We start from the raw sequence: 106,807 nt of genomic DNA on the forward strand, positions 1-106,807 counted from the left end.
CCTGGGGATCAGAATCTCCAGCTGCAAGATATTTTCACGATGTCCAAGCAAAGATCTGCAGAAGTGGTATTTTTAGGTACCCTGGCCACTAAGAAATGCATTCTTTTCATATTCCTTATATAACCCTCATCTGAAACAGCCAACAGGCTTTGGAGCCTTTTCCGCAGCTTTCGTATCTCGGTGGAAAGAAAGAAACAACAGAATAAATAAATAAATAAATAAATAAGCCAAATGAGTTTTATCTCTGACAAAAGCAACTATTGCTGCTATTAAACTCGCAAGTGCACACAGAGACACAGATAGCCCTGAAAAACAAGAGGCGGGAGGGACAGCTCAGCAACGTGGCACTGCTGAGCCAGGCAATTCTGTGTGCCAGGCTGTGCTTCCTTCAAGGCTGAGCGCAACAAACACCAACCAGTTTGGGGATGCGGGCCAGGCACCACACATCCCCCTTCCACACCAAGAGGCCGGAGGAGGAAGGGTAAGCTGTGGGTACGTTTAAAATCCCTCTCCCCATTCCTAATGAAGGTGTGACCCTGACAGCCATAAACACACCTAGCACCTGAAAAATTGCCAGCCAGGCCAATAAACACAGCAATATAGTGTCAGCTTCGTTACGTGTGGAACGAGCAGCACAGCTCAGCACAAACAAGAACGCAGACACTTCCTTCAGCTCACTGTGTAAGGGGCTGTTGGGGTGAACGGTGTGCTCTGCACTGAAGAGGTGAAGAGCACTGAATGCGCTTGGGAAGAAGAGCAGTTTGGGAATTTTATTTCTGATGTTAGATATTAGGGAAAATTTCTTCTCCAAAAGAGTGGTGATGCAATGGCACAGCTGCCCAGGGAGTGCAGGGATCACCATCCCTAGAGGTGCTCAGGAACCGTGGGGATGTGGCACTAGGGGACAAGGCTAGGGGGTACAGTGGGGTGGCAGGGCGTTGGACTTGGTGGTCTTGTTTTTTCCAATCCTAATGATTCTATGATGGCAAGGCTTCCTCTGGCTTCGGACTCGGAGCACTGCCAGGCGTGCTGTGACTGCTGTCAGCTCTGAGGACAGAGACCAGCAGTGCTGCAGGACATCAGCTGTGGGAGAAGACACAGGTACACAAACTGCTTCCCACTGACACAAGGGCTTGTGATGACTGCCTGGCTGAAACAGCAAAGCACTGCTCCAATCCAGTGAGAAGCAGTGCTTCCTTCATCTGGCTCCACCATTTTCAGACTGGATTTTGCAGGATGAAACCCACGTGCTTGCTCCTGCTACTCTCACCTGTGCAGCACGGGTCCTTGAGCAGCACTCACAGCCACACAAGCACCGATCCTGCCAGGCACACATCCTCATGTAGAGACAGCTGCTGTCCTTCCAGCGTGCAAAGGCACTGGGAAACACAACAGAAGATCAAGCAAATGCTGTCTCAGTTCAGAATAAATTTAAACTACAGAAATCCCACAATATTTAAAACACTCCGAGGCCCCACCAAGCACATTCCTCACCAAGGCTTTGCAAAACCATTGCTAGTCTCAAAGCTAGTAAAGCCAAAGAGGAAAGCAGCCTTCTCAAACCCCGGGTAAGGCTGCGTGCCTGTGTCACGCTGTGTGTCTGACCACCACGTGTTCCCATGACTTCTGGGTGCAAGGTGTCTGCCTGCACACAGCTGCTCCCATGGCAGGTGTGACAGGTTTGCATGCATTTGCATAGTGCAGCCTGTTTCCAGTGCTTTGCATGCACCTCTGGCCTGCTGCACGCGTGGGCAGAGCATGTGCAGAGCAGAGGCAGAGCTCTGCAGGCGGTGCTGCTGCAATAGCAGGCAGTGCCTGAAGCCCAGGGATCAGAGCCCCTCTTGGCCCGAACTGCTCACAGATTATCTTTATTACCGGACTGTTATGTTTGCTCAGTTTAGAGATTTAATATCAGTTTAAAGCCTTCTCTGCTAGCAATGCTGTTTGAAGTCATGCTCACTTTTGGGTCTCAGCTTGCCAAGACTGTAAAATGTTTATTGCTAATGGTGGAAAAGCTTAAAGAAGCCAAGATAACTTTCCCAGGCTGGGCATTAAGACTGTTTGGATAAGTAAATGAGTGAAGAGTACTACACGGACTTCATTAAATATCAACCAACACCAACAGCCACCCATTTATAACACAACGGCAGGGCAGGAGCACCCAGCAGCAGCAGAGCTGAGAAAGGCACCAACCAGGCAATAGCAGAGGAAGGCCGGGTTCCCCACAGGCCCAGGCATGGCTCCAAGGTCAGGCAGTGCTGAACTGCTGGCTGAAGCTCCTGCAAAGTGTGGCAGAATCGGAGCCAATGAGGCAGGAGCCCCCTGTCAGCTGGGGAGGAGTGCATGCACACAGTGCAGAGCATCCTGCCTCCTGCAGGATAAGGACAGGACTCCCCAAGTAGAGGAGGGCTGCCTGGATGCCTGCTTCCATTTTTTAGCTCTCACTTCCTTATAGACGTGTTTTGCTTTTACTGGTTTCTAATCGCAGGACACCACAGCACTCAGAGTAAATTACAGAAACTCTCACCACCACTCCTGTGGTATCACAGCCAGAATCTTCAGAACTCCCCCCAAGACTTGGCTCCGGGCTCAGATCCTCCCTTCCTCCCCTTCACCACCTGCTGCTCTCGGAGTTCAGTGCTCTCCACCTGAGGAGAGCTCAGACAGGAGTTGCTGTGTTTGGGGTCTGACCCCAAATTACGTTCCATCTCCAGTCCTTCACTACACTGTTCTCATTTATGCTTTCCTTCCTTATTCTCTTTGTCTTATGCCAGCCTGTCCCCCATCCCGTCAGCTACCCACACCTACTCCCTGCTACAGCAGCAATTAACCAGTTCCATTTGGACCGACCGATCTCCTTTCTTTAGGATGCAAATTCCACCCCACTCTGCACCCTACAGCACAAACCCCAGCTCGCAGCTCCGGCATTCTCCATTTGGTGTTTTAAAGCCCCTCCTCAGCCCAGCCCGACCTGCTTCTGATCACAGCACGAAACCGGGATCCAACACAGCTGGGGACATCCCTCATCCCGCTGCCTACAGGAAGCCGCACAACGCACCGACACACGGCCCTAAATGACAGCACCTCGCGCTCCCTTCTCTCGGCATTCTTTAAAAAATGAAATGAAATGAAATAAAAAATAAAACACAGCGCGATCTCAGGCGCTACGGAGGCAGAACGGCTCCAGCTCCGCTCCCGGGCTCCCTCTCCCGGCTGAACGAGAAGCGGGGAGCGCCTGCAGCGACCTTCGTGTTACGGGAGCGATGGATCGGGGAGCGCAGCCCGAAGGAGAGCTGCGGAGCCGGGGAAGGTGCTGAGCGCCCCGGTGTGCTCGGCGCAGAGCAGAGGAGGCGGAGGTGCGGGCTCGTGGCGGCTGCAGCTCCTCGCTGACAGCTCCGCTCTCTGGGCACGGCGGCGCGGAGTCGTGCCGAGGGGATCAGGGGAACGTTCTGCCCCGGAGGGCGGCGGGGGCGACCCCGAGCTGCCGGAGCCCAGCACGCGGCTCCCGCACGCGGGGCTGCGGGCCGGGGTACCGCGCAGCGCCGGTGTGCGCGGTGTGCGCGGTGCGTGCTGTGCGCGGTGGGTGCTGTGTGCAGCGTGTGCTGTGCGCGGTGAGTGCGGTGGGTGCACTGTGCGCGGTGTGCGCGCGGCGGGGCGGGGCGGGGCGGCGCATCCTGGCAGCCGTTCTGGTTCCGGGGCGCCGCTGCCTGGAGACGGCGCTGCCGCGCGGGGCCGCTCCGGTACGGCCGGGACTGGGGCCGCGGCGATGCTGCTGGGCGGGGGCTGCGGGTCGGAGGGGAGCGAGGCGGGGGAGCGGGGCCGGGCGGGCCGCAGAGCCGCCTGAGTGCGGGCGGGGGCCAGGCCCCGAGCCGGCAGGTGAGCGCTCCGGAGGCCTGTGCCCGCCGCTCGGACGGGTGCCGGCCCTGAGCGAACGGCGCTCGGGGATGGAACCGCCTTGTTCCGCTCCCGGCCCGGGCGGCAGGAGGCGCGCCGCGCTCCGGACTTTCTCATCTCGCCCTTCTCCCCTCGTTGCTGGGTTTAGGAGCATCCCGTTCGTTTGGCTGTGGTTTCCAGTTGGACGCTGACGGAAGTACGTGTTAAGACAAGCCCTGCGCCGTGCAGCAAAGCCGTGTAAATCTCGTGCGATTTGTATTCTTGTTTAAATCCTGTGTTTGGCTGGGTGGCACCCAGGGGCGCTCCGTACCTGCTGTGCAGGATCAGAGACACTGCGCTTCCAAACGCCAGGAACAGAATGGCAGTGCCCGAACTGCTCTGGGCTCTAGAGCCGGTTCCTCGGCAGGGACACAGCACATCCCAAATGCAAACGTGACAAAGGTCTCCTCCGGCTCAAACAGTTCTTTATGCAGTAGCGGTCTGTCAGATTGCTTGTCACTTGTGAGCTTGCTTTTTCACAGATTGCTGCCACGTGATGTCAGGGGACAGCGACTGCACGAGGACGAGTCCATCCGCGGGGTCTCTGTCAGACACCGAGTTGCTGCCGGATCGGCCGAAGTATGTTTGCTCGCTGTCTCCTGATCTCGTTACCAAAGCCCGGGAGGAGCTCCAAGAGAAACCTGAATGGCGGCTCCGAGACGTGCAGGCGCTCCGAGACATGGTGTGCAAAGACTACCCCTCCCTGGGGACCTGCCTGGAAGATGCCTTTTTGCTCAGGTTCCTCAGAGCCAGGAAATTCGATTACGACCGAGCGCTCCAGCTCCTGGTGAATTACCACAGCTGCCGGAGGAGCTGGCCTGAGGTCTTCAACAACTTGAAGCCTTCTGCAATAAAGCCTGTCCTGGAGTCTGGTTTTGTCACTGTGCTGCCCCACCGGGACCCAGAGGGACGCCACATTGTCTGCATCCGTCCAGGTACTGACATGCATGAGTAGCTTCTCTAACCCTGAGGCATTTCTGGGCCCAAAATCCGTGTCCTGCTTTCCTGTGAGCACTGGCTAATTAGGCAGAGTGTGTAGGTGCTCTCTGAAATTGGAACAGCCAGCTTGTGCAGGAACTTTTGTCATTAGCCAATGTTATACCGGTTCCTTTTCCTGTCTCAGCAATAACTGCAGTTGAGTAAAAACCAAAACGCAGTGCGGTGGGCTGATGAAATGTTAGGTGATGCCAGAAGAATTACTGGCTAGTAACTCAGAATAAGACAGGGCTGCTGGCTTGCAGTGAGAAGCTTGTAATTTGCTGTGATAGTAAGTGGAGAGGAGCCTGTGACTTTGACTCCATTGCAAACAAGCAGAGGTTTCAGTGTGCTTTTGGCACTGCCAGGCTTGCTGTAAGTTTGACTTCATTCATTCTCCTCTTTTCCATTTACCTGCTTTCTTTCTGAGCTGAAGCTGCTTCAGTCAGCTGTGCTGGGTGGAGATCGGGGTTCCTATAACCACTGCTTTGCTCCTTGCAGTAACACGAGTTGCCACTGATCTCATGCTTAAGAAAAGCAGCTCTGAACTGGCACTGTGCTATTAAAGACTTGTAAAGTCCAGAAAAATAGAAAATCAGTTTTTGGAATGTGTATTGTTAGCTTATATTTACTTTTTGACTTACCATCCATGTCTTGTAACCTCAGACAGATGGACACCCAGTAATTATCCGATTACTGAGAACATTCGTGCCATATACTTAACGTTAGAAAAACTCATTCAGTCCGAAGAGACCCAGGTGAATGGAATTGTAATCCTGGCAGACTACAAAGGAGTCAGCTTATCTAAGGCGTCTCATTTTGGTCCTTTTGTAGCCAAAAAAGTGATTGGAATTCTTCAGGTAAGACCTGAACCGGTGGGAAAATAAGTTTGTTCATTGTAAATGAAAGCTTCTGTGTCTAAAAGAGTTCTTGACTGTGTTACCAGAAACTTTAGCACCTTGGATTTTACTGGGAGAGTTAAGACATGGCCCTGCCCCAGCAGTTTCTTAGAGCTTTCCAGCTTCCCTTCACGTTTTGACTTCTGCATCCCTAAAATTAATTTGCATTAGAGTTGGAACAGAAGAGGGCAGTGCTGCAAGCTAGCAATGAGGAACGGAGCCACTCAGTTTGGCCTAGCAGAGGAAAGCCTTTTGCCTGAATACTGAGGAACAGCTGTTGGTATGCAGGTGGTTTGTGCTTAAAGATGGCTCTTCCAGCCACTGTGGAGCATGACACTCAGTGCTGGGTGAGTGCATGCCCAAAACCTGCTGCAGAGGGGATTTTTGACTGAGCGTGATTTGAGGAGGATTTCCATCCAGTCCCTGGGAGAGGAAAGGCTTCTTCAGCACAGAGGGTGGCAGGAGAGACTGCACTAAAAAGATCTCAAACTGCATGTTTGGAAGGAAAGCAACAGAGAGCAATTTAGAGCAAGAGTGTGAGCACAGGGAGAGTTGTACCAAATAGGAAGGTGAAAGCATCAAGGTGGTAGGAAGTTCTGACGAGTTTTGTTCACATTCAGCTCTGTTAGCTGAAGGACTGAGATAAGGAAAACTAGAAAGGGTTTGGGTCCTCATTGCTTTTACTCTGGTCTGAGCTGGTTCTGTTCTTTGCTGCATCTGTAAGGGAATAAGGAAGGACGGGGAAATAGGAGTTTATGGAGATGAAACTAGCAAGGCTTTGAATGTTGTTATAAGAAGTCACGTAGTCCTTTAATTAAGATCTAAATTATCATCAAACTGAGCCCACATTTAACTTGCACAGATACAGCGGTGGGTGTCCCCTTATTTTAGAGGAAGAGCAGAGGCGAAGGCCAGAAGCTATGGCCTGAATAAACACGTTGCATCAGCCTTGCTGTGCAGCATCTCCAGAAGGAGCCAATTCACTGCTCCCAGCACGGCGTGCTCCCTCCTGAGGAGTTGGGATCGTTGCTCTGTAACTGCATCCTCAGCAGGGCTGGGAACACCCCAAGGACAGTGACTACCCAGGCTTATTTTCCAGGGGAGATGAACAACGTTGGGGATGAAGATCTACTGGCAGCAGTACATTTCCCAGTGCAAGGGCACTGTGCAGTTTTCTCATCCCTTGGCTTCATGCCCATGGCTCTCGTTCTGCTCCCTGTGAGAAGGTGCATTTCTGTTTCCACAATGGTTTATGTTTTTATCTCATGGGGGTTTGGAAACCGAGGGGTTGTGCTGGCAGGCAGCCTCAGGACATTTAGAAAAGAGGAAAATAACAAATGTTTTTTAAACTGCACTATAAAAATCTTCTTTACCCTTCAGGATGGATTTCCCATTCGAATAAAAGCTGTTAACATAATTAATGAACCTCGTATATTCAAAGGCATTTTTGCCATCATCAAGCCTTTTCTGAAGGAAAAGATAGCAAACCGGGTAAGGATTTGTGTCTTTTTAACATTAATGCTGATGTTTGTAAGTTCCTTGCTCAGCCCCTGCAAGTAAAACCTGTTGAAGAACGTTGGTGCCATTTATTTGATTGAACTGGCTTTGAAGAATTTGATACTGGTATAAGAATAAGGATGCTTTGTGTATGTTCAGGACATTGACTCCATCCCTGGGGTTGCATTATCCTGGCGAGTAATGCTGTGTGTTTATAAGGTGGTGTCACAGGGAGGTGTTGTCCTCCCCTTGCTTTTCTCCCTTACCCAAGTGTCCAGCACAGCCCTGGGTGGGTGCTGTACGACTGGATGTAGCACAGGATGATGCCCTCTCCGTGAAGGAAAATAATGTCAGTCCCACCAATGAACTTGAGGATTAGTTGAACCTGGAATGTCTGCAGAGACTGACACGTCTCAAGCCTTTCTTGCTGGGCTTTATGCTGCACTGGACTTGTTTTATTCTCACAAGTGTGCCTAACAGCACCTGCACACTGCTGTATGCTGACGCTTGCACATAAAGCCACCCCTTCTAAAATTTGCTCTTTAATTCAAAGCAAGCTCTTTAACTGATAGTAATATGCCACAAAGTATTTGATATGCATTAACAAAATCATTTTTGGCTTTCTTTTTTAGTTTTTTCTTCATGGCTCTGACCTGAATTCTCTTCATCAAAACATTCCTCCAGTGATTCTCCCTGAAGAATACGGGGGTACTGCAGGGAAGCTGGACATCTCAGCATGGAACGAGCTGCTGCTGGCCTCTGAAGAGGATTTCCTGCTTGACTTCTCACAGCTGGTTCTCCCGTGTGACAGCTCTCCCCATGACATGCTAGTGAGCGGGGATGCTGATGAAAAGCAATGTGATGATTCCTTGCGAGGCATGAAACCCCAGCTCTATTACTGCTACTAAGAGGTGAAGGGAAGCTTTATAGCAGTAAAGACCTCTTCTGTTCTTGTAGGTGATGTTGTGAACTCTGCCTTACTCCTAAACCTGCAGTTTAGGAACAGACTGCTGAGGCACTTTACACTGTAGAACCAAAGGAAGCTGAAGAAGGCACAGTGGGGGCAGGGCAGAGTTTGCAGAGGATAATGGGAAAGAGCATACAGTTACCAAGTTATATAGAATTCCTACAGCTAGTCAGCCTTTGGGGAAGGTGCAAACTTGCCAATGTCTTCTAATTATCAAAACAGAAATGCAGGATGGTAAGTTCTGATAGTTTCTTCTCCCCACCCCAGTTAAAAGTGGCCATTTGCTAGCTTTATGGTTGTCCATTCCCTTCTCCTTCTGAAAGCACCCATAATCCAAGAAAAACAGCTGTCAGTTGCTTCTGAACCCTGTGAAATGTAGTTCTGTCAGTGGAGATTGCTTAAAACCATAAGCGTTTCTTGGCCTGTCCCCTATCATTGGGTGCAGATTGTGAGCTGGCATTTCTGGAATATCTGAATGAATATTTGGCTCAAATTAACATAGAAAGCTTTCTTATCTATGAATAGCAGTATGGGAATTCTCTGAAACTTTCTCACAGCAAGAAGTTAACTATTAAGACAGCAATATAACAGGATAAACAGAAGCAATCTTCATTTTCAGAAGACAGTGAATTTCTCAGATCAGGTAATGAGACTTTTGATTAAATACAAGTTCAGATACTGAGGTTTGGGAACCCAATGCAAAAAGCTGTCACCCACCTTTCCACGTTGTCAGTTGTTCTCTTCTGCAGCTGGTTGCAATGAGAAAGTTGGTAAGTAACTCTCACAGAATTTGTGAGGCAGCTTTGTAGCAGCTGGCTGATGTAAGGAGCCAACATTCCCTAGGAAAGCAAGGTGCTTCTTAAGCTTGCTGTGTTGGACAGGATTTGAATTTAACTCTTTGTGAAACCAAACGCAGACAGGCTATTTAAAGCACATTCTTAAATTTTCTGGTATTGTAGCATTTTCTTATTTTATTTTTTTTACTGTGCCTGTCTGCACTTTTGTGAAATGTTACAACTCCAGTTTCTGCTTTGTTGATCTCTTTTGTCTTTAGTTGTCATGTTCTTGTATGAAGATAGACTTGAATCTCATCTCTGGAATGTTTACCCATAACTTGTATGCCTGTGCTTAAAGGTCCTCATCTAGAAACAGAACTAAGACTCCAGTGTCACATCAGGGTAAAGTATCCTACATTTTAATCACCTGTTCCCACTCCCTCAGTTCCACCTGTTTAAGTGGTCTAGAATTAGAGCTTAACTGTCAGCACACTCTTTGCACACGTTCTTCTGCACTGCAGAGGTGTAGAGGTGGGTAACCTCACTACACACAAGAAAGCACACCCAATTATTTCAAGGTGAAATATTTCACTGCGTGGTGAAAGAGAACATCCCTTCTACCAGGGGACTTATCTGTAGAGCACTTCCTCTGGCTGAAATCCTTATGTAGTGCCAAGTGTGACCTAAGCACCAACTGCGTTTCTGTGAATGTAAGAAAAAAACCTGATATCTTGAGAATTTCAGACGTTCGTTTTTCAAAGTGCCAAATTCTGTCTTGAATGTCTTCTTCCCTCTCAGATCCCCCTGCGGCATGACTGCATTTCCAGAAACCTCCTGTGCCACTGCAGTCATGGCTTGCTGACCTGGCAACAGATGTCATCCAGAATCTCTGCCAAATGCCAGACCTCTCATCTAAGCACTATAAAAGCAGATCAGGTTTTGAGAAGGGGTGAGCAATGAGGCTTATTCCTCAGTGACAGTCCAGAATTTCAGTGTAAGGAACTCATCACTCGACCTGCTTTAGAAGATATAAAGGAATTCATTTTCCTCATTTATAGCATTTTTTCCCTACCTTTATAAGTCTTACTCCTCTTTGAGGGTTGTGACCTTAAGCATAGGTTTAAAAAAAGCCAAACACTTCCTGCTACATAAAGTAAAGAAATACTGCTAGGAACTTTCTCTTCACTTTTGACCAAAATGAGGTGCATGTTTTGCAGAGATATGATTTGATTTAGACATTAGCATGCAGGCCATGACTTCAAAAACAAAGTGGCTGCCCACACTGTTTACCTGACAGAACACAGAGGTTGGTCTGGTCTTTATAGCCTTTGAATGCCTCTTAATTCCAGCCACAATATACAACCAAATAAAAACAAACTGTTTGACAGCTCTGTTAGAAAAGCTATTTTGATCCACTTATTTAAATACTGGAGAAGGAAGCTGAATATTCAGAATTCAGTGTAATATCCATCACATGAAAAAAGGGGCAGTCAGCAGAAGGCTGCACCTGAGGAACCTTTAAAGGAACCAATCCCTTTTCAGGCTCATATATTCTCTTGCATGGTCAGTAAAACCAACCCATCTCACCTACCCTTCTCTCCTGTGCTTACAGAAGAACTAAATCATTTCTTTTAATCTTTAACCTAATAGAAAATGATACATTATCCAAGCTGAAAACAGCTTGTGTTACACCTCCAAAACTTCTTAAAGCTGCACCCTCTATGTCATGATACATCACTTCAACCACACTTACCTGTACCAAGCCTTTAACTATTCCTTCTAGATCTGTTCTTCCTTGGCTTTAGAACTTGCTTAAGCTGTCTCTCTACCCCTTTCTAGGTTTGAAGCCAGTGCTCAGGGAGCACAGCTGTTCTATGTGCACCTGACTACAAAGCTGAGAGCATTCTTTAGGCTTCAGCACTTGCCAGCAAACAAAAAAGTCTGTTCTCAATATTTATTGTGTCAGAGTTGGAAAATAATCACTTGCTTTAACTGTATAGTCTCCTTATCTGCAGGTTAAGAGAACAGGTAGGAAAAGCTGTTCAATTTAGAGGGTTTGATTCCTCTTCCCCCTGCCCACTTCTTCACAGCACTAGAACTGATCTGACATCTTATTCTCCTTGACAGAACCTTGTTTGCAGAGGTTACATGCCTCTGGAAAGCCATCCCTGCCAGCCCAACACGTGACAAATTCAAACTGTACTCAAACTGTATGGGGTAGCCATGGCTTTCAGCATGATGTAGGACAAGAGTTAGCTGCATACTGTACATAAAGATACTTGAATTTATACTCTTGCAATGGGTATTAGAAACCCTGAGGTATTTTCAGGACAGGGGTTGATGTTTTGGTTGTTCTTGTTTTTGTTAAATGTCATCTTGGCATGAATTATTCACGGTGTTATTCCAACTGGTAATTTTGCCTTTTGTTGTATGTGGGCCTAGAGGTGGTGGATGGTTAAGTGTACACATTATTTTGACAAAATCTTATTTTTATATTGCATTTTATAAAAATGGAGTGGTCAAAATATGTAATTTTATGATGCATGACTGGGTGATTAAATACATTACTGTAACAGCTGCTAATTTGGTACTTTCCATACAGTTGCCTTGTGTCATTTTGGGGTATTTTACTGCAAGAGGGAATGGCAATGTACACTTAACTCCACACTAAAACATGGCTGCAACCAAGCATAACTGCAGGACTGTTGTATTGCAAGAGGAGTTGCTTTTTACTGCAGAACTAAATTTTTGCTTGAATGATAACTGAGCAATTTCAAGGCACAGGATGTGACGTTCAGGAAAGTTGCAGAGATGCAGGTTGTTTCAAAAGAAATACATTGTGATTTACTGCTTACATGGAGAAAGTGTCCAGTCACATCCCCATGGTGACTGCAGCAGCCAATTAACATTTTAATCATGTAAATAACACTTTGCCTTAGAGAATAACTGCCTCAATCCTTAACACTTCTCAACAGAGCTGGGCGAGTTCCAGTAGTTAGTCCATTTTATTCAAATGAGTTTACAGTGCAAATACCATAGTGCCAATAAGAATCATTTCATAGACACTTTTAAGAGCATATTAGAGAAGTGAAAATTAATTAGAAGCTCTATTTTTCCACCATAACCATAAAGTTGTTTAAGCTTGTCTTACACTTACTGCTTAATATTTGGCAAACATACTACCAAAGAAGTTACCATAGAAATTGCCTCTTAGAAGGGGCAAGCTTGTGCTTAAAGGAATTAAGAGTTAACAGCTTTCCAGCCTGAAAGGTTGGTTGTTTTGGTGGGGAATGAGGGGTTTCTGCCACACCATAGGAAGGTAAATATCATTTGAAAAAGCTGCTTTAAATAAACGTGTGTAGTGGAATGTAGAAATCAAACGGTGTGGCTCACGCTTCAAGGAAGAAATGTTAGCAGCAGTGCACTACTGTGAACATAGTTTGTTCTTTAAAATATATTACTTCATATTTAGATAAATTGTATTTTGTTTAATACTAAGGTTGGGGCTACTGGACATAAATTTTCTTTTGTGCCTTGACAGCACAGCAGTAGTGAGCTTCATAAATGCAGTAATAAGATAACTATGACTTAAGGTTAAAATAGAGGGGTAACTGAGAATTTTGATCCTGCAACAAGCATTGTGCAATACTTAACTGTGCATCCACCCACATGTTAATATTGACATAAGACAGTATTTGCCTTAATAACTAAAGCAATACATGAACATTTTGGCTTTAAGCAAAGAATTCCCCACTCCTGTAGGCCCAGACAGATGCAGCTATTTAATTGAAGTTCCTGTTAGTAAGGACAAGGGGAGCCACCAGGGTCCAAAGGTAGAGAAGGAGGCAAACCCAGCTGGAGGTTATCTTCACCCACACGGCTGGCCACTTACTTGTCATTGTTTTAAAATCCGCATCAGGGCTGAAAAGCAAAGAAATAAGCGATTAGATTTAGAAGATGCTTTCCTCTATTCCTTCTACTTCTCAAATCAAGTTGAAATTCAGAGGACTCCTGGACACTCCAGTACCAGGGCCTTTGTGCCAGACTGGTGGGACAACCAGCAGTTTCCCCATGGCTCCTCAGGCCTTTTGCTCTCTGTTCCACTTCCAGACAAGATCGGCTTGCATACGTTGACGTGCTGTTCTTAAAAGAAGTCTTCCAGAGAGCTGTGCAATAGACTCCTGCTAGCTGCTGCTCCACAAGCATATTTGTTAATTTACACACTGCTGCAGTTGTGGGAAAAGCTATTGTAAGCTGCAAAAGCTGAGGGTATGTGCAAGCATTCCCAGCAGATGTGGGGAACACCTCTTTAAGCAGTGTGTCCCTGCACAGCTTTCCCAGGCTGGCAGAGCCAGTAGGTTTGGCTTATGGCTGGCCTGAGACAGGCATCCCAGGAGACCCCTTTTCTTATATGGAGATTATCTTACATGGATCCTTCCTGCTGCCTGCACTGCAGCTTGGTAAGCACACTTAACACCTTTGCAGAAGAGGCACCCCACTAGGAGTGCACTGATTTTTTGTCTTTACACCGGGATTTTTATATCCTTAATTCAGCAACTCAAAAATGACAAGCCACAACTAATGCAACTGGTGTAGGGACAGCACCTTCAACAGCCTGTCAGGAGTAGCCTGAGCAGGAGCTTCCCATCCTCCTAGAAATGCTGGCACTGGCACGCAGCTTATCAATTTCTGTCTTGCTCTTACCTGTACCAGTTTGTGAGTGTCATCATGATGTACAGAGAGGCAAGAAAGAGCATGAAGTGAAAGAAAGCATAGTTGTACTGGACACCATCTTTTTCATTATCCACGACACGGCGCACTTCTCCTTCCTCTGCAGCCCCGCTGCCTGTTCCCCCAGCCTCCTCCAGAATGGCACTGTCACTTGCAGACAGGGTCAGTTTGTTCACTTGGCTGTTACTTGAAGAGCGAATACTGCAGTGTGACCCAAAGAAAAACATGGTCAACAACTCCCTTTTCAAGTAGCTACGTTTGCTCATGAAACAAGAAGAGGATCACAGTGAAAGTCAGAACTAGCAAATGACATTGGTGAAGTCCATCTGAAAACCACAAAGATGCTCCTTACATCTGAGCTTTTGTTAACAAAAAAACCAAAACAACAACAAAACACAACCATACAGCAGTTCTAGTCCAGGCCTTGTGTACATTTTGCTGTGTTACTGCAGTTGGGCTAACAAAGCTTATGGTCATCCACAAAACAGAATGCAGTTTTACTAGTTGTATTTGGCCTGAGACCACAGCATATGAACAAAAGCAGGTATTTTTGCTGGGCCACTGTCAAATGAAAAGACAGACAAACCCCAATTGTTTACTATTTGGTAGCAGTGCAGATCCTACCTGGAATACAGGAGGCAGAAGACAAATATGACCAATCCAACAATACTCTGGCCATCCCACCACTGCAGGGACTTGGGTGGAGCTGGAGTAGCAGGTATGACAGTGGTGTTTGCTGGAGCAATTGTAGGTGTAGCTATCTGGGTAATGATGTTCAGCAGACTTGGGTTACAGTTCCGTTCTGAAAGGAATTTTGAGGCAAATTAAGACTAGATGAGCTTCAACAGCTTCAGTGAAGGCAGAAGGTTATAAGTCACCATTCCCTTTAACTGCTCATCTCTGATTCCCCATAGGTAACAACAGCACGCGATGTTTTCTCCTTCTTGTGAGTTAAGCAATGCGTTATTCTTTAAATAAATAAATCAGAATGTCCGATTTATTTCCTTTCTCTTCACAAAAACACCAGTTTAGTTCCAGAAAGAGATCAGCTGACATTTTCATGTTAAGGTAGCTTTACTTTTTCATTAGATTTTATCTAGGCAGAAGATCAGCAGCCCTCATGCAGTGATCTGCACTGAGTCACACCAATGATTTCACACCCATATGTCACTCAGAACAAATCCATGCTTACCAGGCTCGTTGGACATGGCTGACCAAGTGAGATACATGGTGTAAAAGGTAATAATAGAGGACTGGAGGAGGCCAGATCGAGGCTGATATTCCTGTTGAAAGACAAGCCAACGTGAAAAGGGCAGCTGCCACTGTAGGTAAATGAATGCCTATGAATTTCAGTTTTCAGAAATGCATTGGGCTTCATACTGTTTAAAAAACAGGAGTAATAAAACTTAAATAATATAATTCACACAGCAAGCAACTCAAACACAGCAGGACGAAAGAAACCAAACCCAGATCTTCTGTGCTCAAGACTCAGCTACAGATTTTTCCTGAGTTAACCCTAACTTGCTGAACAGTTTTGTGGATATGAATCTAGTATGCAATTTGGAGCTGCCAGTTCAGAATCAAGTAACATGAAAGCTTCCTACTGATATTAAACTCTCACACGATTATGAAGCCGGAGCATTACAGTAATAAATTCTGTTCTTATGTTACTTATTCCATTATGGGCTCTTTGTTCTGCCAGAACCTTCACCACCAGAGCCATGCCAGCAGTGACACCCACAGAAACCTCAAAACAATGTTAGCAAAAAAACAACAAAAAAAAAGCCTATCTTCAGGAAATGCATCACTACAGAATGCATCTGTCTCAGAGCTTTTCTTTTTTTTTAATCTTTATTCCTTAAATATCCCCAGCTAGCATTGTTATGGCAGCCAAGCATTACAATTCTGCCTGGCTGTGTTGGTATGACACCCTCCTTACTTTCTTGCATTGTATACCAGAATAAAATAAAGAAAAACAGTACCTGAACTTTTGGAACGATGGAAACAACAGATACAGCAATGCACAGGATCATATTGAAGCTTATGAAGAATTTGTTCTCAGTGCAATCCTCAGGTGTTGTATAGAAAACATAAAAGAGCACAACGAAAACCACTGACAAGCCATAGAACAAGCTTGTACAGGACAGCAGAGCTGAAGGGGGAAAAATAACCATTAGAATACGGACATAAAGCTTTAACAGAGCAACGAGGGCGATTTAAAGGTTAACAACCAGTGTAAAGGGACCATTCCCCTTCCTCACGTCCAAACCTGATTAAGAAAGCTACACTAGCAGAAGGCATTTTTATTAAACGTGGCCAGATGCCTGCTTTGGTTCTCTGGGCAGCGTGGCTCAGAGAAAAGCCAATGCTTTCATCAGGGGAACAAGATCTGTTTTCCAGATGCAATTCAGCTGGTCACAAGCCAGAGCACCCAAAAGGACAGCACTTTCTGCACACTTTCCATGGGCTGAAGGCCACTGTTTACATTTTCATTCTTGTGTATTTTTGAGATGAAGCTAGAAAATGCTTTTACAGCATTGACATCTATGAACAAAGAACCACAACTATTAGCATTAATTTCAGTAGGGAAGTTAGCAATGTGCCAAGGCACACTGCTGTACTGCAGCCACTATCACTGACATAACTGACCTTCTGAGTCAACAGGGTGATAAAACAAAGTTAGAACTGAAGAGAACCAGGCTGCTAGCTCTGCACTCACACTGCAGACTGGACAAGTTAAGCATTGTTTATTATGGCTGTCAGAGCTGCTAGTCACAAGCCTAGAATATTTTGCATTTTATTTAATGAGAAAAAGGCAACTCTGGTTATTAGTTCCAAATGTTTACAGTAGTGACTCATGAAGGCTGTACAGTATCATACTGGGATATGTTTGCAAAGTAGTACGTGATATTCTGCAGACTTCTGGCCAGCCAAAACAAATCCCCGCCAGTTTAAGATTCCTACCTGCATACCAACACTTCGAATTTCCCTCCTCCATCCTCCCAACCCAGCTCTCATTCCAGGAGTGAGCAAAGTCCACAAGAAACACCAACTGGATCAGAATGAAGCAGAAGGCTCCACAAACACCAATAGCAAACCAGGCTAGAAAAAAGGAGTAACAAAACAAGCTTCATTGTCATTATTTACATGCTAAGCCAGGAAAAGGGATAAAAGCTACTTCTACTCCAGACAATTAACAAAAAACCCCAAAACTATATACTGTTATTCACAGTTCAGAAGCATGCAAGGAGACTGCTATTTCATGCATGACTCCAGTAGCTGATGAGCATGGAAACGTTTAGCCCAAGGTGTTGAATGAATTTAAGATCTAACACGAGACCTGTTTGTGTACACTGTAAAGCCACATTTATCTGAGGCTCAGCAACTCTCTTGAGGTTCCCATAATGTGGCCAGACAGTAAAAATATCTTGCAGAGATTTCTCAGAGACTCTGGGGCATTATTTAGCATTAATCACAGTCAGCATTCTGAGATGCCTCCAATCAGAACCGCATCAGAAGTCTCTTCCCAGAAGCTGATTTAACAGAGTACTGAATTAGTGATACATAGCACCTATGCACTTGGAAGAGATTGTTTCTTGCCATTAATTCAGTTGATCACCATAACATTATTAAGAAGTAGGACAGAATCTGTGTTTTCTACAAGGTAACTTCCACTGTCACAACTAGAGCCCAGGAAATCTGTGATAAAGTTTGGGTTTACTAAACAGAATTTTATGATTTTGATTTAACTGTACCTCTTGTGAAAGGCCCTTCAGGAATGTAAAATGCTCCGACCATGATGCCCACAATGGCAGCTATTTTGAAGAACCAGAACCTTTAGAAGAAGAAAGTTGAAAGCATGGGTATTACTCTGCATACGACATTCAAGTTTTACAAGATCTGCAAGCAGCCCACTGTGCACAGATGAATGCCTAAGAAATAAAGCAAGAAGTTTTGTGTAGTGGGATTAGAAGTTCACTAAATTGGGAAAAAAAAGGGTAAATGCAGCTATAGCACCTAGGGCAACAGGAAGGGCTGGGAGCCCTCAGCCTAAAGGGCTGCAGACTTCAGGCCAGCCAGAAGTCTGCATAGCAGCTCCTGCTCCAAGCAAATAGACATGAGTCAGCAGCACATCCTCAATGGAAGGAAGGCTAACTCTGTACCATTAAATTTGGAGAAGGGAAAAGCAAGATCTAATTATTGCGTTCAACAGTCTAAAGAATGGTGTTAAGGCTTTGCACTGCATGCAGACTCTCTGATTGAGTCAGACCGGCCCAGAGGATGACCCAACAAATGCCAGACAGCACAAGGAAGGGGATACATAATAAACAGTATCCAGCATCTCTGCTGAAACACAGAGAAGATGATCACCTCCTTTTCGTGTTAGCAGTGATGTTTAGCTTCCCATTACACTGATTAAGTTACACAAACAGGAAGCCTTTTAAAAGACTTAAGTATTACTCTTTATTCAGTTCCAAGGAAACTTCAAACCACTAACATATACCGAAACAATTTCTTTGTTGAGCATAATGGCAAACTTGAGAAGTAGAGGAAAGAAGTTAGAAGACCAGATGGCCAGCTTACAGACATACCCATTGTGCACTGCAGCTCTTGGATCATTACTTGTTTTCACAGCTATCATGAGCAGAGAGAAGACAAAGAAAAACACTGCCATGGCAAAGCTGATTCGGTAGACAGCTCTGTATCCAACAAACACATCACAGCTGACAAAGCCATTCAGATGTGGGATCCGAGTGTGAAGCCCCTCATCACAAAATCCAGGTACCTGAGGAAATGAGCAAAGACAAATTTAGCTGTGAACTCACTTCTGTATTTGCAATCACATTCTTTAAGCATTCTAACAGCTATGGTTCCCAGTCAGCTCTCCTCTAGAAAATCTGTTAACAAAAAACCTTCTGCTCAGCCAGCCTGCACAGATCTTACGGCCATTTTTCTTTCTCTCCAGGTCACCACTGCAAGCATTCAAAGCATTCAGAAAGATTAAGGTGGAAAGCTACAGATGTTGGCAGTAATGTCTGAGAAGCATCAGGCCTGGTTGAGTTTCAGCTTCATAAATCAAGGGACTCTCCCAGGTCATTTGGGCACTGTGCCTCCTTTGTGTTCCACTCCAAGTAAAACCAATCAACAGCCATTTGCACAAGCTCCGGATACGCAACAGTAAACAAGAGATTTTCTCCTCCATACCTTTTTCAGCTGTTCCTCCATCCCCGGTGCCAGCATAATGCAGGCAACAGCCGTGCTAAGGAGGAGGAGAAGGGCATAGATGAGGCGCGTCACGGTGGAGTTCTTGCTGTTGGGACAGCATCGGCACAGCAGGCAGGAGGCACCGCCGCACAGACAGGGAATCTGAAGAAACACAAAGCTCTCTCTGAAGCTGAAAGCGCTGCCTGGGGGCTGAGGTCAGCTGCACAACCACAAGCGGACGGGAACAGCCCAGCTGCGGGCTCGGAGCTGCTCTCAGTCAGCGCCACTCGCAATCGGGTCACGCTCGGTCCGCGGTTCTGAGCGACCCCGTGTTTGGCACGGCCCCACACGACACGACCCGGGCTCCCTCTGCCCCACAGCCCTGCGGTTCGCTACCTCCCGGCATCCGCTCCACCCCAGGGAGCAAAACCCTGACCGCGGTCCCTGACAAGGCCGGACCTCCACCCATCAGACCCGCCCCGCAAACCCTCTTCACCTCAAGGTCCCCGCCGCCATAGCGTGCAGGTGAGGGGAGGAAAACCGATCGGAATGAAGCGGGGTTGAGCAGCCCCGCCGCCACTCACCCAGCTGGCCAAGGAGCAAACCCCCAGCACCGCCCCCATGGCGCCGCCGCCACCACCGGGCCCGCCGGCCACTTCCTGCTTCCGCCCTCAGCCCCGGGCGTCAGGTGACCGTCCCCTGCGACCCCGCCTCCGCCTCCGCTCATTGGCTACGCTCTCTATGCCGCCCGCCAATACGAAGGCAGGATGGAACCGCGGACGGAAGGATCGGAACGGAAGCAAGGCGCTGACTGGTTGAAAAGCTTAAGTAGTGAGTGGTTCTATTAACAAAATAACCAATGAGAGAGACAGATCGCTGTGAGCGCGGTGATTGGCATTTCTCGTAGCCATTCAGTTCCTCTCTCTCCCTAAGGCCCACAGGGGGCGCTCCGGCTCGCCGTGGTTACCATGGCAGCCGCCATGGCGGCGGGCCTGCGGCTGTGCCCCCCCTTTGGGCGCTGGGTCTGGGCTGGGTCCTCTGGGAAAAACAGCCTGGCGTGGGAGCAAACCGCATGGCTGAGAGGTGGCTGTGAGGGCGTAACAGCGGGAGGGTGACAAAAGTTGACTCTCAAGTTTAGGAAAGCGCTCAGGAAGTCCTTAATTAGCGTCAGCGTTGCGAAATGGCGGAGGTCGGGGTTGGGAGCAAGCAGCCAGGCTGCAGGATGTGTGTGATCCCAGCTGCTGCACATCGCTAAGCCTGCTTCCATCTCCGTGACAAAGAGTTAGGATGACAGCTTCATTGCCACCCGAAACGCCAAGGCAGAAAGCAGGCAGTAAAACTGACGCTTGCTTTCCACAGCGGCTCTAAGGCTTGGAGCGTTGTGTTAGCAGAACCATCCTCCTGTCAGCCTCGCTCATGAAAGGGCACAGGCTTCTTTCAGAAGGAGATCACGCCGTAAATCACTGAAATTGTGCTTCCTTCAGATCATACCGAGCCTTTTGGTTAACACACCGTCCCTTCTGGGTGCAGCAGCTGGATGTGTAAGAAGGCTTTTACCACATCCCTGGTGTTTCACTGTCTGTGCACATGAATGTATGCATAATAAAGGCCAAAATTCTGTGTTCCCAGCAATCTTGGATAGATCGCTTCATAAGTGCATTACCAGGACAGGGATGAAGCTTGGCTAAATCCTGAGGCTTATACGGTTTTCTTTACAGGAAATACCTGTCCAGCAGAGTTGTTAAGTGCAGTGAGATCTTCCACTGGATTGTGCAAAGAAAAGACAAAGAGTACAGGTAGAAGGCTTTCTCCTTGGGCTGTCAGCGTAACGTTTCCAAGTGCTCATTTTGCTTCCCCACATAAATACTCCTCTGATTCTGTGTAACATCATCTCAAAGCACACACTTCTAACAGGCGATAAGGATGAAGTCAGCCTGGTTGCTGTCAGCTATGGGAACGAGACAGGACATGGCAGGAGGTTATCCTCATTTTACAAAAATACCCCGCTCTGCTGCATTAATCACTTCTGACAGCAGAATAAAGAATAAGAATTAGAATTCCTTACATGTGTTATATCTCATTAATACCTATATATTTGTTGTTTGAAGTACCTAGAATTTTTTTTTCCTCCAAATTAGGTGGTATTTAAAACTACTGTGTCAGATAGAATCATTTGAAAATACTTCTCTGCAGTTCTTTGTGCAGCTGAGCTAATAGGAGAATGTCACTCAAGCTTGTGCGTTAGTGCTATTCTTGTTAATCTCCAGGGTCTCCCTTTCATGATAACAAAAATTCCAAACTTTCCCTGGTGCTCCTTGGAGTATTCAAGGGTTCCTGCTCTTCATGGGATGTGTTTTTGCAAGCAACAGATCCAGGTTATAATTAAATGATCCTTTGAATGTCCAGAATCTGTCAGGCAGTGTTTAACTAAGTGAACTGAAATTAGAATGTCTGGGTCAAATCATCTGTATGATTTTAAAAGAGATGTGTGCAATCTGTGTTTTTGCAGTAGTGCTGCTTTGACCTGGATAGAGGCTCAAATGTCTTCCTGCATACTGGACTGCATAAACTTCAGAGTTTTAAGGTATTGGTGTCAGCTTTCTAATAAAACCTACCTAACTATTGCACTTCTGTGAAGTGTTTAGCTTTAAACAGTGCTTTTAACTGTGATTGGATCTTCAGGGCACGAAGGGTTTCAGATTTTTTTTTTGTGGAACTGTTTTTTTTTTTTTTGGAACTGTTTTTGCCGCTCTTTAGTTCAGACTTTGGGTTGAGCTGTATTCCACAGCACAGACCTTAAACTGCACTTTCGAAGTAGCCATCAAAGTCCCTCATCTCTGAGAAAGTCAGCATTTAGACAACAGTGCAGCACTGTCATGGCTGAAACCACTTGCAGTTGTCAGTCTTTACTTGGATAGAGTTAATAGTTCTACAAAGTCATTACATTCTAGCAGGGTAGAAAGTCCTCCCAAGTATAAATATTATGAAGTTTATGGAGCTCTGAGACCACTTTCGATGGGCCATGCTCTTATCACTCACCACTGATGCAGGTACGTATTCATCACTAACACACAAAGGCCATCAAGTGTTACTTGCTGCAGTTGCCCCTGCAGTGGGAGACCAGCAAATTCAACCTAGTCCACCCTATTGAGCTTTCAAATATGCAGGCTTCTTTTCTCCTCAGTCATTTGCTCACGATTTTATAGTTTTCATCTTCTTTTGACTGAATGCACTGTGACTGCATTAACACCTGCCTCTGCTCTTCTTAGACTATTTTCCTATCATGTCATGGACACATGAGTCATCTTATTTGTGATCCGCCGAGCTGAGTGAGAGTCATAGTAACGCTGTGTGCTTCAAGGCCATTAGTAACGCTGCTAAAACTTGCATAATATCTTCTTCTGTGTCTAAATCCCTAAGAGATTGAGTAACTGTTTTCTTTTTCACCCCAACTGACTATGCGACTGTATGAGTCATTCCCGTTACGATAGAGGAATTGTAATCTTTGTGCCTTTCCAGTTTTCTTTGGCCAGCAATTTATTTTATAGGACACCTCTGCTCAATCTCTCTGTTCCAAACCCTTATATGTCCCCAGAAATATTTTCACTGACTTCGGTTCTTTTCAGATCATGTGCTTTGGTTTGGAAACTGCTGTAAGTTATTGGTAAAACAGATGGAGAAATGTTCATCTTTATCCAGTGATATTACTGAGCTATTTCATTACTTGTGGAAGCATTAGTGAAACTTAAATATATTGAGAAGCATTTAAATGACAGCAACAATAAAAAAAAGAAAGGTTATAGTAATTATTAAGCATATATATATACATGCTGGAAGGAATATTTTGTACAAAAGATCTGCAGCGACAGCTGTGAATGAACCATGAGAAGGACTAGCAACAGATGGCTGGTAAAAAGGAGGACGGAGTGAAAGGTGTCCTTTTGTAATGAATGAACATGATATCCCTGCAAGCAGCACGGGATGTTGCCCTTTGGGGAACAGGATCTTGCACAGAAGGGCCGTTGCAGCTTTGCAAGCCCTCTGGGGCAGCTAGAGCCCTGCTCTGACACTGCTGCTAGCAGCTGTCCCAGGAGGAGCCTTGCAGCAGAGAGCAGCTGCTGGAGCTGGGCTCGTGTCCCATCCCTGCAAGTGACACTGTGTTAGCACAGAGCCAGGTGTCAGCTCCCTGCTCCTAGCAGGGCTGAGCTGGGCTTGGTTTTGCTGGTAGAGCACCTCGAGCTGTGCAGGGCATCAAAGGTCCTGCTTTTAAGCAGCCACTTCAAAAGTGGATGGACACGAAACAAGTTGATCTACTTGAGCACTGCACACACGGGCTTACCAACATTGCCTGATCCATTGCTTCAAATATTTTTTTTATTTTTCCTCTCCTGATATATACTTTTCATTAGACCAAGACTTCCCTCTCTCTGTGATCCCATCTCCCGCATGAAGCCCACACTGAAGTCCAGCTGGGCAGCCCTATTGGGTCAGCGATCACCATGGCACAACATCCAGTGAAACAGCAGGGGCAGGAAAAGTCAGGAATCACAAAAAACAGCGATGAGCTGTGCAGCTTCAGGAGAGCCACAGGACCATGCAGGCAGTAAGTGAGAAAGAGGCAAATCCCAGCACCATGCCTGCTCATTTTCCAGGGAGGGAATGCAGAGCCCAAATGAGCGGCTGCTGCTGGGACATTACTTGGGGCACAGCCTCACAGTGTGAGCAGCTGCGCAGTGGGGCTGGGAGGCAGCAGCATGAAGAAGCACACAGCCTGAGCAGGGCTGTCCTCAGCACGGTCTGAACTGACTTAACCACCCGAGTGTTGCCTTTAAAGTCGGATGAGTGCCTGACCCAGTCTCTTCTCTCAATAAAGAGCAGTGTGGGATCGTGCTGGCCACAGATATTTCTTTGAGCTGGTGTTTGCCTTCCTTCTCCACTGTTTCCCACACCAGTGATTCTGCTTTTCAAGATGAAGTTCTGAAACCGGCGAGATGTTGCTTTATCATCAGTCTTCCACATCATGTGAATCCTCCCAGAATACCAGCTGACATTTCAGAGGTTGCATTTTTGCATTTGAGCCAGGACGCAGTTAGCATGTAACAGTGGCTTCTTGTGTTGGTGTTGTATTTTTAATTTTTTTTCTAAGAAGAGAAAAAAGTTCCTTCCTCTTGAGTCTCCAGCAGAGACCGTTTCTCCTTGGGGAAGGAGTTCACATGATCATATAGATGCGTCAGATAAAATCCCTTCCCACGTTTGATATTTGCTAAGTTGAATGATTGTTATTCCAAGCCAATAGCTGGAATGGCTGTGATTTAACATCCTCCTTTGGTTCACAAGCATTAAAGAAACGAAGTGCAAAAATGAAATCCTTCAGCTTGGACTCATTAAGCAAACACCACTCTAGCTACACAAATATTTCTCCCTGTTTGTTTGTTTAAAGCTGGCCAAGAGTCAGGCTGTGAGTTCCAGAAATACTTTCAAGATAACAGAAATGGGCATCTGAATCTAAAAGGAATTCTGTATTTAGAAATTCTGGAATACTACAAGGGGGTGGCTGTGCTGTTAATGATTTTCTGATTGCTCTGAATCTCCGTGGCTTTGGAAAGTGAGTCATGACATCCTTCTTTATATAAATGTTTTTCCCATCGTAGATGATTTTACAAAATATATACCCTAAGGGGATCTAATAACACAATACCCATCTCCAGTCACGTTGTTGCTTTCAATAGGGCTTTGCTTGAGAGAGGCTAAATCAAGCCATTTCCCACGGGCAGCACTGGGCACGAGCTGTCAAGGCTCAGCACTCATGGAGCCCACGTGCACTCAGTGCAGAAGCAGCACCCAGCCTAATGCTCGGCACAGCAGGAACTGAGTGGTGTACGTTGGTTTATCAAGGCAGCCCTGGCCTCCTGCTGCAGAGCATGCTTGGGAACACCAGGCCTTCACTAGAAGTTCACATCAGTTCCAGCTCACAGGGTGAGTTACTGCAGCATTCAGTGGACATAGAAAGCAAGAGCAAGGCACCTTGCAGGTCTTGGTTTCCACTGGCATTTCAGTGTCAGAATGGTGTTCCTCTGATATAAGTAGTAGCTCAGTTCCACATTTACTGTTCTTGAGAGGTAATGGGAGAAGATTTTTTTTTGTCAGACTCCGATGAATTGCTTAAAATGTTTGGTAATACAACTCTATTTATTACCATGTTTTTAGGGACAGGAAAGTCCTGTGCCTTGACAGCCAGCAACGCAGCTCTCCACAGCTGTTTGTCCAAGGATGTATTTGAGATTGGTTTAATTCTTAACTTTATGCAACAGCCATCAAAGCGAAACAGAAATGGATGTGCTGCTGTCAGTGTGGATGTGGAGTTCTCTGTGGTTGTGGTGATCTCTGCTCATTATCTGCAGGGACTGAAATTTGGTTTGCTTTTTATGCTTAGGAGCCAGAGAAAGCTAAGATACTGCTTAACTGAAGAGCCATTGTTTACTGTTAATAAAATTGACACATTCCGTATGGCACAGACATGCTATCTTGGCACCAGTAACAGGAGGAATTATTCTGCCTGGCTTGCAGTCTTTTCTTTATCGTAAAAAGACAGTAATTAGCCAGCTTGGAACTAAATGAACCCAACTGAAAAAGCTGATTGATGAGAAATGACTCCTGACTGCTTCCTAAACACACGTGGTTTGGATGCCATCACTGACAGCGCTGATGCCAGCACCTGGTCGTGGCTCCTGCTGGGCAGTACCCAAAGCTAGTAGTCAGTGTTCAATGGCTTGATCTCTGGTGGAGTCCCAGCTTGAAGGAGTGATGAACAAACAGTGATAAGCACACTGTAAACCCTGCCAGAATGACCCATTTACATGACAAAGTTGGTATGTTGCAAATTCTTGGGGTAAAGACTGTGCAGTGGCTTACTTCGGATTAGGAATTACTTTGCATGAGGTTCATACAGCGTGGCTATCAGCCAGTGTGTGAAACTCCCTTTATAGCCCCCATACACCAAATTCTCCACATATGCATTCTTTGGGCCAGGCTGTCATCGTGCAGCAAGCTGTCATTCCCAGGGCCAGAAAGATCACATACAGCTTCCTGCAGCTTTTCCATATCAAGTTCATGAAGTCTCTAATCTTGTGTTTTAAATTTATCTAGTAAACCGCAAATTGTTGGTTCTGTTGTTTTGTTGTTGTTATTTTGTCCCTTTCTGCAAATGAAGCATGGGATCTGTTATTCCATTCATCTTTTTTCTCAGCACTGCACAATTTTTCATTAGCCAGTGATGGAACAGTTTGCAAACTTGCTTGTGGCTTCTGCATCCAGATCAGGAGCAGTGCGTGCAGAGCTGCTGCACAGCTGAGGATGAACTTCCCATGGTGATGAAGAGGCACGAAGGAATGTTTCTGAGTGCCCAGCTGCCTGCATTCTTGTTCAGCTCATTCCTTAAAGACTGCTGAGATGTGATTGTATTAGTAATGATATGTTACAGTGCCTCGAGGCCTGGATAAATAACTAATGAGGCATCTTAGTCAAAATAAAAAAGATTTTCCCTCCTGGTTCCTCTGTTTGAACACTCATTTCTGCAGGAAGGCATGCAGTGCCACTGGAAAGCACACACCTCCTGTCCAAACACCACGATGCCTGCAGGTTGCCATAGCAATGAGGAGAGCTGAGGCCATTTGGGGCTGTAATTCTGCAATGCACGCAGCAGTGAGGTGCCACATCCCCGTGCTCAGCAAAGTCAGGCTCCAGCAGCCACATCCAGCCTGGGAAGGGTGTTTCACAGACACTGAGCCTGTTGTGCAGGCTGCATCCCTGAATGTGCCTTCACAGCATGGCCAAATAGTTCCAGATAACACCATGGCTGTCACACCTGTGCACTGCAACATACCTGGCCAGTCACAAATGGAGATATGGCTTGAGAAAGTTGGTGTCTATTTAAACATCATTGCTAGACTATACTTGCAATGGACAGTCTAAATAAAGATACTGAATGCTTTATCAGGCCAAGTTTTACAAAGCAGAAAACCACTATTTGAGAGTTGGCGCAAAAGGAAATGATTTAATCCCCAGAAGCGAGTGACAGCTGGGAACTGCATGAAAACAGCAAATGCTGTGCCCAGAAAGCTGTAGTCCTGCATAAAAGTGAAGACTTCACCCCACTGGAAGAAAAAACAAACAAACAAACAAACAGCCCAACTCTGGGAGAGGGAAAGGATCTGAAACAGATACAGCAAATATACCCAGAGCTGATGGTAAGGAACCAGAAGATGCATTTTCTCCTAAAAGTGCAGCATCCTTGTAAGACTAGAAGAAATACCTGTGCATCATATTTAGTTACAACATTAAGACAGTAACAATGTTTAGAATTTTTCCTCTCTCTCTTCATACCACATGTTTAAAAGATGACATAGCACAGACAGAATATTTTGTTCCCTGTCCAGAACATGGAGCCCTCTTGGAGCAAATCGCAGGGACACTGCGCCTCCTGCTCTCAGCCCTGGCGGCCTCCAAAGGAGCTAATCCCACCCTGCCCGAGGGCAGGGGATGCTCAGGACACGGGAATGGCTTTGCTGAGCTCACCCTGCCAGCTGCACCAGCTGCTGCTCAACGAGAAAGCATCCAGCCCCTGCACCCCTTCTCCATTGGACAGAACGCAGGGACCTGCAGCAGGAGGGCAGGAGGCTGAAAGGGGGGATGTGGGTGCACAGGGCAAAGCCTGAGGTCTGCAGCCCTTTGCCTCACAACCGGACCAGCCAGCACCCCGTTCTGAGCCCTGCAACAAAACCACGTGAAAGCACAAGTAAGGATCAAAACATTTATAGGCCTTCTGCACATCTGAAGCAGGAATCCTCGTCTGGCTGCCTAACACCATGAAACGATGTGATGGTTGGGCACCTTTAGCAAGTCTTGTTCAGAGCTGGCAGAGATGACTTCTCCCCTATTAGCACCCCCCTTTCTCCAGAAGCTAGAAGTGCAGGTGCCAACCCAGCCTGCTGCCTGTGCTCATCCAGCTGTCCCATGCAGCAGGAACAGAGGGACAAAAGGAAGGGACACCTGCTTCCCATGCAGTAACACCGGGGTCAGATACAATGGTTGTTCTTAGCCCTTTTTGTGTACCCACACAAAATGAGCCCTATTTAATACTTGCATGTTTCCCTCTCCTTTCACTGCTATCCACTCCAATCACAAACAAGAAGGCTTTGGCCAGGGGGATGACTTTCTGGTGAAGCATGTGCTGGATGCATGACCTTTGTGGGTTTATACTGAAGAAGGTTCTGGATACTTTTAGACAAACAAATCCCTTAGCAAGCAGGATTGATGCTTGTTTTGTAGTCTGCTACAGCTGCCATGGTTTCTCCTGCTAGTAGCAGGTAAAGTGCTTCTTCTATAGAGCATATGGGGGAGACTGCAATGGGCTGTGGGAACCTCGTGGGTAAAACATGGGATGGGATGGTGCTATCACTGCATGGTCTGACTTTGAGACCTACTTGTATTTGTTGCTGCTGCAAAGAGGTTACCAGCCAGTGACTTATTTTGCAAGAGCCTTTGGTTGGAAGGAATTCTGCAGAAATGAGTGGTTCAAGGCTCCCGGCCAAGATTTGCTTTCTGCAAAGGCTTTTAAACAAACTTTGGAGACTGGGGGGAAAAAAAAAAAAAAAAAAAAAAAAACACTTTTTTTTTTCAATTTCCAAACAGAATGCATTCCCTAGGGGGAAAAAAGTAACCTGGGGCTGTGGGTCCAATCTGCCCATTGGGGTGAGCCCTCAGAGGAGCCTGGCTCAGCGGGCAGAGATAACATTCTGCAGTGGCTGGGAAGGCTGAGAGCAGCTCATGAAGTGAAATTGCCCAGAAGCACTGCACAGCCTCTCACTTTGCACTGCAAAGCTTTATCATCTCTGCACAGATTACTGGAGCCAAAAATAGCTGCAGCTCAAAGAAAACAGTTTTTGAGCACGCTTCACCCTGCTGGCACGGCAGCCCCCCGTCCAGCCATGCTGCCCAGCACCGGCCTGAGCTCCAGGTCCTGGGAGAGCTGCGCTAATGAGCTTGGCCTTGTTAAGGCTTTTCTGAGTCCCACTTCTTGATGATGAACCTTTCTGGGTTAACAAATTCTATAACAACAAAATTGGTCTGAACGTGGATAACTCACTGAGACACAGCAACACCCAGTCGCCTTAATCTACTGCAAAGTGTCCTTTCTGTGGCAGTGAAAAGAGAGCTTGGCACTGATTCTGCTTTACCTGACAGTGTCTCTTCTTCTCATGACTCTAAGTGCAAGATGTCACTGGATGGCTTGAAACATCTGCACTTGCCTGAGGGAGCCCAGCAGACCGTTGGAATATGCCTTGCATTTTTCAGTCCAATGTTTATTGAAAGTGTTTGTTTTTGGGGGTGGAAGTCTTGAAAAAATCAGTGCACATTTTTTCCATGTCTAACTTGTGCCATTCCGCATTTCCTGGCGATCTCGATGACATCAAGTGACACGGACAGCTCAGCACCTGGGAAACGCCACGGAAAGCTGTGCTTGCACAAGGAGGCTCAGCCATGCAAGAGGAGGGCGGCAGCAACACTGCCTGAGGAGGGACACCAGGCTCAGGCTGCAAAATGGTCGGGTGAGAAGCAGGTCAGAGCCTCCTGCAATGACAGCTTGGTGCATGTGTCTGCAACTCCCTGGGCAGACTTTGTGTTGATGGCTTTCCTCACTGGGACATGCAGAGCGTGACCAGCACCGCATTGCTGTTCTGGGGATTGTTTTTTTCTATGTAAGAATCCTCAGGTATGCTCTCAGTTCATCCTGGACCTGCCCTATGGGATTTCTCTTTGTCCCAGACACCCTGGGATGCCCACTGCAGTTGTCCCATGGACAATTGCTTGCTCCTCACTGCAGTGCAGTGGACAGGTACCCACATGGCATCACAGTCCCATCCCTTCTTAGTGCCATCTCCATCCCACCCCAATGCAGAGTCTCAAAGAGCCAAAAATAAAATTACTGCAATCCTGCACAGGCCAGCAGCACCAGTACAACAGAGCAAAGCCAAACACTCCCCTGTGCAAAGGCAATGCCATTAATGCCAGCCCAGGACCATGCAGAGTGGCACAGCATAAAGCAGCTGGATGCAGCAAGAAGCTCAGCCAAGATGAGCAGGTAAATCAGCTGGAGTAAAAGCCATAGGAAAGTGCAGAAAGCCACAAAAGGCTGGTTGAGCCTTCAGGTGGGTCTGCTCAACCCTATAGTGCAGTCTGCCATCCAGAGCAGGCCATGCCAGGCAGCTCTTACTGCAGTGGGCATCCCAGGGTGTCTGATGCCAAAGTCTCTGGTATGTTGTACGAAGGACAAGAGATGGGAGACCTTCAGTCAGGAGCTGGAGCAGATTTCCAGATAAAAACAACAACTCTCATTTAAAAAGAGCCAGAACAAATACATCAAAAACAATGTATTTTTATCCTAATATGTTAAGATTTCAGGCAAAACTGCAAAATTGTTGGCGTCTCATGGCGTATTTTTCCCCTATGGAAAAAAAATAAAAAATTCTCTGTAGAAAACACAGTTTAATCCCCAAATGCATTTTTCTGCTTCCAGTGGAAAACATTCAAAAACATTCAAAACATTGAGTCCTTGTGGGGGTGGTCCTGGAGGAGGAGAGGCCAGGCAGTGGGGGGTGGGGGGGGAAGGGGCTCCTGACGAATGCTCTGAGATTATCCCCAGGGCCAGGCACAGGGCTGGGAGCTTTGAATAGGACAAATAGTAGATATCTCATCTATAAAGTCCACATACTGCTCTCCTGAATTTCCAAAGTGCTTTGCTGTTAGCTGCACACTGCATGCGTGGCAATGCAATCACCAAGAAAAGGCAGCCTGCACCATTGCTGGCGTGGTGGCATTTGTATTTCACAAGATCTGGCCTCTAGAGCCTGTGGTCCAAGCGTCATCCTGGATCACATTCAGGTATGAGCTGGAGGGAGCACAGAACTCGTCAGCTCCTGAGGCAGCTGAGCTGTCCCCCAGGCTGCAGCCACCCCATCTCCTGTGTCCGGAGAGGACCAGCAGCAAGATCCCAGCCATCACCATCGAGTGAGTAATAATGCATGACCCAAAGGGGCTGCAGAGAGATTAGTTTCCGTCAAATGATACTCCTCTGGAAATCAAACTGGCTTCCTGGTGCTGACTGCGAAATAAAATAGAGCAGAATCGAGAGGTGGAGCTATAGGTCAGCGCGGCTGCACGGACTGCGAGGGGATTTTGCCTCTTTGAGGTCCTTTCCCTGTCGTCAGTGCCTCCTTGGAGGCGTCAGGGCGTTTCCTGCACAGCTGACTGCTTTTGTTGGTATTTTTATCTCTTCCTGCACGCGATGGCAGGGTGTGGGTATCTGCCACCAGCGGCAGCTTGCAGGCACACGGCACCGGGCCAAGAGGAGAGGGCTGATGGCAGACAGCAGCAGAAGGGCTCCTGAAGGACCTACCTGGTGCCCTGCAAGGTGTCAGGCTGTGTGCTCAGCCTACAGTCAGACCTCCCCTGGCTCCAGCCAAGTTTATGCATACTACTTCTCCCATTTACAAGGCTCATAGCATCCTTACAGCAAAAAAAAGACATCCTTCATTCTGCTGGCAAAGTAATTAGTCCTAACGAGCCCTGGTTCCAGGTTGGGCCAGCAAAGCAGGAGGAAGCATCTGCCCCACTTGGGTGCTTGCAGCTGTCCACTATCAGGAGGGCTGTGCTGGAAGAGGACAGGGGACACGGCACTGCCATCAGCTGTGCCTAACTCTGTCACCTGCTGCCATCCCCAAGGCAGCTGGGACACAGAGAGGTGACACCACTCAAGGAGACACTCCTGGACAGAAATTCCTCTCCCCCTTGCTGAAAGCCCTGCCAGCAGAGTGGGCGCAGAGGCAGTTACTTGGCATGCCGGGCTGCCTTGCCCCAAACACCTTCCCCTTACATTAAGGTACTGCCACCAGCTCTGAATTTCACCCGGCACGGGGCACGCTTTTCCAGTGCAAAAAGCACACAGAAAGACGCGTACACAGCTCCCTGCCAGACGGTTCGCGTGCAGCGGAGCCCACGGCCCCGACAGAGGGCTCAGGGCGGCGGGGCGGTGCGGGGCGGGCCGGCACTGCCGGACAGCTGGCGCACGGCGTGGAAGCGCCCGGCAGCCGGAGCCGGGCACCGAAGGAAGGATGTTGGGGCGTACGCAGCTGCCGGGAGATGAGGTTACAATGCGCAGCTAAACAAAGATCCCCGCGAGGAGGAAACGGATCCCTCCCGCCGCCCGTAAGGTAGGAGCCGAGCGGCGGCCTCTTGACATCATCGGGCCGAGCATTGGGTTACAGCAGGCAGGGACTCACCCGGCGGGGAGCAGAACACGCCCCTCGGCCCCACAAGTGCAACTTCATTTAGCGGCTCTCGGCGCGAGGAAGCCGCGAGCGTGGAGCTGCCCGCAGCCGCCCCTGCCGCCCCGCAGCGCCGCTTCCAGCCCCGCTCCTCCGGAGACAGCGGGACCCGTAAGTGCGGCGCCGGGAGCGGGGTGCGAGGGCAGGCGCTCGGCCGGGGGATGCCGGTGGGTGGTTTCTGCGGACGTAACTTGGGCTGCTCGCGGCGGAGCTTTGCTTTGCTCCGTGGAGCCGTGGGCTGAGCGGCGGGGCTGCGTTTCGCTTTGGAAGTCGCCTGCTCCTGGTTTGCTGCGCGGGGAGAGCGGCTTTCGCGATCACAAAGGAATGCTCGGCGGCACGGCGATCCTCACGGGGACTTCCAGCATCCTTTCTGCCCTTCGCCCGTTTATTTTAAGAAACCGGCCAGACGGGAACTCTTACGACGTAGCGGCTCGCTGTGTCCGTCCGGGAGCCGCTGGGCTCTGTGCCCGTGGCCACTCGGGGCTGCCCCGAGCCCTGGCACGGCCGGGAGCCTCACAAACGCGACGTACGCAGGCTTGGGGACTCGCTGGCATCCAGCTTTCCTAGCAAGTGTTTTAAGAGCGGGATAAAAAAAGAACTACTGTGTGGTGGTATTCTCAGGAGGCTCTGAAAATTCCTCCGGCTCGGTTCTGCGTGTCGCTCTCCTCTCTCCGGTTTCCCGCAGGCAGCTGGGAGGGAGCGCAAGGCCTCGCTCCTGGAGGGACCGCTGGGAAACGTTCCCGTTGTGTCAGAGGGGGCAAACGCACACACAGAATGAGAGCCACGCACAGCTGAGTTCTTTGGGGGAATGCCCGTGGTGGCTGGGATGAGTGGACAAGCAAAGAGGCAATGCGCCAGTGTCAGGTGGGGCTCTGGGAGAGACATAGAAGCAGAAAGGACGGCTCCAAGGGAAGCATGTAGCCTCTCAGACTCTGGACTGTGCTCGCCCACGGTCAGCAAAGCCCTCGGGGTGGTTCTGAGTGTGCTTTGGCTGTTGAGGCTTTTGGGAGGTCCCCTGCAAGCAAGGTGGGCCCTTCCAGCTGTCTGAGAAGTTGTTATATGCCTGCTGTAATGAGGAACAGTGTTTGGGGAAGAAGGGTGCACCGGGGATCCCCAATGGCTGAATTCATCTGTAGCACAGATACAGACTAAATGGCCACTTACAAACGTGGCTCTGCCAGTAAAGCTTAAAGTATCTTGAGCACAGGACAGGGCCCTGGGCTCCAAGTCCTCCACTGCATGGACACTTTCCAGAGGGTGTGTATAATCAATAGATATCAAGATGTTATAATCACAATATAATTGTGTATAATCAATAGATATCAAGATGTTATAATCACAATATAATCAAGAGAGTTAGGCAAAGTAGACAACGATCACAAAAGAGAATAAGTGGAAGAGCTTACCCTTCGGCTGAGCTCACCACAAAACACCAAGAGAGGTGATCTCCAGAAGAGATCCTTCCCCTCTGGTAGCCAGCTCTTCAATAGGTCCAGGAGGGGTGCAGCCTGGCTCCACCCCTTCCAGCAGCACAGGTGAATTGCCTTCAGCTGTGCTCCTCTGGCTGACTCATGGCTCACCTCAGGTGATCAATCAGAGGTTCAGGCTGTGACTCAGCAGTTCCCATACACTCCACCCCTTCACGGCATGAACCAATGATCAGGTTAACAAAAGGGTAAGCTTTCCCTAATACAGAGATCCGGTATGTCGCGACGCTTATACAATTTTATCGCGACGTGTGTTCGTACAGTTCAAGACAAGTGATGATCAGTGGATGTCTATATTCTTCTATGGGCCAGTGCTCGATGATGTGCCTGGAGGCATGAGGTCCTGAGGTGCAAGTCCATTCTATGTTCCATCAGTCCCATGCAGACCATCACCGGGTGTTGTACGTGATCTGACAGCAACACTGGAACGCTTGATGGCATTTTGTTCCTTCCGGTGGTCCTGAAGGCTCACAGACTCACGGGGAGTCATACAGATGTTTTACAGGTACCAGGAGGGGAAGGTCTGCTCTCCAGGGCAAGATACAGGCCGTATTTCTGTCTTGGGTCAACACTTCCGCTTGTACTGGGGCACGTCCTGGCCGCCTGTACCACACCTTTTGGCCGGATATCTGCGGCTGCATAACGATATCAGGCACCAAAGGAGGTGTCCTGATCTGCCATAGGGACATGATGGGGGTCCCTTTAGCAATAAAGATCGGAGTGTTGACCACAATATCAGTAGGCCATGTACCTATTACTGGAGGGACTACTGAGCCTCCCACCTCCAATAGTCTCCCCCAAGGTGCAAGTAGGCCACACCACTTGGGTCCTACCTGCACCTTCCAGGGCCATTTCATTTTATGGGTACCCGGCTCTAAGTTTTCAGGGGCAGGGAGCAGAAGATTATTTTCGTTACCAATCTGGGGTCTTACCTGATGATCAGTGCCCGTAATTTGGATCCTGAGCGGGGTGGCCCATGTTGTCTGCAACATTCTCAGGGCACTGGGTCTGCCATCTCGAGGTCTTTCATTCAGGTCCCGCAGGGTTTCATACAGTCTTTTTGTCCACCCCTGCAAGGACTGGGAGTCTGTCTTCAGGGCAGCCTTAAGAATACCATTATAACGTTCGATGAGGCCTGCCCCCGTTGGATTATATGGCAGGTGGAATCGCCATTCGATGTTATTTTCTTCTGCCCAGCGCTGTATCGTTGCACCAGTAAAATGAGTCCCTTGGTCGCTCTCGATGACTTGAGGTGTCCCATAGGCAGACATCAGTTTAGTGAGTGCCTTGATGGTATATGCCTGGTTTGCTTTCGGTACTGGATAGGCCTGCAGTAGCCCACTTGCAGTGTTGACACAGGTCAGGGCGTATCTTGCCCCTTTGGAACGAGGAAGGGGCCCGATGTAATCGACCTGCCATTGCTGGAGAGGATTGTGTCCCCTAGCAAGATGGGCTGTTGTTTCGGGCAACGATCTCGGTCTCATCTTGGAGCAAGCATCGCAATCCTGGCATGCCTGGACGATATCAGATAGCTTTATGGGCAGTCCCCATGCTTTAGCAGCTGCCCACATTGTCTTTTGTCCAGCATGCCGTAGCTTCTGATGTAACCAGCGGGCGATGTTCTCAGATGGTGAATTCTCAATCCATCGAACTCGGGCCAATGTGTCGGCTTCATCGTTTCCCGGTGACTGTAGGGGCTGATGACCAGAAACATGGTAGACACGTACAGTCCTGTGTTTGACCGTATTCCATATATCTAACCACATGTCTTTGCCCCAGATCGGTCGGGCGTGGATAGTCCATTCCTGGGTGGCCCACTGTGCAATCCAGAGAGTGAGCCCCCGGTACACAGCCCAACTATCTGTGCAGATGTTCAGGATACCATCACCGGGTTCCTTGGTTATAACCATCCACACGGCTCGCAGTTCTGCCCATTGGCTGCTCTGACCATCCCCCTCATCAAATCAGATTGTCTCGGTGGAAGGATGGTATGCTATTGCTCTCCACTTGCTCGGGTTGCCCTTGCTGGACCCATCTGTGTACCAGGCATCTTCAGGGATCGGGTATTTTCCCTCCTGAACAGGACTCTTCTCTGGTGGAGCGACCAGTATTTCTTTTGGTGCATCACTGTGATACGTAACTGGGCCTAGGATCTTCTGGAGTTCTTCTTTCAAGGGGGATGAAGACAGACTGCTCCTTTGGCTGAGATAGGCGACCCATCGTGCCACTGTTTGTGCTTGGGCCACCCCTGTCTTAGGAAGGTGGGTCAGATCTTTCACCCACTCCTGAATTGGCACAGTGGTCTTGACTATAACTGCAGCTGTCTGAGTTATTGGCTCTACTGCCTGTAATGCCGAATAGGCAGCCAATAACTGTTTTTCAATCATATGACTCAGCAGTTCCCATACAGGGTGAGAGCTTCGATCCCTCAAAGAACAGGATCTCATTGCAGTAAAGCACATAGGCTGGCAGCAGCATAGCAGAAACACTAAAACCCAAAGACATAGATCCGCATCTTCCAACAACTTATTTCTGTATGCACAGTGGCTGATTCTGACCAGGTGTAAAGGCTAAGAGGAGCTAGCAAGCACTGTTTTGCTTCCCCTTTGCCTTACTCTCCTCTACCAAAGAAAAGCTAATATACTTTTGAGCCTCCTTGAAGGCATGCATGCACACACACACAACCCTGCCCTCCAAAAGACAGCTGTGAAAGACATTTTCCAGGTTGTTACCATTTTCTGGGACTCCCATCTTTCAGGACCAATTATCACAGCACCGATCCCTCCGACCAAATGCTAAGCATTACCCCTATCATACAGGGGCCAGGCACAAATCACGTAGTTCTCCTGGGTTCATACAGGTCTGTACAGAAACAAGGGATCAATCTGCAAGTTGATAAGAAACAGCAGAAGCTGTACCACAGCTTTTTATTTGCCCTTTCTGTGCCACTCTGTTTTGATCTTCATTTTCACATTCAAAGCCTGAACATGGTTGTTGCTCCACAAGCATAAACTACTCTTCAAGTCAAGGCCATACACACAGACCAATCCAGACAAGTTTTCCAGCACAGTATCCATTCCTTAAAGAGGATGAGAGAAGGAAATAACGACCAACATGCTTCCAGCCAACTCATAAAGGGAGGTTGCGCCCCCAGGCTTACCAATGCCAGCCGGTGCAATGGGGACGGTCAGCTGCTGCACGCACTTTGTCCTCAGCTCCTCCCAACAGCAGTGACAGAGAGGCACAGACATCACTGCAGGGCTCAGCCCAGGACCTGAGCAAGAAGAGCAGTGTTGGATTATGAACCATTTATTCCTCCATTTCAAAACCTGCACTCCCTGTCAAGCCTTTGCAGCGCTCATTCTTGGTTTGCTCTGCATGTTCCTGAATGCCTTCTTTCCCAGCACAGCCCTGAGAGGTGCAGTGCTCTGCTTGGCTCCTCCATGCCTGCACGTTGCTGGCCACAACCCGCTGCCATAGGAGCAGGCCAGCACTGAAATGCCAACAGTTGTTGATGTTTGCAGTGATGTAATAAGCCAAATATCCCCACCGGAGAGTCATCAGCTTTACTGCTATTACTCTTTCCACAAAGTGTAATTAGTCTGCGGTGCTCATTGCCTCTAGATATCACTGGCAGTAGGAGTTCAGAAGGCATTTTATTGGATAACAGATCATTATGTAGCTAGCTAAACTACTCTGCTTGTAATTATGAGGATATTGCATTTTAAGAATTATACAACCTCCTGGTTTAGGGCAATTAGTAACTAATGAAAAATATTTCATCATAATTACAAGTATTCTTGCACCTCGGAGCCAAGGATACCAGCTGTATTTGGAGACAGGATACCAAATGAGATGGTCTTTCAGTCTGCCCAGGGAGGAGCCCCCAGGCTAATCAGTGATGCATTTGGATTGATGTTTACCTGTGAGTCAAGGTAACAATCTTCTGTCTGCTGCCATCACCTTGGGCAAAATCAAAAAGGACTTCCTCTCTGGATCAAAAGCAGCACCATAACATCTGCTGTAGAGAACACCGAATTCTGCCAAAAAGCACTCTGAGCTTCTTGGAGCATGTATTCATTTTGAAGCAATGTGGTGAGAACTGCATTTGTTTGGTGTGTATATACACATTCCTTTAGGGTAACAGCTGAAAAAAGGCAGAGGCAATCTGGATCTCAAACTGTGTGCACCATGCTGATGGCAACGCCTTTGCAATTCACTCCTGAAGAGCAGCTATCCATTGGACATTTCCACATAGGTCCCTATAATCCATAGTGCCTAATCTGGTCCTGTAATGCATCAAAGAAACATGAATCATTCTTGACAAGTTACACCCACCCCACTTTAGTCCCACTGCAGCAGCTAGCCTCAGCATCAGCCTTAAGCCCCCACACTCTCTGCTTAAGGGAGTCTGCCCACGCTGGGTCCTTGCAGCTCTGCCCATCACCCAGGGCTGGGTGGATGGAATATGGAGCAGAAGATGAGCGGGGCATTCCACTTCCAAAATCCTCAACCAGGGCTGTGAGGCCCTACATGGAGGTGAGGCTGAGGCTGCAGAGGTGGAGAAGAGTAGCTGCAAAATCAGCTCCAAAATCAGCTGTTTTGAGAGAATAGGGGGCTTCCCCAACAGCCCATCAGGAACAGGATTGCTTAGTGATGACTCTTCTAGTTCAGAGCATCCTCATTCCAGTTTGCTTTAAGCATCTCCTGGCACAGGTCTGTGGATTTTGAGATGTTTTGCAACTCATCTGGAATGCCAGAGCTTTAAGTGTATGGGCTGTGTGACACAGGAGCCAGAGTGAGGCAGGAAGACAAAGGAGGGAAACAAAGGATCAAAGATTTTCAAAGCTGGTTTTCCTCCTTCCTGCTTTTGTTTTTCCTGATCGGTACCCCAAAAGGGTAATGCATATTCCCAGAATTGTGGGAATGCTGTTTCTTTTCCTGTCCAGCATTTCCAACAAGCACTTCCCCGTCAGTGGAATAAACAATAACAAAAGCATGTTGTCAAATCCTTGCGTCTTTGATTGGATACTGTCATGATCATCATTAGGATTTTCCACTTCTGTAAGCCCGTCATCTGCAGATTTCAAAGTCTTGCAGATATGTGAAACATCCAGTGAGGAAGGCGAGTATTAATAGTTCCACTTAACAGATGGGCAAAGTGACATATAAAGGCAGCAAGTGCCCTGTCCTTGAAGCAGGGATGGAGCCAGTGAGCAATGTTTGGCTCCAACTATGAGTAAGTTTTAGAAGTGGGCCAAAGAATAAAGAAGAAGGCAGTAGATTTGACCTGGTTTGGAAAGTGATGAATTATTGCAGCCACAGTGATCCACAGCTCAGAGTAGGCAGAACTGCTGAATGAGCTACTGCTTGCATTCTTAAATGGTTAATTTCTTGCTTTTTGGTCTGCTAATATTTGTCCCTGGAAGCAAGAAATAAAAAACAACCAGCAGTCCGTGATGTTCCAAAATGTCCTAAAGCTGAAACAGCTGCTAAAATAAGCAAGTGTCTTGTTGGCTGGGCCCTGCAGGTCAGGAGATTGCAAGTCACCCACAGATGTTAAGGCCACAGAGGAAATGTCTGAGAGGGGCCTGGGGACCAAGGGAGAAGGCACAGCTGTGCGCAGAGCAACACAAGGCAAACCAAAGCAGCTGCCAGCACCAGGCAAGCTTCCCCTTCTGCCTCAAAGCAGTTGACGTGGAAGTTTCACTTCTTTAAATGGCAGGGGGGCTTGCACATGAACATTTGTTTGTACTCACACTGCCAGCACTGAACCCCTCAAACCTTCCTGTGGTGCCAGTCAGGTGCTTGTGTGCCGCAGTGTGCACACATCAAGATGTTGAAAGGAGAAATAAAACCAAAAGGCAGCTCTCCGTGAGGCCAGGCCACTGGGCAGGTTTTGCTCTTAGACCCAGCAGAGCAAATCACTTAGTGCAACCCCTAAAAGCCTTTCACTGCTCCTCTTGATACTCACTACCCTCAGATTCCTCCCATTAGTCACCGGTGGTGGGAAGAGCCGCTGAGCTTTATGCATCCTAACACCAGCACAGACACTGTTTCTTATGTTTGTTTTCCTTCCCCAGAAGCCGCTGCCCTGCTGTGTATGGAGCCTGTCTGAAATCACGCCCAAAAGGAAAGTCAACTAAACCAGGTAGGGATTCCACTACAGACTGATAACATCTTCCTTCATAGAAAAAATTTAATATAAGAAGGAAAAGGGGATTTTCTCCTTCCTGTTTTGCAAAAAGTCATTTGACCACCTCTGTATTCTGCACTACCAGTTGCTAGAAAGTTGCTAAGAGGGAACAAGCGCCTGTGGTTTTGCTGTAATGACTTTCCTGCTGTGTCTTCCATACCTCCCAGCCATGCACAAGCTGTGTCACAGCACCAGCTCTAGTCCACCCTGGCTGGGGACAGCCCAGCATCCTGCTCTCTCTGCTGCCTGCTCTGCACAGAGGGTCAGCCCATCAAAAATGCAGGAGCTCCCAAAGCAGAGCTTCTTTTTACGCTGGTGTTTAGAGCAAGCCTGCCAGCTCACACAGTCCTTCTGTGCTCACAGCCTTTCAGTCACCTTGCTGTTTTCTTGTCACTCACAATCTGGCTGGACTGAGCTGGTGTTTGCAGATCTGGCAGTGACAGAACTCTGGACTCACTGCTGCACAGACATTCACCCTGCAGGTCTCAGAGCAGCCCACCTCCTGCATCCAGCATCTTCCCACACATGCTGGAGACCTCCCGTGTCTGTCCATGCCCAGGCAGCATCTCAGTGGACCATAAAACACTTGGCAATCTGTTTAATTACAAGCTTTCCCTTCTGCAAGCATCTCTTTATACCTCCTCCACTATTTCAGAGACATCTTGATAACCACTTCAGCTCATACCTGAGATCCCACATCCCTCATGAGCAGCATGCAGGGGATTTGCCTTGCTCACAGCAGGGCTCAGCAGCTGCTCCCATCTAATGCAGTGCCCCAACATCCTCCCCCCCCACCACAGCAATGCTGGGAGGTATGTGCACAAGGACAGGTGAAGCTCTGTTCAGGTGGGAGCTAAGCAAGGCAGCACAGCACCAGGACTGCTGCTTTGGGTGAGGGGAGATGTGGAACCATGTGGAAGGGCTCAGCTCTCCCTGCAAACTCGTTTGGAACTCCTGCACATCCCACTTGAACTGTCAGCAAGCAGTATGCCAACCCTGTGAGCTACACAAGTGATTTTCCTCCAAGCAGCAGCACAAATAACAGGTCAAACACACCCCAGGGAGCAGAGCTGAGCCCATTTTTCTAATTAGCCCGCCTCATTCCAGTATAAGACTGTCCTGGTTTATTGCTAGGGAAGCAGACAGGGCCCTTTCCCTAAGGAGGCTGTGGAGCCTGTCATACTGGCTTATGGAGGTGGGCATGAGGCGCAGTGTGAGCATAACATCCTGTGGGCTGCACAGGTGGATCAGGCAGGGCCAGGGCAGAGCTGGGCTTGGGCCTCCCTGCCAGCACCATCATACCATAAAAACCACCAGCCCTACATACCTCCATGTTTGTAGAAAGGCCCCACCCAGCAGCAATGACCTCCTCCAAAACAGAACTATCTCTCCAGCAGCTGCTTTCTCTCCAGCTCCCTTTAAACACAAGGGCAGCCCTGCAGGCTCTAGCTGCATCTCATCTCTCCCAGGCTCACCAGTATTTTCTCACCTGGGCAGCCCGCAGGGTGCTGGGCACATCCCAGACACAGCCTGGGAGGTGGTGGCACCTGGTGGAATCCGAAGAGCTGTGGGACTGTTGGGTACTTTCCAGCCTTTGCTGGAAAGGTGAAGTGAAAGCAGGGACTTTTTTTTTTCCCCGGGAGAGGAGACTGGGGGGATCCAAATGGCCCAGCCATGCTGGAGGGGGCAGAGGGGGGTTTCTGTGCCCATTACAGGTGGGAACAATGCACAGGTTTTTCTAGAGGTGGCTACAGCAGCAGCTGTGAGACTGCTACAGCTGAAGAGTTTAAAGTGCCTGCTATTACTCTGTTTTGAAATTTCACTCCTTAGCAGATCTTCCGCACAGCGATGGTTTTGCTCGCGTAAAAGCAATTTCACATATAAAGGCAGTTAGACAAGAGGTTGGGAGAAAGTGAGAATAAAAATAGTGGTGGGGTGGAGCTAGCACTTTGCAGCAGAGTGCCAAGGGTAAAAGTGCATGGGTGGGCTCTGGGCTGCTTTATGCAGAGCCATGTCCTCCCACATCAGGATGAGCTTTGGGAGGGGAAAATGGGAAGGGAAGTGTCATGGTTTTGTGATTTTTGGCTTTCGGTATTCCACATCATAACATCATGTGGGGCACTGGGACTTTAACTGTCAGTGCTCAAGTCCTGGGTACCTGCCCTGAAGAAAAGAAGAACTACGTTCCCCAGGGGACCTTGCGGTCAGGGAGAGGAGGTTTAACTCCTGCAAGGTCGCCTGATTTCTCTCTCTCGCCTGCCCTTTGTTGTGGGCGCTGCTCCCATCTCCCTGCTGCTCATCTGGACTGCGCATCTCACCTCAGCGTTGTGCTGAGGCCTATCCACCTTTCGGACATTGTCTCTCTCTCTATATTTGATTTATTAGCTTCAATTCTGATTATATTGTATTATAGTGTGTTCTCTTGCATTCCGATAATATACTTAGTAAATTAGTTTGTTTCTCCTCAGATCGGTGCCGCTGTTTTAATTATTTTGGGGTCTCCTGTTTCCTTTTTTCCGGAGGCGCAGATCTGCGGATCCCTCCGCCCCGCTCGTCACAGAACCGGGCCGAACCAGCCCGTAAACCTTTGACATTCTTGGTGGAGAATGCGGGCACAGGCTGTTTTTTAGCTTTTTAGAACGGATCTCTCTCTGCTCTCGGAGAGCTTCGTTGGGAAAGTTTATCTTTTTCACTGGTGCTCATTGAAAACTTGACCTTGAGAGTCTAGGCGGACTGCCAGTGTTCTGGGATATTTGTAAACTTTGAGCACTGCTATCTTGCTTCTGTAAAGAGAGAAAAAAAAATGTTTTCTCAAACTGCCTTTCAAGGGTCTGCATGCCATCGTTTTTTCTTTTTTAATGCTCAAAACATACTGGGCATTAATTAAGTTTGCCACTTTGCTTTATGGGGCAATAGGTATATACAATCGATTGAAACACTGATGGAAATATGTACTTGGTATCTGCATACAATGTGGTATACAACTCCAGAGGGAGCTGCTAATTGTACAGAACTTGTGATTTTTAAGCAGGCTCCCAGTCTCTCCTTTGAATCCTTTATGCAGTTTTTGAATGCTCACCTGATCACATTGTTATTCTCCCTGAATTTACTGTTCATTATTTCAGTCAGTACTTGTATTTATTGTATTTTGAGGAAGCCTTCCCCAAAACCAGAGAATACTGAATGGCAGGGAGTGTGGAGAGGCTTGGGAGAGATTTTAGAGAGATGGACATCTTTGGTGTCATGGAACTTTACTCCTGAACACCTGAAAGACCCTGAAAGCTTAAGCATTTATTTGAGACAGGAATGTTGCGGCTCAGGCAGATCTGAGGAGGCACAAATGATTTGGGGCCTGGCTAATGCTTATCGGGCCTTATTCAATAGTATCCCAAAAAGGGAGAGAGTTTGTGAAAGTGAGAGAGAGTGTCTGAGAGCTGAGAGGGATATCCTCAAGTCTGAGAGAGATGCCCTCCGAATCGAGAGGGAGAGTCTCCAGGTCCAGAGAGAGAGTTGAGAAACGGAGTCTCCAAACACAAAGAGAGAGTCTCCAAGCCGAAGGGGAGAATCTCCGAGCTGAGAGAAGGAATCTCCAATCTCAACGAGATGACTTCGAATCCGAGCGAAACTCCCTCCAATCCAAACTCGACACCCTCCAGACTGAGCGAGACACCCTCCAATCTGAACTAAATAATCTCATAGTCGAACATGACAGACTCCAAGCAGAGCTAGAGGGTGAGAGCATCGGGACTGACCAACCTGATCAACCACAGGAGGCACCACAATTGATGTCAGTCGCCCCTGTAAGAGGACGGAAAACAAAACGAATCTCGACTCAGTTAGAACAGAAGAAAGAGGAGGAAAGAGGTCCAGAGGATTGGCTCCGAGGTCTAAGAGAAGCACCCCTGAGTCCAGGTGAGGGGCCCTCAGTAAGACCACAGTCACCAACGCCTACAAGGGCAACAAGAAGTCCTGACAGAGGAAGAGGTGAGCAAGATATTGTTACCTTTGTTGATCGATCTCTGAAAATGAATGAAATTCGAAGTCTGAGGAAAGACTTCTCACGTCACCCAAATGAGCCTATTGCTACTTGGTTACTTCGATGCTGGGACAATGGGGCCAACAGTGTGTGGCTAGATAGTAGAGAAGCTCGCCAACTGGGTGGCATTGCTAGGGACTCAGCCATTGACAGAGGCATTGGTACATGCCAGAACCAGGCCTTCACCCTCTGGAAGCGGATGTTGTTAGCTGTAAAAGAAAGATACCCCTTCAAAGACGATCTGATGCCTGAGAAAAAGAAATGGACTAATATAGAAAAAGGCATCAGTTATTTGAGAGAATATGCTGTGGTGGAAATGCTACATAGCCCTGATTTCATTCCTGATGATCCAGACCAAGAGCATGATCCTGAGAGAGTCAGGTGTACACCAAACATGTGGCGTACATTCACAAAGACTGCACCAGAAAGGTACGCCAGTACATTTGCAGCTATGTATGGCTAAATGAACTGATTAATAAACTTCAAGACTTTGAGTTACATTTAAGCCCTCTACGAGTTTGTGTTTCAGCCACTGCAAAGGTAGTTGAAAAGCTGAACAGAATGGAGAGCGAGCAAGAAGGTAGCATAGACAATCTGTCTACCGTGTCTAATGCTGATGGATCCATGGTGGTAACAGATACATCCACTGGAGATCAGAATTCCCAAGACAGCCTACTGATCAACTTGATTTCCTCCCAGTCAGTGTCATCCAACATCTCAGCTATCAAAAGAAGACGTCCTCCTGCTCGAGCAAGTGACAACAGTAAGACCACGTCACGTTTTGACTTGTGGCATTACCTATGTGACCATGGAGAAGATACGAAGAAGTGGCATAAGCAACCTACTCCTGCACTTCAGGCACGGGTAAAACAATTACAAGGCAAATCAACCACCAAGGTGAACTTCTCCAAAAAGGTGATTGCTCCAGTTGCTGCAGACAACAGAGGTAACAAATAGAGGGGCCCTGCCCCCAGCCAGGTTGGGGAAAGGGATAATAGAGTTTATTGGACTGTGTGGATTCGATGGCCTGGCACATCAGAACCACAGAAATATAAGGCCCTGGTGGACACTGGTGCTCAGTGCACTCTAATGCCCTCGAGTCACCAAGGGACAAAATCAGTTTATATTCATGGGGTGACTGGGGGTTCCCAAGAACTGACTATGTTGGAGGCCGAAATCAGCCTCACTGGTAAAGACTGGCAAAGGCACCCTATTGTGACTGGTCCAGGGGCTCCATATATACTTGGTATTGATTACCTCAGAAGGGAATATTTTAAGGATCCCAAAGGGTATCGATGGGCCTTTGGAATAGCTGCTGTGGACACAGAAGGTGTTAAGCAGTTGTCTGTTCTGCCTGGCCTATCAGAAGATCCGTCTGTTGTGGGGTTGCTACGAGTGGAAGAGCAACAGGTACCGATAGCTACAAAAATGGTGCACAGACGGCAGTATCGCACCAACAGGGATTCTTTGCTCCCCATTCATAAGTTGATTCGTCAACTAGAGAGCCAGGGAGTGATCAGCAAAACTCACTCGCCTTTTAACAGCCCCATATGGCCAGTGCGTAAAGCCAGTGGAGAATGGAGGCTGACGGTAGATTACTGTGGCCTGAATGAAGTCACACCCCCACTGAGTGCTGCTGTGCCGGACATGTTAGAACTCCAGTATGAACTGGAGTCAAAAGCAGCCAAATGGTATGCCACCATTGACATTGCTAATGCCTTTTTCTCCATTCCTTTGGCCAAATAGTCTAGGCCACAGTTTGCTTTCACCTGGAGGGGCATTCAGTATACCTGGAATCGTTTGCCCCAGGGGTGGAAACGTAGCCCAACCATTTGCCATGGGCTGATCCAAGCTGCACTGGAACAGGGAGGTGCTCCTGAGCACTTACAGTACATTGATGACATCATTGTGTGGGGCAACACAGCAAAGGAAGTTTTTGAGAAAGGAGAACAAATAATCCAGATCCTTCTCCGTGCTGGTTTGCTATTAAGCGAAGCAAAGTGAAAGGACCTGCCCAGGAAATTCAGTTCCTAGGCATAAAGTGGCAAGATGGCCGTCGTCACATCCCGACAGACGTGATTGACAAAATCACTGCTATGTCTCCACCCACTAGCAAAAGAGAGACACAATCGTTTCTGGGCGTAGTGGGTTTTTGGAGAATGCATGTTCCAAACTACAGCCTCATTGTAAGCCCCCTTTATTATGTGACGCGAATGAGAAATGAGTTTACATGGGGCCCTGAGCAGCAGCAGGCTTTTGAACAGATTAAGCAGGAGATAGCCCGTGCCGTGGCCCTAGGACCAGTACGAACAGGACAGGGTATAAAGAACATCCTCTACACTGCTGCTGGAGAGAACGGTCCCACTTGGAGTTTGTGGCAAAGAGCCTCAGGAGAGACCCGAGGCCGACCCCTGGGATTCTGGAGTCGGGCATACAGAGGGTCTGAAGAGTGCTACACTCCAACTGAAAATATGCCCTGTTCACAGATGGATGGTGTCGTATTGTGGGAAAGCATCACAGATGGAAATCTGCTGTGTGGAGCCCCACACGACAAGTTGCAGAGGCCACTGAAGGGAAAGGAGAATCAAGCCAATTTGCAGAGGTAAAGGCTGTCCAACTGGCCTTAGATGTCGCTGAACGGGAGAGGTGGCCAATGCTCTATCTCTACACTGACTCATGGATGGTGGCAAATGCCTTATGGGGGTGGTTACAGCAGTGGGAGCAAAATAACTGGCAAAGAAGGGGTAAACCTATTTGGGCTGCTGAACTGTGGAAAGACACTGCTGCCCAAACAAAGACTATAGTTGTAAAGGTGCGCCATGTAGATGCTCATGTGCCCAAAAGTCGGGCTACTGAAGAACAGCAAAATAACCATCAGGTAGACCGAGCTGCCAAAATTAAGGTGGCTCAAATAGACCTGGACTGGCAACAGAAGAGTGAATTATTTCTAGCTCAATGGGCCCATGAGACCTCAGGTCATCAAGGAAGAGATGCAACATACAAATGGGCTAGAGACCGAGGGGTGGACTTAACTATGGATGCCATTGCACAGGTTATCCATGACTGTGACACATGCGCCACAATTAAACAAGCCAAGAGGATGAAACCTCTCTGGGAGGAAGGGCGATGGCAAAAGTACAAATATGGGGAGGCATGGCAGGTTGATTATATCACCTTGCCACGATCTCGCAATGGTAAGCATTATGTGCTCACCATGGTGGAGGCAACCACCAGGTGGCTTGAAACATTTGCAGTACCCCATGCTACCGCCCGAAACACCATATTAGGGCTTGAGAAACAAGTCCTGTGGCGACATGGCACTCCAGAAAGGATTGAGTCAGATAATGGGACTCATTTCAAAAATTCTCTTGTAAACACTTGGGCCAAAGATCATGGCATCGAGTGGATTTACCATATTCCCTATCATGCACCAGCCTCTGGTAAAAGTGAACGCTACAATGGGTTGCTAAAAGCCATGTTGAAAGCAATGGGTGGCGGAACATTTAAGCACTGGGAGAAGCATTTGGCAGAAGCCACCTGGTTAGTCAATACCAGAGGATCTATCAATCGTGATGGTCCTGCTAGCTCCCTACATACTGTCAAGGGAGATAAGGTTCCTGTAGTACATGTAAAGAACATGTTGGGAAAAGCGGTTTGGGTCTTTCCAGCTTCTGGGAAGGGCAAACCTCTTCGTGGAACTGTTTTTGCCCAGGGACCTGGGTCCACTTGGTGGGTGATGCAGAGAAATGGGGATGTTCAGTGTGTACCACAAGGGAATTTGATGTTGGGGGAGTGCAGCCAGTAATTCCATGTAAATATGCAGATTTTTGTGTGTGCGTGGTGTCATGGTTTTATGATTTTTGGTCATCAGTATTCCACACCATAACATCATGTAATGCATTGGGGGTGGGGTTTGATATCTGCCGAATGTTCGTCCGTCGGAGAAGAACTACATTTCCCCAGGAGACTTTGCGGTCAGCAAGGGGATATAACTCCAAGCAAGGTCACCTGATCTTTCTTCTTCACCTGCGCTTCGCCATCTGCGAGAGAATGGGCCTTGACACATGGTAGTAGTTCATAGGGAAATGTCTCTGTTTTCAGGATGCTTCTCCATAGCCTCTTTCTTACCTAACCTGCAAGATTTGGGTAGCCACAGTTCAGAGCCTAAGTGGCTTGAAGGGCATTAATCCAGTGGGAATTTGTTAGTCATATTTACACTGAAATTAAAAAATAGATTGGGAAATGGAAGGGAAAAAAAAAAAAAAAAAAAGCAACAGTGAGCTGAAAACCAAGATTTCTTGCAAAGGCCCCCAAGGAGCAGCAGCTGGGGGGGGGGGGAACCTTCCAGGGTGACTTGAGACAGAGTGGCATCTGGGCTTCCCAGTGCTGCCACGAGCAGCCTTCCTGCTGCCTGAGCTCCCACCAGCCCATAAACCGTTGACATTTTTGGTGGAGAATGCGGGCAACAGCTGCTGTCAGATCCCTGGGATCTGTAGGAGGGATCTCTGAGGCCGCTGAGCCGGCTGCATGAGAGCGGCCGGAGGAGATGCCGGCGGGCGTGGCTCGGGGACTGGAGGAAAGCGGCTCGTCCTCGGAAGAGGAGGAAGAGGAGGAAGATGCTGGAGACGGGCTGCAGGATCATCCATGCATCAGGTGGACCGGTGGCGGCTGCAGGCGGATCCCCATCTTCGTGTTTCATGCTGATGCCATTCTGACAAACGACAGCTATCTCCGCCTAATTGGAGAGCGTTATCACTTGTCCTATAAGATTGTGCGAACGGACAGCCGCCTCGTGCGAAGCATACTGACTGCACATGGATTCCATGAGGTGCACCCTAATAGCAGCGATTAATGAGTGCATGCTAGAGCCCTATTCCTGATTACAAATTCTGGTCAGTTCACCCCTTCCCACCGCAGAGCCAAATTCAGCCTCCATTCAAAGCTCCCAGGGCAATTTGAGGAGGAAGGAGGGCTTAGGCCAAGCTGACATCAAGCTGAAATGCAGAGCTTTGAACCTAAGGCAGCCCCCTTTCCCCAGAGCAGCAGGCACATGGTGACAAAGCTGATGACAGCAGAGCCAGCAGCAGCTCATTACCTGAGAGTTCAAAAGCTGCTCTGACAGGGCGCGGAGTTACAGGGACTATTTTTTCATGCTGTAATTTAACTCCGTGCAGTAACCTAACCCAGATAGAGCCATGGCTCAAGGCTGGCCGAGCACCCTCAAGCTCAAAGCTGTTCTCTCTGCAGGATTTTGAAGGAGCATAGAGATGCGATGGAGGTAGAGTCCAGCACGTACACAGACTTCATTTCCTGCGACAGGGCTGGCCGGAGGAACGCTGTCCATGACATCCAGCGGGATGCAAACACCATCAGCATGCGCAAGCTGACCAAGGACATCGGCGAGCTCGGCGTCGAAGGGGCAGGTGAGGGGCTGCAGGCACTGGGGTGGCTCAGGACACCCCACCTGGGTGAGCACAGCCTGAAACTACAGCAAAGCAAAGTCCCTGGGAGCCAAGTGTGGTGGGAGACACCTGGGAGGATCTTTTGCAACCAGCGCCATGGTCCCAGTGCGTAGCCACCAAATCCAGGGCCTGTCTTTGGTTGCTTTGTAGGGGTACTGGTGTTCTAACAAAGCAAGCACTGAGAAACAGACTTCTCAGGGCCTCGTACACATTAGATGCACCTTTGGCTTCATAAAAATCAAGTGTGTACGTGAGGGGGTGTGGTGTAACCCCAGTGTAACTCCTAAAACGATGTCTGGGCATCTGTTTACAATAAGCACTAACTGGATCTCAGCTGGCAGCAAGCAAGCTGGGTACCTGCCAGGCTGCCCATGTGCAGCTTGCCCTTTACAGGTTAAACACAGAGAACACACTCCTGCTTTGAAAGGGACTCTTGGTTCAGAGCTGTTCTATTGATGCACCCTGAAATAAAGTCCTGACACTTTCTTTTGAGCACTGAGGTTCCCTCTCAGCATCGCCAGATACTCTGTTTTGAGAAGGGCTTGTGCTCTGAGAGCATGATGAGATAACCCAATACATTTAAGCTGAATATCTGGCTCCAGGTGGGCTGCAACAGGGCTTCAGCTGGCAAGCTGAATAAAGCCAGCTGTGGTTGATGCCTGATCACTCACGTCCTCAGCAGACTGTAACTGTGCTTTCCTCCCACTCCTCCCTTCTGCAGAGAGTGAAGAAGCCAGCACCTCTTCTGAGAGAGACCCTGCAGCAAGACCAAAGGAGCAAGAGAGCAAATCCTCCCCATGAGAGCGCACAGGGGGTGGGATGGGGCTGCAGGAGGGGCTTGCTGTGAACGTTAAGCAAGAATTTGTTATTGAATCTGTGGACAAAAGCCAACCAGGACCAGCAAGATGTCTGTCACATGCCTCTGCTGCAACCTTTTTGTTTCAAGAGCTGCAAGATACTGCACAAGGACTGGCACCTCCAAAAGACTTCTGCTCCCATCCCTGATGACTTAGAGCAACACTGCAGTGTTTGTAGTGATATGAGCCATTCTCAAGATGCCTTAGCTGCAATTTTCCCCTATGGGAAAAAAATATTTCAGTAATAATATACACTTTCCTGTCCGAGGTACCTTCCCCCTTTGCAAATTTAGACTATTATTTATTCTGTTTCTGTAGGTTAGAGGTTTAGATGATTGTTTTCTCCACGCACTGCCCTCATCCTGCATCTCACCCCTGAGCTGGCCTCTGGAGCAGGGCGGGCAGCAGCAGGCACCTGCCAGCCCTGCACCTCTGGCCAGACCCATGCAGCCCTGGGAAGGACCAAAGCACAGCCCCACGTGGATGAGCTCCACTGACAGACCCAGCAGCATCAGCATCTTTTCCTTTGGGTTTTAGCGTTTTAAGGTATTGTTAAGGGGGGGAGGAGGGAGGGAGAAACATTTTGCTGTTTGGACTGTTGAAATTCAGGCTTAACTTTGCAAGCTGTTAGCTGAGATTATCTCTGGTAGGATCTCACACCATTCTTTTAGGAGACATGTTTTGTGTTAAAGACGGTTTGATAAAACTATATAAGCTGTTGGAATAAACAACACAGCCTTTAAGTACTGAAGGTGTTCTTCTGCCTGGATGTTTCTTCTTCCTTGGTTTTGCCTTGTGACAGATCAGGCTGCAGAAGGTAACACTAGCCCCTCATGGGCAGATTGGAATCCATATTACAAGCAAGGACATCCACTGCCTGCTTTTCCCCATCCAGGGGCCTGGCAAAGCACTGGAACAGCTGCAGCTCCACAGGCACTGCTGGGTCCTGAGCAGGGCAGGGGCTGATGTGAGAAAAGCTCCAGTGGTGACACAAGCATCTCCTCCACAAGCTTGGAAAGAACTGAACACACGTTTGGGATTTGTCAGAGCAAACAACCCCATAAATAAGCAGAGAAGTTGCTGCCAGACAGAGGGCGAATTGCCCCCGGGTCTCCAAGAAGCAGTGGCCACAGGGTCAGGACAGTAATGGATGAGACAGCGACCTACACAGGAACAAGGACTTGGCAGCCTGGCGGAGGCTTCATCTGCTTCCTTGGCACCAAGGAAGCTGCCAGGATACTATTACAGCTCTGTTCCCAGGCGGTGCCAAGAGCCTACCCCCTTCTACCCTTGGGGCAAACCAGCAGGTAGCTCCTGTCCTGGCTGACGGTATAATTTGGGCTTTAAGCTCCATTTATAGCTAGCTCTCCTTGCTTCCACTGAGCAGTAATTTTGTTCAGATATGCACATGAAGCAATGGAAGGGTGGTGCAGAAGGACTGCACACCACACATGACCCCCAGAAATCAAGTGTGAGCTAATCTTGAGTCTCCCTGGTCAGAAGATAGCTCTCGCCGTTATATTTAGCCAGGTCACTAGTGAGCCCTCAGCCCACCCTCTGTGCCTCAGAGCACAGGCATCAGGTTCCCCTGCCACTCATCTGCCTGCACTGACACTACAGACACAGCATGAATCCAGCAACATCGTGACTTGCAAAGCTGCTGAGCACACAGATGCTCTGGGCCTTTGATTTCAGATGGAAATTCAGCATGCAGTAACTCCCAGAACTCCAAACTAAATGTACTAAAGGATGGGGGAGTCAATGAGAAAACACCTGATAAAGCAGTCCAATAGCATCACAGCCCAGGCTGCACCACTTGAGTGAGCATCAAACAGCTGTGCAAAACTCAGGAAACAGAGAGAAAACGTAAACCATTATTGATGCACATCAGAAAAAGTGAGAGCACGCAGTGACAATGCTGCTGCTTTGAAGGGTAAGAGGCATTTCTGTGATTACTAAAGAGACACATGAGGTTGGAACAACATGCATCAACAAATCCAGCTTGCAAGTCTAACAGGAGGGGTACTTTCCCTCTTCCCTGCCCTGCATTAAGGCTTTCAAGGCAAAGTAGTAACAGGAGGAGGCAGGCTGCCAAAGCACCACACTGACCCACTGACCCAAACAGGGGTGTGACAGCTCACACCAAAGAGCATGGAGGAGGGCTCCTGCCAACTCCCTTGAGCAGAAAGGCAAGAGCATCAGTTTTCATATAAATTTGTTAATTTGTTAAACAGGATTAACAATCAACTGTCCAGTATCCAAACAAACAATTTCTCAGCAACATTTTTTTGAGAAAAATTATCCAAAAAAAGCTTGGTTCTAACAGCAACATTCTTAAATGTAATGATTTATCATTTTCTTTATAAAAGTAAGAAATCCACTCTCTCCTATTTGTAGATATGCACCATGTATTTCAGAGATGAGTACTTCACTGAGAAGACAAATATGAAAGCCTAGAAAGAATGGAAACGTTCCCAGCACTCAGGTGCTGCTGGCTGAGAGCGAGGCAGATGCTGTACATGACCACCACAGCCCTCTGCCAAAGGCAACTTTTTGGTGGAGTATCTTTGGAGCACGCATCTTTATAGCCACCTAAATCATGCCACGCATCACACTCCCTCCTCAGGTGCATCAAGATGCTGACTGTTGGAAAATTATGGTCTCTCCTCTGGACGCATGGCTCTATTGCATATTAGCAAAGAATACTGTAATGTAATGTAAAATGGCTTAGGAATTTTGGTGCATATTTCCTCGTAAATTCTCCACCAAAATGAAGATCTGACTTCTAGCCAGTGCTGTGGTGAAGTGAGAGAAGCAATTCAGATAGAACCTGAGACAGTATTTGATATTGGGCCCAAGCTTATCCATTTACTCATTGAGTTTTAACAGTGCCTAAAGATTACGGCAAGTCAGAAAGAGCACAGAATGGCTAACGCAGGCAATCAAGCACAATTTTTGTAAGGTTCTAAACAAAGATACAAGAAGAGCAAAATGTAGTTCACAGGAATTCCCCAGGGTGAGTACACAACTGGGGAAGATCCCAGAAGGCAGATTTTGGCCCAAAATGGTAAAAGTGTTCCAACTTCCTATGCAAGTATGAGCACAGCTGGAGCACAAGGTGTGCGCTTCTGTGGCAGACACTGTAAGGCCTGAGACACAGAACTCCTTGGCTGAGGGAGGATGACAAAAAGGCTTTCTTAAAAAACAACAACAAAAAAACCACCAGAAAACCTTCAGACCTGTGCACCAGTTCCCAGCTTGTTCTTGTCCTATTCTTGTTAGCACAAGCCTAACCACAGGTAAACCTCGCTGTAGCCAAACCTCCCTATCTGCATGAGTGGGAAGAAATCCTCTGCTTCTAAAGTGCTCGCATGCTTCCTCTGTGGCACACCTTTTCCCAAGAACGGTGAAAATTAAAAAAGCAACAGTGAGCTGAAAACCAAGATTTCTTGCAAAGGCCCCCAAGGAGCAGCAGCTGGGGGGGGGAACCTTCCAGGGTGACTTGAGACAGAGTGGCATCTGGGCTTCCCAGTGCTGCCACGAGCAGCCTTCCTGCTGCCTGAGCTCCCACCAGCCCATAAACCGTTGACATTTTTGGTGGAGAATGCGGGCAACAGCTGCTGTCAGATCCCTGGGATCTGTAGGAGGGATGCAGGAGGTGTGGGTTTCATCCTGCTGACTAATGCCTGCCTCTGCTGACTCAGCTCTTTCCAGGAGAGTCACCAGCAGCTGCTGTCAGCAGCACCCGGCTGTGTGAGAGCCCTCCACACGAGGTGTGAGCTGAGTGACTGACCTCACCCTGACCCCCTTTATCCATCCTCACTGCTGCTCAGCCAGGCAAATCTGTATAGTTGATACGAAATAAATGTTGATTTATTGATGTCTTCACAGCAGTTTCCCACCTGGGAAATGGGAGAGACACAGACAGGGACCTGGGAGATCCCCATCAAAGACTGCTCGGGGCCTCAGACCTCATTGGCTCTGCCATACTGCAACACACACTGGTGCTGGGCTTAGATTTTCCAAAACAAAACCAAACCCTACATTTTCACACTTGCGTGAATAATACGCATCACACTGCAGCCCGTTGCAAGCAGCCAAAGGAGGAAAAGTGTTTAAATTGTGTCAGTAAAGGGCTAGCAATGCTGATTCAGGAAAACCCCTGCCCCAGGGTGAGCCCACCCCAGCCCCAGTGCTGGAATCCCTTCTTTGTTTCCCAGTAGTGGCTCTGGGGTGCAGACGATGCTATCCTCGAGCAGGTTGCAGCTTCCCATAGCAGACACAGGGGACACCCGATGCATGCCCAGCTGAGTGACAGCAAGGCCAGCGCAGCACAGGGACACAGTCATGTCCTGGGCTGCAGCCTCCTGCAGAGCTGCGTGGGCTGCTGCAAGCTCATCCCCTAATGGGATTAGGGACAGTAAAACCAAACCAGCTTGTACTGAGCATCAGGCCACCCTGAGGTACTGCGACCTGCTCCGGGCATCTGGAGCAGAAAGGCCACCCCAGGATGGCAGTAATGCAAAGAAAAGGTAGAGAAGCAGAGCCAGTGTTTTGTGCTGGGGAGAAGAGCTGCAGTTTGGAACCGGCAGTGCTTCAACCCTAGAAAAGCCTACAGAACCCACCCCGTCGGCACTGAGCCCCTGGCGGAGAGCAGAGCCCCTTCCCACCCGCATCTTTGGGATGATGAGAGGTCACCGTGCACCAGGGCCAGAAATCTCGGGTGGGTGCTGGGCTGCCTCCTCCACGTGGAGCAGAACCCAGAACGGTGATGCCCGCACCAGGAGGAGCCCGATTCAGACACACGCCGCTCCCTTCCTGCCCGACTGTCACAAGGGAAGCGGGACGCGGCCAGGAACGCGCACACAGCCGGCATCGCCCGCAGCACAGCTCTGCTCAGGCCGGAAGGGACCCGCACGTGTCGCCCCGAGCTGCCCTCCCGGCCCTGGTAATTGGATTGCAGCGCTCGGCCGGACGCTGCCCCGGGCTGCGAGAGAGCAGAATTAACCCGAGCACAGCTCCTCTCGGCAAGGCTGCAAGGTCAGCGCCGCGCATCTCCTCCCTCGCTGCAACAGCCAAAAAAATGAAAAAGGAGAAAAAAAACCGCTCTTGCTGAATGCAACCTTCCTACAGCCGCTTTGCCTGGGACTGAGCGGAGCACAACGGCCGAACATTGCCGGGCACAAAGATCCCGATTATAATCTCATGTGGACAGGATCACACTTGAAGCCCTACCTGCTGCGTTCCCTTACAGATATCCAGAAAGTGAATCATTTTCCCAGGTCATATGAGCTGACACGAAAGGACAGGCTTTACAAGAATATCTGTCGTATGCAGCTGTCCCATGGATTCAAGATGTTCCATATCTTACCTCAGACCTTTATCCTCCCAGCAGAGTACCAGGAGTTCTGCAGTACCTACTCTAAGGACAGAGGCCCATGGATAGTGAAGCCTGTGGCCTCTTCCAGGGGTCGAGGTGTCTACCTGATAAACAATCCAAATCAGATTGTACTGGAAGACAACATCCTGGTTTCTCGTTACATCAACAACCCCCTGCTCATAGATGGTTTCAAATTTGATGTGCGCCTGTATGTTCTGGTTACATCCTATGATCCACTTGTCATCTATCTCTATGAGGAAGGATTGGCCAGGTATCTCCATATGAGATGGGAAGAAGTCCTGTCTTGCTTGGTGCCTGCTGAGAGAATGGGCCTTGACACATGGTAGTAGTTCATAGGGAAATGTCTCTGTTTTCAGGATGCTTCTCCATAGCCTCTTTCTTACCTAACCTGCAAGATTTGGGTAGCCACAGTTCAGAGCCTAAGTGGCTTGAAGGGCATTAATCCAGTGGGAATTTGTTAGTCATATTTACACTGAAATTAAAAAATAGATTGGGAAATGGAAGGAAAAAAAAAAAAAAAAAAAGCAACAGTGAGCTGAAAACCAAGATTTCTTGCAAAGGCCCCCAAGGAGCAGCAGCTGGGGGGGGGGAACCTTCCAGGGTGACTTGAGACAGAGTGGCATCTGGGCTTCCCAGTGCTGCCACGAGCAGCCTTCCTGCTGCCTGAGCTCCCACCAGCCCATAAACCGTTGACACGTGGGTTTAATGTTTGGTAATTACTGTTTGTATATATATTAAGCATGATGTAGTGATGTAGAATAAGGGGCACCAGCTCACATAGCCTAGGACAGGCTCTGTACCTGCCCCAAATCTGGCTCAGCTCCCTTTGCTGGAAAGGCACTTGTAGGCTACTCCAGCTCTGCCCCAACAGAGATGCTGGAAGTCACTAACCCTGCACATCTGGGGGCTGTCCAGGCTCTGTCTCCCTGCACCCTGTGGCTGCCCACCATGGGGACACCATGAAGCTGTGGGATGTGGAAAATAAGCTCAACCTGGGAACCAAACACAAATACAATTGCTGTCACGGCAACTGTCTCCAGATGCACGGAGAGACCAATTATTTCCATTAATCAACATGGTGAGAAGCTGCAGAAGAGGCTCATAATGCAGATGAGGTTTGGATGCTGAGGGGAGGGAGGAGCCCTGGAAAAGCTCAGTTGTCAAGGAACCCTGTGATGTTTCCCATAGTGGAGGATAACAACTGGCATCCTTGTGCAGCCAACGTGAGGCTGGAGTGTGAGCCAGGCCAGCACTGAGTGACGCTAATGAAGCGGTGTCAGTGTGTGCTGGGGGGAGCTGAGTAGTGTTTCCTGCTCCCCTGGGACTGCTGCAGCATGTCAGCCTGCCCTAGGGGTTGTCTGACACTGTGAAACCCTGCCAGGGCATCTCCTGTGTCTGCTGGGAGCCAGGTGATGAACAGGGGGGCTGGAGCTGCAGAGGTACTGTGGGACAGCAGGGACAGGGGGGTGGGTCCCTGTGGCCAGGACGTGCTGAAGGGCAGAAAGGAGGGAGAAGCTAAACACAAGGTGTGTCAGGTCCTAACCCCTACAGGAGCCCAAGCCAAACATTAAATCATAGGCTAAGTAGTGAGTTACCAGTGCTCAAATGATCTTCATACTGCAAAATGAGGCCAAAGTAAACTTTGGATCTGCTTTACACACCAAGCCTCCATCTCCCTGCTGTAAATCCTCCCCTGCTACGTGAATGACATTTTTCCACCAAGTTCTGGAGAACCCTAAAAGTTCTGTTCTTGAATTCTTGCAGTGCATGGAGATGTTGTGATGTCAAACAGTATCACCCAGTTTCTGGCACTAACCTAAGCTCAAGTGCATGGGAGGGTCTTGGGCCATGGAGAGGTCTGGTAGGCACTGGCACAGGTCTAAAAATACTCCCTAATCCTGATAACCCAGCCATGGAGCCCTCCTGCTTTGATGTGCAACTTCTCATGCATGTTCCCAGACCAGAGGCCATGGAAAATTCACTGAAATTCCATCTGGAAGCTGTCAGACAGTTGGTGGAAACCCCCTGACCTCAAGTGCTGACTTCTGCCCTGTGGGATTTTTTCCCTCTCAGCTGGATGAGGATCTCACAGCGGGGAACCTCGCAGCAGACCGCAGGGAGCACAGAGATCCTGATGCTGCTGCCTCTGTGCTCTACCAGGCTCCCTCTACAGCGAACTGTCTTATGCTGTAAATATTTTACAAGCCCAGCAGGGATACTGGGTGTGTTTTGCTGTTGTTATGGATCTGTCCCCAGCAGGACTGCGCTAATAATAGCCCAGGTACCCAGGAATGAAAGGGGGAGAGACACAGCATGGAGAGCTTGAAGGCACCAAAATGCTCTGTGCCCTTGTCCATGCAGGTCTGCAGTACAGGGAGATGTGGGATGTGATGCTTAAACAGAAGAAAAGGGTCAAACCCCTCTTCCCCTGCTGATCTTTGGTAAAAGGTGGAAATTCCAACCCAGAAACACAGCCAGGTTTAGATTGGCTTTGGGGGCTTTATGCTTCCCAGGGGCAAAAGGCAGCAGTTTGATCCTTGGCTTGGACACCAAGAGAGCAGGAGCTGGCCTTGTGAGAGATCCTGTTCCAGCCAGAGCCCAGCCATAGGCACAGAGCTGTTGGCCCCAACGGTCATTTGCAACGGGCAGCAGCAGCAGCAGCAGCAGCAGCAGCAGCAGCAGAGATGTAAGTGTGGGGCTCCAGTCCCTCAGGACTTGGGCTTAACATCCCTCTGCCAGCCCTTGCTGGCTGTGGTCATTGGGATGGTGTTGGAAATAATCCAAGTAATTTTGTCAGGACGGTATCTCTGATAAAAGCAGAATTTATTCGCGATTGCAATGGCGGGCGCCCCACAAGTAGGAGCGCGCCTATGGACACAACATGACAGCCTTTATACCCTGTTTTCTCCCCCTTGCCTTCCCCCTCCCCTGTTTCCCCACTGGCTGGGTACTCCAGGTTCACAATCCTATCAGAAGGTTTACATTTGTTATTTACTTGTTAATTTATTTGTCATCCTGTTGTTTCCAAGCTGTCTCGGTGCTCTCCTTGTCCTATTGATATGGTGATTTTCCTTAAAGTCATCATCGTTAAACAAAGAGCACTGGGGGATGATGCAGGCCTTCCCAATGTCTCTTCAGGGGCTTCCTCGGGCATGCCATGACTTGTTCTTTGGTTTGCTCTCCTGCAGGATATTCTTGCAGTGTATGTGACAAAATATACATATATACACCTATATACAGAGTGTGCGTTCCTGGGAAGGTGATCTTCCCCAAGTTAAGTAGAAGGACTCCCAAAAAGAACTATGACAGCGGAGATTATAAAATAAAAATAATATTATACAATTCTAATGCAGAAACAACATTTGATCCCCACAATGATCCTCAGGTGCCACAGGAATGGAGACATCTTTGTGTGGCTCCAGAATCAGTGGTAGGCACAGGCTGCTCCGTGCTGCCCATCGCCTGGGTGTTTAGGAAGAAAGATACGGCCCCATTCCCCACTGTGTAAAGGGAAACAAGGTGGGCTCAGGTGGTTCTTGGGGCCAAGCGATGCCAAGAAGCCACTGCTGTGTTGAACCTTCCCACCTCCTCCCTTACAGCCCCTGCTGTGCTGTGCTGGCTGCCCTAGGGGTGAGGATATCCAAGCAGAACTTGAAGGCCCTTTACCATGTCGTGCCACCTGTGCCACAGAGAGCTGAACAGAGTTTCCTCTGACACAAAAGTCTTCTGCAGTTTGTGCAAAGCCAGGTTAGAAGAAGAGCAAAATTCTGAGGAAAGCCTGAGGTAAGAAGAAAAAACTTCCAGTTTAACCTAGGCAAGGGGCGGATACAGCATCATGTGAAGGGCTTCCTTAAACTGGAGTCCAGGGCTGGGTGTGCCTGCAGAGTCCATCTGAGCCCTCTGACTCAGGTGTGGGCCACATTTACTCCATGGGTGCACGGCTCTGCGTCAGTTTAAGCCTCCCATGGTAATTCCAGGCCATTGTCCACTTGAAAGAGGCACTGAGTCACCTCAAAAGTGTCCTTCTTTCACGAAAAGGTATCCTGGGGATGGACTCTGACTGCAGCCCAGGGCTGGCAGGAGAATCTCTGTAGTTAACTGAATGGGCTGGGGCAGTCTCCAGGGCCCACAGGGGCCCCTTGGCCCCTGGGAAACCATGGCAACAAATGTCTTGAAGATAAAAGAACAGGTTAGACCAAATAAGGAGGAAACAAGACATGCCACATGTCCATTGGTCAGAGAGAACGGTAATAGCCCTAAGGCATGGGGAAAGTTTTAAGAAGGGTGTCCTCCTGGCAATTAACGCCATTTTGCCGCCATTTTGCCGCTCACCATATTGGTGTCATGAAAAGCGTGCGAAACTGACCGGGGCTGTCTGAACACTTTCACAAGGAGACTTTAGTCAGGGTCGCCGAAACAAAGGCGACAAATCTCATCCTTGTGCCACACCTGTGCCTGCGGAACTCACACTGCTGCAGCCCCATACATCCTGCTTCATTCCCGTCCTCACAAGATACTATGGAAAAATAAGCTGAGGCCAATCACCAGGTTTGGCAGAAAGAGCTTATCTCAGCACGGTGAGTGAGCTTGAAACTGCGGGGTGTGGGGAGCTGCCACACAATGACATCCACAGTGACACTGCTCCAAATGAGCTGCACAGGCAGGGAGCCCCTCTTGTCCATGGCAGATGCTAACAGTTCCCCCATTTAAACCCTACCGATATGCTTTGCATATTCCTGGAACCGTGAAAACGGTCCTTGAAAAAATCAGGTTTCCCCCTGAAAATGGTGGCGACGGTTCCATCACCCCTCCGGGCGGCAGCAAAGCGAGGGGAAGTGAAAGGCAGCGCCCGGAGAGCCGCGCACCGGGAGCCGGCGGGGCCGCCCCGTGAGCACCGGGCACTGCCGCGGAGCTCCGGCGCCATCTCCAGGTGGCTTCTGCGGGAGCACTCGGTCCGTGCGTCGTCCAGTGTGTTCAGACGGCTTCCCCGGTAGGGAGATGAGTGTTGAGCAGCTTTTGTGCAGGAGCTGAACAAATGTCTCAGTGGGACAGCAGCACCGTGACACAAAAGCAAGTGGATGCAGGATGATGGATGCAAGGGGTCCAAGAGAGCTGGTTGCTCTTCAAGAAGGAAGTCTTAAGGGCGCAGGAGCAGGCAGTCCCCCTGAGCTGCAAAATGAGCCGGCGGGGAAGAAGACTGGCATGGATGAATAGGGAGCTATTCTTGAGGCTCCAGGAGAAAAAGAGAATCTATCGCCTGTGGAAAGAGGGACAGGCCACTCAAAATGAATACAGGGAAGTTGTTAGGATGTATAGAGGTGAAATCAGAAAGGCAAAAGCCCAGCTTGAATTTAACCTAGCTGCTGGGGTGAAAAGGAATAAGAAACTCTTTTATAAATACATTAACAGTAAGAGGAGGACAAAGGAGAATATCCACTCTTTGCTGGATGAGGCTGGGAATGTGACCACTGAGGATAAGGAAAAGGCAGAGGTTCTGAATGCCTTCTTTACGTCTGTCTTTAAAAATCAGACCAGTTATCCTCAGGATACTCCTCTCTCTGACCTGGTAATCTCGGCTGGGGAGCACACTAACCCCCCTGTGATTCTGAAAGAAACAGTCAGAGACCTACTGCTCCAACTGGACTGTCACAAGTCAATGGGGCCAGATGAGATCCACCCAAGAGTGCTGAGGGAACTTGCGGAGGTGAGAGCTGAGCCACTTTCCATCATCTGTCAGCGCTCCTTGTTGACTGGTGAGGTCCCAGAAGACTGGAGGCTTGCCAACATGACTCCCATTTACAAGAAAGGTCGTAAGGAGGATCCGGGGAACTACAGGCCTGTCAGCCTGACCTCGGTGCCAGGGAAGGTGATGGAGCAGATTGTCTTGAGGGAGATCATGCGGCACGTGCAGGGTGACCGGGGGATCAGGCCTAGCCAGCATGGGTTCGTGAAGGGCAGGTCCTGCTTGACCAACCTGATCTCCTTCTATGATCTAGTGACCCATCTGGTGGATGAAGGAAAGGCTGTTGATGTGGTCTACCTAGACTTCAGCAAAGCCTTTGACACTGTCTCCCACAGCATTCTCCTGCAGAAGCTGGCAGCCAGAGGCTTGGATGGGTTCACTCTTGGCTGGGTAAGGAGCTGGCTGGAGGGCCGGGCACAGAGAGTGGTGGTGAATGGAGTCAAATCCAGCTGGCGACCGGTCGTGAGTGGTGTTCCTCAGGGGTCGGTGCTGGGGCCTGTCCTCTTCAATATCTTTATTGATGACCTCGATGAGGGCATCGAGTGCACCCTCAGTAAATTCGCAGATGGCACCAAATTGGATGGAAGTGTGGATCTGCCTGGGGGTAGCGAGGCCCTACAGAGGGATCTGGACAGACTGGAGAGCTGGGCTGGAGCCAATGGGATGAGTTTCAACAAGGCCAAATGCCGGGTCCTGCACTTTGGCCACAACAACCCCAGGCGACGCTACAGGCTTGGGGCGGTGTGGCTGGAGGACTGCGTAGAGGAAATGGACCTGGGGGTATTGATTGATGCTCGGCTGAACATGAGCCGACAGTGTGCCCAGGTGGCCAAGAAGGCCAATGGCATCCTGGCTTGCATCAGAAACAGCGTTGCAAGCAGGAGCAGAGAGGTGATTGTTCCCTTGTATTCAGCACTCTTGAGGCCGCACCTCGAGTACTGTGTCCAGTTTTGGGCCCCTCACTGCAAGAAAGATATTGAGGCCCTGGAACGTGTTCAAAGGAGGGCAACAAAGCTGGTGAGGGGTCTGGAACACAGGGCTGATGAGGAGAGGCTGAAGGAGCTGGGAATGTTCAGCCTGGAGAAGAGGAGGCTCAGGGGAGACCTTATTGCTCTCTATAACTTCCTGAAGGGAGGCTGTAGTGAGCTGGGGGTCGGCCTCTTCTCTCGTGTCATTAGTGATAGGACCAGAGGGAATGGTTTCAAGCTACGGCAGGGGAGATTCAGGCTGGACATGAGGAAGTATTACTTTTCAGAAAGGGTGGTCAGGCACTGGAATGGACTGCCCAGGGAGGTGGTGGAGTCACCGAGCCTGGGGGTGTTCAAGGAAAGGCTGGATGTTGTGTTGAGGGACATGGTTTAGTGGGAGCTATTGGGAATAGGTGAACGGTTGGACTGGGTGATCTTGAAGGTCTTTTCCAACCTTGGTGATTCTATGATTCTATGATTCTATGTTACGCTTTTTTCATTAGCCAGCGGTGTTTCTGATCGGCTCCTCCTCCAAGTACTGACAAAACCAGCAGGGCAGTGGGCAGAACAAGTGGGCCGCTGATCTCCAACTTCCACACAGAAAAGCAAGCCAGGAGCCAGGCTGAGTGAACAGGAGAAGGAAGCAGGAGCAGCGGATTCCCAGCACGGAGGCAGCACGTGACCTGCTGGCACCCAGGCACTGGATGCTTGCAGTGTGTTCCCAAAGCTGCCCAGCTCCCCGCACCGCATGCTGCCAAGCCAAACCCTCAGCTAAATGAAGCCCTGAACACCCATCAGGCTGTACCAGGAGCTGGCTGGTGGCTTGTGCTCATTGTGAGCCTTTCTTTGCACTCTGTGCTTGGCACAGGGGGGAGCAAAGGGATCCAAAACCTTTGCAGTAAGGTTGATTTTCACAGGGTAAAGTGCTGCTTTTCTCAAAGCTGTCTCACTTGACACATGAATGTGACAAACACAGCAGCACTGATGCAACCCCAGTGCCTGCAAAGCTCACGAGCTCCTGGACCGTTTGGGTGAGTGCATGCTAGAGCCCTATTCCTGATTACAAATTCTGGTCAGTTCACCCCTTCCCACCGCAGAGCCAAATTCAGCCTCCATTCAAAGCTCCCAGGGCAATTTGAGGAGGAAGGAGGGCTTAGGCCAAGCTGACATCAAGCTGAAATGCAGAGCTTTGAACCTAAGGCAGCCCCCTTTCCCCAGAGCAGCAGGCACATGGTGACAAAGCTGATGACAGCAGAGCCAGCAGCAGCTCATTACCTGAGAGTTCAAAAGCTGCTCTGACAGGGCGCGGAGTTACAGGGACTATTTTTTCATGCTGTAATTTAACTCCGTGCAGTAACCTAACCCAGATAGAGCCATGGCTCAAGGCTGGCCGAGCACCCTCAAGCTCAAAGCTGTTCTCTCTGCAGGATTTTGAAGGAGCATAGAGATGCGATGGAGGTAGAGTCCAGCACGTACACAGACTTCATTTCCTGCGACAGGGCTGGCCGGAGGAACGCTGTCCATGACATCCAGCGGGATGCAAACACCATCAGCATGCGCAAGCTGACCAAGGACATCGGCGAGCTCAGCGTCGAAGGGGCAGGTGAGGGGCTGCAGGCACTGGGGTGGCTCAGGACACCCCGCCTGGGTGGGCACAGCCTGAAACTACAGCAAAGCAAAGTCCCTGGGAGCCAAGTGTGGTGGGAGACACCTGGGAGGATCTTTTGCAACCAGCGCCATGGTCCCAGTGCGTAGCCACCAAATCCAGGGCCTGTCTTTGGTTGCTTTGTAGGGGTACTGGTGTTCTAACAAAGCAAGCACTGAGAAACAGACTTCTCAGGGCCTCATACACATTAGATGCACCTTTGGCTTCATAAAAATCAAGTGTGTACGTGAGGGGGTGTGGTGTAACCCCAGTGTAACTCCTAAAACGATGTCTGGGCATCTGTTTACAATAAGCACTAACTGGATCTCAGCTGGCAGCAAGCAAGCTGGGTACCTGCCAGGCTGCCCATGTGCAGCTTGCCCTTTACAGGTTAAACACAGAGAACACACTCCTGCTTTGAAAGGGACTCTTGGTTCAGAGCTGTTCTATTGATGCACCCTGAAATAAAGTCCTGACACTTTCTTTTGAGCACTGAGGTTCCCTCTCAGCATCACCAGATACTCTGTTTTGAGAAGGGCTTGTGCTCTGAGAGCATGATGAGATAACCCAATACATTTAAGCTGAATATCTGGCTCCAGGTGGGCTGCAACAGGGCTTCAGCTGGCAAGCTGAATAAAACCAGCTGTGGTTGATGCCTGATCACTCAAGTCCTCAGCAGACTGTAACTGTGCTTTCCTCCCACTCCTCCCTTCTGCAGAGAGTGAAGAAGCCAGCACCTCTTCTGAGAGAGACCCTGCAGCAAGACCAAAGGAGCAAGAGAGCAAATCCTCCCCATGAGAGCGCACAGGGGGTGGGATGGGGCTGCAGGAGGGGCTTGCTGTGAACGTTAAGCAAGAATTTGTTATTGAATCTGTGGACAAAAGCCAACCAGGACCAGCAAGATGTCTGTCACATGCCTCTGCTGCAACCTTTTTGTTTCAAGAGCTGCAAGATACTGCACAAGGACTGGCACCTCCAAAAGACTTCTGCTCCCATCCCTGATGACTTAGAGCAACACTGCAGTGTTTGTAGTGATATGAGCCATTCTCAAGATGCCTTAGCTGCAATTTTCCCCTATGGGAAAAAAATATTTCAGTAATAATATACACTTTCCTGTCCGAGGTACCTTCCCCCTTTGCAAATTTAGACTATTATTTATTCTGTTTCTGTAGGTTAGAGGTTTAGATGATTGTTTTCTCCACGCACTGCCCTCATCCTGCATCTCACCCCTGAGCTGGCCTCTGGAGCAGGGCGGGCAGCAGCAGGCACCTGCCAGCCCTGCACCTCTGGCCAGACCCATGCAGCCCTGGGAAGGACCAAAGCACAGCCCCACGTGGATGAGCTCCACTGACAGACCCAGCAGCATCAGCATCTTTTCCTTTGGGTTTTAGCGTTTTAAGGTATTGTTAAGGGGGGGAGGAGGGAGGGAGAAACATTTTGCTGTTTGGACTGTTGAAATTCAGGCTTAACTTTGCAAGCTGTTAGCTGAGATTATCTCTGGTAGGATCTCACACCATTCTTTTAGGAGACATGTTTTGTGTTAAAGACGGTTTGATAAAACTATATAAGCTGTTGGAATAAACAACACAGCCTTTAAGTACTGAAGGTGTTCTTCTGCCTGGATGTTTCTTCTTCCTTGGTTTTGCCTTGTGACAGATCAGGCTGCAGAAGGTAACACTAGCCCCTCATGGGCAGATTGGAATCCATATTACAAGCAAGGACATCCACTGCCCGCTTTTCCCCATCCAGGGGCCTGGCAAAGCACTGGAACAGCTGCAGCCCCACAGGCATTGCTGGGTCCTGAGCAGGGCAGGGGCTGATGTGAGAAAAGCTCCAGTGGTGACACAAGCATCTCCTCCACAAGCTTGGAAAGAACTGAACACACGTTTGGGATTTGTCAGAGCAAACAACCCCATAAATAAGCAGAGAAGTTGCTGCCAGACAGAGGGCGAATTGCCCCCGGGTCTCCAAGAAGCAGTGGCCACAGGGTCAGGACAGTAATGGATGAGACAGCGACCTACACAGGAACAAGGACTTGGCAGCCTGGCGGAGGCTTCATCTGCTTCCTTGGCACCAAGGAAGCTGCCAGGATACTATTACAGCTCTGTTCCCAGGCGGTGCCAAGAGCCTACCCCCTTCTACCCTTGGGGCAAACCAGCAGGTAGCTCCTGTCCTGGCTGACGGTATAATTTGGGCTTTAAGCTCCATTTATAGCTCTCCTTGCTTCCACTGAGCAGTAATTTTGTTCAGATATGCACATGAAGCAATGGAAGGGTGGTGCAGAAGGACTGCACACCACACATGACCCCCAGAAATCAAGTGTGAGCTAATCTTGAGTCTCCCTGGTCAGAAGATAGCTCTCGCCGTTATATTTAGCCAGGTCACTAGTGAGCCCTCAGCCCACCCTCTGTGCCTCAGAGCACAGGCATCAGGTTCCCCTGCCACTCATCTGCCTGCACTGACACTACAGACACAGCATGAATCCAGCAACATCGTGACTTGCAAAGCTGCTGAGCACACAGATGCTCTGGGCCTTTGATTTCAGATGGAAATTCAGCATGCAGTAACTCCCAGAACTCCAAACTAAATGTACTAAAGGATGGGGGAGTCAATGAGAAAACACCTGATAAAGCAGTCCAATAGCATCACAGCCCAGGCTGCGCCACTTGAGTGAGCATCAAACAGCTGTGCAAAACTCAGGAAACAGAGAGAAAACGTAAACCATTATTGATGCACATCAGAAAAAGTGAGAGCACGCAGTGACAACGCTGCTGCTTTGAAGGGTAAGAGGCATTTCTGTGATTACTAAAGAGACACATGAGGTTGGAACAACATGCATCAACAAATCCAGCTTGCAAGTCTAACAGGAGGGGTACTTTCCCTCTTCCCTGCCCTGCATTAAGGCTTTCAAGGCAAAGTAGTAACAGGAGGAGGCAGGCTGCCAAAGCACCACACTGACCCACTGACCCAAACAGGGGTGTGACAGCTCACACCAAAGAGCATGGAGGAGGGCTCCTGCCAACTCCCTTGAGCAGAAAGGCAAGAGCATCAGTTTTCATATAAATTTGTTAATTTGTGAAACAGGATTAACAATCAACTGTCCAGTATCCAAACAAACAATTTCTCAGCAACATTTTTTTGAGAAAAATTATCCAAAAAAAGCTTGGTTCTAACAGCAACATTCTTAAATGTAATGATTTATCATTTTCTTTATAAAAGTAAGAAATCCACTCTCTCCTATTTGTAGATATGCACCATGTATTTCAGAGATGAGTACTTCACTGAGAAGACAAATATGAAAGCCTAGAAAGAATGGAAACGTTCCCAGCACTCAGGTGCTGCTGGCTGAGAGCGAGGCAGATGCTGTACATGACCACCACAGCCCTCTGCCAAAGGCAACTTTTTGGTGGAGTATCTTTGGAGCACGCATCTTTATAGCCACCTAAATCATGCCACGCATCACACTCCCTCCTCAGGTGCATCAAGATGCTGACTGTTGGAAAATTATGGTCTCTCCTCTGGACGCATGGCTCTATTGCATATTAGCAAAGAACACTGTAATGTAATGTAAAATGGCTTAGGAATTTTGGTGCATATTTCCTCGTAAATTCTCCACCAAAATGAAGATCTGACTTCTAGCCAGTGCTGTGGTGAAGTGAGAGAATAGATAGAACCTGAGACAGTATTTGATATTGGGCCCAAGCTTATCCATTTACTCATTGAGTTTTAACAGTGCCTAAAGATTACGGCAAGTCAGAAAGAGCACAGAATGGCTAACGCAGGCAATCAAGCACAATTTGTGTAAGGTTCTAAACAAAGATACAAGAAGAGCAAAATGTAGTTCACAGGAATTCCCCAGGGTGAGTACACAACTGGGGAAGATCCCAGAAGGCAGATTTTGGCCCAAAATGGTAAAAGTGTTCCAACTTCCTATGCAAGTATGAGCACAGCTGGAGCACAAGGTGTGTGCTTCTGTGGCAGACACTGTAAGGCCTGAGACACAGAACTCCTTGGCTGAGGGAGGATGACAAAAAGGCTTTCTTAAAAAACAACAACAAAAAAACCACCAGAAAACCTTCAGACTTGTGCACCAGTTCCCAGCTTGTTCTTGTCCTATTCTTGTTAGCACAAGCCTAACCACAGGTAAACCTCGCTGTAGCCAAACCTCCCTATCTGCATGAGTGGGAAGAAATCCTCTGCTTCCAAAGTGCTCGCATGCTTCCTCTGTGGCACACCTTTTCCCAAGAAAGGTGAAGATTAATCCTGGCCACAGTCACAGGCAGGAGTGGTTACTCCTGTACTGCAGAAAAGGGTTAAGGCATGGCAGGGGACCTCCTTCTGCTCTCATTGACTGGGCAGAAGCAGCAGAGGAAGGGAGGAGCTTGAGTCTGCATGCTCAACGGCAAGAGGAAGCTGGATGTCCATTTGGGAGACAGTTCATGGAGGTGATATGTGGGTGTGTATGATAGGAGCCTGATTGTGCTTGGTGCTGTAAGGGTTAACACTGGGTGCCAATAGAGGACACTGACCCCTGGCACCTCCTCCTGCTGCTCCCCAGCAGAGCAGAGCCAAGCACACACGAGGAAGGGGCCAGTGCTCCACGCTGGCTCTCAGGAGGCATCACGAGGCGGCAGGCACCATCCCATAGGCTTCATACAGCGTATTAAGAAGCTCCTGCTTTTCTTTCTCAGGTAAGAAGCTGGACTGAGCTGCATTGATGTTCTGGGAAGGCAGATGGAGAACAGAAGGGAGATGTTAAGACACACCAGAGATGTGGTTGTACATATCCTAATATCTCCAACCAGGCTGAGGGAAGGTGAAGCTTCTACTCCAAGATGCATTTCCACAGACTCATTTCCCAGGGCAGCTGCTCTGTCTCTCCCACTAGCAGCAATCCCAAGAGGAATGCAGCAGGCACAAGGAGGGGGTCCTTAAATACTCTGGAGTTTGTAGGAATGGGTCTAAAGAGCGTATCCTACACTACGGCTTCTCTTTGTGCCAGCCCAGCTGGTGGTGGCAGCTTGATGCATGCTGTGTGACAGCCTGGCTGCACAATGTCACCTGCTGGCCGGCCTCATGCAGGGATGTTTCTTTTGTTTGGCTTCTGCAAGGGCAGAAAAGGACAGCTGGCATCCAGGGACCCCAGCTCCAAGCTGCCCTTCAGTGCACCCTGGATTTCCTGCTTCCAAGCAAACATCCTTGCAGACAGGAGGTGGGAGTCATGAGCATAGCTCCCTTTGATATGCAGATAAGCCAGACTCCCAACACCTACCTGTCTTTCTACCTTGGGGAAGTAATTGGAAAAAAATCAATGAAAAAAAACAGTTTTCTGGTTATAAGACACAAGTGACTGCACACCATACCAGGAGTCATTTTGTTTTCTGTTTAGTTTGCAAGTGCAAAAACTGCAAGCACTTTTGTAGATGCTGAATCTTAGTAACTTTTCGGGCAGGCTTTGAAATAACCTCCCTACAATTCCAAACTGATGTAAAAAAGCAAAAGGTCCCTTCCTTCCTACTGCTCAGACCTGCTTGGCAGACCTTCCTGGACTATTGCCACCAAACACAGCCCAAGGCATCGTCCATGCGATGCCTCCAGCTTCCATGCTGCATGAAGTCCTGCAGGATTTTCCATTGAAAACTCTTGGTTTATGAAGAAAAAAAAAGCTGATGTCTCTGGGCTTCACCAGGACTCCTGCAGAGCATCAGTCGAGGTCAACTCACCACTCTCTTGAAATCCTCCTCAGTGAAGTCCATGTACTCCTTCATTATGCTGTAATCCTTGTCAATGGTGGAATTGAAGATGAGGGGGTCATCGGTGTTGATAGAATAATTAGCTTGATCCTTCTTAAACCTGTAAGGGAATCGGTTCAGAACAGCAGGAAGAGCCTTGCTGCAGTGCAGCACTCGAAGCAGTCACAACTGGGTGGGGACTTTAAGATTACGCATTATTTGTAAGCCTTACTGTACTACTGGGTGTTTCCTGAAGTCCGGAAGACATGCTCCAGTCAGATAGCTGGACCAGGGGCAGACCTGGTTGTGGGAGTTCAAGACAATAAAACAGGATCAGCCATGCAGACCTGAACCGCAACTGCGCGGGCAGATAGCTGCATGCAGGCAAAGCAGCGCAGGGCCTTGCCCAGGCACTCCCACCTCCCACTCTGCAGCACCGAGGCCTCACCTCAAAGTGCATTCTGGTTTTCAGCAGCTCCCTGTACAGCTCGGGGTCCTCCAGCACGTGGTAGCCGTGGCCGATGCGCTCAGCCTTCAGGAGGTACACGGCCTGGGGAGCAGGGAGAGCAGCTGCAGCCCGCGAGCACGGCAACGCCAGCATGGAAACCACTTGGGCTTCCTATGGGGCCAGCCATGGGGCTTCCACCCCGCACCCCTCCTACCTCCTTGATCATGGCAGCCGGCCCGGCTTCCCCAGCATGGACGGTGCGATGGATGCCGCATCGCTCTGCTTCCTGCAAGGCGAGGGAGGCAACGCTTGGGTCTGACCCTGAGGGAAGGTCCCATGTGCACAGCCCCGAGGCTGGTAACCACAGGCTCACAGAATGTCAGTGGTAACACCACCAGCAGCAGGATTTTCCATCCCATGGGCACTTAAAGCTTCGGGGCAGGGGCAGGCAGTGATGGCAGCCCAGCTGTTTCACTGAGCTCCAGCCCCCCATCTGCTGAGAACCACTGGGATATAAACATGGGAACAGTGCCACTGTTAAACAAAATATTTTTAACAGCTGCAATTAATTTTTAAGCTCTCCCAGTTGTTTGTGGTCTGAATAAAGTGCTGCATGTCCCTCAGCCAGGAATAACCCTGTGGGTGTTTTCTTATCGTTGTTTTAAAGAAGCTTATTCCACAAACCTCGTAAGCCTTCTTATGATCAGAAGAAGCCTTCAGCATCTCATCCCCAGCCAGGTCTATGGCCACCACGGAGTTGTTTTGATACTTCTTGCACAGCTCTACCACCTCTGGAGACCAACCTGGACAAGACAGTACCAGTATTCAGGAGAAAGTTTTTGTATGAATCGCACCTTGAGCGTTTTCTAACCATGGGACATGTGGTGTCATGGGATAGTTCAGGTTGGGCTGCACCTCTGCACAGCAGCAATCCTGCCCCGCTGCACAGCTCCTCCAGACATGATGATGGAAAGCAGCTGCAAAGCCTCCTGGCAAACCAACCTTTGGCAGTTTTATCTTTTTGGTATCAGTGGGAAACAGCAACAAATGGCCAACATGTCCTTGAGAGCTATCTCTGACCAAGACACAGTATACTCTCTTGAAAAGGAAATTCATCTATTAGCTGATACTGCACCTACCCTTAACGAGAGGGCCAAGAAACAAGAGATAAACTCCAGTGTTAATTATTAACAGGCACCTGCTGTGCACCTACAGCCCTGAAGTCATATCAACACATAAGAAAATTGGTGCAAATTCATCATCTTTTATCACTGCTTTCAAACTCATCAGATTTGGGCTGTTATTTTATTAACAACTGCAGTATGCACTATCTCTAGCTGACATTTCTGCCTCTCCCAGCAATTCCTAAGTCCCAAGGTGGCTTCAAAGGGAAAACATTGTGCCCTGACACCACCTTTTCAGGTAGCACACGCATTAAAATGCAGACTCAGCTGTTTCCAAGTGGAACTCTTGCTGCTATGCAAACACATGATGCACGTGCTGCCCTCACCCTGCAGTACTGCAGCTGCAGACACCTTGCACACAGCTTACAGCTTCCCGTTTTAGCAGCCTTTCTTCCTAGAAATCAGAAGCCCAACGGTCTCAGTTTCAAATTTTTGCTTTGGGTTCATTGAGCAAAGAGAAAAAAGCCACCCTCAAATCTTCCCTTTTCCAGGAATTTAATTTTCCATATTTTCAGGCACAAATTAGCCATATTTTTGTTAGCAAAAATTTTCATCCTATTAAACCTGATGAAAAATGTAGTAAGGATCTGAAGACATTCACAGCAAAGTTTCAGTGTCAGACAGCTATGGCCATGCAACTTGCTCCAGCTGCACTTCTCCCATGGTGAAGATGTTCATGGAACTCAGCAGCCCAACAAAACTCTGCTACTGAATAAGGTTACAATTTTGGGAAAAACCCTTGGTATTTGGAGCTTAAGTCTGTTCTACGTGTCGTTCCATTTAAAACCAGCAGCAAGTTAGCGGCCAGCAGGTCCCCTGTTGTTGGCTTTGGCCGTGCTGCCCTAGAGAGCTCTGGTTCTTAGGGAGGGAGCAGGGTACAGGAATCACAGCTCCCCCAGGAGACTTCAGCTAGGTCTCCTGATCTGCTCCATTTTCACAATCAGCAGAGCCTTTATAGGAGCAGAGGGCCCTGACAGAGGGAAAACAGCTCATTCTCAGCACGTGTAGTCCCACATCACACCTAGGGCCTCATTTCTGCAGGGACCTGAACCCAGGGGATGTGTGCCGCGCCACGCGTCAGGGGAGGGGAGCAGAGCAGCGGGTGAGCTGCAGTACATTACTTGGCATATGGCGCATGCAGCATAGAATAGACCTGGCTTTGATGCGGAAATCCCTTTCTCCATCCTGCAGTCCCTGATTTACGAGGTTAACAACTTCCTCTGGAGTGAGGTCTCCCCTGTGGGGAAGAAGAGATGGTGAGAGGCTGGGGAGCGCTGCGGGTGGGCAGGAGCTGCAGAGACCCACAGTGAGCAGAGCAAGGCCTCCCAGATCCTGCTCATAGCAACATCCAACAGCACAAAACAGATCCCCCAAGCAAACAAGCACATTTACACCCACACCACACCCTCATTTACAAGATGTCAGGCATGAAACCATAGAGACATCTAATACAATTTAGCAAAGTGACAAGGAACAGGATTGCCAATCCCACTGGGGCACTTTTGCAGCACTAGGTGCCTTAATACCCCTGTACAACAGGCCCACGGGGTCCCTCCTACCCAGCTGAGCTGTATTTAGGCCAGTGATCTGTACAAGGGTAAAGCCAGACTTCAGTCAGCACCTTTTTTGTCCCAGAAAAAGCCACTGCAACATGTTCCGCAAGGGGCCACCAAGCCCTGATTTCTTTAGACATGTATTAGAGCACATGTGACACTGAGACAAGGGACCAGGAGATCACCAGCCCTTGCAATGCTGCCTCTCCCTGCTCCAATTTACACTTTGCAAGCAGGCAGCCCCTTCATGAGCCCTGCTTCCCCTCATGTGGAGAACAGCTTCAGACAAAAGCTCAAGCACAGCTGCTTCACACATGCAGAACTAAGTGCCTGCAGCAAGGCACACTCAAGCATGACAGCACGCCGAGGTATGAAAAGAGGAAAAACACCATGAATGGTGCTAGGAGGAGTGCCAGAGCCGGTTGCACTGGAGGAACGGGAGGACTCGGGTGACAGATGCACTGCCCAACCTGCATGGATGCTGGCTCCTTGGTGCTGGGAGCTGAGCTGTGCCAGCCAGGGAGCACAGTGGGAGCATTTACAATTAAAAATGCAATTACATTAAAAGTCATGATGAAATCTTACTAATTAACTTGCTGCAGCAGGTTCTGAAAAAAAAATAATCATTAGTCTTCGCATCCCCCTGAGTTGCAACACTCTGCCTAAGGAGAAAGGAGGATGGGGTAGGTAAGGTGAGCTGTCTGCAACCAAACACTCCTGTCTGGGCTCCAGCCCCGTGGGATGGGATGGGATGGGATGGGATAGAGGAGTCACTCACTCGGCCTGCCCCCAGGGGATGGGCTCCACGCGGCAGTTGGCCAGCAGGTGAGGGCTGTACCGCACCTCCACGTAGATGACGCCTTCCTTCGCCTTCGTCTCCACCAGCTCATATGCGATCCTCCGCACTGCCTCGCGGTCCCCCCTGCAGGGACAGCAATGGGATCCATCACCCCTACCACCACGAGGGAGCCCAGAGGGATCCCACCAAAGTGGGTACTCACGCAATGGCAGGCATGTAGTGTTTAAATTTCTCTAGAAATAGTTTAAGCGATAGCGGTGCTTCGTAGCTGACGTGCTTCATGAGGTCATCAACGGTGCTGCCAGGGAGAGGAACCCCTCTTTTCCTGGAAATGAAGCCACATTTTACTGATGGGGAGGGTTATCACATTTTCAATCAGCCTATTCTGTACAGCAAGCACGTCTCGAGCTGGCAGAGCCGGCCACTGTTTCTTCCCAGAAGAGATACGGCACACACTGTCCTTCCAGAGCAGATGTGGCCCTAGACCTCTGAAGGGAGCATGGCAACCCAAGGCATGAGAAAACACAGGCACTTGGAGTTACAAGCCCACAGCAATCCTCTGGAAGCAGAGCCAGGGCACAGCGCAGGCTTCCGTGTCAGCTCAACTGAAGGAGCTTGGGATTATTTTTTGGCACCTCCCAGTTCCAGAAGCAGAATTACCAAACTTCCTTAGAAAAGTCATTTCTCACAGAGGCTCCAGAGCCTGAGCAATCAGGGAGGATCACAAGGCTTGGGACCACACCAAACACACAGGCTCTGCTGTGAGTGAGCCCATTCCTCAGCCCCATATTACAGCACCCATAGGACACCCCATGCAGGAGCACGGGGTGGCGCCGGCAGCTCTCACCCTCCCCTAAGCAGACGAGGTGCCCATGCCTGTCCTCCTCCAGCACCACACAGGGACAGGTCCCCAGGTGCCAGCACACCAAGAGCCGGGGACACCGCACGCCTCCAGGCAGGCTTCCCCATCCACGCACTGTCACCTACCCACAAAAGCCAGCCTAAGTCAAGAATAATAACCAGACATTTGTATTTAATCCTCTTTCCTTCCCAGCACTGTCAGGATGAATTACAGCCGACTGACGGACGTTTCTCTGCTAATAGAGACAAGGCAGCGGTGACAGCTCTAGCGGCCCGCTGCCAGCAGCCACCCCACAGGAAAGCAGCCCCACCGGCACTGCTGCAGGGCCGAGCACACACTGCTCACTTCCCCACTGAGGCAGGCAGGAAACCAGCCCCACGCTCAGCCTTCAGATGCAGTCGATACAGATTAAGTTGCTGGCACTCAGCGGGGACGGGACGCTCATCGCCGCCAAGGCATCGGCTTTCCTCCCCGCAGTGCCCTTTCCACACTGCTGGCAGCTCTGGCTCAGCTCCTCCCTGCCTGCCCTGGGAGTGCTCCCTGCACAGCCCTGAGCAAAGCTGTCCCACTCCAGCGATGGCACCTGGGGACGCTCCGTAGCACAAGGCTGCTGGCGCCAGCCCTGTGGCTTTGGAACCGATGTTAAGCCAAATTTCTGAAAAACGACGTCCTCCCCAAATTAATGGAGCTGTGCTTAAGAGCTGCTTCCTGAAATCTTTCAGCTTGCCACATCCTTAATCTGTGATTATCTGCTCATGTTTGTTCACGCTGTCAGCGATCGTAGCTGGAGGAAGTCTTCAGTTCCTTCTGCCTACAGCTGCAGAGCCAGGTCCTCACCCCAATTATTCAAAGCCCACCAGCTTCCCAAAGCCAAGCCATCACCTGGAGCCTTCCTCCCCCAGATACTCACTTGCCAAAGTGTAAGATTGTTTCTGGCCGAATGGCTCCATCCAGATGGATGTGAAGCTCTACCTGCAGTAACACAAAGAGACATCAGGGAGCTACTCCTGGAGCTGCAGCAAGGCCTTAAGATGGGCATGCAGTGCTAACACAGGTATGAATGCTGCTGAAACAGGGACCAAGTCACAAAAACCAAATGCAAAACCATTTGAAGAACATCACTGTTAAGAAGTTCAGTTTTGATAGCCGAAGTATTGTCCAAGTATTTTCTTATTCCTGATGCACATCCAGATTTAATAGATTTGGCACTCATCAACGTTAGATTAAGCAACAGCTCTTTAGAAACTTGTGTTTTTCAGTAATGTAAAGCATTTTTTCAAGGACTGCCTTACCCGTACTTAGCTTGTGTGGCTTGGAAGGTTGAAAAAACAACCCTCAAACAAGCATCAGTCAACTTGATACAAGAGTCATAACCCAAGAACTTGGACTCTGCTTCCAAGAAACTGCTCCAGATACGATCTTAATTATTTGGCGTTACCAAAGCATGTAGGCTTTGTAAAGCTACACACGGAGTCCCAAAGCAGAAGGTGCTGCACAAAGACGTACGAGAGCTGCCCCATAGCGCTCGCAAGCTGACTTCAAAATAAGATGATTCATCTAAACTCAAGAGAAATGGGACAGTAACTCAGGTCCCTGTGAGATCATGTTTTGGAAGAAGACTCACAGAGAAGGGAAAATGAGCTTTTCCAGTTAGGCAGCTGGAGCTTTGGAGGAACACAATGAATGCAATTTGGAAGTTGAGCTGAGAAGGAAAATGTTAGCTGTAAAATTGTTCAGCTAGATCACGGTGTTTCTAGAACTGTTTGTTTTTAAGCAACAGAATAGCCATATAATAAATATTTGTGTACCAAAGGAAGACTCTGAAGCACAAAGCAGCTGTTGGGAAGGAGAGCCTCCAGACCAGCTTTGCTCACTCCAGGTCTTTCCATGTGGATGATGTGAGACACCACATACACTAAAACACCCAGGGAGAGACTGTCTCACCTATGCCAGCCAGGTGTGGGCCACAAACATCTGGTAAACATCTGCTTAACCAGTGGGGGGTGATCCTGCACTGCAGCCAGCCAGGGGTCACAGCCCCACCAACAGAGATATGGCTGTTACCTCTCCTACCTGACATGAGCCCTATGGAGATGGAGCTTTCCAAAGGGCACAATCTGATCTTTCCCCCTGCCCTGAGTTTCGCAATGCTGTTTGCAAGGACTAATCCTGGAAAGCATCAGATAAAGGAATGCATGATGGACATGATCTGCATCACCAGATGTGGACAGCTGGCACGTTTTCCACTCCTGAGCTCTGAATGCAATTTCAACACCACGTGAGCTCCATTCTTTGAGGTTTTCAACAGCCCCCATGACCTCCTGGAAGAGTTGCAGCCTGTGACTTGCTCACCCTGACACAGCAAGCTGAACCTACCCCACACATCCCTCAGAGGCTCCCTGCCATCCCAACAGCACACTTCCATTCAAGTGAAAGCACGCTCAGCACTGTGCATGCAATCCACCTCCTGCTGCTGATGCAGGCAGCTCAGACAGCAGCAGTGCTCCTCTGCAGCACCAGCATGAGGCTTCTCACACCATGCTTCTCCGCTGCCTCCTTCACCAACCCTGCAGTTTCCAGGTCTGTAGGAGGCTGCAGAGCTCCACTGCAGCTCCTTTCTTCTGTGTTTGTTTTGGGCAAACAAAGCCTAAGGCTTTCCCAGATAGAAGTGGGTAACGTGACCTTGCTTTAAGTCAAGGAAAGTACCCAGATAAAGATGAAAGAGTTCGTGTGAGGTTGCAGGAGACGCTGCCCAAGCAACCAGCAGCCCTGACACAGATCCACGTGTGTGGATCCCACCTCAGTGAATCCCAGCTTTGTTTGGAAGAACCTGGGCTTACTGACCAACCATGCTCAGCCCAGGACTACAGCAACTCAATAACCCCCAAGTTTGGCAGCAGAGTGACCCAAAGCCCAGATAAGCTCCAGAAACATGAGATGCCCCAGTCCATGGGTGCCCTCAGAACAGAGGCTGTCAGAGCACTGTTTGCTGTTTCTATGCAAAAATAAGAAAAAAATTAGATCAACAACAGCACATAATGTGCTAGAGCAGAGGGCAGCAAGATGGTTCAGCTTTAAGCTAAACAAAGAGAAGTGTTAAGGGCTCTGGTTTGGCCTCTCCCTTTGAAAACACTGCAGTATTTTCTTTGAAACTTGGTGAGATTCAAAAATAAACTCCAATGCAAACTGCAAACAAATCTGTTCCAAGTCTGATTATTTACACTTTCGTGATGAGAGGAGGAAGAGGCTCACGAGTCACTCAGTGCTTTTGGCTGCAGACACACAACAGTGCCTAGCGGGCCGTGACAGATCTGCTGGCTGCTCTGCGGCATAAAAGCAACGTCCACACGAGTGCACTTGAGGGAGCTTCCATCTGAGGTGCCCATCCTTTCCTTATGATGACTGTTACTGATCCACCAAGCAGTCAGCAACAGGAGTTCAGTGCTGGAGCTGCACAGCCCTGAGGCTACAGTAGAAGGACCACTAACCTTACCTTTCCCATTTCTAGCAGACATTTATAGATTATCTAAGCACAAGTTGCAACGTTCTAAACCTCAACAGTGACTGCCCAGGGTTATTTATCAACACATTAAAAGGTGATAATCTGAGGCCCACTTCATTGATTTCAATAACTGCATAAGCACAGCCATAACAGGTCAAAGCATAAGGCAGAAAAATGTTGAGATCACCATTCCTCAGGAGATAAGGTGAATGCCAACCTCTGCAAAAAGAACAGGCCGTGCTTCCCTGCTTCCCCAGCACTGGATTTATGACAGCGTGCTGCCATGAGCTGAGCCATGCGTGTCACTGTGTGGCCACACAGCTCCTGTCAGGAGCACCAGCTGAGGCTGCTCAAGGGATGCAAGGCACCAGGGATGCAGCCTTGCCCTCACACCCCATGAAACCCAGAGGTGCCGTTGACAGACAGATCTGCCACCACCTTAAGATGTCAGTTTGAGTCTCTAAATGAGAAACGCAGTGGACTTAGACCCAGGTGACAGGCTGCAAGAAATACCCATGCTTCCCATTGCATGCAAGCCTTTACTGCTCTTTATGGCCCACAGTAAGCAGGGGGCAAAGCTCAGCCCCACAGCGGCCAGCAGTCAGCACAGCCCAGAGAAGCACGTGGTCTGGCTCAAAGCTGCTCTGGGTGCCAGAAACGTCCCTAAAGCACAAAAGTGACAGTTCCCAATGGCATAGGGTCCTGAGGGATGAATAGAGGTGAGCAGGGCCCATTGACTGCCTTTAGACCTCACGTGAGCAGGTTGGCGGGGCTGAAAGAGACTGCCTGACTCATGAAATCCCACTGACAGCCACACAACAAAGCTGATTCGCGTGCACACACGGTGCAGGGCCTCTCTGCTCCCTCTCTTCTGCATCCCACTGCCTGTATGGAGCAAGCAGGGAGAAACACAACTGAAAGGAGAACTTAACTTGCTTCTTTCAGCCAAAACCGTGAAATCACTGGCGTTAGCTAATAGCTTTTGCCTTTAGTGGAGTTGATGAAGTGCCAACACCTCCTAGAACTGGAGCAGCCTTAACGAGGCTTTAGCCACTACCAGCTGTCAGCATTCCTGACAGCCCATGAGCAAGTTCCCTGCAGAGAGAGCACCCGGGAGGTGGTTACTGCTGAGCACACCTGCCTTATCCTCTTCCCTCTCACCTCCAACAGGTATGTTACTCAATGAGCCTATCTGCAATGCATTTACACGGCAAACAGGGAGAACAAAACAGCGGAGCAGCCTTCGATCCCAGTCACTAAGACACCATCTCACGTAAAAAGACATATTTCAGAGAGAAAAGAAGGAAATACAAGCAGAACTCCTGCACAGGCCTCCCACCTCCCGGGCCGTACCCTCACCGGGCTGCCAGCACGTCGCTGCCCGGAGGAGCGGCTCTGCAGGGGAACGGCGGGGCAGCCGCAGGTCGTGCCTTGAGGTGCTCCGAGGCCGCCTGACCCCGCACGGCACAGCGCCCATCTCCCAGCGCAACGCACGGCACACAAAGCCGGCGGACACGCGGCACAGCCCGGCTCGCAGCCCGGCACCGCCTCACCTTGGGCTCCCCGAAGACTCGCACTCCCCGCTCCATTCCGCTCCTGCAACCCCAACCGCTGCTGCAGCCGCCGCTCAGCTCCACGCCGCTCCGCTCCGCTCCGCTCCGCCCCGTCCCGCCCCGCCCCGCCGGCAGGGAAGGCGCAGCAGGGGGCTGCTTCGTTACTTTTAGCCACGCTTCGCGCTTTGCCTCCTGCCTTCCTCTCCGCGAGGTGACGCACGTCGTACTCGAGGCACACGGAGGAGAAATCCACGCTCCCCCCGCCTCCAGCACCGTACGGTAGAATGGTTTGGGTCGGGAGGCCGAGCAGGCAGCCACCGCAGCACCCCTTGGCTGCAGCCACTGAGCTAACAGCGCACCTGCGAGGTGGCGCCGCTCCCTGCTGTGATGTGCCCTGGTACCGGTGCAGGCATGGTGATGCAGGGTCTCCTAAATCGAGTGCCACGGATCCACTCTGCACCCCCCTCTCCACACCCTCAGGTGTCCCCAGACCTCAAGGGACCTCAAACAAAACCGTTGTATCAGTGTAAAACATCCCTATTGCCTGTAGTGGTGTGTAAGCAGAGAGAGCACCTAGGGCTGCAGGTGTAAGCGCTACCACAAGTGGACAAAACGGACTTCTCTCTCACTGCCCAACTGTATTTGCACCAGGGTCAGTGTCTGGGGGAAGGCACAGAGCTCAGCGCTGCTCTGACTGCTTGCAACAGCCTGATCCAGCTGGAAGCCTGCAGACACAGCTGGGATGTACAAACTGGCAGCAGGGCATGAAATGGCACTGTCCTGCTGAGCTCCCATGGGCAACTTCACCTCTGTACTACTGTTGTGGGATTTTGTTTGTTTGTTTGTTTGATTGTTTGTTTTGTGTTTTTAAATATCTTGTGCGTTTGGAGCATCGCACGCTCAGAGGTCTGATTTCTGTTCCAAAAGCATCTGCAGCACAGATGGTCCCCAAGCAAAGCACAGTGCTCTCTCATGGCCTCCTGAAGGCACAACCTCGCTCACCGTCACCGCAGCCTCTGCCGAGGTTAAGAGAAATTACAAGGCAGAAGAGGCCAGGAGAAAAGCTGTTAGCCAAGGTCAAGGAGGTGAACAGAGCTGAAGCACGGAGTGCTGCAGGAGGTGTGGGTTTCATCCTGCTGACTAATGCCTGCCTCTGCTGACTCAGCTCTTTCCAGGAGAGCCACCAGCAGCTGCTGTCAGCAGCACCCGGCTGTGTGAGAGCCCTCCACACGAGGTGTGAGCTGAGTGACTGACCTCACCCTGACCCCCTTTATCCATCCTCACTGCTGCTCAGCCAGGCAAATCTGTATAGTTGATACGAAATAAATGTTGATTTATTGATGTCTTCACAGCAGTTTCCCACCTGGGAAATGGGAGAGACACAGACAGGGACCTGGGAGATCCCCATCAAAGACTGCTCGGGGCCTCAGACCTCATTGGCTCTGCCATACTGCAACACACACTGGTGCTGGGCTTAGATTTTCCAAAACAAAACCAAACCCTACATTTTCACACTTGCGTGAATAATACGCATCACACTGCAGCCCGTTGCAAGCAGCCAAAGGAGGAAAAGTGTGTAAATTGTGTCAGTAAAGGCCTAGCAATGCTGATTCAGGAAAACCCCTGCCCCAGGGTGAGCCCACCCCAGCCCCAGTGCTGGAATCCCTTCTTTGTTTCCCAGTAGTGGCTCTGGGGTGCAGACGATGCTATCCTCGAGCAGGTTGCAGCTTCCCATAGCAGACACAGGGGACACCCGATGCATGCCCAGCTGAGTGACAGCAAGGCCAGCGCAGCACAGGGACACAGTCATGTCCTGGGCTGCAGCCTCCTGCAGAGCCGCGTGGGCTGCTGCAAGCTCATCCCCTAATGGGATTAGGGACAGTAAAACCAAACCAGCTTGTACTGAGCATCAGGCCACCCTGAGGTACTGCGACCTGCTCCGGGCATCTGGAGCAGAAAGGCCACCCCAGGATGGCAGTAATGCAAAGAAAAGGTAGAGAAGCAGAGCCAGTGTTTTGTGCTGGGGAGAAGAGCTGCAGTTTGGAACCGGCAGTGCTTCAACCCTAGAAAAGCCTACAGAACCCACCCCGTCGGCACTGAGCCCCTGGCGGAGAGCAGAGCCCCTTCCCACCCGCATCTTTGGGATGATGAGAGGTCACCGTGCACCAGGGCCAGAAATCTCGGGTGGGTGCTGGGCTGCCTCCTCCACGTGGAGCAGAACCCAGAACGGTGATGCCCGCACCAGGAGGAGCCCGATTCAGACACACGCCGCTCCATTCCTGCCCCGACTGTCACAAGAGAAGCGGGACGCGGCCAGGAGCGCGCACACAGCCGGCACCGCCCGCAGCACAGCTCTGCTCGGGCCGGAAGGGACCCGCACGTGTCGCCCCGAGCTGCCCTCCCGGCCCCGGTAATTGGATTGCAGCGCTCGGCCGGACGCTGCCCCGGGCTGCGAGAGAGCAGAATTAACCCGAGCACAGCTGCTCTCGGCAAGGCTGCAAGGTCAGCGCCGCGCATCTCCTCCCTCGCTGCAACAGCCAAAAAAAATGAAAAAGGAGAAAAAAAACCGCTCTTGCTGAATGCAACCTTCCTACAGCCGCTTTGCCTGGGACTGAGCGGAGCACAGCGGCCGAACATTGCCCTCTTCCGACGCTCCTCAGTACCGCAGCTCAGCAGGACGCAGTCCCAGCACGGAGCCCTGACCCGCAGGCTGCCGCTGCCCTTCCAACCCCTCCCCAGGCGCCCAGGGAGAGACTTCTGGAGGCTGACCCCCCCCCCCCCCCCCCACACACACACACACACCAGGGTCAGCTTTTGTACGGGCTGTAACTGACCTCTCAGTCCTACATCGCAGCGTTATTTGGGACAGGGCGCTGCCTCGGGGGTCCTGCAGCACAGAAGAGGCGAGCACCATTGTACCTGAACCACATCGGGGCAGTGCTGCCTTATCCCCTTAGCACAGGCTCCGACCCAGCCCTCTGCCTTAAGCACTGGTAATGCCAGAGCTGAAGGGACTCCCAGTTCCTCCCAGCACACCTATACCTAATCTCAGTTCACACAGCTGCCTCCATGCCCCAAACCAGAGATGGCAGCTGGAGTCAAGCAAGATCATAAGGCTGTACTGCTGTGATAGGTCCCTCTTTGCACCAGGAGCTCAGCCTGCAGGGCTATAGTGAGGGGCAGGATGGTACCATACCTGGAAGGCAGCAGACAGGGTCTGGCTCAAGGTCCCTCTTAAGGTCCCCCTGGCCAGGTATAGCCTAGCTGGAGTTTTGCACTCCCTAATGCAGCCCAAAAAGTGCCTGAGCCTCTGGGCTGTGCTTAAATAGAGCTCCTGGGCCAGGTGTGTGGGCAGGTAATTAGTTCTTTCTGGAATTAGTAATAATTCCCCAGGTGGGGCTGGTAATTAGTGTCCTCTGAACTCTCACACTTGTAGCACTGCGTCCTTCTGAGCAAACCTGGGGTTGCACGGATTCCTCCACCATCCTGATGCTGTCAGCCCCAGAAGCCAGCTGGGTTGGGTGTCCATGGGACTGGGGGTCCCCAGCCAATGTGCTCTGCTGTGCCAGGAGCTTCCCCAGAGAATGTTGGAGACGTGGAGATCATCTCTTCTACTCTAGGGACTATTGCACAGTGAAGGCGAAATAGCAGGAATGGAGAGAAAGGCAGAAGGGTGGAGGGGAGAAGCAGTAGTGAAGCAGCCAGGTGTTCCCATCACCCCATGCCAGGTCAAGATGGGAACAGTGCTGGGGGGCACTGGGGGCTGCCTGGCCGCTGCCCCACACAGACGGGCACGGCCTCCTGCCGCAGCAAGGAATGTCTGAGAGAAACCAATCCTTGCTGTGCGGAGCAGGAAACTGCTGGAGACGCTTTAATCCGCCTAATCCAGGGCTCTGGCCCAATTAATATTCTATAGGATCTCCTGGAGCTCTTGTTTTGTTCTGTTCTTGGCTCGAAGGGCTGCCCAAGAAATTGAAAACAGATTATTGGGAAGAAAACAGCTTCAATTTGTAGACAGCTGTCTCTACCAAAGCTGGCTTCGATTCCAGCCATTCCCCGGGCGTGATGCATGCCTGGCTAGAAGAAGTTTCTCCCCAGTGGCAGCAGAAGGGCTTTTCTTAGGAGAAAAGATGAACGCCCGGCAGCGTGCTGGGCGAGCGGGGCAAGCTGCGTCCCCGCGTGTCCCGGCTCCGAACCCCCGGCACCGCGCCGCGTCCCCGGCCCGGCGCTGCCACCAGGGGGAGGCAGAGGCCGCGCGGTGCGGGGTCACCGCTGCGATCCGAGGGGTGCCGGGTCGGGCTGCGGCCGTGCGGAGGTTGGGGCTGGGGGCTCCTCCAGAAGTTAGCACCGCGGGGGGGTGCAGGTCGGCGGGACGGGATCATGTTCCTCCGCGAGTTCGGGGCTTGAGCAGACCGCAGAAGTATGGCCAGAGCCCTCTGTGAGACCCCAGGAAAGCATCTGCTGGGGGAAGGGTGCTTGGGGAAACTGCTTGGTGGGGGACAGCTGGCAAAACCACGTTGTGTCAGGTTAAAGTGTGGGTCTGCAGGAGAACTGGCTCTGTGACACAAAAGTGGCCCAGACTGTGACTCATAATAGCCCAGTGGTATTTTAAACACTGTATTGCTGACTCAGAGCTCTGGGAAGAACAACAAGGGCAGTCACTGCATGGCAATGCCAGCCTTTGCAGTATGGCAGTTTCAGGGTCTGCCATATGGTGATGTCTGCTTCTGCTGTATGGTGATGTTGACCTGTGCTTTATGGCAATGCCAACCTCTGCCAGCATAGTGCCAACAATGCTCCCACCCACTGCTCATCTGCCTCACGCCAACCCCAATGGCATTTGGGAATGGAGTGAGGAGGGCAGAGGAATGCACACAGGGCTGACACAGTCCTTCATCCCCCGCTCCCGGCTGCAGTGCATTCCAGGCAGCCCTCCTACAACACCACACTTTCTTCACCACAGTCCATCCCTGCACATGCTCACTTATCCTCTGCCAGGCCTCTCCCAAGGCACCTGGAGCAGCACCTGCCATAAATCAGGCAGAGCTCCCGCCAGGACACGCACACCTCGCTCTGCCATGCTGAAAAATGAGCACACAGCTTCTCATCTCAGCACCTGCAGCAGCAGGAGCCTGCTCTCATGGCTGTTCCTTGAGCTCAGGGTGTCCCAGCGCAGGCCAAGCGAGCTCAGAGCCATTGGGCTGTGTGCATTTGGTGGTGCTGAACGTGGCCGCCTGCTTTGGCTTTGCATGCTGCTGAGATTGTCTCTGCTGGGTTTATTTTCACACAGCTCCTCAGAACACAGAAAGTGAGAGCTCAAAGCAAACAGGAAAAAGGCAGGTTCTCTGGGCGGCTATTTTTAACCACTGCAAACAGCATCAGTGTCATTATATTTAGAAAAAAAATGCAGAGCGTTTCCTGCCTCCCCTCTCAATACCTTCAGCTATTTCCTTGCAGATGTTGCCAGGAGCAGCACGCAGACGGGCCGGGCTCCGGGACGGGAGTGCTGTAGCTGGGGAATGCGGCTCAGAGCAGGTGCCCCTGGCTCTTGAGGATGAGCGGGCAGTGAGGGCTTGGCCACGTCCAAGTGCCACCTCAAAGGTGCCCCAAGGGTGAGCACGGTGACAACGCAGCATCACTGTCACCTCCTCCTGCCACAGGATGGGGACTGCAGGTGACACCAGGAGGTCTCAGCTCTGGGTGGGTGCAGGCAGGTGGCTCAGGACCTGCGCTTGCTGCTCAGAGAGCTTCCCCTTGGCTTTGGCTGTGCTGGGCTCCTCGCCTTGTGCTCAAGGACTGCGGTCGGTGAAGCGTTTGTGCTTCATTCCCAGCATTTGTGTTTCGCTCTGGGTGGCAGCAGCGTGGCAGACCGCAGCTCAGCAGGGCCACGTGCAGCATCGCTGGGAAACAGGCTCTCCTAACCCCAACCACACTGTGCTGGTTGTGCTTTCCAGCAAAACCCCAGCACGGGGAGAACGGGATTTCTCCATGTGGATAGGGAAGCTCTGTGCCCAAGGGAGGTGACAGAGAAACTGTTGGAAATGTGGTACAGATGGCACGAACTGCAGCCAAAATCAGCTTAAACAGCCTGCAGCCAGGTGGTGGGTGATGGCAAGAGTACACAACACTGCTCTCAGTGGTATCCATGGGAGATGTCCCTTTTTTTCTGGGCTCAGCAAGAGCAGCTGTGTGCCCCTGCTGTGTTGGACTGTGCTCCTTTTTGGGCTCTGGCTCCCAAGAACTGCCTTCTGAGATGCTTCTTTGGGGCTCTGGTTGCTTGAAACAGAAGCAGAAGCCCTGGCCAGAAGCAGGCTGCACAGAGCTGTGGGTCTGGCTGCTGTCACCAACCCTGCATGACGCATGCAGACCCAGCGGCCAAACGCTCCCTTTCTGCACACCCCTCCCCGAAGACCCTCTCACCCAGTGCACTGTGCCCAGCTGTGCTGGGTGCCCACCCAAACCCCATCCTACAGGGGCTGCCGTGGCTCTCCTGCTGTCATCAGAGCATACATTCCATCCAGCCCAGCTGCTGCATGTTCTTAATGAACACTGAGACCCGTGTGGGATGACCTCCTCTCCTACCTTGCAGGAGATGCTCGCTGGGGGCTGTGGGTTTGCAGCCTCCCCATCGGGTCCCTGCCCCACAGGCAGCCTGACAGCAGCAGCCCGGAGCCAAACATCTTTTACAAATCACGGTGCATAGCTCGCATTCTCGGCTGGTTTATGAGTGTTTCATCTCCTCGTATTGATCAGGGCTGGAGCCGAAGTAATTACGTTCATCAGAAATAATTTCCCCTGATTTTGAGTCATATTTGAGCGGGTGCCCACCTCCCCCGCTCACCCCTTTCGGCACTGCAGCTCTCTGCTCCCTGGTACATACTTTCCGGGCGACATCGCTGCTTTCATAACCATGGTGAGACCTGGAGGCTTGTTTTTCTCAGCTGAATCCCACACATACACTAAAGGTTTCAGCTGTGCCGTTATGGACTTGGCTGGGGATGTGGTCAGGAGGAGCTGGTTGATGGGAAGTGCATGCCTGGGAAGTCCAGCACTGGGAAGGGAGCTGGGACCCTCTGCAGCACACCCCACCTAGACAAGGACTGGAGAACAAAGCTTATTTCAGCCTTAAACCACAAGAAAAACAGGGATAGACAAAAAGAATGAGCAACGTGATCAGGAAACACGAGTTAGCACCATGGAAAATACCGAGGGTCTGGACCCATGAGGTCAGGGTCTGGGTTTATGTCTTGTCTGGGAGACAAAACTTCCACTGAGATTGTAAAAGAAGCTCATGTTTGGAGATGCTTTATACCAAAAATAATCTCTCCGAGACTCACAACACTCGATACGTGATGATTCCTGACACTATTTTCCAAATAATAATGGGAAGATTCATCTGCCTGAGGCTTCCAGGCTTCATCTTACAAAATTCTTACTCTTTGGGTTATCTGAATGTTTAACTTATGGGGACAGATGGCTCTCATCTGGGCTTCAGCAGGGAGTCACTCTGAATTGCTGCCCAGGTTTTGCGATACCCATTAAGAAGCAGCGCTGGCCCTTCACAACGCAGCTGGATGTTGTAGTGATAAGCCCCTTGAGTCTGAATTATGACATTCTCCACGATTTTGGCTAACAGAGCCCTTTCTCAGTCGCCACAGCCCATCGACTCCCCAGTGCAACCTCAGCTCCTTCTTCTCTGCAGGCACAGGGGCTGTGAGTGGGACGGCCACCACCACAGAGCCCCACTCGTGGGGGTCCCCTGCGCTCAGCCCCGGCCCCCCATGGCAGCCCACAGGGGTCAGCGGTCCCAGCTGGAGCCGAGGGTTTCTGGTGCCGCTGCCTGACTGTCAGGAGCTGGACGGCAGCCCGGAATTCTTTTCTCACAAGTCACTTGGATGGCCACCAGATGGTAAATACTTTTCGTCTCTCCTCGCCTGGGCTTGGGGTGGATGTGGTGATCTCAAGGTAGAGGACTGCATGGCTGGTGGTCCCCCAGGGGATGGAAGTGGCCACAGAGGGATGGAAGCAGCCATAAGCAGCCCTTTTAACTTCAGGGCTCCTGGCTGTCCTGAGCTGTCAGTAAGGAAAGGAAGAGGCTTAAGCAAAGGGAAGGAATGGAGGGAGAGCAAGGTGTGCAGCCATTGCAGAGGGATGTGAGTACAGATGAATGGAGCAAAAAATTAGAGATTGGTGGTGCTGCGTGTTCAATGGCACAGCATGGAGAAACATGGCTGTCTGAAGAAGTCCATTTGCTGAGTGGGTGCCTTCATTTCTATAGAAACAGCAGAGCTTCCCAGGAGATGTATTTAGATCCATGCATCAACTGACCACAAAAAAGAAACAAAAAACCTGACAGTAATGCCATGGGAACCGCAGAGCACAACTTGGGGGATGAATCCCCAGCCATGAAATGACACGTGTGGTGCAAAACACAGATGGGGTACGTGCTCCAGAGGGGAAGGGTTGTAACAGTGTCTACACGATGAGCTGCTCAAGTACTGCTCCATGCTCCTGCAGAAGGCAGAACCTGCGTGATGTGGTGAGTCCAAATCCACACCATGTGCATCCAACCCCATGTGCTGTCCCACTGGGGGCTGCACATCACTTTCCTGCTCTTGCTGTGCCATAGGAGCCAAGGAAAGAAGAGCCCTTTTAGCACCTGTAGAGCTTGCCTGGCCATTCCTGCACACTGTGAATCCCACACAGCAGAGGGGCAGCACTCTGCCCTCAGCTTTGGGATTCCATGCAGTGTGGGTGACATATCCCTCTCCCAAAGCCATGCCCTGGGGCAGAGTTACATATGGGGCTGGGTTCCCAGCCCTGCTCAGGCTTGGCAATGTCCCAGGCTGGATGTCAGGGGAACATGTCAGGCCATCCCTGCCCGTTCACAGCCCAGCAGAGAGGTGCTGGCACTGTCTGACAGCCCAGGCTCGGCAGCCCCCTCTGCCATGTCCGTGCCATTGGGGACGTGTCCCTTGTCCCTTCCCCTCTCTTGCTCTCCCAGCAGACAGCATGCTCTCACCTTGAGGGGAGTGGAAATGTCAGCTGGAATGTGGGCTGGAAAAAAAAGAAAGCAAATCTTGAGGCTCGTCCAAACCTACTCCTGTTTATATTGGAGCCTGGGAGTGACATCAGAGCGAGGAGAGTATAAACACCAGCAGGACCCACTCAGGGCTTTAAAGCCTGCAAACATGAGGCTCCGGCTGGAGAAGCAGCTCCTCATCCTCTCCCTGCTCTGCATCCTCTCCAAGGTAAGGAGTCGGGCGTGGGATGTCCTCAGGATCACTCAGGGCAGCACCAGGATTCCCAGTATGGGACTGTAGGGAGAATGCAGTGCTGCTGTAGCCCTGACAGCTGGCAGGCAGCTGTATGTCTGCAGAGCTCTGCCTGGGAGAGAATTCCAATGAAGCAGCATAGTCTTAACTCTCATGGACCAAACGCCTCTGTGCTGCAGCAATGTGCTCTGTTTGCTCACCTGCCCTGCAGCCATCCTGCAGCTCCTGCAGGCTCCGTGCAGTGAGCACCAGCCCCAGGGCTACTCAGCTCTCCCCCATTCCAGGACGCTCATGCAAACCATCCAATAGATTGGGATTGTTCCAGGGGTTTGATTTTTTTTTTCTCTCTTGGATTCTGCATGACACAGCTCCCTGTGCAGAGTTTTGAAAAATGTTGGGGTATGTCAGTTCCAAATTCTTGTAATTGGTGCTTGAATCCCAAGCCAGACTGCAAGCAGGGACATCAGAACAGCCTCGTGCCTGTTTGACTGCTTTCCTGGGCACTTAAGATCTCCAACAGGAGCCACATTGCCATCTAATGACAAGTTAATTGCAGGGAGCATGGGGAAACAGATTAATAGCCATCTAATAGATTGCTGGATGGGCAAATCCTTCTAAAACATCAGTCTGTAATAGAAACCTGAAAGATGAAAAATGCACTTGGCTCCTGGGTGAGTTATGACTGATGAGCAGCTCCTGGCCAGGAGACCTCAGTGAGCTCTGGAGAGCCACCAGCTGTCCTCTGCCCCCAGTCCAAACATGGCCAACACCACCAGTGCCCTGGTCTCTAATGGTCCCCCTGCCTTCTGCAACAGCAGCAGTGCTGCTCATTAAGAGGACCAGAACAAGGCAGAGACTGCCCAGCCCATTTTGGATAGATTTCACCTCTCACATCCTGGCAGGGTTGCACGCATACCTGCATTGTGCAGGGCAGCACAGGCAAACTGCAGATCCAAAACGTTTGGCTTCCGATCCAACATGCAGCAGCCCCAGCAGCCGCCCTTGTCAGATGTGCCAGGGTAATGGTGTGTGCAGAACAGCCACAGACACACTGCTGCCCACCTGGGGGAACTCCTGCAGGCACAGAGCAGGCACACTGCCTTGGGGTACGGGTTGGCAGGGGCTGCTGCAGGCAGGGTAGGGGAGGAGGCAGCCGCAGCACAGAGAACAGCAGTGAGCCTCATCAGGCTTCAGTTCTCCCCTGCAAATGTGTTGTCCCATTTCTTGGCACAAATGAGATGTGCTCACAGCGAGGGGCTGGGGAGGAGCAATGCCCTCACCATGTGTACGTAGGTCCTGGGAAGCTGCATCCCCAACTGTGCACCAACTGCCATGGGGGCTGCAAACACCACCTGATGAGCCTCAGTGTGTGGATGCTCACTTCCCAGCCCTACCTCCTCCTGCACTCGCAGCAGTGGTGCATGTCAGCCCCCATCTTGCAGGGTATTCCTGATTCTCCTGGTTTCCATGGGAGCCCATCGTGCTGTGCAGTCACTTCCTAAGAACACGGCAGCTTTCCCAGCAGCACTGCCGTGTCCCCATGGATGGGCAGAGCCAACATCTATCTCCACCCAACCAAGGATGACTTCCAGAGGCCATCCCAGTTTGCAACCAAAGCCATCAGCTGTGTCAAACCCACGATGCTTTGTACCCCCAGGTGTGCTGCCAGCTGTGCCGACGGCCGTGCTACTGCTCCCACGTGCTGCCCCGCTGCCCACGTGGGTCCCCCCTGGTCCTGGATGGCTGTGGCTGCTGCAGGATCTGCGCTCGGCGCCTGGGAGAGCCCTGCGACTTCCTGCATGTCTGTGACCGCAGCCAGGGGCTCATCTGTGACTACAGCTCGGGGACAGGAGGCACCTGCAACTGTGAGCACTACAGCTGGACATGGCTCTGAGAGCTGCTCTGCCGAGGAAGATGCACACAGATGGCTGCAGGGCTGAGTTGCTGCTCCTGCCAATTCTAATGCCAATCGCTAGCCGGGTTTTTGGGGGTGGTTTGAGTGGGATGGGCATAGGGGCTAGAGGGGATAGAGGGGATAGAGAGCTGCAGGGAAATAACAGAGGGATATTTTCAAGTCTGAAAGCCTTGAGAGCTATGGACAGGGTTGGAGAGAGAGCAGTGGGTTTGTCACCACCTCATGATGTAGGAGGCAGGGAGGAGGAGGTTGGGCGACACATCACCTCATGCCTCCCTATGCCCTTGTGACCATCCAGTTCCCCCTCCTCCTGGCAGCCCCCAGTCACCACCAGCTATCCCCTCTGCCACCCCCACTCTCTGTCCCCTTGCCCCGGTGGCTCCCCACTATCGTTGCAGTCGAAGACAACGAGGAGGGCTGTGAGGTGAACGGACGGCTGTACCGTGACGGGGAGGTGTTCCAGCCCAGCTGCAAGCTGCAGTGCCGCTGCCTGGACGGGGGCTTCACCTGCGTCCCGCTCTGCCAGGAGGACGTCCGCCTGCCCACCCCAGACTGCCCCTACCCACGGCGTGTGGACATCCCAGGGAAGTGCTGCCCTGAGTGGGTCTGCGAGGCCGGAGAGCGGCAGAGCACTGGGGCAGGTAGGAGGTGGGACGAGGTGGTGAGCCCCAACAGGGGACCCCTCACTGCCCCTCTCTCCGTGGCACAGGGCAGGTAAGGCGGCACTGGGCTCCAATCCCACTTCCCCTCCTCTGTTTCCATCCAGCCCCCGCAGTGCCGTACCTCTGCCAGCCGTGGGGCACGGAGTGGAGCGTCTGCTCGGCCACCTGCGGCGTCGGCTTCTCCACCCGCGTCTCCAACCAGAACCGCTACTGCCGCCTGGAGACACAGCGGCGGCTCTGCGTGCTCAGGCCCTGCCCGGCTCTGCCGGCGGCATCCCCTGTGGTAAGCGATGGTGATGCCGACACCTCCAGGCAGCAGCTTGGAGTGGGAATGGGACATCCCAGCCAACACCCCGTGCACGCCCCGTCAGCCCCCCAGCCGTGAGTCCTCCAGCATCCACTGTCCCTACATCACTCCGCTTTGCCTTTCCAGAGGGGATGAGGAGGGTGTTTGCAGCTGCGCCCACCCTGGTTGTGTCCCACAGCCAATGTTCCGGGACTGAGGCTGGCACACATCTGTGACACCGTGGTTTTGGAGGAGATGGAAGACACGTCCCTCGGGAATCTGGGGGAGAACCGATGGACTTCAGCTGCAGAAGAGGGTGGAAATAGAGAACAAGATCCCTACAACACACCTGTGTACTCTGCTGCCCCGGGTTGGGTTGCTGGGCAGCAGCACCCTGTTGTATGAGATGGGGAAATCCTGCCAAGCACAAACACACCTGAGAAAAAGGGACGTGGTCCTTTCCCGGATCGGAGAGGCTTCTGGAAAGGGCTGAGTGACGCTGCTGTGCCCAGCACCGCACACACAGCTCTGCTCTGCAGAATTAGACCACTGTTGGGATGCCCCTTGCCCCCCACGCTGGGGATGGGGCTCGCTGCCCCACCACACCCGGACACCGGCAGAGGTGTTTTCCTGGCGGCAGCTCCCATTTACCTTCCTCACATCCCTCCAGGACAAACAGCTCCCTGCTCCGCCTGGCCGCCTGCTCTTCAAAGCCCGGCGGTTTGGCAGGGCTCTGGCAGGCGAGCAGCTCAGACGGAGGAGGCACCAGACATACCGCCCCGCATCCAAGTGCATACCCCAAAAACTAAGGCCAGCAGAAAGGCAGGAGACGGGAAAACAAACAGCAGCGATGAGCCCAACGGGCTGGGGCTGCTCCAGCGTGAGGAGCTGCACAGGAGAGCCGAGCGGCAGTGAACCCTTAAGGGCTGCTCAGAAACGAAACCCAAATGCCCTCTAACGGCCTCGCAGCGATGTGCAGAGCAGAGCGAGAAGGGCGGCGAGCAGAGCAGGCGAGACCGCGCATCTTGGCTTTGCACCCCTGCAATCGAAGCATTGTGAACGTGATTGCAGCACGGCCAGCAGCAGAGCCCAGCAGCTCCAGCAAGTGCTGGAAATAAATCAGTGTTGAAGGGTGTTGTCACCTCTTCGGGGGAAAAAATAAAGGAGAAAAAAGAAAAAAAGAAAAAAAAAAAAAAGAGCCTTGCTGCTCATGCACGCTGTTTACAAAGAGAATTATTTACTGACATCAACCATTCATTTAGTGGGATGGAGGGGATGCAGGAGCCCCCAGCAGGCAGCACGCAGCACGAGGGACTCGACACCATCGGTTTTCTGCCTCTGCAGTAGCTGTGCCAAAAACAGCAGTGGTGTGAAGCTCACAGAGACTTTAAAACCCACAATGTTCCTCTGCTGACATGGGTAAGGCACAACCACTGTACCAAACATCCTGGGTTCAAGGCAGTTCAGTTTTCCGTGTGCTGAGATGCGGCCCCCTGTGCTGGCTCAGCCCATCCCAGCCACCCCACGCTGCTGGTGAAATCCTAAAGGTCACTTTTCCAGCAGCAACCTGCAATCTGTATCTCAAACACAAATGACTCAATGCACCTCTTGGGCTTTTTTTGTTTTTTTTGGGGGGGGGGGGGAGGGGAAGGGGGAAAGCTGTGATTCACTCAGCAGAAAACACCTAAATAATGAATTAATGACTCCAAACAAATCAGAGTTACTTTTCCCTAAAGAACAGAGGGAAACTGACCCTCACGATTCAGGTGCTCCCTTTAAGCTGTGCTACCTGGGCAATAAGTGCTTCCTGCAGCCCCAGCACCGGGCCCTGTGGGTGCTGGGAGGTGTCAGATAAGCGCTGCACACCCACAGACGGTTACAGGAAGCCCTGTAGCTCAGAGCCACATCCGTACCCACAGCGGCACAAGAGAGGCAGAGCACGGTTTGTTTCTCGGCAAGCACGTGTAACAGTCGACATCTGTAACAAAACACACTTATTTTGCTGCTGTTGAACAGAATCTCTATTGCTTTTGGAGCCAACTCGCCCGCAATAAGCAGACACTCCTGTGGCTCGGGCTCCTCTACGGCAGCACAGGAGGGCAGGGCCGTACCCCTGCCATGGAAAACCGCATTCCTTCTGCCCGTTGGTCTGTTTGCTCTGGTGCCCGGAGATAACGCTATTTCTGGCGTTGTTTGTGCTGCAGCAGCTGCTCAGCAGTGAAGGTGGGTGATGGCATTCTTCGGGTTTGGTTTTAACTCTCGCATAAGCTCCGCCAGCTCCGTGCGCCCGCCGCGTCACACCCCAGCGCCTGTGGGCAGGAGGGGGAAGGCACAGCGCCTCTTGCGTTCCCTCCTCTTAAAAGCGCTCAAGGGAAAGAAGAGATTTTTCTCTATTTGTGGAAGGAATATCGAGCGGGCAGCAGCGGGATGCTGTTGCTGCGCGCTACCCTGGAGATGCACCGGGGCCAGGCAGCGTCGCACATCCGCGGTGCTGGCACCGCCGCTGGCACGCGTTGTGATGGACCGGGGCCACCCGCACTTTGCAGGCGGATCTCTGCTCTGCCCTCGCTCCTACCGCCGGCCGTCTGTGGGCCGTGCGGTCCGAGCACGGAGCTGCAGGTCGGAGTTGGATGCGGGGTGCAAGAGTGGCGTTCCCTGGGGACGGGACGCAGCGAGCAGAGCGGCAGCGATCTTTGAGCTCTCCCCACCCCCGCGGCGCAGAGCCGTCCCAGGCATGCCATCCTCCCGCCCCTCCCAGCACCACCAGAAATAGCTCGAGCCTTGGTGCCCGGCTCGCAGTGCCTCCAGCGGGCTGGCAGCTCATCTAGGAGCCCCACGCTCCGTATCCCTGGCGCTGGGTCCTGACCCCACGAGCACCTCCCCGAGCGCCGCGCCGCCTGCTCATCTCCTCCAGCGCCCGATGGCCAACAGCACTCCGCTCTGGGACAACAGCAGCCGGGCTCTGTGCCCCGTGGATGCCGCCTTCGCGCAGCGCTTCCTGCCCGGCGTGTACCTGGTGGTGACCCCGCTGGGGCTGCTGGGGAACGTGCTGGGGCTGTGGTATCTGCACTCTGGCCCCCACAGCCCGCTCAGCCGGCTGGTGGGCCACCTGGGCCTGGCCGACCTGCTGTACGTCTGCACGCTGCCCTTCCTCATCAGCTACTACCTGCGGGGCCGCACCTGGGCCTTCGGGAGGGGCTGGTGCCGCCTCACCCGCGGGCTCTTCCACCTCAACCTCTACGCCAGCATCGGTTTCCTCACCTGCATCAGCGTGCACCGCTACCTGGGCATCGTGCACCCGCTGCGGGCGCGGGGCCGCTGCCAGGCTGCCGTGTCTCCAGGCCGGCTCAGCGCGGCCGTGTGGCTGTGGGTCATGGTGCAGGTGGGCCCTGACTTCGCCTTCAGCAAGATGGACCCCATGGGGATGCGGTGCCACGACACGACGGGGGATGAAAGCCTGGGTGCCTACGTGCCCTACACCGCCGCCATCACCGTGACGGGGTTCGTCATCCCCTTCCTCATCATCGTCGGGTGCTACTGCCACGTGGTGGTGGTGCTCTGCAGGAGCGACACGGTGGAGCCCGGCCTCAGAAGGAGCAGCATCAGGCTGGTGGTGCTCGTCATGGTCCTCTTCTCCGTCTGCTTCCTGCCCTACCACATCTTCAGGAACCTCAACTTGCTGTCCCGAGCCTGGCAGCGGCAGGGGTCCTGCACACAGGCCATGAAGAACATCTACATCTCCTACCAGGTGACCAGGGGCCTGGCCAGCTTCAATAGCGCACTCAACCCTTTGCTCTACATCATGACCAGCAAAGACTGCATGTCACGCATGAGGAATATCCACCAAAGGGCCAAGGAGACCCTGGGATCCATCTTCACATGGGAATCCTCTAAGCGAGCCAACAAGATGAGGAGCAGCATCGTCTTTGAGTTGCAGGAGGCTTCTGAGCAGCTCTGATCAGTGCAGCACCTCCCCGACACCTGTGCACATCAGCTTCAGCTTTCCCCCACCTGAAGCATGCTTTGTGGTGAGATGAGACTGCAGTCCTCGGCTCCAGCATGGTGCCTGGGACAGAGGGGATCGAGGGCAGCAGGGAGTAGGCTGGGCTTGGGCTTTAGAACAGAGTAACCAGCCCAAAGTGAGGCAGAGAGCTGCTGCATTGCGGGATGGTGGAGAGGGGGAGTTCTGCAGGGGGAAGTGCTGTAGAAATGGAAACATTCACTAACATATCTTGATTGAAACATGACTAAACTGTGCCAGCAGCGGTGGTGGTTGTTTCTGGAAGCAGATCTGCTTTGGGATCTGGCTTATCTTCTGCAGCCCGCCTCCTTCACAGCAGAAAAATTTACTTTAGAATGATTCACTCTCTTGCAGAAGAGTGTATAACAAGCAAACGGGCACATTAAAGTTTCTCAGGGCTTTTTTTTTTTTATTACTTTGCAATGCAAAAGACCGCAGTGGCCTGAACCATTTGCTCAGCAGGCAATACTCCAAAGAGCTCTGAGCCACTTGGGTGGGGGCTGCAGCTCTCCGGCATTCGGCCTCACAACGGTATTAACATGAGCTATTGTCTCTTGTAAATCTGATGTGCAAATGTCACCTGCAGAGAGGCAGCACTGGCTGAAGTTGTGCAGAGGTACAGTGAGCTGCCAGGGCAGGACGTGCATCAACTTCCTTGGACGTGGGGGCATTTTTGTTGCAGGGGAACAGCAGCTCCTGAGCAGCACTCTGCTTTTTGCTTTCGGTTCTCCCCAGCACGAGCAGCTGCAACGCATGACCGCAGCAGTGAAACTTGAAGCAGCAGATTTCAGAAGGGGCACATGAGTTAGAACTGCCCCCTACCTGGAGAGCACAGCCCCACGCAGGACTGAAGTCAGAGCAAAGCCTGACCGGTACCAGCCAGCTGCTGCTTACATGGCCCCACCTCACTGCTCCACAGAGGACACAGTGGCGATCACATGGGGCTAATGCATCGGAGGTGCAAATAAACACTTGACATGTTCACTTGTGCCCCTCTGGCTTCTTCTAAAGCTTAGTGGCAGCACAGAGCCAGCTGGCCTGGGGGATGGAGCTGGGGCACACACCAGCTCTGCTCCCCCCCCCATGCGCCCAGCTCTCATCCGCTGCCCCCCATCATTAAGGGTGAATTAAAGAGCATCCCACAAACCAGCCCTGAGCCCAGGATCTGTAGCATCTCATGGTTCCATATCCCACGTCAGTCAATCCAGCAGAAGCCATCGGGATCTGTACTCTGTAGCAATGGCTCCAGGGCTTGGTGGCATCTTGTGCTTCACAGCCCTCCTGATCCTCAGGCAGCACCGCTCTCCATCCAAGCTGAAAAGAAGAAGAAAGAAGAAGAAAAAGCTCCCAACCCAGCCAAGTTCCCTTCCTTAATTAGCTGCGTGTGTAATTAAGGACAACCACTGGCACATGAGCCTGCCTGGCTCTCACAGCTGTGTAATGGAGCAGCAAAGCAGCCCCCTCCTGCTGCTTTTGCTCCAGGCTCCTCCCTGTGCAAAGAGCAGCTGCTGCCCCACAGGTGACAAATGTGACAGACAGAGATGTACAGATGTATGACCATTTCACTTCCTTCTAGAATGCAAGACTGTTCTGCTTGGCATCCAAAATGCTACACAAGAACATACTGCTGTCAATAGCAGCTAAACCAGAGGCCCCCAGCAGAGCAAGAACTGCAGGGCAGGGGGCTTTGGGAGCATCTCCTGTGGTGTGGTGGGAGCTGCAAGAAGGGCTGAGTCCTGCAGGTCACTAATGAAAGGTCACAGCATCCCCAAATGCAGCATTTATTTTTGCAGCAGAGCAGTTTCACTGTCCCAGTACGTCTGGGTATGGGGAGAGCAGACCTGACAGCTCATCTGATTTACCAAGGACATCGGCTGAGCTGGGGAAGCAGAGGTAATGCAGTTAACTCTGGGCGATCCGGACAAAAATGGTCAATATGTGTGGGATCGGGTGCTGCCAGTGAATGTTTCTTTAAAGTAAAATTCAGAGTCTTTGTGCAGAGTGCTTTGGCATCTGGGAGACCAACAGTTTATTAAGGAGAGTACCCGTATAAATAGAACAACATTCAGCGTGGCTGCATGAGGCTGTTGGTCTCATATTATTCCTCTGTGTGTGTGGTTATAAATAGGGACCTCCATGGGGCAGGAGGTGCCCTGGGGTAACCCAGAGCTTCACCTGCACAGCTCTGTACCTCAGCCCCTGCCCAGAGACACTCAAACGGAGCATATTGAAGTGAGCCTCCTTGTCCCACTGCAGCCCCAGGCTGACCTTCCTGCTCCAAGCAGGCGCTTTGCCCAGCTCCCCAAAGCCCAGCATTCATTTCATTCCCATCACTGACTCAGAAATCCGCAGAGCAGCTGTGGCCACGGTGCTGCTGTGTGCTCTGCCCCGGGGACGTGGCTCAGCCACTGCACGTCAGCCGAGAGCCATGGGGGCTTCTCTGTGTGCCCCTATGGGAGCAGCCATCTCTGTGTGCCCCTATGGGAGCAGCCATCCCATCATCCCCATTCATCCACCCTGAGAGAAGCAGCTGGAGAACTTCAGTGCACAAACTATTTGGTAAAAAGTAGCGACTTCGAGGTGGAGAACAAAACGTGTCTGCAGTGCAGTGCTCTCACTGCACCACAGAGCAAATAGTTCCGGTTTGGTTTATTTGCTCCCCACTGAGAAATCACTCCTGGTCCTGCAGCCCCCGGCTCCACAACCCAACCGCAGCACTGGGTGGGAGCAATGAGAGCAGCAGGATGGCAGCATTCCCCTTCCCAGCCCCACCGCAGGATGAGGGTGAAGCTGTCATCCAGGCATCCTCAGGAAAATCCTTGCATATTTGCAGTGCATTCCCAGAACATCTGCCCCTCCCCTGTCTGCAGCAGAGAACTCATTTATAGCACTGCCCACCGTGGGAGCGGAGCAGGTCCTGCTCTGCACTGAGCCAAGCACTGCTTTGTGTGCTGATCCCAGTGCCACCACCCTCAGCCCCGGCTGTGCTGGAATGCCCACATCCCAACTGGTTGTCTGCTCTGCTTCTCAGCAAACAATCCCAGCAGTGATTAAGTAGGGACATTATTGTTTTAGCTTGTTTTTGTGATTAAAGCCAAGGTGCTCCAGACAAATAAATGCACCGATGAAAGCGGCCGAGATCAAAGCAGCACCTCTCCCAGCTGGGTGCGGGCCAGGCGCTTTATGGCAGGTGCTGTGTGCCTGGCTGGCACTCAACTGACAGCTTTCCAAGCACATAAAAACTTAATAGGCTGAAAATAGAGTTTGTGGTCACAGACTGACAGCAGCAGCGCTGGCAGCTTGGGGCCGCTCCACGCATGAGCTCCAGGGGAGGAGGGCTGGGGAATTCAGGCAGGGCATCAGGCAGGATCCACAGAGGAATGCAGGTGCCTGGGCTCCCAGATTGCAGGGGTAGGAGGGAGGCAGCGGGATGCCCCAGAGCCCAGGGAAAGCCATGCAGCCGACTCTGTTTGCAGCCCCCAGGATGCGAACACCCCAAGCACCAGAGCTCCTGCTTAATGCACAGAGCTCTGCTGTCCCTCCGCCTCCCTGTGCAATAAAAAGAAGACATGTCATCTCATAATGCAATTTCTTGTTGGAAATCAATGCTGAAGTGCGTTATGTTGACTTCTCCAATCCTGCAGCTCCCATGTGCCCTTGTTCAAGTGCAATGAGAGCAGCAAGAAGACAAAGGCCAAGTTGCGCAGTGTGGGGCTTCTCTCTGGGCAGGAGGGATGTGTGTGCGGTGTGACACAGCTCTGGTGCACTTGCTGTGTGGGGGTAAAGAAATGTATGAGCATGGGGCCGCTGCGCAGCATTGCCTTCATTCTAATGCCTGTGACAGCAGGCAAACACACTGCTGTGTGCACTGCCTGTGCAGCCCTGCGTTGGTTAGCACTGTGTCACCAGGCGGGTTTGGTACAGAGCTGCTCCTGCCCCTGCTGTGTATGGGTGGATCTTGTCCCACAGGGCCTGAGATCAGAGTAAAGCCCCAGAGCTGCCACCGCTGTCCTGCAGCTGCGCACGATGGGAGCTGTGCAGTTTGCAGCTGTCTGCAGAGCAAACGCGTCGGTGCGTCTGGATCTGCGCGGGGTAATGGGCTGCAGCACCTACCGGCTGTCCCGGGGAGGAGCTGGGAGCTCACACCGGACCCGCAGGGCCCCTGCAGCTCTCCCGGCAGCTCTCCCGGCAGCGTCGCTGCTCCCAGCCGAGATGGGCAGAGTTTATTTTTGAAGGAGATGTTATCTCCCGCAACGCACAACTCGGGAGAAGCATCTTTCTATTTTTAAAAAGCGAAACATAAGGCTTACATAAACTACTGGGGAAGCCGAGCCGAGCCGCCAGGCCCGCGCTTCGAGGGCTCCATCTCCTAACGGCCGATTCTGCGCGCCCCGAGGCGGCGCGGGGCACCCGTCGCATCCATCCGTCCCCCGCAGCGCTGCCACCGTCGGGCGGCGGAGCGAGAGGAACGAACAGGAACGGGGCGGCTGGGAAGCGAGGGAAGGAGCGGGGCAGGGCGGAGCGGAGCGGGCACAGCCGTGACCCCGCAGCGCGGTGCGGGCGGAGGAAGGCGGGGAGCGCGCGGGGAGCGCTGCGCGTGTACGCGGGGGGGGCGCGAGGGGCGGCGCGCGGGAGCTGCGCGGGGCCCGCGGGGGGCGGCGGGGCCATGCGGAGCCCGGGCTGAGGGGCCGCGCCTCGCCATGAAGCGGCAGAACCTGCGCACGGCAGCGCTCATCCTCTGCATCTTCTCCTACCTGCTGGTGGGCGCCGCCGTCTTCGATGCTCTGGAGTCGGAGGCGGAGAGCGGCCGCAAGCGGCTGCTGGAGCAGAAGCGCGGGGAGCTGCGCAGGAAGTACCGCTTCTCCGCCGACGATTACCGGGAGCTGGAGCGGCTGGTGCTGCAGGCCGAGCCGCACCGCGCCGGGCGCCAGTGGAAGTTCGCCGGCTCCTTCTACTTCGCCATCACCGTCATCACCACCATCGGTGAGTGCTGGAGCCCGGCGCTCCTCTGTCCCCGCACCGCAGCGCGGCTCCCTCGGCCGAGCCGGGACGGCTCCGCGGCCCCGAGCTGCCCCGCCGAGCGCGGTGCCGGGACCCCGCGGTGGGAGAGGTGAGCCGCGGGCACGGCCGCCACGCTCTCGGCGTCCCGGCGACGCGGGGCCGGAGCTGCAGAAGTCGGCGGGGTGCGGGGCGGGGAGCGGCGCTTCTCATCGCTGCTGCCGTAGCCGCACGCCGGGCGGCAGAGCTGCGCGGGAGGCTCCGGCCCCTTCGCGGGCTCCAAACTCCGCGTTCGGCCGTCCCGGCCGCCGAATCTCGCTCTGCGCGCACGGGTGCCCGCAGGGAAAGTGGGGCGAGTCAGGTCGGGGGGTGGTGGCACCGCGTCCAGCCCCCAGGTGTACGCGCTCACCGGAGCCCAGCCTTGGTCTGCCTGCTGTTTCACAATAGAGTAACGCTAAATTGAACGGGGAATGCTTTAATTCTGAGATTAGCCACACAGGTGATCAGCATCATTTAATTAATCCGCTTTCGTGAATCCATGCATCCCGAGCATCCCAGGAGGGCGGGCGGCCGTGGGGTCCCGTGCTCGCATCGCTCCCCGCGCTGGGATCCCGACCAGCGGCAGCGCTTCGGCGGCGGAGCCCTGAGGCCAATTCCTGCCCTTCCGCGGCCGAGGCTGCTCAGCCTCTCGGGGCAGCTCGGCACGGGCAGCACACGCCTGGTGGCTGCATTCATTGTGTCTGGCACGGGCACACGAGGAGATGTGCGACCAGGAGATGAGGCGGCTGAGCATCGGCCCCGGCAGGATGAATGGCTGCAATGAAAACCCCCATCATCCCGTGACAGCTTATAGCTTCATTTACATTATTTCTCTGTCGGCTGTGACAAACAATTGCCATGCTTATCACACGCCCCCTGCCATAAATAATCCCAGCCCAGGTGCTGTGCTTCTCAAACGCCAGCCCTCCTTATGTCACACTGTGCTATGAATCTCAGCTTTAACGTTAATGTAGCTGTGTAGCTTTCTAATGCAGCTTTGTCATTTTGAAAGCATCAGTCAAACGCTCTTTCAGGAACCTCTCAGGCTACAACAGCTCTTCTGGATCATTTTATTTATGTCCTCATTGCTCTCATTGTGCTTAGGACCTGATAATTGCACTCAGTTATTGGGCTTGGATCTGATTTTTTAATTTTTTTTATTTCCTTTTTTTTTTTTTTTTTTTCCCCATTGCAGTCTATTTTCTGCTCTGTATTCCATGAGATGTGCCATGCAGGAATTAAGTTTACTGGGTTTGCTTGCATGGGTTTATAAAGAGACGCAGCAATTAGGGATGGGCTGTTCCCCCCTTGCCTTGGCAGCTCAAAGCACAGCAGGGCTGGGATAAGGCCCTCACATGGGCACCTCCAGCCTCTCCCCAGCCTCTCCCCTGCCCCAGCAGGTTGACACAGAAACCCAAGGAAAGGTTGGGCGCCTCCTCTGCCCCCACGCAGCAGTGCTGCATGACTCCTCGCAGCCTGACACTTACTCACCCCGTTAGGTCAGAGGCCGCTGGTTTCAGTTCAGTTTATGTAACTGAGGTGGGTGCAGGATCAGCCAGGTCCAAAGGACGGTGATGAGTACCTCATTATGCCTCATGGTGTAATTGTGTGTGTTCTTGAGTCATAGTGCTGAGACTTGGAGAGAGGTGGGGAAATTAAATCTCTAAGGCATTTGAGGAGAGTGGGAGGTTCTGCTCCACAGCTTCCATATGTGGCTGCATGTGGGACCCCCTGTGCTCAGCTCTGGTGGGGCCGCACCTCGAGTGCTGTGCTCAGCTGTGGGCCCTCACTGCCACACAGACATCGGGGCCTGGAGCGCGTCCAGAGAGGGGCAATGGGGCTGTGAGGGGTCTGAGCACAGTGGGGACTTGTGGGGAGCGGCTGAGGGAACTGGGGTGGTTCAGTCTGGAGAAAAGGAGGCTCAGGGGAGACCTTACTGCTGTCTGCAGCTCCCTGAAGGAGGTTGTGTGAGGTGGAGATCAGTCTCTGCTCCCAGGTAACAGCGATAGAAGGAAAGGGGATGGCTTTAAGTTGTGCCAGGGGAGGCCGACGTTGGAAATTAGGAAGAACTTATTCTCAGAAAGAGTGTTGATGCAGTGGCACAGACTGCTCAGAGAGGTGGTGGAGTCACCATCCCTGGAGGTGTTCAAGAAATGTGGAGATGTGGCACTGATGGACACTGACGTGGTCAGTGGGCAGTATTGGTGGTAGGAGGATGACTGGGCTTGATGGTCTTAGAGCTCTTATCCAACCTTAACGATTCTATGATTCTCCCCCTCCCCCACGCAGGCTATGGGCACGCTGCCCCAGGCACAGATGCTGGCAAGGTGTTCTGCATGTTCTACGCCATCCTGGGCATCCCCCTGACGCTGGTCATGTTCCAGAGCCTGGGTGAGCGCATGAACACCGTCGTGCGGCTCCTGCTCAAGAAGATCAAGAAGTGTCTGGGCATGAGAACAACCAATGTCTCCATGGAGAACATGGTCTTGGTGGGCTTTCTGTCCTGCATGGGGACCCTGTGCATCGGGGCTGCTGCCTTCTCTTATTTTGAGGGCTGGACTTTCTTCCATGCCTACTACTACTGCTTCATCACCTTGACCACCATCGGCTTCGGAGACTTTGTGGCCCTGCAGAAGAACGAGGCGCTACAGAAGAAGCCACCCTACGTGGCGTTCAGCTTCATGTACATCCTGGTGGGGCTGACGGTCATCGGTGCCTTCCTCAACCTGGTGGTGCTGCGCTTCCTCACCATGAACTCAGAAGACGAGCGGCGCGACGCCGAGGAGAGGGCTTCACTCAGGAGGGCCCGCAACGCCATCCACCTCACAGCCAAGGAGGACGGGCGCAGTAACAAGGCCATCTTTCTGCCGGCGGAGGACAGGACCAGCCAGATGAACCTGATCCCGCTGGTGCAGGAGGACGCGGAGCGGCAGCGGCGGCAGTCGGCCAACGGGGAGGGCAAAGTGCCGGCCTTCTGCACCTGCCTGTGCTACCGGGCCCCGCTGTGCGGCAGCCCTGCACCCTCCCACCCCGAGACCTTGAGCTGCCACACCAACCCTGTCTACTACAACTCCATTTCCTACAAAATCGACGAGGTGTCGCTGAGCACACGAGGACAGACTGGCTCGTCCCCGGCCAGCACGTTGTCATCGGGCAGCGCTCGGTGCCCGCGGCACCCACAGCCACGCAGGAAATCCATCTAGCAGCCTCGCTGTGCTGATGAACAATTAACAGAGGAATCGGGCCCCTCTGACCTCTCATTTCTTCTGTTCCTCTCTCCCAGCTGGCAACCAGCCCTACATGGGGGACCCTGGGCCTGGAGGTGGCATCGCTCCTCCAGCAGGGTGCCAGCCTCAATTACGCACTGTTTGGTTTTCCTTCCTCCCAAGCAGGCTCAAGCATTTGAGTCTGGAAGAGGCCCCATCAGCAGGATGTAGGTTTGCTTTCCCACCTGCCTGCTCTCAAAATGAAGGCGTTGCTGCCTTGGTCATTGAGATGCGGTCACTGCCTCTTGCCACACAGGCTGTCACATATGCCAAGAGCACCACAATGGCCAAACACACGTTAGCAAGTCCCGCAGGGCTGAAGACATCCCACAGGCTGTTCCCTGGGCACAGATGAGGCAGCGCCATGCAAGGACAGGACCCAAGGTGGGCTGCAGTTCTCTGGCTGATGGCAGTATAGCTGGGGAAGGGATTTAGAAGCCCTGGAGCTGAGCTCCATGCAGCCACCTGCCAAGAGGTCCCCACACAGACTGCTTGGTGGGAAGGACTGCAGCCAAACCTGTGAGCCCAGGCTGTGCTGAGGACTCAGCCCCAGAGAGCTCCTCCTTGAACCATGCAGCCACCTGCACAGGGTCAGGTTCATACCAGGACATTAGCAAAGAGCCCCAGAGAGGAGGCTGCTTCCAGCTGGTGCTCCATGCCCTGTCCCACCCTGCGGGAGAGCAGGGCTGGGCTCTGGCAGTGGGAGCAGCTTTGCTTCACTTTTTTGTTTTCCCCCAATAAACAGATGTTTTCACTCAGTTCTATCTAAAATCCCCCTTGTGTGATTTTCCTCTCCATTTTGCCTCTGGTGGGGAAGGCATGCAGAGTACCCACACCAGGATGGCTTCAGAACAGGCTTTGCTTTCTCCTTTTTGTTCTGGGAGGTTTGACAAAAGGTGAACCCAGCTGCTGCTGGACAAGTGTTTGTCACAGGAAAGGAGCAGATGTGCCTGAGCCCAAAGCCCAGCACCCTGCCAGACTCCCCGTGCCCTGCCATGGCTGGGCTGTGGATGTCCATGGGCAGGGATGTCCCTGGGGGAGGTCACTGGTTGCTTAGTGACTGAGCCCATCCTGTTTCTGGGAGCTGGTGATGGTCTGAGGGTGGGAGGTGCCATTCATCACTCCATGTGTCACACAGGACCAGGGATCCATTGGGGCTGGAGCTGCAGCAGGAGGGTGGTGGGGAGCTGCCCTGCCAGTCCACACCGAGGTTGGGTAAGAAACTCTGAGGGGAGTGGCACTCCGCAAACCCTCCTGCACCAGGACTGCAGTCCCAGTCCCCCCAGGGACGCTCCTTCCCAGAGGTGCCCACACTGCCCTGAACACACATCCCATCCCTCTTTGAATTCCCACCATCCCGGGGCACAGTACTGTTCTTCTGCCAGCAACACATTATGTTCCAGGGTTTCCAAATCAATCTACCGTGGCCAGTGTGACCATGAAGGGTCCCCACAGAATACAACAGCAAGAGCAGAAGGCTTCTGCCTGGAGTAAAAACAGAAGAGAGCTCAGCTGTGTGCCTGCAGATGCCCACAGACAAATGATGTCTGGAAATGGCAGAGAGGAATGCAGGATTGAAATTAGGGTGGGTTCAGAGAGAACCCATCTGCTGAGAGCATCAGGAAGGAGTCCGGGCACCGCTGCGATGCGGCAGGCTGAGCTCGCAGCATTTCCTTCAGGCACAGAGAGAATGGATGAGCCTGCTGAATTTTAGATTAAAGTAATCCAACACACCATAGGAAAAAAAAAAAGGTTTTTATTGTCACCATTATCAACGTTTTCATTAGCTTAACACTGAATTGTAAATCACTCGATCATCACATATCGTCTGAATAAAACCTACAGACGGGAAAAAAGTACAGCAGAACCCTCCTTTGCCCACGGCCGCAGCGCACCGCTGTCGGTGTCCCACGCTTCCACCCAAGGCAGCCCTGCACCTTAAAGCCCCCAGGCAGGAGCAAGGCCAACACTGCCCGTCCTGGTGTTCCCTCCAGCTCTGTGGGATCAGAGCTCGGTGGGCAGCATTAAAAACCTCCAAATGCTTTGGAGAGGCCCCCGCTCCTACAGGAAGGTGAGAGGAGAAGTAGCAACTGCATGGTGCCCCTGCCCAGCTATTGTTTGTTGTTTTCTGGAGCAACTGATGATGTGAAAAGTTTGGACCCAATGGAAGCAGCTTTCCCTGGGGGCACACGGAGGCAGCAGCCTGCTGCAGGGTGACAGCTGGGAGGACAGCCCTGTCCCCACACAGAGACCAGCTCTGCGGGCTGCCCAGCAGCGTGGGATGGACGCTGCAGTGCAAAGAGGGGCTGCAGGCAGCCTCGGGCCTGTGGGCTGGAGTAAGGCCTCGTGTCAAGAGGGAAGGGAGAATGTACACAGGGAGCAGCAGAAAGAAAAAGCCAGGAGAGAGCTCCTCCTGTCCCTGCTTTCTCCTGGCTGGCTGTACCATATGGCATGGGCTGCAAGTAGCCCACAAAGACCCCCAGCTCCAACCAGACTTGGCATGGAGCTACCCTGCGCTCTGAGCTCAGCGCTGCCACAACACGTGGCTGGGA

General features: G+C 51.2%; 8 protein-coding genes and 1 long non-coding RNA gene across 15 annotated transcripts; 7 read left to right on the forward strand and 2 right to left on the reverse strand.

Moving 5' to 3' along the window:
* Nucleotides 1-3,654: 3,654 nt before the first annotated feature.
* On the forward strand, nt 3,655-9,470 carry TTPAL (alpha tocopherol transfer protein like). 3 transcript variants are annotated; one of them, XM_048962879.1, is made up of 5 exons: nt 3,655-3,740; nt 4,416-4,868; nt 5,575-5,768; nt 7,188-7,298; nt 7,937-9,470. In XM_048962879.1, the coding sequence occupies exons 2-5, from the start codon at nt 4,430-4,432 to the stop codon at nt 8,210-8,212; spliced, it is 1,020 nt and encodes a 339-aa protein (XP_048818836.1). In that variant the 5' UTR covers nt 3,655-3,740; nt 4,416-4,429; the 3' UTR covers nt 8,213-9,470. The 3 variants fall into 3 exon arrangements, with proteins under 3 accessions (XP_048818836.1, XP_048818837.1, XP_048818835.1); XM_048962880.1 differs by lacking the exon at nt 3,655-3,740 and adding an exon at nt 3,847-4,131; XM_048962878.1 differs by lacking the exon at nt 3,655-3,740 and adding an exon at nt 3,847-4,090.
* Nucleotides 9,471-12,033: 2,563 nt separating this feature from the next.
* SERINC3 (serine incorporator 3) lies at nt 12,034-19,695 on the reverse strand. Its single transcript, XM_048962877.1, has 10 exons — nt 19,568-19,695; nt 18,984-19,145; nt 18,371-18,564; nt 17,534-17,613; nt 16,743-16,880; nt 15,761-15,930; nt 14,971-15,061; nt 14,403-14,580; nt 13,752-13,979; nt 12,034-12,968 (listed from the first exon to the last, which is right to left on the reverse strand). The coding sequence occupies exons 1-10, from the start codon at nt 19,604-19,606 to the stop codon at nt 12,830-12,832; spliced, it is 1,419 nt and encodes a 472-aa protein (XP_048818834.1). The 5' UTR covers nt 19,607-19,695; the 3' UTR covers nt 12,034-12,829.
* Nucleotides 19,696-20,702: 1,007 nt separating this feature from the next.
* LOC125701210 (uncharacterized) lies at nt 20,703-26,390 on the forward strand. Its single transcript, XR_007380171.1, has 3 exons — nt 20,703-20,779; nt 21,493-21,567; nt 23,393-26,390. It is a non-coding gene; the product is annotated as an uncharacterized LOC125701210 (long non-coding RNA).
* A 5,644-nt stretch (nt 26,391-32,034) lies between these two features.
* On the forward strand, nt 32,035-51,154 carry PKIG (cAMP-dependent protein kinase inhibitor gamma). Of its 4 annotated transcripts, none has more exons than XM_048963066.1 (4): nt 32,035-32,251; nt 39,936-40,003; nt 49,332-49,507; nt 50,268-51,154. In XM_048963066.1, the coding sequence occupies exons 3-4, from the start codon at nt 49,357-49,359 to the stop codon at nt 50,345-50,347; spliced, it is 231 nt and encodes a 76-aa protein (XP_048819023.1). In that variant the 5' UTR covers nt 32,035-32,251; nt 39,936-40,003; nt 49,332-49,356; the 3' UTR covers nt 50,348-51,154. The 4 variants fall into 4 exon arrangements, with proteins under 4 accessions (XP_048819023.1, XP_048819024.1, XP_048819022.1 ...); XM_048963067.1 differs by having other exon boundaries at nt 39,939-40,003; XM_048963065.1 differs by lacking the exon at nt 32,035-32,251 and adding an exon at nt 32,293-32,476.
* Nucleotides 51,155-55,578: 4,424 nt separating this feature from the next.
* LOC125701273 (cAMP-dependent protein kinase inhibitor gamma-like) lies at nt 55,579-65,765 on the forward strand. The gene is made up of 3 exons (XM_048963063.1): nt 55,579-59,587; nt 63,943-64,118; nt 64,879-65,765. Exons 1-3 carry the CDS (start codon nt 59,472-59,474, stop codon nt 64,956-64,958), a joined length of 372 nt encoding a protein of 123 aa, XP_048819020.1. The 5' UTR covers nt 55,579-59,471; the 3' UTR covers nt 64,959-65,765.
* A 126-nt stretch (nt 65,766-65,891) lies between these two features.
* On the reverse strand, nt 65,892-79,903 carry ADA (adenosine deaminase). The gene is made up of 11 exons (XM_048963054.1): nt 79,794-79,903; nt 75,649-75,710; nt 74,079-74,201; nt 73,856-73,999; nt 72,646-72,761; nt 71,025-71,143; nt 70,555-70,626; nt 70,341-70,442; nt 70,125-70,192; nt 69,884-70,013; nt 65,892-68,882 (listed from the first exon to the last, which is right to left on the reverse strand). Exons 1-11 carry the CDS (start codon nt 79,827-79,829, stop codon nt 68,781-68,783), a joined length of 1,074 nt encoding a protein of 357 aa, XP_048819011.1. The 5' UTR covers nt 79,830-79,903; the 3' UTR covers nt 65,892-68,780.
* Nucleotides 79,904-88,131: 8,228 nt separating this feature from the next.
* CCN5 (cellular communication network factor 5) lies at nt 88,132-93,526 on the forward strand. Of its 2 annotated transcripts, XM_048963049.1 has the most exons (5): nt 88,132-89,044; nt 90,726-90,933; nt 91,382-91,624; nt 91,750-91,928; nt 92,079-93,526. In XM_048963049.1, exons 1-5 carry the CDS (start codon nt 88,352-88,354, stop codon nt 92,085-92,087), a joined length of 1,332 nt encoding a protein of 443 aa, XP_048819006.1. In that variant the 5' UTR covers nt 88,132-88,351; the 3' UTR covers nt 92,088-93,526. The 2 variants fall into 2 exon arrangements, with proteins under 2 accessions (XP_048819006.1, XP_048819005.1); XM_048963048.1 differs by having other exon boundaries at nt 91,750-93,526.
* Nucleotides 93,527-93,679: 153 nt separating this feature from the next.
* On the forward strand, nt 93,680-96,936 carry LOC125701268 (P2Y purinoceptor 1-like). The gene has a single exon (XM_048963055.1). It carries the CDS (start codon nt 94,852-94,854, stop codon nt 95,887-95,889), a length of 1,038 nt encoding a protein of 345 aa, XP_048819012.1. The 5' UTR covers nt 93,680-94,851; the 3' UTR covers nt 95,890-96,936.
* A 3,662-nt stretch (nt 96,937-100,598) lies between these two features.
* KCNK15 (potassium two pore domain channel subfamily K member 15) lies at nt 100,599-105,890 on the forward strand. The gene is made up of 2 exons (XM_048963053.1): nt 100,599-100,935; nt 103,279-105,890. The coding sequence occupies exons 1-2, from the start codon at nt 100,653-100,655 to the stop codon at nt 104,190-104,192; spliced, it is 1,197 nt and encodes a 398-aa protein (XP_048819010.1). The 5' UTR covers nt 100,599-100,652; the 3' UTR covers nt 104,193-105,890.
* Nucleotides 105,891-106,807: the final 917 nt, after the last annotated feature.

The sequence above is a fragment of the Lagopus muta genome, chromosome 16 (genome assembly GCF_023343835.1).
Source record: "Lagopus muta isolate bLagMut1 chromosome 16, bLagMut1 primary, whole genome shotgun sequence".
Taxonomy (NCBI): domain Eukaryota; kingdom Metazoa; phylum Chordata; class Aves; order Galliformes; family Phasianidae; genus Lagopus; species Lagopus muta.

What these genes read in the sequence shown, in the direction of transcription:
- ADA (XM_048963054.1), bottom strand. Translation starts at nt 79,829, where the DNA reads ATGGAGCGGGGAGTGCGAGTCTTCGGGGAGCCCAAG. An exon ending in GAGTCTTCGGGGAGCCCAAG is followed by an intron (nt 75,711 to 79,793) that starts GTGAGGCGGTGC and finishes GTGTTACTGCAG; the next exon opens with GTAGAGCTTCACATCCATCT. An exon ending in AAACCAGAATGCACTTTGAG is followed by an intron (nt 70,193 to 70,340) that starts GTGAGGCCTCGG and finishes TCCCACAACCAG; the next exon opens with GTCTGCCCCTGGTCCAGCTA.
- PKIG (XM_048963066.1), top strand. Translation starts at nt 49,357, where the DNA reads ATGGAGGTAGAGTCCAGCACGTACACAGACTTCATTTCCTGCGACAGG. An exon ending in GCTCGGCGTCGAAGGGGCAG is followed by an intron (nt 49,508 to 50,267) that starts GTGAGGGGCTGC and finishes TCCCTTCTGCAG; the next exon opens with AGAGTGAAGAAGCCAGCACC.
- SERINC3 (XM_048962877.1), bottom strand. Translation starts at nt 19,606, where the DNA reads ATGGGGGCGGTGCTGGGGGTTTGCTCCTTGGCCAGCTGG. An exon ending in TTTGCTCCTTGGCCAGCTGG is followed by an intron (nt 19,146 to 19,567) that starts GTGAGTGGCGGC and finishes GTGTTTCTTCAG; the next exon opens with ATTCCCTGTCTGTGCGGCGG. An exon ending in AGAGCTGCAGTGCACAATGG is followed by an intron (nt 17,614 to 18,370) that starts GTATGTCTGTAA and finishes CTTCTTCTAAAG; the next exon opens with GTTCTGGTTCTTCAAAATAG.
- CCN5 (XM_048963048.1), top strand. Translation starts at nt 88,352, where the DNA reads ATGTGCATCCAACCCCATGTGCTGTCCCACTGGGGGCTGCACATCACT. An exon ending in GACAGGAGGCACCTGCAACT is followed by an intron (nt 90,934 to 91,381) that starts GTGAGCACTACA and finishes CTATCGTTGCAG; the next exon opens with TCGAAGACAACGAGGAGGGC. An exon ending in GCGGCAGAGCACTGGGGCAG is followed by an intron (nt 91,625 to 91,749) that starts GTAGGAGGTGGG and finishes GTTTCCATCCAG; the next exon opens with CCCCCGCAGTGCCGTACCTC.
- LOC125701268 (XM_048963055.1), top strand. Translation starts at nt 94,852, where the DNA reads ATGGCCAACAGCACTCCGCTCTGGGACAACAGCAGCCGGGCTCTGTGC.
- TTPAL (XM_048962879.1), top strand. Translation starts at nt 4,430, where the DNA reads ATGTCAGGGGACAGCGACTGCACGAGGACGAGTCCATCCGCGGGGTCT. An exon ending in AAGTGATTGGAATTCTTCAG is followed by an intron (nt 5,769 to 7,187) that starts GTAAGACCTGAA and finishes TTTACCCTTCAG; the next exon opens with GATGGATTTCCCATTCGAAT. An exon ending in AGGAAAAGATAGCAAACCGG is followed by an intron (nt 7,299 to 7,936) that starts GTAAGGATTTGT and finishes TTTCTTTTTTAG; the next exon opens with TTTTTTCTTCATGGCTCTGA.
- KCNK15 (XM_048963053.1), top strand. Translation starts at nt 100,653, where the DNA reads ATGAAGCGGCAGAACCTGCGCACGGCAGCGCTCATCCTCTGCATCTTC. An exon ending in CACCGTCATCACCACCATCG is followed by an intron (nt 100,936 to 103,278) that starts GTGAGTGCTGGA and finishes TCCCCCACGCAG; the next exon opens with GCTATGGGCACGCTGCCCCA.
- LOC125701273 (XM_048963063.1), top strand. Translation starts at nt 59,472, where the DNA reads ATGTCGTGCCACCTGTGCCACAGAGAGCTGAACAGAGTTTCCTCTGAC. An exon ending in AATTCTGAGGAAAGCCTGAG is followed by an intron (nt 59,588 to 63,942) that starts GTAAGAAGAAAA and finishes TTCTCTCTGCAG; the next exon opens with GATTTTGAAGGAGCATAGAG. An exon ending in GCTCAGCGTCGAAGGGGCAG is followed by an intron (nt 64,119 to 64,878) that starts GTGAGGGGCTGC and finishes TCCCTTCTGCAG; the next exon opens with AGAGTGAAGAAGCCAGCACC.